General features: G+C 41.0%; 2 protein-coding genes across 2 annotated transcripts; both read right to left on the bottom strand.

The window, feature by feature from the left end:
- Nucleotides 1-59381: 59381 nt before the first annotated feature.
- Nucleotides 59382-81583, bottom strand: LOC147608033 (5-formyltetrahydrofolate cyclo-ligase-like protein COG0212). Its single transcript, XM_086789886.1, has 6 exons — nt 81024-81583; nt 80365-80455; nt 80034-80260; nt 79863-79938; nt 79637-79762; nt 59382-60130 (listed from the first exon to the last, which is right to left on the bottom strand). The coding sequence occupies exons 1-6, from the start codon at nt 81558-81560 to the stop codon at nt 59712-59714; spliced, it is 1476 nt and encodes a 491-aa protein (XP_086646012.1). The 5' UTR covers nt 81561-81583; the 3' UTR covers nt 59382-59711.
- A 12747-nt stretch (nt 81584-94330) lies between these two features.
- LOC147608032 (uncharacterized) lies at nt 94331-98925 on the bottom strand. The gene is made up of 3 exons (XM_086790148.1): nt 98788-98925; nt 96840-97656; nt 94331-94341 (listed from the first exon to the last, which is right to left on the bottom strand). Exons 1-3 carry the CDS (start codon nt 98884-98886, stop codon nt 94331-94333), a joined length of 927 nt encoding a protein of 308 aa, XP_086646274.1. The 5' UTR covers nt 98887-98925.
- Nucleotides 98926-144179: the final 45254 nt, after the last annotated feature.

Raw genomic sequence — 144179 nt, 5'->3', positions numbered from 1 at the left:
GCATCTCGCGTTTTTCAAGTGGGAGAGAATGTAAGATTCCTCCCCAGCCTCTCAAAATGTCCAGCATCTTCCCCTGTAATCAATCCCTCTTCAGAAATATAAAAGACTTGTTTCTAACTATTTTTACCTAGAGAGAGAAAATATTCTAGAGAGAGAATATTCAAATTTTTAATATTTTTGGATAGAAAATTATCTCATCTTATTAAAATAAGTTCCTCTGAAACAGAAATTCAAAAAGAACTTTCCAATGTGCAATTGGAATTAATTGGAAATGGGTATAAAGGACCTTAGCCTAAGGGTCTAGATTTTCAGAAATTTTTGGATTATGGTCCAATTAAGGTTCCTATGGGCCAATAGCATCAATCCATGTGTAGGGAGGAGATAAATCCAATTTGTAAAAGAAGATACCCAAAAATGAGTAAATGCTCACATAAGATGAAGAGTTGAAAATGTACAAGGTTTATTAGTAAAAAACTATGAGCAATATTAAAAATATGAGATATTTTGGGTATCCAAAAATGAGTAAATGCTCACATAAGATGAAGAGTTGAAAATGTACAAGGTTTATTCCATTATGACACATATGTAAGGAAGGGGAGTTCTTTAAAGGAGGTGCATATTTCACATAAGATGAAGAGTTGAAAATGTACAAGGTTTATTAGTAAAAAACTATGAGCAATATTAAAAATATGAGATATTTTGGTTATAATGATTCCATTATGACACATATGTAAGGAAGGGGAGTTCTTTAAAGGAGGTGCATATTTCACATGCTTGAATGAGTTTTAAACTCATAAAAATTGAGATATTTCATCTCTCCTCTCTCCTCATTCAAGTCTAGTTCCAAAAAGTTAGCTTAACTGACCTAAAAATGGTCAAATATTGACCAAACTGATTTAGAAAATTCTAGAATCAGTTTGTTTGGTTAGGAGCTCAATTTTTCCTATAAATAGAAGCCTCCCTCTTGTTGAAAAATATATAGTGTTTATGCATCGTTACTCTACTCCACCTAAGCCAAGAACTATGAATTCATTAATAATTCACTAGTTTTTGGAGCTTCCCTCTTTCTTCAATCCCCATTGGTGGCTCCATCAACATACTTAACCAATTGATTGGTTGGGGGCCTCTACCGTGAACAAAGAATCAAGAAATTTGTAAGGTAATTAGTGAATATTGATCTTTTCTATAATTTCTCAATGTTTCTCTCTTCTCAACCCCTCTCAAGCTTGAGAAGCTTAATTGGTATGGTTTTTTAAATGCTATTGAAGTTAATTGGTGAATAGTAGTGAAGAGTTACATAATTTAATAAATGCTATTGAAGTTAATTTCCATTTATGTTTAAATTCTAATGGTTTTTATGTAATTTCTCTCTCTCACTCAAGAAATGGTCATACTCATGACCCATTCTCAATCCAAATCAAGCTTTTCATAAAGCTTTTCCTTAACCCAAGATTAAGCTATGCTTGAGGCCAAATTAATGACTTTTTTCTATGCTTTTAGTTTATGTTTATTGATGATTCAATCCATTATGGATTAATGATCCAATTAGAGATCATTTTAATTATTTCCTTAATGATAAGCTTTATCCCTTAGAAAAATTAAGATTTATCAGTCATAGCAACGGAGCTATGGCAAAATTTTTATAAAAATTATGCATAAAATAATTTCATTCAAAGCATAAAAAGAGGACTTCCTACCATATTCTAGGAATTATCATCCTAGATTAATTGAAAGAATTTCATTATAATCATGGAGAAATTGAATTTTAATATCATGCATAAAGGATAAGTTTTTATATCAAAAGTGTTATTTTTACCATTTTTATTTCATGCATAGAAGTATGCATAATGGATAATTTTTTATATCCAAAGTGTTATTTTTACCATTTTTATTTTCATGCATAGAAGTATGCATAATGGATAAATTTTTATATCAAAAGTGTTACTTTTATCATTTTTATTTTCATGCATACAAGTATGCATAATGGATAAATTTTTATATCAAAAGTGTTACTTTTATCATTTTTATTTTCATGCATAGAAGTATGCATAATGGATAAATTTTTATATCAAAAGTGTTACTTTTATTATTTTTATTTTCATGCATAGAGGTATGCATAAAAGTTGATTATTTTATTGTAAGAGTGTTACTTTTATCATATTGGATTTCATGCATAGAGGTATGCATAAAAGATATTCTTTTTATACTAAAAGTGTGATTTTTCTCATAAATGGATTTTATGCATAACTTAGATGCATAAGAGAAATTCTTTTATTCTAAAAGTGTGATTCCTACCAAATTGAATTTATGCATAAGAAGATGCATAAAAGATTGTATTTTAATTCAAAAGTGTCATTCTCATCTAAATTGAATTTATGCATAAGAAAATGCATAAAAGATTGAAATTTAATTCAAAAGTGTCATTTTCATTTAAAATGAATTTATGCATAGGAAGATGCATAAAAGATTGATTTTTACTTTGAAAGTATTAATCTCCTTAAATGGAATTTATGCATAAATAAATGTGTAAAGAAATCTTATATCAAATATAAGAATTCTCTTGTATTCTATAAATAGATATGAGATGTGATAGGATGTGATAAGAGGTGTATAAGATGTGATAAGATGTGTATGGGATGAGGTAAGAAGTGTATGTGATGGGATAAGATTTATATGGGTTGTGATAGGGCGAGAATGGATGTGATGTAAAAGATTAGATGTGAAGGCATATGGGTTTATATGAATGGGAATGTGGAAACGGATGTATGTATGTAGATGTGTGGAGGTGGAGATGGGAGTGTGTATGTATAAATGTGAAAATGGATGTATGCATGAAGATGTATATGCATAGATGTGAATGTGGATGTAGATGTGGCTGTATAGATGTGAATGTGGAATGTGGATGTGGATGTATGTATGTATGTGGATGTATAGATGTGAATGGGAGTGTGGATGTGAATGTATTTGAATGTGGATGTAGATGTGGATGTATAGATGTGAATGTGGAATGTGGATGTGGATGCATGTATGTATGTGGATGTAGATATGGATGTATAGATGTGAATGTGGAATGTGGATGTGGATGCATGTATGTATGTGGATGTAGATATGGATGTATAGATGTGGATGTGGGAATGTGGATGTAGATATGGATGTATAGATGTGGATGTGAGAATGTGGATGTAGATATGGATGTATAGATGTGAATGGGAATGTGGATGTGGATGTATGTATGTATGTGGATGTGGATGTATGAATAAGGACGTGATAGTGGATGTATGCATGTAGATGTGGATGTATGGATATGGATATGGATGTGTATGTATGAATGTGGATATGGGATGTGGATGTATAAATGAGGATGTGAAAATGGAGGTAAGCATGTAGATGTGGATGTATGGATGTGGATATGGATGTGAATATATGATATGTGATGTTAAGGAATCTGAAGTGAAGAGATGGAAAAATGATGTGATTGGATGAGTACTGAAGTGAAGAGATGGAAAAATGATGTGATTGGATGAGTACACATATAAATGGAATGTGGAATAAGTAATGTGGATTAATGAGGGATAATGTGAAAAAATGAGAGTTAATATAGAAACTGTATTTGTAAATTGTTTGTAAATGCTGTTTGTAAACGGCTGTTTTATGTCAAGAATGCTGGGGAAGCATTTTGACCGTCTTGTGATTAAGGTCGTGGAGACCTAACTGATAAAGTTGCAACTTGCTGACGGAGAGTCAATGGAGGACGTCTCGCGTAGCAAAGTCGGCCGAGGTCTTGACCAGCCTCGGTTCGATTAAAATGGTGAGCTTCCGGTACGGTGGATGAGGGACCAAGGAAGCGGCCTATGAGTGAAGCGCTAGGTCACCTGCGAAGGATCCTAGAGGGTGCTGACCATACGGTGCTCGGGCTCTGGGTCGCCCAGGATACCCACGCGTGCGTTGAGGAAGATATTGGAACAAGGAGTAAGAGTTGTTTTGTGAAACCGGGCATGGATCTGGTTGATTGATCTTGCTGGTCTTCAATGGATGAGTCCATGGCTCTTTATATGGATCTGTTGGTTGATCTTGCTGATCTTCAACGAGAGTCCATCTTGATTTTTATAAGTGATTATATTGTCCAGTATTATGGGCTAAGAACTATTGAAAAGGCCCCTGTGTGGACAGGTGGTGAGCGTTCTAGTTGACAATGATGCCATAGATACTCTGATGAAGGAATGATGAAAAATTATGAATCAACCGGATAAATTGGAAGATTGTGATCAGTGGTACTATGGTTTCATTAAAGGATTGTTTTAAAGTTAGCTGATGCTAAGAAAAAGACAATTTCATATTGGGTGTGTAAGTGGTGTGGCTAGTTTTATGTTTGCATGAACTGGCTAGGGAGCCTTGGTACCCGGGACAAAACCTAACCAAATTCCAAATTGGATCCCATCACTACAGTGGTTGGGCGGTTGGCTAACCCATGGGATTGGATGGGGTTAGGCTGGACTGATGGATCCGTAAATCGAGACTCAATTTCTGTTATTACGATAGATAAAGTAAATCCTGGATAGTAATTGTTCTATGGATAGGAATCAACGGCTGTGCCTCTTGATGGGGAAAAAAGCGTTGATCCTAATGATCCAAGTGCAAGTTTCTTCCTTGATCCGACCGAGTATCTTTATAGGTGCAGTCGGATCAGTGTGATCAGTAATGATCTTGACTACGTTAGAGTAAAAAGTTATCCTGGTGGAATCGCCTGTGCTTTCCGGATAAGGGAAGTTTTTCCGGGTTCGGTTTTGGAAAAACTGACGGATTAGTCTCTTGTCCGGATATCCGTGGATGAGGCCCCGAATGTGGGACCCCTGTCCCGCGCGAGAAGTGCTACTTCCGCTGCCAGTATCCTGAATCCGTTGCTTGGTGGATACAGGGATCTCACAGTTGGTATCAGAGCCAATTGGCTACTAATAAAGATTAACTGAGAAGCCAAATATGTCAAAAATTTATCAAGAAGTACAAAAAGATTGTAATTGTGTGATATAATTCATACAATTTGATATTCAAACTGAAATTCATAAATTGGTAATTGGGTGTTCAGATGGAAGTACCGCAATTATATAGAATCCCTGACTTGCTTGAGGCCTAGACATGATGGTATTTACCTTATAGTTCCAAGTATTATGACGACCCATATATACCAAGGGTATAACTGCAGCTCTTTACCAGCAGTATATACGAGTAAATCTAAGACTTGAAATTATAAGCATTAATGCTATCCAGATGATGATTTCGAATGTGGTTGATATGATTTTTAATTCTGTTTGAGAACTGATGAATTGAATTGGATTCTGATTGAAAAATGATGATCCTTGAAATTTGGTTGAAATGTAATAAGCTGAGCGAAACCTCAATGTGGATGATTGGGACGAGTCCCTGCGTGATGATAAATGATGATAATGATTTCAGCAAATCACTATTAGAGATTAGTGGATTGTGCTGTCAAATTGCTACTGTTAACACTTGATTCGGTAGATCAAGTTAAGGGATGACAAAGTGAGAACTTACTTGACTGAAATTCCCGTGGAGGAATGTTCAGAAGGAAATTTTTCGGTCTAATGGACCTTATCATGTTAAAGATATGAATGATATGATCTGAATGAATTGTTATTTAATGATGAGTTCTAAGGGATATTTATCCCAGTATTCTGTTGGGTTGACCAGAATATAAAGAACCCCAGAATAAAATTGGATCTTAAGAAAAAGAGTTGTCCTCTACCTTGCGAGATGAGGACATCGCACACTTTTTTAAGTGGGGTAGAATGTAAGATTCCTCCCTAACCTTCGAGGTATACAGGAGTAAGAATCTCCCTTTTTGATCTTATAATTATTCCCTCTCTAAAATAAAAGAAAGATTCTGTTTAAAAAAGGAAGACCCTCTCCCTAGAATACTTCTCAAGAGTCACGCTGTTTTAAGGATTCAGAACAATGAGTTCAGAAGTGAAAATCGGTGTTTTGGATACCAAGGTTTTGGTTTTCATTCGAGTACGGCCCAAAAGAAGTTCTTTATCTCTTGGGGAGTATAAGAAGTTATCCCCCAGATATTGTGAGCCTTATATCTGAATTTAATGAAAGTAGGTGACTTAGCCTACAAGCTTCTTTTACCTCCTCATCTCAAAGTTCTTAATGTATTTCATAGAAATATGTGCCAAACCCAAATCATGGAAAGATGGTAAAACTTCAGTGGCAAGATACCGTTGGCTTCTAAGTTACGCTAGTTCCTTCCTTTATATAAGTCGTAACTTTTACCTGTCGCTCACAGTAATCTTACTTCCATCGATCTCCCTTCTTCTTAATCTCCTTCATGGCTTAGCAACAGGAATTAGTTTTATCCATGATGATTTCTCACCTTCAAGACGCAAGTGAGTCTGTGAAGAAAGATTTTATAGAACAGTATGAGCGCTCACTTTTTCCTCACTTGGGAACGTCTGTAGCTCAGACCAAATGGCGGACCTATCAAGACATAACTAGGGTAACACCCTGGGGTCAGCAGTACTTTCGTAACAATGTCCGCTTGGCCATGGTTATCGAAGCCTTGGATTTGGGTCCCCAATACTACTGCGTCATGAGATCAAGACATCTTGGGTTTTCTGAGTGGGTCTTCTTACTGGCGTGTTTTCTTCCTCATCAGAAGATATGCCTTTACCCCGTTTTTGGTTTGCCTCTCAAAGGTCCTTTTGTTAGAACACCTCATACCACTGAGATAGGCGCGGCAATAACCAACAGAATCATTCCCATAGATGAGTTACCTTATACGTGCCCAGCTTGTGAGTGCTGCTTTTGTGATCATATGATGGACGGGCTTATGGAAGTGTAAAGAGTTCTTCTATCTTTACTGTATATGTTCCAAGAATGAATAAAGTTTAAATCTTGTTCTTGTCTTGACCCTTACTCTCTTTGAGACTTTTTTAATTGGTGATTAATCTTAATTAAAAAAAATTCTCTCAGTCTCATACTTGTGCATCTTGCAAAATTACCCCCAGTTTGCGAGATGAGGGCATCTCGCGTTTTTCAAGTGGGAGAGAATGTAAGATTCCTCCCCAGCCTCTCAAAATGTCCAGCATCTTCCCCTGTAATCAATCCCTCTTCAGAAATATAAAAGACTTGTTTCTAACTATTTTTACCTAGAGAGAGAAAATATTCTAGAGAGAGAATATTCAAATTTTTAATATTTTTGGATAGAAAATTATCTCATCTTATTAAAATAAGTTCCTCTGAAACAGAAATTCAAAAAGAACTTTCCAATGTGCAATTGGAATTAATTGGAAATGGGTATAAAGGACCTTAGCCTAAGGGTCTAGATTTTCAGAAATTTTTGGATTATGGTCCAATTAAGGTTCCTATGGGCCAATAGCATCAATCCATGTGTAGGGAGGAGATAAATCCAATTTGTAAAAGAAGATACCCAAAAATGAGTAAATGCTCACATAAGATGAAGAGTTGAAAATGTACAAGGTTTATTAGTAAAAAACTATGAGCAATATTAAAAATATGAGATATTTTGGGTATCCAAAAATGAGTAAATGCTCACATAAGATGAAGAGTTGAAAATGTACAAGGTTTATTAGTAAAAAACTATGAGCAATATTAAAATGATTCCATTATGACACATATGTAAGGAAGGGGAGTTCTTTAAAGGAGGTGCATATTTCACATAAGATGAAGAGTTGAAAATGTACAAGGTTTATTAGTAAAAAACTATGAGCAATATTAAAATGATTCCATTATGACACATATGTAAGGAAGGGGAGTTCTTTAAAGGAGGTGCATATTTCACATAAGATGAAGAGTTGAAAATGTACAAGGTTTATTAGTAAAAAACTATGAGCAATATTAAAAATATGAGATATTTTGGTTATAATGATTCCATTATGACACATATGTAAGGAAGGGGAGTTCTTTAAAGGAGGTTCATATTTCACATGCTTGAATGAGATTTAAACTCATAAAAATTGAGATATTTCATCTCTCCTCTCTCCTCATTCAAGTCTAGTTCCAAAAAGTTAGCTTAACTGACCTAAAAATGGTCAAATATTGACCAAACTGATTTAGAAAATTCTAGAATCAGTTTGTTTGGTTAGGAGCTCAATTTTTCCTATAAATAGAAGCCTCCCTCTTGTTGAAAAATATATAGTGTTTATGCATCGTTACTCTACTCCACCTAAGCCAAGAACTATGAATTCATTAATAATTCACTAGTTTTTGGAGCTTCCCTCTTTCTTCAATCCCCATTGGTGGCTCCATCAACATACTTAACCAATTGATTGGTTGGGGGCCTCTACCGTGAACAAAGAATCAAGAAATTTGTAAGGTAATTAGTGAATATTGATCTTTTCTATAATTTCTCAATGTTTCTCTCTTCTCAATCCCTCTCAAGCTTGAGAAGCTTAATTGGTATGGTTTTTTAAATGCTATTGAAGTTAATTGGTGAATATTAGTGAAGAGTTACATAATTTAATAAATGCTATTGAAGTTAATTTCTATTTATGTTTAAATTCTAATGGTTTTTATGTAATTTCTCTCTCTCACTCAAGAAATGGTCATACTCATGACCCATTCTCGATCCAAATCAAGCTTTTCATAAAGCTTTTTCTTAACCCAAGATTAAGCTATGCTTGAGGCCAAATTAATGACTTTTTTCTATGCTTTTAGTTTATGTTTATTGATGATTCAATCCATTATGGATTAATGATCCAATTAGAGATCATTTTAATTATTTCCTTAATGATAAGCTTTATCCCTTAGAAAAATTGAGATTTATCAGTCATAGCAGCGGAGCTATGGCAAAATTTTTATAAAAATTATGCATAAAATAATTTCATTCAAAGCATAAAAAGAGGACTTCCTACCATATTCTAGGAATTATCATCCTAGATTAATTGAAAGAATTTCATTATAATCGTGGAGAAATTGAATTTTAATATCATGCATAAAGGATAAGTTTTTATATCAAAAGTGTTATTTTTACCATTTTTATTTCATGCATAGAAGTATGCATAATGGATAATTTTTTATATCAAAAGTGTTATTTTTACCATTTTTATTTTCATGCATAGAAGTATGCATAATGGATAAATTTTTATATCAAAAGTGTTACTTTTATCATTTTTATTTTCATGCATACAAGTATGCATAATGGATAAATTTTTATATCAAAAGTGTTACTTTTATCATTTTTATTTTTATGCATAGAAGTATGCATAATGGATAAATTTTTATATCAAAAGTGTTACTTTTATTATTTTTATTTTCATGCATAGAGGTATGCATAAAAGTTGATTATTTTATTGTAAGAGTGTTACTTTTATCATATTGGATTTCATGCATAGAGGTATGCATAAAAGATATTCTTTTTATACTAAAAGTGTGATTTTTCTCATAAATGGATTTTATGCATAACTTAGATGCATAAGAGAAATTCTTTTATTCTAAAAGTGTGATTCCTACCAAATTGAATTTATGCATAAGAAGATGCATAAAAGATTGTATTTTAATTCAAAAGTGTCATTCTCATCTAAATTGAATTTATGCATAAGAAAATGCATAAAAGATTGAAATTTAATTCAAAAGTGTCATTTTCATTTAAAATGAATTTATGCATAGGAAGATGCATAAAAGATTGATTTTTACTTTGAAAGTATTAATCTCCTTAAATGGAATTTATGCATAAATAAATGTGTAAAGAAATCTTATATCAAATATAAGAATTCTCTTGTATTCTATAAATAGATATGAGATGTGATAGGATGTGATAAGAGGTGTATAAGATGTGATAAGAGGTGATAAGATGCTTATGAAATAAGTTAAGAGGGGATAAGATGAATTAAGATGTGATAAGATATGTATGGGATGAGGTAAGAAGTGTATGTGATAGGATAAGATGTATATGGGTTGTGATAGGGCGAGAATGGATGTGATGTAAAAGATTAGATGTGAAGGCATATGGGTTTATATGAATGGGAATGTGGAAAGGGATGTATGTATGTAGATGTGTGGAGGTGGAGATGGGAGTGTGGATGTATAAATGTGAAAATGGATGTATGCATGGAGATGTATATGCATAGATGTATATGCATAGATGTGAATGTGGATGTAGATGTGGCTGTATAGATGTGAATGTGGAATGTGGATGTGGATGTATGTATGTATGTGGATGTAGATGTGGATGTATAGATGTGAATGGGAGTGTGGATGTGAATGTATTTGAATGTGGATGTAGATGTGGATGTATAGATGTGAATGTGGAATGTGGATGTGGATGCATGTATGTATGTGGATGTAGATATGGATGTATAGATGTGAATGTGGAATGTGGATGTGGATGCATGTATGTATGTGGATGTAGATATGGATGTATAGATGTGGATGTGGGAATGTGGATGTAGATATGGATGTATAGATGTGAATGGGAATGTGGATGTGGATGTATGTATGTATGTGGATGTGGATGTATGAATAAGGACGTGATAGTGGATGTATGCATGTAGATGTGGATGTATGGATATGGAAATGGATGTGTATGTATGAATGTGGATATGGGATGTGGATGTATAAATGAGGATGTGAAAATGGAGGTAAGCATGTAGATGTGGATGTATGGATGTGGATATGGATGTGAATATATGATATGTGATGTTAAGGAATCTGAAGTGAAGAGATGGAAAAATGATGTGATTGGATGAGTACACATATAAATGGAATGTGGAATAAGTAATGTGGATTAATGAGGGATAATGTGGAAAAATGAGAGTTAATATAGAAACTGTATTTGTAAATTGTTTGTAAATGCTGTTTGTAAATGGCTGTTTTATGTCAAGAATGCTGGGGAAGCATTTTGACCGTCTTGTGATTAAGGTCGTGGAGACCTAACTGATAAAGTTGCAACTTGCTGACGGAGAGTCAATGGAGGACGTCTCGCGTAGCAAAGTCGGCCGAGGTCTTGACCAGCCTCGGTTCGATTAAAATGGTGAGCTTCCGGTACGGTGGATGAGGGACCAAGGAAGCGGCCTATGAGTGAAGCGCTAGGTCACCTGCGAAGGATCCTAGAGGGTGCTGACCATACGGTGCTCGGGCTCTGGGTCGCCCAGGATACCCACGCGTGCATTGAGGAAGATATTGTAACAAGGAGTAAGAGTTGTTTTGTGAAACCGGGCATGGATCTGGTTGATTGATCTTGCTGGTCTTCAATGGATGAGTCCATGGCTCTTTATATGGATCTGTTGGTTGATCTTGCTGATCTTCAACGAGAGTCCATCTTGATTTTTATAAGTGATTATATTGTCCAGTATTATGGGCTAAGAACTATTGAAAAGGCCCCTGTGTGGACAGGGTGAGCGTTCTAGTTGCCAATGATGCCATAGATACTCTGATGAAGGAATGATGAAAAATTATAAATCAACCGGATAAATTGGAAGATTGTGATCAGTGGTACTATGGTTTCATTAAAGGATTGTTTTAAAGTTAGCTGATGCTAAGAAAAAGGTAATTTCATATTGGGTGTGTAAGTGGTGTGGCTAGTTTTATGTTTGCATGAACTTCTGGCTAGGGAGCCTTGGAACTCTTTTCCTTGGTACCCGGGACAAAACCTAACCAAATTCCAAATTGGATCCCATCACTACAGTGGTTGGGTGGTTGGCTAACCCATGGGATCGGATGGGGTTAGGCTGGACTGATGGATCCATAAATCGAGACTCAATTTCTGTTATTACGATAGATAAAGTAAATCCTGGATAGTAATTGTTCTATGGATAGGAATCAACGGCTGTGCCTCTTGATGGGGAAAAAAGCATTGATCCCAATGATCCAAGTGCAAGTTTCTTCCTTGATCCGACCGAGTATCTTTATAGGTGCAGTCGGATCAGTGTGATCAGTAATGATCTTGACTACGTTAGAGTAAAAAGTTATCCTGGTGGAATCGCCCGTGCTTTCCGGGTAAGGGAAGTTTTTCCGGGTTCGGTTTTGGAAAAACCGACGGATTAGTCTCTTGTCCGGATATCCGTGGATGAGGTCCCGAATGTGGGACCCCTGTCCCGCACGAGAAGTGCTACTTCCGCTGCCAGTATCCTGAATCCGTTGCTTGGTGGGTACAGGGATCTCACAGTTGGTATCAGAGCCAATTGGCTACTAATAAAGATTAACTGAGAAGCCAAATATGTCAAAAATTTATCAAGAAGTACAAAAAGATTGTAATTGTGTGATATAATTCATACAATTTGATATTCAAACTGAAATTCGTAAATTGGTAATTGGGTGTTCAGATGGAAGTACCGCAATTATATAGAATCCCTGACTTGCTTGAGGCCTAGACATGATGGTATTTACCTTATAGTTCCAAGTATTATGACGACCCATATATACCAAGGGTATAACTGCAGCTCTTTACCGGCAGTATATACGAGTAAATCTAAGACTTGAAATTATAAGCATTAATGCTATCCAGATGATGATTTCGAATGTGGTTGATATGATTTTTAATTCTGTTTGAGAACTGATGAATTGAATTGGATTCTGATTGAAAAATGATGATCCTTGAAATTTGGTTGAAATGTAATAAGCTGAGCGAAACCTCAATGTGGATGATTGGGACGAGTCCCTGCGTGATGATAAATGATGATAATGATTTCAGCAAATCACTATTAGAGATTAGTGGATTGTGCTGTCAAATTGCTACTGTTAACACTTGATTCGGTAGATCAAGTTAAGGGATGACAAAGTGAGAACTTACTTGACTGAAATTCCCGTGGAGGAATGTTCAGAAGGAAATTTTTCGGTCTAATGGACCTTATCATGTTAAAGATATGAATGATATGATCTGAATGAATTGTTATTTAATGATGAGTTCTAAGGGATATTTATCCCAGTATTCTGTTGGGTTGACCAGAATATAAAGAACCCCAGAATAAAATTGAATCTTAAGAAAAAGAGTTGTCCTCTACCTTGCGAGATGAGGACATCGCACACTTTTTTAAGTGGGATAGAATGTAAGATTCCTCCCTAACCTTCGAGGTATACAAGAGTAAGAATCTCCCTTTTTGATCTTATAATTATTCCCTCTCTAAAATAAAAGAAAGATTCTGTTTAAAAAAGGAAGACCCTCTCCCTAGAATACTTCTCAAGAGTCACGCTGTTTTAAGGATTCAGAACAATGAGTTCAGAAGTGAAAATCGGTGTTTTGGATACCAAGGTTTTGGTTTTCATTCGAGTACGGCCCAAAAGAAGTTCTTTATCTCTTGGGGAGTATAAGAAGTTATCCCCCAGATATTGTGAGCCTTATATCTGAATTTAATGAAAGTAGGTGACTTAGCCTACAAGCTTCTTTTACCTCCTCATCTCAAAGTTCTTAATGTATTTCATAGAAATATGTGCCAAACCCAAATCATGGAAAGATGGTAAAACTTCAGTGGCAAGATACCGTTGGCTTCTAAGTTACGCTAGTTCCTTCCTTTATATAAGTCGTAACTTTTACCTGTCGCTCACAGTAATCTTACTTCCATCGATCTCCCTTCTTCTTAATCTCCTTCATGGCTTAGCAACAGGAATTAGTTTTATCCATGATGATTTCTCACCTTCAAGACGCAAGTGAGTCTGTGAAGAAAGATTTTATAGAACAGTATGAGCGCTCACTTTTTCCTCACTTGGGAACGTCTGTAGCTCAGACCAAATGGCGGACCTATCAAGACATAACTAGGGTAACACCCTGGGGTCAGCAGTACTTTCGTAACAATGTCCGCTTGGCCATGGTTATCGAAGCCTTGGATTTGGGTCCCCAATACTACTGCGTCATGAGATCAAGACATCTTGGGTTTTCTGAGTGGGTCTTCTTACTGGCGTGTTTTCTTCCTCATCAGAAGATATGCCTTTACCCCGTTTTTGGTTTGCCTCTCAGAGGTCCTTTTGTTAGAACACCTCATACCACTGAGATAGGCGCGGCAATAACCAACAGAATCATTCCCATAGATGAGTTACCTTATACGTGCCCACATTCCAAAAATGAGTAAATGCTCACATAAGATGAAGAGTTGAAAATGTACAAGGTTTATTAGTAAAAAACTATGAGCAATATTAAAATGACATATGTAAGGAAGGGGAGTTCTTTAAAGGAGGTGCATATTTCACATAAGATGAAGAGTTGAAAATGTACAAGGTTTATTAGTAAAAAACTATGAGCAATATTAAAATGATTCCATTATGACACATATGTAAGGAAGGGGAGTTCTTTAAAGGAGGTGCATATTTCACATAAGATGAAGAGTTGAAAATGTACAAGGTTTATTAGTAAAAAACTATGAGCAATATTAAAAATATGAGATATTTTGGTTATAATGATTCCATTATGACACATATGTAAGGAAGGGGAGTTCTTTAAAGGAGGTGCATATTTCACATGCTTGAATGAGATTTAAACTCATAAAAATTGAGATATTTCATCTCTCCTCTCTCCTCATTCAAGTCTAGTTCCAAAAAGTTAGCTTAACTGACCTAAAAATGGTCAAATATTGACCAAACTGATTTAGAAAATTCTAGAATCAGTTTGTTTGGTTAGGAGCTCAATTTTTCCTATAAATAGAAGCCTCCCTCTTGTTGAAAAATATATAGTGTTTATGCATCGTTACTCTACTCCACCTAAGCCAAGAACTATGAATTCATTAATAATTCACTAGTTTTTGGAGCTTCCCTCTTTCTTCAATCCCCATTGGTGGCTCCATCAGCATACTTAACCAATTGATTGGTTGGGGGCCTCTACCGTGAACAAAGAATCAAGAAATTTGTAAGGTAATTAGTGAATATTGATCTTTTCTATAATTTCTCAATGTTTCTCTCTTCTCAACCCCTCTCAAGCTTGAGAAGCTTAATTGGTATGGGTTTTTAAATGCTATTGAAGTTAATTGGTGAATAGTAGTGAAGAGTTACATAATTTAATAAATGCTATTGAAGTTAACTTCCATTTATGTTTAAATTCTAATGGTTTTTATGTAATTTCTCTCTCTCACTCAAGAAATGGTCATACTCATGACCCATTCTCAATCCAAATCAAGCTTTTCATAAAGCTTTTCCTTAACCCAAGATTAAGCTATGCTTGAGGCCAAATTAATGACTTTTTTCTATGCTTTTAGTTTATGTTTATTGATGATTCAATCCATTATGGATTAATGATCCAATTAGAGATCATTTTAATTATTTCCTTAATGATAAGCTTTATCCCTTAGAAAAATTGAGATTTATCAGTCATAGCAGCGGAGCTATGGCAAAATTTTTATAAAAATTATGCATAAAATAATTTCATTCAAAGCATAAAAAGAGGACTTCCTACCATATTCTAGGAATTATCATCCTAGATTAATTGAAAGAATTTCATTATAATTATGGAGAAATTGAATTTTAATATCATGCATAAAGGATAAGTTTTTATATCAAAAGTGATATTTTTACCATTTTTATTTCATGCATAGAAGTATGCATAATGGATAATTTTTTATATCAAAAGTGTTACTTTTATCATTTTTATTTTCATGCATAGAAGTATGCATAATGGATAAATTTTTATATCAAAAGTGTTACTTTTATCATTTTTATTTTCATGCATACAAGTATGCATAATGGATAAATTTTTATATCAAAAGTGTTACTTTTATCATTTTTATTTTCATGCATAGAAGTATGCATAATGGATAAATTTTTATATCAAAAGTGTTACTTTTATTATTTTTATTTTCATGCATAGAGGTATGCATAAAAGTTGATTATTTTATTGTAAGAGTGTTACTTTTATCATATTGGATTTCATGCATAGAGGTATGCATAAAAGATATTCTTTTTATACTAAAAGTGTGATTTTCCTCATAAATGGATTTTATGCATAACTTAGATGCATAAGAGAAATTCTTTTATTCTAAAATTGTAATTCCTACCAAATTGAATTTATGCATAAGAAGATGCATAAAAGATTGTATTTTAATTCAAAAGTGTCATTCTCATCTAAATTGAATTTATGCATAAGAAAATGCATAAAAGATTGAAATTTAATTCAAAAGTGTCATTTTCATTTAAAATGAATTTATGCATAGGAAGATGCATAAAAGATTGATTTTTACTTTGAAAGTATTAATCTCCTTAAATGGAATTTATGCATAAATAAATGTGTAAAGAAATCTTATATCAAATATAAGAATTCTCTTGTATTCTATAAATAGATATGAGATGTGATAGGATGTGATAAGAGGTGTATAAGATGTGATAAGAGGTGATAAGATGCTTATGAAATAAGTTAAGAGGGGATAAGATGAATTAAGATGTGATAAGATGTGTATGGGATGAGGTAAGAAGTGTATGTGATAGGATAAGATGTATATGGGTTGTGATAGGGCGAGAATGGATGTGATGTAAAAGATTAGATGTGAAGGCATATGGGTTTATATGAATGGGAATGTGGAAAGGGATGTATGTATGTAGATGTGTGGAGGTGGAGATGGGAGTGTGGATGTATGAATGTGAAAATGGATGTATGCATGAAGATGTATATGCATAGATGTATATGCATAGTGTGAATGTGGATGTAGATGTGGCTGTATAGATGTGAATGTGGAATGTGGATGTGGATGTATGTATGTATGTGGATGTAGATGTGGATGTATAGATGTGAATGGGAGTGTGGATGTGAATGTATTTGAATGTGGATGTAGATGTGGATGTATAGATGTGAATGTGGAATGTGGATGTGGATGCATGTATGTATGTGGATGTAGATATGGATTTATAGATGTGGATGTGGGAATGTGGATGTAGATATGGATGTATAGATGTGAATGGGAATGTGGATGTGGATGTATGTATGTATGTGGATGTGGATGTATGAATAAGGACGTGATAGTGGATGTATGCATGTAGATGTGGATGTATGGATATGGATATGGATGTGTATGTATGAATGTGGATATGGGATGTGGATGTATAAATGAGGATGTGAAAATGGAGGTAAGCATGTAGATGTGGATGTATGGATGTGGATATGGATGTGAATATATGATATGTGATGTTAAGGAATCTGAAGTGAAGAGATGGAAAAATGATGTGATTGGATGAGTACACATATAAATGGAATGTGGAATAAGTAATGTGGATTAATGAGGGATAATGTGGAAAAATGAGAGTTAATATAGAAACTGTATTTGTAAATTGTTTGTAAATGCTGTTTGTAAATGGCTGTTTTATGTCAAGAATGCTGGGGAAGCATTTTGACCGTCTTGTGATTAAGGTCGTGGAGACCTAACTGATAAAGTTGCAACTTGCTGACGGAGAGTCAATGGAGGACGTCTCGCATAGCAAAGTCGGCCGAGGTCTTGACCAGCCTCGGTTCGATTAAAATGGTGAGCTTCCGGTACGGTGGATGAGGGACCAAGGAAGCGGCCTATGAGTGAAGCGCTAGGTCACCTGCGAAGGATCCTAGAGGGTGCTGACCATACGGTGCTCGGGCTCTGGGTCGCCCAGGATACCCACGCGTGCGTTGAGGAAGATATTGGAACAAGGAGTAAGAGTTGTTTTGTGAAACCGGGCATGGATCTGGTTGATTGATCTTGCTGGTCTTCAATGGATGAGTCCATGGCTCTTTATATGGATCTGTTGGTTGATCTTGCTTATCTTCAACGAGAGTCCATCTTGATTTTTATAAGTGATTATATTGTCCAGTATTATGGGCTAAGAACTATTGAAAAGGCCCCTGTGTGGACAGGTGGTGAGCGTTCTAGTTGCCAATGATGCCATAGATACTCTGATGAAGGAATGATGAAAAATTATAAATCAACCGGATAAATTGGAAGATTGTGATCAGTGGTACTATGGTTTCATTAAAGGATTGTTTTAAAGTTAGCTGATGCTAAGAAAAAGGCAATTTCATATTGGGTGTGTAAGTGGTGTGGCTAGTTTTATGTTTGCATGAACTTCTGGCTAGGGGGCCTTGGAACTCTTTTCCTTGGTACCCGGGACAAAACCTAACCAAATTCCAAATTGGATCCCATCACTACAGTGGTTGGGCGGTTGGCTAACCCATGGGATCGGATGGGGTTAGGCTGGACTGATGGATCCGTAAATCGAGACTCAATTTCTGTTATTACGATAGATAAAGTAAATCCTGGATAGTAATTGTTCTATGGATAGGAATCAACGGCTGTGCCTCTTGATGGGGAAAAAAGCGTTGATCCCAATGATCCAAGTGCAAGTTTCTTCCTTGATCCGACCGAGTATCTTTATAGGTGCAGTCGGATCAGTGTGATCGGTAATGATCTTGACTACGTTAGAGTAAAAAGTTATCCTGGTGGAATCGCCCATGCTTTCCGGGTAAGGGAAGTTTTTCCGGGTTCGATTTTGGAAAAACCGACGGATTAGTCTCTTGTCCGGATATCCGTGGATGAGGCCCCGAATGTGGGACCCCTGTCCCGCGCGAGAAGTGCTACTTCCGCTGCCAGTATCCTGAATCCGTTGCTCGGTGGGAACAGGGATCTCACAAGACTAAAATGCCCAAAACAATGTGGTCAATTCGCAAAACTACTCCTGGTAGCAAAGTAACTTGTTTTGGGAGATTGCCGAGATAGAATGTCAAATGTGGCTCTTAAATTATTGATGTGGGGTTGGACAGAAACAATGGAGTGCCTGTTCCATGTTTTTGGGGTCACAGAAAGTATCCCGGTGGAGTTGTTAGGAGGTATGTATGGTTCTGCAATTCGTCTCCGACACACTCTTGGGCTATTGACTAGGATCATGTGATAGATGCACCAAGACCGGCGCCCGGGGTTTGTCCTGTGGAGGAAGGTACCAATTTGAATTTTTGAGGTTTAAATGCTCAAAAGAAATGGATTCGTCTTGAAAAAAAGGATTGTTGTTCCACAAAGCACACAAAATGATACAGTTGCAAATGGTGTGTGTCTATTGCTTTTCATCCACGGTTTTGTGACAGGAAAATTGTGAGATGGAGGACAAGGTTAACAAAATAATTTAATGAGAACGTTGATAAGGATCGAAACTTGGACGAAAAGGTAATCCGTGAGGCCATAGTGGTATGCAATGAGCCTCATATCTTCTACGTAAGCACTAATGGATCTACAGCATTGGGAGTGAACTACTCCGTTATGATCAACAACTTTCCAAGATGAACATGTGAATATTTTTAGAAAAGAGAGAGCAAGTGCTCTACATACATTCCATGCAAGCACAAGTACTTTGTTTACTTATAGGTCCTTGGTTTGGATGCGACTACTCATGAGTTTATTCACCAGGTAGCTCTAGCAAAAATTGAGTTGTTTCAAACACTTGGAGGCATGCGATCAAATGTCGTGCCTTGAAAGAGCGTGGCTGAATGTGGTTATGTTTCATTGGATGTTTATGCCTTTTTGGGGTCTCCAGGACATGGGATCATTAGAATGTTTTGTGTGCTTCAGTTTTGGGTGGTTACAATGTTTATTTTGCCTTTATTATGGACTAGTTTTGTGTGTTGGTGGTTTAGGTAATTTCGGGATCTTCCAACATAGTTGTGGTTATGTAAGAAAGGTCAATTATGCACTGTGATATAGATCGGTTTTGTGTGTTGGTGGTTCATGGAATTTCGGTGTCTTTTGACTGGTTAATGGAGAGGTATTATGTAAGTGCGTATGTCTTATGCTCGTAGAAGTGGCAAAAAGTGAAGCATTGTTTTTTAATTGCATTTACGTTGTGAAATATAGTCTTTAAAAATACCAAATTTTTAGGGTTTATTGACAAGTTTGGCTCTAATTTTAAACTCGCTCGGAGAAGGTTGATCGGATAATGGGATTGCTCCAAATAAATACATCACATTGTAAAGAAACACAAAATAGGCTCAAACGATAAACAAGGAAATAATTTTGGATTAAATTCACTACAACGCATAGGAATACTGCCAACACATTGGAACCCCAATAATGCATTGTATTGATTTCATAATGAAGCAAACTCTACACATGTTAAACACCTATTTTACAAGTACGGGTACCAATTAATACAACGTGAGATGAGATCCCGTAAAGTGTGATGTCCTCATGTTGTAGTGATCCTACTACAAGGAGAGCGGTGTTGGAGTGTTGTGTTCTTTATTAGGAATCTCTTGGGAGTCTACGTAGAAAAGGAAGAAGAAGATGCGGTGCAAATTAATAAACATTGGATTTAGAAATGAAAACTTACTCGTCAACAAAATGTTGTCCAACGAAGGGATGAGATGGCATAAACAATGGAGAGCAGATCACGCTGACAAAAAATGATGAAAATAAGCTACTATTTACGAAAAAGTCACTACTTAATTTGACAATTAAGGGTTTAACAGAAGGGGTCCCACCTTGAGTAGGTGTGACACTACATGATGTCGTCAGAAGTAACAGCGTTACGTGCATGTGGCATGCAATAATGCATAAGTGACACGTGTCTAACCCTCATGTGAAAGAACATGGGTGACCGCCAATGTAATCTTGCCATGTATAAAGATCGTGGAATGACGTACACACTCCCACATGCATTATTTATAGTGTGAGTTTCATAAACTCTTGGCTTTTTTTTCGTGCAACTATTTTCTTGATCTTGCTTGCTTCTCTACGACAGTGCGACTGCTGCTGTTGGGAATTCTCCTAGGTGATGATATAATCTTCCCGATATACTGATATGTGAGAAAGTCTCCAACCCTAAGGCAATTTCAAGGTGAGTTCTCAAGTTTTATCGGTCTTATAATTTTCTTTTTCATAATTGAAAAATGATTGTGAGCATCATTCCTTTACCTATACACATCATGTATAATTGAAAAATGATTTTGAGTGTCAGTACAACGCAATGTAGGGCTTCACTCGAGGACGTCCACCCTAAATCATGTTGTACTAACTTGCGTTATACAAGATCAGTATAGCACAAATTCAGAACCCTATGGACGCTCGTTGGCCCATCCTTGTGTTTTTTATAAAAATAGGCTAGATTTGTGAGCTTTAGAAGCCACTTTTTAGTGTTTTCTACATATTTATGCAATATAGACCTAGTATATTATAATTCAGTACAATGCGATATAAGGCTTCACTCGCCAACATCCACCCTATATCGCATTATACTGACTTGCAATATACGTGGTCAGTATAGTGTGAATATGAAACCCTATAACCGATCGCCTACATTATTGCATATTTGTGCAGCAACATGAAACCATATGGGCGACCTACATTGTAATAACAATTATAGGATCATGAGCTTTAGAGGTCCGTTTGTTACATATTAGTGCAATGTAGACCTTGTATATTGCAAGTCAGTACAATGTGATATAAGGCTTCCCCTCGCCAACATCCAATCTAAATCGGGTTGTACTAAGTTACAATATGCAAGCTCTTTTTAGCTCAAATATGAAACCCTATTCCATATCTCTGTCTCTCTCATAGTTGTGTTTGTTGAAATTTTAACAACGCAAACTTAGTATAGCTTGAATATGGGACCTTACGAGGGATCATTGGCTCACCCATAGTTATGTTGTAATGATAAGTTGTAGTATCGCTAGCTTCTAATGCATATTTGTGCAATGTAGACTGTGTATATTTTGATTTAGCACAATGCAATATCAGGCTTCACTAGCCAACATCCAACCTAAATCGTGTTGTATTGACTTGCAATATATAAGGTCTTTTTAGCTTAAATATGGAACCCTATTCCATATCTTTATCTCATAGTCGTGTTTGTTAAAATTTTAACAAAGAAAACTTAGTATATCTTGAATATGGAACCTTACGCGGGATCACGGTTGGCCCATAGTTGTGTTGTAATGAAAAGTTGTAGTATCGCTAGCTTCTGATGCATATTGGTGCAACGTAGACCGTATATATTTCGATTTAACACAATGCGATATCAAGCTTCACTCACCAACATCCACCATGAATCATGTTGTACTCACGTTTGCACTATAATTGCAAATCTCCATTATTCTTTCATTTTTATGTAGTTAACAATCATTTTGACATCTTTTTTCTACTTGTAGATGCATCCTTTTGAGATCGAGATTGAACCCAATAGTGGGTTTGAAAAAACAACTAATGAGAAATTGTTTGATTTCCTTCACAAAGTCAGCCAACACCATCGCCAACCTCAGATATCACGTATGTTTTCTTACAATATCTCCATCGAAAGTATGTTCTTGTCCGGATGCTCATATCGCCAAGAGAAAGAGCAGCAATACCAGGGGACAACTTCAAATTATACAGTCATCCTCGACAATGTTTAGTATGTGCATGTGGACGATCTTGTTTCTTCCATTTCCTCAAGAGATAAGGTAAACATGATATTTCAAAGGTGCTAGAGGATAAGAAGAAGACACATAGTAAGTGCCCAGTACACAAGTGTAAATGTCATCTTGTTGACTAAAACTATGGGTTTATTTGCTATTTGCATCTACTGCTTGAAGATGAGAAAGTTTTAATACAAGAAAGTGAGAATAGATCAGAGGAACCTTCAAGAGCAGAAGATGATGAGATTCATGAGATTACAAAGAAGATAAACTTGGCTGTGGAGAGGGACCTCAGTGAGCAGCTTCATATTAATGCCCTTAGAAGAGAAGACACCCAAGTTGTTACAACTCTGCTGATGAGGACCCCGCTGTGATAGAGGAAACATAGCACATTTCGACCTCAGTCCTCCCTGTATATCCAATTATAGGTGACAACCAGTATGTCCTCTTAACAGATATTCAAGCATTGTTTGACATCAAGGAGGACTACTATCTCACCATCATCGCACATAATCTTGAAGAAGCTGATGATTTTTTCGATCAAAGTGTGGATAAGTATCTTCTACTAGATGCAAATGTCAAGGACATTGAGTACCATACTCCTGTTTAGATATCAATGATGTACAAGGATGCTCTTCACTATATGAAGCCAACTTTCCCACTAAAGAGGAATTTCAAGGTATTCACCGAAGACTCAATAGTCCACAATGGGAAGAGGAGTCTTCATCTGTCTAGGATGCCAAGTCATCAATCAACTTATGGACAAATGATTTACTTGTTGATGACCAAAATCAAAAGGTCTGATTATAATAATTTTGAATATCATAAATGAAGCTTCATATTGCATTTATTTTGTTGGCTTATGGACAACTTTGTTTTGTAGCTGGTGGTGTATGATTTTCTTGTGCATGCATCAGGATCACGAGTGGGAGAAATTAGAAAGTACTTAGCGCTAGGAGGCTGGGAGAGTACATTAACCGACTAAAATTTCCACAGTTCATTATATTCCACAAAACGTTTTCAAAGGATAAAGCTGAATTTCCATTGTTTTTGCAATCAAAACATTATCTAGATATCTTGGGGGACACCCCATTATGTGGAATGTAGACAAAATCATGGTGCTAGAGAAGCACGTAGCAGTGCAAATCCTCGAGCAAGGCCCCGGAGTATATGCTCTAAGGAGAAAATATTAATTAGCCTATACCACATATGGATCAACATATGGGATCAAGGATCCTAAGATGCTAAGTGAATATGGAAAAAGGGAGCTTCTCATATTCAAAAGACCGAGAGTTCCTCTAGGATGATGCCGAGTCATCTGCAAAGAGGAAAAAGCTTCACGCACGAGAGGATGCTAGTCAATAGGATCAGGAGTAGTAGAATCCCATCCATTGTAAAAAAAATAGTTTTTTAATGTAATACAATGAAACTTTTGGAGTATGGGGCTTTTGACCTGGCTCTATTGTTATATCCATGTTTTTAATGTCTAAAAAAGTTTGAAAGTATCCATGGGAGGTGGTGAATATAGTGAAGCATAAATTGAAATGAATCAAAATTTTATTCAAGTTACTTGTGAAGTTTATTGAAGAATCAAATTTTCAATATCCAAAGCATTAATCCCCATGAATTCAATGTGGTCTATCGGCTTTGACTTCTTTCTCCTCTATCCTAATTGTACTCCTCCTATACCACCATATGAGTGAAATCCTTAATGAACTGACTTCATGGATTCCACCACCATGTAAGGTGGCCTTCTAAAACCTACACAGCTTACCAATGTGAGTGCTCCATGCCTTGGGTAGAGCAGATATCTAAGCTTCCCTAATTTGCAAAGTAGGGATCATGAGCCTCCAAAATGTGCTAGAATAAAAATGACAACTGTCAGGCGTTTTTTTGAAAGGTGTTTTGGGCTTGTGTACATATGGAATGCATGGCGTGTGAAAGGCTTTGCCCTGGAATGCCTTGGCAGATGTACAGGGTGGATGGTTTTGTAGTAGGCTTGTGCAGGTTTGTTCGGAGTGTGGTCTACTGGAGATGGTATCAGCTGTTCGGCTGCTTTGTTTGTGTACGCGTCCCAAATAACTGGGCACTGGAAGATAGTATTCGAAGGTGTGTGGAAGCATGGGGCCAAGGTTGCCTTGAATCTTGAACATGGTGTGAAAAGGAAGGTCTTGGTAGCCATCCTCCAGGCTTAAAGAAAAAATAAAAAAAATGACCATCAACGTGGCCTGCAATGAAAAAGACACTTGGAGGCTTATTTTGTTGCCAACACGTTGGCCAGCACGTGAATGGAGACGCCAGAAGGTTGGCGAAAGCAGGAAAAGTGAAGGGAGTGGTGAGTCGGGTGACAAGGAGGGAAGTTTGCCGCCTGGAAGAGAGGAGGGGGCTTCCCCTGTGAAGAGCAGGCGCTGTAGAGAGGAGAGCCGCAGCGACCAAAGCTTAAGGGGCTGAAGGTGATGGCTAGCAGTGGCTAGCAACGTGGAGGGAGCTGAGCTGCTGTGGCGAGCACAGAGGGATTGGAGAGCTGCTGGGGAAGCCGCCTTGGTGAAGGGCGCCGACTGGCTGGCGACAGACTGTGGACCGCTGGCGAAGTAGAGGAAAGCGTGGTTGGCACAGCTGCTGCTGGCGAGGACAAAGAGGTGAGAAGGCTTAGCACACCACGGTAGCGACCAGAGCTAAGAGGTCAAAGAGGTGTTGCGCAGCGACGTGAAGAGTTGAGGGCTACAGGCGAGGCCGAGAGATGGCCGCCTTTTGGGATGCGAAGGATGGCACTGGGGAGCAGTGAAGAGGACAGCGTGGCTGTGATTGCTGAAGACAAGCTAGACGTGGAGGGTCTTGGCACAGAGGCTGGCTGTGGATATGGTTTTAGGCTGGCGGTGACCAACGTGTGAGAGGGGGCCGCCTGGAAGAGAAGGACAGAGGTGTTGCTGCTTGGCTGGTGGGGCCGATAGCACTGCAGAGAAGCTGCCTGTGGCAGAGGAAGTGCTCGTTGTGAGGTTGGCAGAGGATCAGCACAGAGAGAGAGAGAGAGAGAGAGGTGTTGGAGTAGCTGCTGGCGACACACACAGAAGTGATGGGCTACAGAAGAGTTGAGGGTTGCTGGTGGGGCACCCTCTCAAGAGAGAGTGGCCGGGTTCTTTCTGGTGTGGTTGGCACAGCACGCAGGCGAGAGGTTCATGGCGATTGAAAAAGCCGATTGTGGGCAGAGGCAGTGGATCATGTGCCGATTGAGGATGTGGTGTATCCTTGGCAGTGAGACAGGTCAAAGTGTTGAGGTGTTTGTGGTTGAAGAGGCTTGGTCGTCAGACGCAAGGTTGTAATTCCAGAGGTAGTGAGGCTGCAGTCGAATTCCCTTGGCAGTAAATCCAAGCCGGAGTGTTTGTATGGTTGTGTGAGTAAGGCTTCTGTGTCGGGAGAAGCTTGTATACAGTGTTGAGACTTGGAATTTAATTGCTGGGTGTTTACTTTGTCTATGGTGCTCCTGTTTTGTGCTGTCTTTATGGTGTGGGTGGTGTGGTGAACCGTGAGAGAAGTGTTCCAGCCGGTGTTGGCTGGTGGTGCCCCCGTTCGTGGTGTTTGTTTCCAAGGCTGTTGGAGTGGACAGCTATAGAGGCAGGTGATTCCGTGTCCGGAATTTCCGACAACATATGCATGCCATTGGTTATTTTTAATAAGAATCATTAAACAACAAAGGAACATACAAAATTGGGGATCTTACCATATAAGGTGTTATGCTACGTGATGTCCATGTGTTTAAGGGCTGAATATTGGATGATATTTTTGTCTAAAACCTTAGTCTTTTAAATTGTCATAATCGGGTGTAGTGTGAAGTGTCTTTTAAAATCTGGTTGGAAGTTGGAAAGTCGTGTGGAAAGTCATGTGAAGTAGTTTTGGCGATAGATAGTTATTTTGGCATGGAAGTTGATACAACACATGTAATCGACGCATGTAATTGCTGAGGAAGGAGAATGATGTTTTGTAAGCAGTTTGCAATCTTTGGCAATTTGTTTTGTCAAGTTATTTGTCAGTCAAGTGTTTCCTCTTCGATGTACTTCTGCAATATTAATTTCTGAAGATGAAATGGAGTTTTTCTATTCACAGAGTAATTTGGCATGTGTGAGTTAGTTCCAGTTGTGTTTTGAGTGAGAAATTTGTCAGTTCATTTGTCAGGAAGTCTGTGTGTTGTAGAGGGTTGAAGGAAATGTAGTTTACAAGAAACACTGGCGATTCACGGTGGTTTCAACCACAATGGTTGATTGGAATGGAGCCTACAATAGGAGCATGCAAAGCAAGTGAGCAGATTCAGGTGCTGCTGCTGCACATTCAAGCACTGCTACAGATTCAGGAGGCAAAATCAGATTCAGGAGGTGAAATCAGATTTAGGAGGCAAAATCTGATTCAAACATAATCACGTTGTGCAGAAGAAGATTGAAGAAGAATCAGTTTGTCTATTAATGTGAGCATTCCGGTGTTGTGATGCAATGTCAAGGTCGAGTTTGCTTTCTTCTGTAAGGGGGATGAGTGCCAAGAAGATGCAGAGCAGCAGTTACGATGGCAATTACACTGGCAGTTACGATTTCTTGGGCTGAATGGTAATACATTCTGGAGAATTCACAATAGCCTTCATATTCTTATTTTGTAAGATCAGTAGTAAGGCGGCAAGGGTTGCAGCAAGCACAAGATGATTGGAATCAAGAATGAGGTGACAAAATTGGAGTCAGAGGGTCGACAAATCTGATTTGCAGACAGAAGTTAGAATTTGTAGTCAGTTCTGCAGTCAAAATTCAAAAACAATATCTGAATCATAGATGATATTTGATTTGCAAACTGAATCTACTTTGCAGCCAGAAGGTAACTTTTTATGGTAATTTTTCAAGGAGAAATCATAATATTATCAATTTAAAATATTTCAATCAATTTTAAGCAACCAATTAAATGAACTTTGCGGATCCCGGTACAGCGTCCGTGGCTCTCCGTTTAGCAAATTTAATGTGTCTCGGATTGGTGTGGTACATCTTTCTTGAGGGCTGAATATGATTGTTGTATTTTAATTATGTGAGTGTGTCATGGGGGGTAAGAAGAAGAAGAAAAAATGTGAGGTTTGCATGAGTAGGAAGCATGAGGTAGAGGATTGTCCGTGTTGTGCAATTGATGAGTGCTCAAATAAAGATGCATGTAGGAAATGGTGTATGGTTGATCTACGCACAAAGTTTCATAAAATCATCCATAAAGTGCATAAAGCATCATCTTGGGAGAAAATGGAGACTGCATTTGAAAGGTTGGCAGATTTTGAGGATGACTTGGAGAGTGCATATGAATGGTTAGCTGATCACAAAGGAGACAGGCAAAAGTCATGTTCCAGTAGGAAAAGCATTGGGAAGTTACAAAAAGCATGTGAGAAGTTGAGAGATACATATGCGGATGAGTTTGAAGGGGAGTCAACAAGTGATGATGATGACATTTGGATTGGCATGGAGTTTGAAAGTCATCAAGTGGGAGTACCAAAGATGGTGGAGAAGGAGGTGCAAAAGGAGCTTGGCCAAGAGAGCCTCAAAGAGCCCTTAGATACCCCTAGAGTATGCTCACGCAGTGACTATGGAATTTCTGTCAAACATATCTACCACTAGAGTATGCTCACGCAGTGACTATGGAATTTCTGTCAAACATATCTACACAAGAGAATTTGCAGTTGGAAGATGTTGCGGGATCGATACATGAATCCCATAAACAGATTTTGAACTTAGAAACCCAATGTGCTGAACAAACCTTACAGGAGTTTACACATGCTGATTGTGATGGTTTGCGAATTCAAGCAAAAAGTCAGACCATTGTGTCTGATGTTACCGATGATCACAGAAATCAAACTTTTTGATTTTGAATGTTTTGAAGGACATATTTTGATGTCACAGGCTAATATTCAACAAGGAGATGTTTCAATTGCTGAGAATTTGAACAAGCAGATTGCTTTTTGTTTTGGACTGAATTGGGCTGAATCAGATAAAGGTCTTATCGATCAGATTGAGCAGGGAGATTGTCAAGAGCAAGTCATTGAAGAGTATAAAGCAGGTTTGACAAGTTTGGAGGATCAGCATATGATGCCTGAAATGCGGGCTGATGAAATTTTAAGCTTAAGTTTGATGGATGTGCATTCTAAAATGGATGTGGGAAAAGTTGTTCTCAATTCAAATATATTTTTGTTGAATGATGTGTGCTTTCAAGTTGATGAAAGAATGGAGGTGAATTTGTGCAAAATGGATTGTCAGATGTGGATGACAAATTCTAAAATACAGATGATGGCAGATTATCAAAATTCAGATATTCATGTGTTGCAGACTTTGAAGTTGCTGATTGGGCAACGAAGAATGCATTATAGGATGCATAGTGATCAGTTTTTATGGTTTGTGGATCAGATCACATCTAAACAGGTTGAAAGGATTCCAGAGGCTTATATGCGGATTATTTTCTTGATTTTTATGGAATTTTCAGATTTCAGAGCAAACTTGGTTTGTATACATCTCAGTAGGTTTCTTGCATATTGGTGTCACATTTTCATAGCAGATGGCCAAATAAACCTACACAAGTTGATTGAGACTAATTTTGATCGCTTGAGGATTCAAACGAAATGTCAAACTCTTATGAGGGAAGTTGCAAAAGTTGTCAAGGGTCAAAGTTTTGGTTTTGAAATATATGAATCTCTGATGTTGATGAGAAATATCTGAATCTCTGATGTTGATGAGAATACTACAAATTCTAACTTCTGTCAATAATTGGTTTTGAAGTATACTTGGTTTTGAAGTATTAAAACCAAGTTGTCCTAGATCGTAGTGATAATGGCGAGACTAGAATTTTCAGATACTACAAATTCTAACTTCTGTCAATAATTGGTTTTGAAGTATAAAACCAAGTTGTCCTAGATCGTAGTAATAATGGCGAGACTAGAATTTTCAGAAACATGGTGTTTTAGGTACTTCAAAACCAAGTATTAGTGGAGCCAAGGCTAGAAATTTTTTGTCACCACCAAGGAACCATGAAGGCTATTTATTAGTTCTTCAACCATGGAAGTATGAGGCATGGAGGAAGTTACACATGGTTGTCCTAGATCATAGTAATAATGGCGAGACTAGAATTGAAAAGGCTAATGTATGGATTGCCTTTGATATAAGGTTGCTACACTTCTACAGAAAATGACATTCAACAAAGAAGATGCCAACAACTTTAAAGAAGCTATGACCATGTTTTACAAGTACATGGTGGGGAAGCATAGTGAGGATTCAAACGGAATGTCAAACTCTTATGAGGGAAGTTGCAAAAGTTGTCAAGGGTCAAAGTTTTGGTTTTGAAGTATCTGAATCTCTGATGTTGATGTTGGTGGAGAAGACAGCAAATGATGTGCTGACAAAACTCAAAGGTGTGAAGCAGAAGAAGATGTTTGTGGAAGATTATACACAGAAGTTTAATCGGTATGTGCGAAGGCTCACAATACAGGAAAGGCCTACAGATGAAATGTTGGCAGCATACTTTGTGAAAGGATTGAGAAAAGAGTTACAGAATGCAGTTGTGCAGGTGTTGATGTTGCGGGTGGAATGGATGCACTAATAGGTATTGCTACTAGAGCAGAGAAAAGATTTGGGTTAACAGGCTTGAGTTCAAGAAAGAGGCATTCCAAGGATAGGAAGAAGGGAAAGTCGAAGGGGAAAAAGAATAAGAAGTCAAGTGATGAAGATTCAGATGACGATTCAGAGTCAGATTATTCTGATACAGATTCGGACACGGATTCAGGATCAAGTAGTGATGATGATTCGGATAGTGATTCAGAGTTAGATGACGAGGAGGATATGAAAAACAAACATAAGAGGAAGTCAGGTAAGAAGTCAAAGGAGAAGACAAAGAGTAAGTCAGTGGAAAAGGCAGTGAAAAAGAAATTAAAGCAGATGGGCATTCAGAAGGAATTAGGAAGCAAGAAAGAGCATTGTGAAATTTGTCTCAAGGATGGTCATAAGACCAAAGATTGCTGGTACAATCCAAATTTTAGGGAAGCAATTCCTGGAAGAATACAGCAGAAGATGCAGCAAAATGTGACAGAGGCTCATGGGATTTTTTTGGAAGCATCGGACCAACGGAGGCCATTCAATTCTCAAGGATGGCAAAGGCGACAGCAGCCATATTTGAATTGGAGACCATCAGGGAGACCACCATTCAGGGAAAATTTCAATCAAGGAGGACGATCAAGGTTTGGAGGATGGCAGAATTCTAGACCACCATTGGGAGGAAATTGGAGTCAGCCCCACAAGGCTGGCCTCAACAGCAAAATTGGCAGCAACCAGCTAATTGGAATCAGCAAGGTTGGAATCAACAGAACTGGAATCCACAAGGATGGAATCAGCAAGGGTGGGATCAACCAAGACCTACTCAGTCATTACCTCAGTTGCCTGCACCACCTGTTCCAAGTGGAAATAAATAAACCTCCGCAAAGCAATTTGGTGAAAGTGGAGATTTCTCAGGAACATGGAGTAAAGGAAATGTTGGCAGAATGTGCGCCTGCATGTGATTGTTCTCAATGTGGCATACAGGATTCGAAAGTGCTGGCGATTACACGGTCTAAAGCAAGGTTGAAGTCACTATTAGATTGGGAGGAGCAGAAAGTTGTGATGAAGTAACAGAGGGGATTGTGGAAGCACAGGATGATGAACACATTCAGAAGAAAAAGAAGAAGTCATTGAAAAGGATGGAGAATCAGGGGGAGAGATCCGAAGCACTGTTTCAAGAGTTATTGAATACTCCTATGCATTTTACATTGGATCAGTTGCTTTCGTTGGTCCCAATTTTCAGGGATCGACTTTACTCAGCCATGGAAAAGTCAAAGGTTGCAAAAATAATGGATGTTTTGGACGAGATTGTGGGAAGTCATCAAATTAGTCCTGAAGATGTGGATTTCACTCTTCCAACGGTTCCATTGGATTTTGACAAAATCGACGGTTTTCATAGGTCTTATTGGATGGCAGATCTGGAGTTAACATTTTGTCAGAATCGGAATTCTTGAAGATGAAGAATGTCGAATTGGAGCCAGCACCATTTCAAGTAAGGATGGCAGATCAGAGCAGAGTTCAACCACTTGGTTGAGAAGACAATCTCTTACAATACAAGGATTGCAGTTTCCAGCAAATTTTGTTGTTTTAAAGATGAAAGATGCAGGGAATGCTTACTCAATGTTGTTGGGAAGGCCATGGTTTAAAATTGCAAAGCTCAAGCAAGATTGGGAAAAGAATGAGGTTACATTAAAGAAAGGCAAGAAAGTTGTCATATTACCAATGGGATCTAGAGAAGAGTTGTCAAAGTCAGTGAAGCCAATGATGGCTCAGCCAATTAATTTGGCACAAGAAGTTGAGGATGATGAGGACGACTGTTTTTTGGTAGCTAACCCAACAATAGTTCCAGTTTTTGAAGTAGATGTGGAACGGATTCTGGATAAGTGTGTCGTCCATAAGACACAGGAGGAAGTGTTTTGTCAATTGGTGGAAAGTAGTTCTGGACAGGTGTCACAGTTGAAGTCAACAGAACATGATGGAGATGAAAAGGTGGATGTAGCTGATGAGGATGCAGATATTGCACCAAAGGAAGCAATTCTTAGAGCAGAGTTTCTATATGACAAATTGATGGACAAAGTTCCCAGAGTTAAGGAGGATGACTTACAAGATCTAAACTTAGGATCAGCAGAAAATCCGAAGGTTGTCAAAGTCAGTGTCAATTTGGATGAGGAGTTCAACGGTGATCTGAAGAAATTGTTGCAGGAGTTTATGGATGTGTTTGCTTGGGAATATTCTGATTTGAAGGGTATGGATCCTTAGGTGTACAAACATTAGATTAATCTCAAGGAGGATGTGATGCCAGTTATTCAGCAAAGGTACCAAATGAATCCGAATTATGCCAAACAAGTCAAGCAAGAGTTGGATAAACTTTTGAAGGTGGGTTTCATCATACCAGTAGATAAAGCAGAGTGGTTATCACCAATTATGGTGGTGCCAAAGAAGTCGGGCAAAATCCGTGTGTGTGTGGATTACAGAAAACTGAATGCGGCAACCATTGCAGATCCATTTCCATTGCCATTTATCGATTCTGTTTTGGATGATGTTGCAGGGCATGAAATGTATAGTTTTCTTGATGGATTTTTTGGGTATAATCAAATTCCAATGGTAGATGAGGATATTCAGAAGATGGCATCACTGAATGGGGAGCATTTGCTTATACAATAATGAGTTTTGGTCTAAAAAATGGACCACCTTCATTTTCAAAAGCAGCTTTTAAAACATTTGAGCCATACTTGACAGAGTTCATGCGGATTTTTATGGATGATTTTTCAGTCTTTGGAGAAAAGGTTAAGCATTTGGAATATTTGAGGAAGTGTTTTTAAAGGTGCAGGATGTTTAGAATGTCTTTGAATCCGCACAAGTGTGCAATTGCAGTTCAAAAAGGAAAGTTACTTGGTCACATTATTTCGTAGGATGGGATGTCAATTGATGCTGACAAAATAAGTGCAATTCAGAAGGCAGCAGCACTAGATAATTTGAAGGCAGTGATGCGGTTTGTTGGTCAAATTAAATGGCATAACCGTTATCTAAGATATTTGGCAGATGTAAGTGCACCTTTGAGTCATTTGACGAAGAAGGATGTGGACTTTGTGTGGGGTGAAGCTCAGGAAAAAGCTTTTCAAATCATTAAGAAGATGTTGGTAGTATCACCTATTCTTCAACCACCAAATAGGGAGTTGCCTTTTCATGTTTATGTGGATGCATCGAATATAGCAGTTGGAGCTGTTTTGATGCAAGAGAAGGTTAAGGGATGGTTTAGACCAATGTACTATGCAAGCAGGATGTTGAAGCTAGCTGAAAAAGGAATTACACTATCACAGAGCATGAAGCTAGGGGGATGATTTTTGCATTGGAAAAAATCAAACATGATTTGTTGGGGAATAAGGTTGTCTTTCATGTTGACCATCAAGCTCTGTTGTTTCTGGTAAAAAGGCCAAAGTTGGAAGGGAGGCTTGCAAGATGGATGCTTTTGTTGCATGAATTCGATTATACAGTGGTACATACTCCAGGAAATCAACATGCAGTGGCGGATTATTTTAGTAGGTTGGAAAATGTGTTGGAGACACCAGGAGTGTCAGATGAATTGCCAGATGCAGAATTGTTTCAGGTGGAAGGACATTCATATGACAACTGGTATGATCAAATGGTTCAATTTTTGACAGATGGGGTGTTATCTTTTAACATGACAGTGGATCAGAGGAAGAAATTTGCCTTAAGAAGTAGGCCATTTTTTATAATTGCCGGAGCTTTGTATAGAAGAGGAGCAGATCAAATCATTTGCAGATGTGTTTCAGATGAAGAGCAGAAGGCGGTTTTACAAGAAGCTCACTTTGGAGTAGCTGGAGGTCATTTTTCAGGAGCGATTACAGGGCGGAAAATTATGCAAGCAGGTCTTTGGTGGCCATTACTGTTGAGGGATGCTCATACATTTGCTAGAGAATGTGTTCAGTGTCAAAGAATGGGGCAACCAACATCGATGGATCGGATGCAAGATCATCCAGTATTACCTCTTGAACCATTTCAAAAGTGGAGCCTTGATTTTGTTGGGCCAATAAAGCCAAAATCCGGGAGGACTGGAGCAAGGTACATTTTGGTTGCAAACTAATTATGCCACAAAATGGGTAGAAGCAGTGGCTTTGAGGGATAATAAAGCAACAAGTGTGGCCAGATTTTTGTACAAGATCATGACTAGGTTTGGATGCCCAATAAAATTGGTGTCGGATCAGGGTGTGCATTTTTTGAATTCAGTCATCAAGGAATTGACATCTAAGCATATGATTCTTCACAAGAAGTCTACTCCATATCACCCACAAGCAAATGGGCAGGCGGAAAGCACAAATAAGGTGCCGGTGAGAATTTTAAAGAAAATTGTCTCAGAAAATAGAATGGATTGGAATGACAAGCTAGATTCAGCATTATGGTCATTCCGGACAGCATACAAAGTGGCGACAGGTATGACACCATTCAAACTGGTTTATGGAATTGAAGCAGTTGTTCCTATGGAATATGTGATACCTAGTTTGAGGCTAGCAGTTCAGCATAGATTGAGCCCAGAGGATTCAGTATTGCACAGGCAAAGGGCATTATTGAAATTGGAGGAGGATAGAATTCACAGTGCATATGTGGCAGAAGTAAGTCAACACAGAAGACAAGCATGGATGACAAGACAGGTGAAGTTCAAGATTTTTCAGAAGGGTGATTGGGTAATGATGTATAATTCAAAGTTGGGACCACACCCAGGAAAGTTGAAGCTCAGATATTTTGGGCCATATCAGATTGTGGAGGAATTAGGCCAGGGAACTTTCAGATTGAGAGATGTGTTTGGAACTTTGATTCTCAAACCAGTGAATGGATTTCGACTGAAGAAAGTTTATGGCAAGATTCCTGAAATTCCTGAATGGATGATTAACAGGGCTAAAGATATTGCTATGAGACATGTGGCAGTTGATTTTGGATCTGTAGAGCGGAATCGGTGGTGACAAATGCAATATGTCAGTCAGATTGGGATGTCGGATTTTTGGCATACCGAAGCAAAAGTGGAAAGAAGTCTTTAGTGGAGCAGTTTGTTGGTCAAACGCCAATGTCAAAAGTTTTTTCAAACTGGAAATCAATTAGGTGGAAGTGTTCTTTTTCAAGAAAATCTTGGACCTCAAATCAAGGCAAAATCTTTGGCACGTGTGAAGCTAATAATGGATGATACATGTTTAGAAACAATTGCATGGGATGTGCTTTTCATAGACAAGTGTCATGATAAAGAAGAGAGGGGCAAATTTGATCGCTCAGTTCAGTTCCAAGTGTGTGACCTTTTTGCATGTTTGCGTTTCTTGCAAGCGCTCGTAGGGATGTTTTCAGACAGCTTAAGGAAGAAGCTTCTCATGCCAGCACAGGAAGTCCCGAGTGAGTCCATGACGAAGACGTGCTCGATGAAGATGGCCGTGGAAGAATTAAGGGCGCAGAGAGTCATCATGCAGACCATTGATGATGATGATGAAGTTGAGTCTGCAGATGAAGGCCAGCCGGAGGAGATGGAGATAGATAAGGGGTTTGATGCACAAGAGGAAGAAACCAAGGTCTGGTTGAAGCGGATAGGTCTGTACGATTTTGCAAACTTGCCTTGGGCGGCATGGGAGCATAACTCTTTTGCTGAGCAGCAGCTATACCACTTGAGAGAGAACCATGGGTACATTACAGAAGGGAAAGAGGTTACGCCGAAACTGGGCTGAAGTGTTTAAGGTACCAAATGTGCAAGGGCCAAAATTGAAGAAGATTTTGGATTCTGTCATGAAAGGCGAGTTTGGGCCGCCAGAAGGAACCAGGTCCTACTACATGGTGAGAAATGCAAATAAGGTAAGAAGCACGCATCTTTTCTAGTATTTGGATAAGGTCTGTCTATTGGCCAAGAGTTCATACATGTCCAAGGAAGCTTTTGCGCCTCTGTGGAATGCCGAAAGAGGTGTTCGCATGGATTGGGCATCATTTTTACATGAGAGGTTGCAGTTTACTGAGACCAGAGACAAGAGAAGATCACCATCTATTGGGAAGTTAGTCCCATATTCGGCAGGGATGTTTAGTCATGTGTTGCAGGTGCCTGTGGCACTTATGGTGATGCTGATGAAAGATGAGAAGAAGCGGAAATTGGAGTATGACTCACCAACAGCTTTGAAGCAAAAGTCATCTGCTCGGATAAGTTGGGTAACTCCGGAGGGTGTTGCTCCAGTGACACAAGCTGGAAGTAGTAAGCTCTCCTTACTCCCTAGATTGGCATATGTGCAACAGGCAGAGGCAAGGGCCAAGACTATTACTTTTATTCCAACCAAGCTTGGGGAGATGGCCGCGGATAAGAAATTTCTTCCAGTAATACAGAAGCAAACTACACAGACCTAGGCAGGAAAAAGTCTGGTTGGAGTGTTCTCTATGCAAGATGCTATTAAAAGTTTGGCGGATCTGACCAGATTTATCAACAACCAAGAAGCAATGATTACAACTTTGGAGGCTAGGAAGATTGATCCGGAGCAGCTTGCCGTTTTGAAAAGGGAAGTGCAGGGTCTGCAGGACCAGTTAGATACAGCATGCAAAGAAAAGACAGAATTGGAGGATAATTTGTCAAAGATTGGTGCTGAGATGCAGATGAAGATGGAGGAATTACTCCAAACAGCCTTGGAATTTGGAACTTGGGCTGACGGCTTGAAGTCGGCTACTACGGAGGATCAGTTTAAAGTGTTTGAGGGCCGTATCACACAATTGATTTCAGACAATAATTTTTTGATGACAGTTTAACACCTTTGGTGAGCCTGGAGAAGGCGGCTCTCGACGGACAAGCAGTCACAGGAGTACTAGTAGTAGCCGAAGCGGAATTGGAAATTTTGAAGCAAGAGGTGTATCAGTACACACAGAAGCTGTGGAGTGGAGCTACTAGGTTGTTTGAAGAGCATCTGGAGGAACTTATTGACAAGTTCAGGATGTGGTTCGAAGCAGCAGGAGCAGAGAAGATTCGGAAAGAAAATGAGGAGTTGAAGCAGACTGTCACGGATTTGAAGAAGCAGTTGGAAATAGAGCGAAATGGTACCTTAACACAGTTGGAAATTGAGGTGGAGAAATCAAGGGCAATGATGAAAGAAGCAATAAAGGGAAAGCACAATGAGCCTCAGGAAAATCCTATTATCAATTTAGAGTCAAAGCCGGAAGCAGTTAAGACAAAGGAGGCGGAAGCTGAAGTGATAGTACAAGATGAAAGTGCAGGGATGGATAAGGTAGAAATTAATCTGGATCAAGGGATTGTGGATCCGATGTCAGCCTGTGGCTCAAGCCACCGAGCTGTGCCAAGTGTTTAAGGGCTGAATATTGGATGATATTTTTGTCTAAAACCTTAGTCTTTTAAATTGTCATAATCGGGTGTAGTGTGAAGTGTCTTTTAAAATCTGGTTGGAAGTTGGAAAGTCGTGTGAAGTAGTTTTGGGGATAGATAGTTATTTTGACGTGGAAGTTGATACAACACATGTAATCGACACATGTAATCGCTGAGAAAGGAGAATGATGTTTTGTAAGCAGTTTGTAGTCTTTGGCAGTTTGTTTTGTCAAGTTATTTGTCAGTCAAGTGTTTCCTCTTCGATGTACTTCTGCAATATTAATTTTTGAAGATGAAATGGAGTTTTTCTATTCACAGAGTAATTTGGCATGTGAGTTATTTCTAGTTGTGTTTTGAGTGAGAAATTTGTTAGTTCATTTGTCAGGAAGTCTGTGTGTTGTAGAGGGTTGAAGGAAATGTAGTTTACAAGAAACACCATGCTTCCCCACCATGTACTTGTAAAACATGGTCATAGCTTCTTTAAAGTTGTTGGCACCAATACTTGGTTTGCATGGCACATTTCCGCTTGCACCTGTCCTCTTCTCATCTTTCTTGATTTCTATTTTCCCTTTGTGTAGACCCACACATAAAAGACCTCCTCCACTCTCTTACACACTTCTTGGGCCTCTGACGTTGGTTTCATCTTATATGCAAAACATATATATTCATAAACCAAATTTTTCACAATTCTACGACAGCATGTAGTGTACATGGATGGACTTGTGTTAAAAGAATGTCAAGTACAGCAGGGTCCCAATTTAGATCCACCCTAACCATTATTCTGCCATCCCATATGTTGTAATTAACGTTTATACCGACATAAGCTTATTTTGATGCTTATATGTGGCAACGATGTTTTTTTCAAATTTGATTAATTAGTGAGGCAATAGGGACCTTAGGCAAGAGGGACTTTAGGCTTTAAAAAAAAACCTTGACGGTAGAGGGAGATTTTTTGGTTTAAAAAAATCTCGAATGTTCTCAACCGCCTCAGCGCAAGAATCAGCTACCTTTCTCATTTGGGGAAAGGCCCCGCGAGAGAGAGAGAGGACGCGTAAAGAGAGAGACGATATGGTGTGCTTGAAAGAGAAGGGCGATCACAAAGAGCGAGATATTTTGATTTCCTGTGAGCGTCCGATCCTTTGTGATGCGCACGAGAGAGATGAAAAAAATGAGGGGGCGCATACAGCCCAGCCAAGTAAGTAGCGTAGGGGCGCGTATAGCCCAGCCACAACAGAGACGGCAGCCCCATCACAGCAGAGCAACGGCGACCAGACCAACAGCATACAGCCCCAAGTAGCACAAACAACAAGCAACTGCAGCACCGCAGCACCCGCGTGGGGAGTTACCACTCTCTCTCCCTCTCTCTCATTTCACTTGTTGACCGGCAACCAGCACAACGATGCCCAACCACAAATGGCGCCACGAGTAAGAAACGGCAGAAATAGCCGGCGCACACAAACAACCACACATGAGGAAAGAGTGAGCGCAGTCTCCAACTCAGCCACACCCAGGTGCAAGAAGAAGGGGAGTGAGTAACAGCAAACTCTCTCTCTCGACCCCCCAGAGTCGTGACCCCCCAGAGTCGTGGCTGGCACAACAGAAAACCGTTGGTTGCAGTACAAGTGAAAACATCCTATTATTTTGTGCGCTGAGCGCAAACTCTCTCTCTCGACCCCCCAGAGTCGTGGCTAAACTCTCTCTCTTGACCCCCCAGAGTCATGGCCTGGCCCCCCAGAGTCATGGCTGGCACAACAGAAAACCGTTGGTTGCAGTACAAGTGAAAACATCCTATTATTTTGTGCGCTGAGCGCACAAATTCATTCAAGAAAAATAGCAAGAAGTAACGCCTCACATCTCATACTGTGTGTGGAGTGTGGCGGCAGCAAAACATCCTATTATTTTGTGCGCTGAGCGTACAAATTCATTCAGGCAAAATAGCACAAATTCATGGATGATACCTTTCTGCGTCTCTTTGTTGGGGAAAAAGATTGGAGTGGGGAGAGGGCCCTACGCATGAGATCAGCGTTTCTTTGCTGGGGAGACGTATGATGCTTCATGATCGCTTCTCTGTGTGTGTGTTTGAGGGAAGATGCTTCTGTGCCGACTACTAAAAGCCTTAAGAGTAGCCGACTACTAAAAACCCTAAGTTAGGCACTGGGGACAAATTTTTTTATCCTAACACTAATGAATTTCAACACTAAAATTTAAGGGTTTATTTTTTGATTTTTTTTAATCTAGCTCTAGCACAGTTATGCTATGGCATCCAACTGGTAGAGTTTTTGAAATCTAACAGGATATTATGAAAAAATGCAAGAACTAACACAAAGAAAATATGTGTGTGTGTGTATACATACACACACACACACACACACACACAAACATATATACATATATACAACATGTACTCTTTTTGATACCCTTCATTATGACTATTTTTGCAATAAATATTTTTATTTGCTTCTACCCATAGTCTTAAAATGAGCCTGGTAAAATTGTATTATGGCTGGTATATGCTATTGATTAGAGCAAGAACATCTAGTATTAAAATATTTTTGGCTAATATTCAATATAAATTCCTTAATTGTTGTTGTGATTGCATTATGTAGGGAGGCTCATGTGTTCCTCCATTCTACAATGGGTGCCTGCATCCGAGTCCCCTTCTCAAATGGCAAATGTCTTGTGTCAATCAACATGATCCGGGGGAAGCTTGGAACTATTGGTGGGATAAATGTGGAGGCCTTACTTGAAATTGGAGGAGAGTATGAGCCCATTTGTCCTTTACACTTGTATGCAGGGATTGGAGATGAGGCATATTTTATCCTGGAGCATTCATTGTCCTCTGTATATATTACCAAATCAGAGAATTGTTTTGAGACCCCAGAACAAGGCCCCTCAACTATATTTCCTCCCGGTTCTCGAAAGAGTACTCCAATGTAAGTGGCATTAACTTTGACTTTGACATTTTTTGTTTTGCATTGTGCATTGAATTAGAGAGCATTGTGCTTTGCAGTGACTTGGACACTGAAGAGATAGAAGAAATCAATGTCCAGGCACATGGGTCATTACACGAGGAGGTAGAGGTCTCTCCTGTGGAAAAGTACTTTCAACATTTGGAAGAGGAAGATGTTTAGTTTGATAGTGCGGTCTCTTGCTTTCAAATAATCTGCATGTTACCTCCTACTGATGTCTTGCACACTTTAATCCATGATTGTGATTACAAAGGCAAGGTAAAAGAGCTTCCCAAGGTGTACCCAGAGTTCAGTACGTACGAGCTTGAAGGTGGGAAAGGTATGGAAGGGATGGAGCAAAAATACGAGGGCAACATTTGGACAAAGCCACAAACGCAAACTAGGGCCAATAAAACTTTTGTTCTTAGGAAGAGCTTCTGCGGGGGAACCTTCCAATGCATGCATGAATGAGCACTGCTCCTTTAGGACACGTATGAATCAACCAAACAAACTCCATTGGAATGGGTAGCTGATAAAATCTCCAAAAGATGGGAATTTAGCAATTGGGAGCTTCGGGAACCTTGAGTGTTTTTTCTGCAAGCATGTGCCAATGTGTCTTAAAGAATGTCCTGCTTGTGTCTATTATTTTATGCCAAAAGAATCAATGCACAGCACACTATTTATTCATTATGGCAAACATACACACATAGTTTCCAAGGGAATGTGCCGAGCATCGATACGAAATATCAAGGCCTTTGTAGCACTTGCACGACCACAGCGTTGGGCCCAAAAAGGTACAAATGATTATGCCAAGGGAGGTGGTTCTAAGAGCGTTCACTGATGATGATAAGGCACAGGGAGAATTCATGACAGAGAGGGAGCTGCAGGAGATGTCGCAAGAGTTGCAAAGTTTAATAAATGTCAAAAAGTACGTAGGAAGTGCAATTTAGCAAAGAATAGTATGCAATTATCATCTTTAATACACTAAGTATGCTTTATGAATGCAGGGTGAAGCAGATGGTAATGCAAACACGAAAAACAACACGGCCTCTGGGTGAAGGATATGAATCCATTCTTAATCTAAAAAGAACATGCCATTTTGAGTTCTTCCATGGTTCTCGATTTCCATTGCAAGCCACCACTACTACTGAACGTTGCTTTATCTTTAAGATGTCTACTACTGGACCTGGTTCTGGGATTGACATTGTTCGGCGAATGGACAAGGATGGTAATGGGGATCTTCATCAAGCATGGGTCTACTTTGATCATGTGCATCGAGAGTGGATACTGGATGGCATACAATGGGAGCACATGTTTATGACCACATGTAAGTTACAAGCGGTAGAGAGCATTGCTTGTTTTGTGTCTTTAATATAACTCTGTTTCCATTTGTGGCATGCAGGATTGGTGAGCTGTTGACAATAGCAACTTGTGAATTTAGAGAAGAGGATGAGGATGCTCAAGTCATGTTTTGGGAATACATGAATTTGGTAATGGTGGAGCACATAGGAAAGGTAGCAAATTTTTTGGGTTTATGGTGGCGGATGAGGCTGGCGCTAACTGGAATGCAGTGAGACGTGTCTTTAACGACGGCAAGGAGATGATTGAAAGGGAAAGGTCATGTTTATGGCATTGGGAAGACAACCTTCGTGTCCACACGTAGAGGTACATCTATAGCCCACATCAAGAAAAGCCCAACGACGGCAAGGAGATGACTGAAAGGGAAAGGTCATGTTTATGGCATTGGGAAGACAACCTTCGTGTCCACACGTAGAGGTACATCTATAGCCCACATCAAGAAAAGCCCAACGACGGCAAGGAGATGATTGAAAGGGAAAGGTCATGTTTATGGCATTGGGAAGACAACCTTCGTGTCCACACGCAGAGGTACATCTATAGCCCACATCAAGAAAAGCACAGGGAGATGTGTGAGAAGTGGAGGACTGTCCCAAACAAAGAAAGTGCCCTTCAACAATTTCGCAGGATACGAGCATGGTTGGCAACTGGCAAGGCAGCTGATAGACACATCCCTAAGCTTGTTAGCTCGTTGAGTTGGTGGCACTATAGGGTTAGTCGATGGGGTCATTTCATGTTAAAGGTAATGTTTGTAAGAGATTATTCATTGTATTATTGTGTGCCTCCTACTTATGTGCATTGCATTGTTTTTAATCAATTTCTACCACTCTCTTGTAGGATGGAGAGCCTATTGTCAATGCTCTTGTCCCAAGGATAAATATGTCAGAGACCAAGCATGCAAGCTGGTTGGCAGGGGGAGGGGTATAGGCAAAAGATTAGTCTTTATGATGCTTGTGTGACAAATCTAATCAATGCTTACTTCTAATGTGCCAAACAACTGGCTTTCTTGGAAGGAAAATACACAGGTTGTGGGCCTACATTGGAGCTTTTGGTTGAGAGAGCTCTTTCTCGACAAAAAGCAAGTCCATCCCCAATAGCTACCTCACGAGCAGTGGATGATGCAGTGGCGGGGACCCCTATGTTTTCAAATAGGGTAAAATTCAAGGGTGAGAATAAAACTATTCGAGCCAAAAGGCCACTACATGACTCGACAGAAGAAAACTTTGGCAACTCTAGCCATAGGCTTGAGTTTAACTATGTGACAAGAGAGAGGTTAGAGCCTGCAATAGAGGTCGATGAGCAATGCAAAGTTTTAGAGAGCCTTGAAAGTGATGTGCATGATACAAAGTGGGCCTTGCGGAGGATACCAACAGTGAATCGAGTTGAGTGCAACCACTGGGCACATCGGGGAAAAAGTGTAGCTCAAAGTTACGAGGGGGTGATATCAGTCCTTGTTTTTGGAGTGATTGTCAACTATCCTCCTAGAAAAAGGAGAAGTATTGCTATTTTTGTAATATTGATGTTAGGCACACTTGGAAAATTACAAAGACAATATTACATCCACCAGAGGATGTCCCTTGTGTTTGGCCCATTGCTAAAGGTACCAAGTTACAAGTGAAAGAAGCCTGCAAGCTTATTAGAGCAGGATATGACATTGGTATTCCTCTTGAGTTTTTTCTAGAAAAGGAGCTTGCAAAAGGCACTAGCAAGACAAACAAGGAGGTGAAACAATTTCCATATCGACGAGGAATTTCAAAGGCTGCATTTGGTCAAATCACTGCGGCCTTAGATATGCATGCAGAAGTTGTAGGCAGCCATATACATATAGAAGGGGTAAAGGAAACATTTAGTATTAATCCATTGACCAATGGGAGCCAAGACACACCTCTGATAGAGGTCACTATTCAGAAGAATCCAATGTGTTCATGTTTGGAGTTCAGAGATAGAGTGGCCAAGAAAAGACCATATCTTGCATACAAGAACATATACTTTGTGTTCTTAATGATTCTTGGACAGGATGTGAATAACAATATGCATATTCATCAAGTTTGTATTTCTGAGAGAATTGTAAAAGACATGCTAACTAAGTCTATTAGAAGTCGTCCTCAACAGCTTTAGGAACCTGCAACCCACTTTAGTTGAAATATTTATGGGGGTCATGTCATACCAACTGAACTGTAGTACGAGTTTATTAGTGATTGTTTTGGAAATGTTTTGGTTATTTTATAAATTTTCCTGTCTATTTTCTTTTGTTTACTAATGGCTCTCCAACATTGTGAATACTATAGATTCAACATCTTTTTAGCGAGCCAAGCAATATGGGTTTAATAGTGAATTTTTGTATCTGCACCATTGGTTCGAAAAAAAAATATTGCAATGGTCATTTTAGAACATTTCATGTCTTCTTTGTTTGATTGCAACAGAATTGCACTGTGGTTCCACTCTTCTCTTTTTAACATTGCATGCTCGCTTAACATCATACCATGCCCCTACCTGCTCACTTTAACAAGAACTTGAGCTCTACTCATTGCTTTGTGCTCGCTGCTCTTGGCCCGCTTTTTGACCACCCCCGATCGAGGGGATGCTGAAGACAATGGAGCCTTGGAAGGGGAAGCTTCTTCAACCATGTGCAAGAAAGGAGATGTGGACCTCACTAGTCTTCACCAAAACAGAATGAACTTCTTCTTGATGAGTCCATAGCAGGTACTGAAAGGGAGAATTACTTAAAAATGTTGGATGGATTTCCTAACCTTTTTGCAAACAGCTACTCACAAGTACGCCAAGTTACCCTAGTAGAGCACAAGATTGATCTCAAGCCCCAAAGTAAGCCAGTGGTACAGCGGCTAAGGCGTTTGGGAGTAGTGCAAGTAGTGGTGCTTAAGAAGGAGGTAACTAATTTACTTGAAGCTGGATTTATTTTTCCATTAGAGAATTCAAAGTGGATTTCCCCAGTTGTAGTCACTCCCAAAAAGGGTGGAAAATGGCGTGTGTGTGTGGACTTTCGCCCTCTGAATGCATGCACAAAGAGGGATTATTATCCTCTACCCTTTCAGGATGAGATTTTGGATCAAGTTGCAGGTCATGAGTTGTATTCAGTGTGTGATGGATACTCTGGATACTTTCAAATCTGGATTTGTGAAGAAGATCGAAGGAAAACCTCATTTATCACCCCTTGGGGAGTGTATGCCTATAGGGTGATGCCATTTGGCTTGACCAATGCACCAGCAACTTTTCAACGCTTCATGAGTCATGTATTTGCACCTTACTTGGGAAAGTTTATAAGGGTCTTTCTGGATGATTTTTGCATTTATTCAAGCCGCATGGATCACTTGGAAAAGTTGAGGTTGGCCTTGCAAAGTATTGATGATGCAAAAGGGTGTCTTAATCCTGGAAAATGCCGCTTGGCACGAAGGAAGGTGGTTCTCTTGGGACATGTTATCTCAGAAGAAGGCATAGAGATGGATCCTGAGAAGGTGCAGGCAATTGTGGCCCTCCCACCGCCTACCAATGTAAGGGAGGTAAGGAGGATTTTGGGTAAAACAAAGTATTACCAACGCTTTGTTGACATGTTCTCTGAAAAGATGTATCCTATGAATCTGTTAACAAAGAAGAATGTTTCTTTCTAATGGGGGCCCGATCAAATTCAATCTTTTTGTTTTCTCAAGGAATGCATGAGTCAAAGTCCAATTGTGCAGCCTCCTAGGTGGGGGGAGGACTTTTATGTGAACCCAAGTGTCTCATCACATTTAGTGGGTGCTATACTCTTGCAAAAGGGAGAGCAAGGGCATATGCAACCAGTGTATTATGCAAGCCGACAACTCACTGATGCCGAGGAGAGGTATGATGAAATGGAGAAAGGTGGTTTGTCTCTTGTTTTTGCAGTAAAGAAGTTCAGGTCATACTTGTTACCTCGCCCTTTTTTCTTCCTCACATCTCAACCTTCTTTACAATTCTTGGTCCACAAACCCAATCCTGCAGGAGGGAAGTTTGCAAAGTGGATTTGCGAGCTTCAAGAATTCTCTTTCACTTTTATTACAGAAAACACCACTAGGGCCTCTCTTGCAGATTTGCTTACAAGGAAGGAAGAGGAAGAAGGAACAGGAGCAAAGGAAGAAGTATATGAAGATTTGGAAACGCCACCAACTGCTTTCACTATGCATTTTGATGGAGCCTTTAGCTCTTCCAGGCAATGTGGGGCTGGGGGGATAGTTTTATTTGATCCAGGAGGAAAAGAGGTATGATGGCCGTGTGGAGAAACAGCTAGATAAGAAGTTTCTTCGATACTGGGAAGGCCCCCCTTCAGGATAAAGCAAAAGTTCAAAAATAACACCTATCTTCTAGAGGATGCAAGTGGCCAGGAGGTTCCCGGACGTGCCAATGAGTACCGACGGCGGCTAGAGATATTTTACCCTCAAGCACCATGGCCAGCAGATCCCCAAGGCAAGCATGGAGGATCTGCTGGGGAGGAAAGATGTGACATGAAAATTTGATATCTTTCATTTTCAATTTTGTGCATATTTTGATAGTTTCTCAATGGTAATAAGGTGGAAGCTTGTCCAAGAAGATTGCGACGCCCACAATGGAATAACGGCGTGGTGATGCGGCGGCTTGGCGGCTACCCCGATAACAGCATTCTATCTTCAAATATAATGGTTTTACTTGATTTAGGGTGCACACATTGTAAATGCCACAAGTATACTTTGGTATGGTAGATAGGCTAGTGATGTGGAAAATAAAAGTGGGCCTTCATGCTCACATGGATTTTAATTGTATTATTAATATGGTATTCACCATAAGGCTACAAGTTGGGGAGTGTGGAAGGCGTGTGGAGGAGTGTGTGTAGGTGCATAATTGGGAAAGATTCTTCTAAAATGCCTACATGGAAGAGGAGAATTCCGCCATGTGTAAGTGGGATCTCCACCTACATGCCACTTAGACTTGGCTATTATCTCATCACACTCTCAAAGTCAAAAAGTCTTCAATTTAATAATCAATAGAAGACTTAGCCTAAGAGGACAATTGATGGTGACATCTACCCTTATGTCACTGAAGGGTTGAAGATTTTTATGTTGTAATTTGTAACAATGGAAGAGAGGGTGATTCTCCACCTATAAAAGGAGCCCTCCTCTCCCTTTCAAATCAAGGAATGAGCCTCCTCAATTGAGCATTTTGTGTCATTGCCATTCTCTTATCTTTCAAACCCTTATTCAAACACTCTCTTTACATGTGAATGTCTCATTTAGCATTAGCTCCTCATGCTTAACCCAATTTTGGACCTCTTTGATGATTCATGATAAGTGGGATAAGGAGTTATTATCTTGGTGTGCCTGTGACTTCTCAAGGTAGCCCTTGCCTTATTGCCGCCCTCCTTTGGAGGTACCAATGGTTTTAGCGGTAATGAGCATGTGGAAAGACATTGGGGACCATAGGTAAATCTTTACGATTGTCTGCTGATCAATGTTAACCCTTACCCTCTAGCTTGAATCATGAAGGAGATGATAGGCAAGAGGCTATGTGAAAATTGAGGTTTCATGCAAAGAGAGAGAAGTGCAGTTTTTGTGGTCCAATACCCAAATTTCAACCGGTAATTACTCATCACTCGGGTATTGGTTTCTAAAATTGATCATATGGTTAGGAAGCTCTTTCTATGCTCTTTCCACTCATATAACTAATTTCTTAATCCCTTACTTCATTGATGATTAGAATTTCTCCCAAAGTTGCTAATTTTTAGGCGAATTTTGGCAGTTTTATAGTCTTGTAGTAAAATGCTCATAACTTTTCGCTCGGTTGTCCGTTTTTTAAAGTTTTTATATGGGCGCGAAGCTCTCTTCAAGATCTACGGATCTATCTAATCCTCTCTTGCACAGCCTATATGGATTTAAAACTGCAATTCTCTGTGTATCTCTGTTTTTATAGAATTTTGGCAGTTTTATAGTCTTGTAGTAAAATGCTCATAACTTTTCGCTCGGTTGCCCGATTTTGAAAGTTTTTATATAGGCGCGAAGCTCTCTTCAAGCTCTACGCATCTATAAAATCCTCTCTTACATAGCCTATTTGGATTTAAAACTGCAACTCTCTGTGTGTCTCTATTTTTATAGACTTTTGGCCATTCTTTCTTCTTAATCATGATTAATTCCTCCTAATCTCTTATCAAAAGGCAAACCCCATGTGTCTTATCCTCTTATAAGTGATTGCTATATTTATTTTCTTTAATATGTTCCATCCAAATCGTCCAATTCGAACGGATAAACCTTACCAATATTCCCCGTATGTTTCCGTTTACATAATCCTGAGTCGGAAGATTTTCTTCCAACAAAGAATCGCCCTCTTGTTTGGAGCTGCAAGACTGGCAAAAATTCTTACTTCTCTGGAGCCTTTCATCTTTCCTTCCATGAATTATGATCTCACCTTTGATGTGTATATCTTTATCTTAACCTAGGGAGAGAAAGGGAGGTGAGGAGGCTGTGAGGTTTCATACAAGTGTGTTTTGATTCTGAGAAGTGACCGAAGTCCAACTTCGTGTCACAGTAGTGTGAGGAGACTTGGGTTTGTCCAGAGCAGAGGGTGCAAAAGGAAACAAAGGATCTTTTAGGAGGTTGAGGTGCCCTAAGATCTCTGGGAGTGCAGCTCTATTAGAACTTGGATCAATCCAGTGCTTTGCTCAATTGTTCCTTTCTATGCTTGAAGATGGAGACGTGTAGAAGTGGCTGGAGATTTCAACAATTTAAACTGGAAGTTATTCAAATGAAGATGAATATGTGAAGATTGATGCTAGGATGCATCTGTGAAGATTTTCCCCTTTCTGTATTTTGTTTTCTTTTTGCTTGAGCCCAAGTCTCAGGGTTGTTGAGATTTTTTTGCATGTGTGGAGATAGAAAAGGGTTTGGATATGAATATGTTGTCTATGGAATGATGATGTTGTTTGCTAGGTGGTTCTGTTCTAGATGAATTTGGTTCATGCGAGATCAGTTATGGATAAACATGTTGTTTTTTATTGAGGATAGTTGTTGAGAGAGACCATTTGGGATAAGGTTTGAGGGTTTAGGGTTGAATCAAGCTTAAAGTGAGCTCTGTGAGAGTTGTTTTTTTGGATTGAGGTTGATAAGGAGAGTCATCTATGTGTGAAGATGTGAAGATTTCTACGCTAGATATGGATCAGATCTAAAGGACTCTAATAGTTTACAAAGCCAGTTGGAGTCAGCTGTTGTCAGTCTTGAATCTATTATGTTGAATCTTTGTGGGATGATCTGAGGAATTTGAGGGTGTGGAAGTGTCAAAGGAGATTGGAGTGGAGAGATATGATTCAGCTGAGTCAGTTGGATTAGTTAGGTCATATTTGAGCTAGCAAGAAGATAGCAAAAAAGGAGTGCTGACAAGTTCAATGAGGTTCTAAGGTAAAGCATTTGAAGGTTGTTGACGCTCGATGACATGTATCTAAAAAGGAGTGCTGACAAGTTCACGATAGCAAAAAAGGAGTGCTGACAAGTTCAATGAGGTTCTAAGGTAAAGCATTTGAAGGTTGTTGACACTCGATGACATATATCTAACTGGGGTCAGCAAAACAGGTATCTGATTCAGGTTACAACAATCAGCAAAACTAAAAAGCTGTGTCAGCTACTAAGAGCTTTTTTAGTCAGCTGGTTGTGTTAGGAGGTTAGCTGAGAGTTAGGAGTGAAGATTAGAGTTGTGGGAGGTCAAGTCTGACTTGGGAAGACAATTGGAGGAGTCAGCTAAGACAGCTAAAGAGTATTCATGTGTGTCAGTTTGAGTCAGCAAGACTATAGAGGATATCAACAGAGTTGTAAAGTGCCTTGGAGTTGTGATTTTAATGTTCCCCGCATTTGATTCCAATATATATTCTTCTTGTGTGGCTTTTGGTGGTGATATAGAGGCCATCACCTAGGACCATCACATGTATGTGCAGTTTGGATTCAGACAAAGTGTGTCTATGATATGTGTTTTGTTGGTGTTGAGGTGCTAGCATATGGTGTCCTCCCTACGTGTTGGGACGAGCTATAGAGGCAAACTCCCCCGATGTATCATTGTTTTGGTGCCCCCACTGAGGAGGCCTTTGAAAGCACCCTTCAAATTATTTGCAGGCTTGGAAAAATTTCCAACAGTTGAGATGGTTGCTATGATGACCTATCCTGTATTTCATAGCCATGCTGGCGACTTGGCAGGGATGGAACTTATAGCCTTTGCATTTGGAAAGGAGAGGCAAAAGGGGAGTTGGTGGGCAAGGACTTGGATGTACATGTCATTACTGTTGCCCATCCTAGTTATGCTGAAAGAGAAAACTTACAAGAGATAGAATATTTTTTACATATAGGCCATGCACCTTCAGGTATATCCAAGAAGCAAAAGTATGGATTCATAAGGAAAGCCTTGCAGTATATCATTATGAATGATCAGTTGTACATGAAGGGAAAAGACTTGATTTTGAGGGGAGTTCCTAGCAGGGATGAGATTTTTGCCATTTTGGCCTCCTACCATAACGGTGTGTGTGGGGGACATTTTTCCCTGAAGCTAACACTCAGGAAAATCTTGATAGTTGGATATGTTTGGCCTAGCTTAAGGAGGGATGTATACCATTGGTGCACGAGTTGTGAGACTTGTCAGAAGTAAGGCAAAAGAGTTTTGCAGTATGAGATGAGGAAGAGCAATGTGTTCTATGGAGCTTTTGAAAAGTGGGGACAGGATGCCATTGGTCCTTTGCCCACCACTACTGCTAGTAGGGGTAAGACTTACATACTAACTAGAGTGGATTATCTAACAAGATGGGATGAAGCCGTGTGTGAGAATTATAACTGTTAAAAGAGGTAGCCAAGTTTGTGTTTGAGGACATATGTGCTAGGTTTTGGAGCTGCTCACGGATCAAGGGCCATAATTCATAAAAGAGTCATAAAAGAGGTAGTACAAGAACTGATATAAAGATTACATATTACACACATGTATTCCACTCCATATTACCCTCAGTGCAATGGGCTAGTAGAGAGGTTTAATGGAGAATTGTGCAATATGTTGACCAAATTTTTGGAGGAGCAAGCAGTGGGATCTACATGTATCTTCAGCTTTGTGGACTTATAGGATAGCAGTCAGATCAACCACTAATTTTTCACCTTATCATCTTGTTTTTGGGAAAGAAGACATGATGCCTATTGAGGTAGGGATACCTAGTTTGCAATCCCTTTTGAAGCATCAAGGAAGTGGCTAGGATGAGTATGTAGAGAGGCTATTGGATCTCCAATAATTGCAGTTGGCCAGAGAGGAAACCCTGGATCATTACATTCAGCTAAGCAACCAAAGGGCTGAACATTTTAATCAAGCTGTCAAAGACAAAGCATTAAGGAGGGAGATTTAGGGCTGAACATTTTAATCAAACTGTCAAAGACAAAGCATTAAGGAGGGAGATTGAGTTCTCAGGTAGTACAACAATAGGCTAGATAATACCTTCTAGACTAAGTTTCAGATCAAATGGGAGGGCCCCTTCAAGGTAGTGCGTGCATATAAGAATGGTTCATATCAGTTGGCGGATTTGGATGATTAGTGGCATTCCAAGAGAGTGAATGGCTACAGGTTCAAGCCATACTAGTGCTAGATCATGACTATTAAGAAGGATTCAGTGGTGATGGATACCAGCCTGTATAGTAATGCAGATGTTCCAACTGATCCAGCAGATACTTCTTGGGACTTGGATCTATTCTTCCTTGAAGACCATCTTGGTGAGCTAGCAGGCTTTGGTTGAGCATGAATGCTCTAACCAAAGGCAGTTGGGCAAATAATGATAGGTTTTTTAGTGTCCAGGCTCTAGTGTCCAAGACGTGCCTACCCAAACCTCAAAAACGAGAATAAGACCATCGTGCATGATTAGAACCATATAAATAAGAGACTTTTCATTGCCACCTTTAAATAAATCTAACTTTTGCCAGATTTAGTTAAGAAAAGGATAGGCTAGGAGCTAAGATGATCATCGTAATTTCCTAGAAAAGGAGGAGCTTTTGCAGCTAAGAGGGCAGCTCTTAGAGTAGTCATGAGAGAGAGATCAGAAGAGACAAGATTTTGAAGAAGCTCTATGAATTCTTGTTAGAACTGTTTTTTTGGTGGGAGAAAATGCAAGAGTAGTGTGAGGAGGCTTGGGTTTGTCCAGAGCAGAGGGTGCAAAAGGAATCAAGAGATCTTTTAGGAGGCTGAGGATCCCTAGGATCTCTAGGATTGCACCTCTGTTAGAACTTCTGTCAATCTAGTGCTTTGCTTAATTGTTCATTTATGTGCTTGAAGATGAAGACGTGTAGAAGTAGCTGCAGATTTCAACCATTCAAGCAAGAAGCTGTTCAAATAAAGATGAATCTGTGAAGATTGATGCTGGGATGCATCTGTAAAGATTTTCCCCTTTCTGTTTTTGTTTTCCTTTTGCTTGAGCTCGTGTCTCAAGGTTGTTGAGATTTTTTTTTTTCATATGTGGAGATAGAAAAGTATTTGGATATAAATATGTTATATATGGGATGATGATGTTTTTCATGGGTGGTTCTATTCTGGATGAATTTGGTTCATGTGGAATCAGTTATGGATAAACATATTGTTTTTACTAAAGATTGTTGAGAGAGTTCATTTGGGATAAGGTTTAAGGTTTGAGGGTTTAGGGTTGAATCAAGCTTGAAGTGGGATCTATGAGAGTTGTTGTTTGAATTGAGGTTGATAAGGAGAGTCATCTGTGTGTAAAGATGTGAAGGTTTTTGTGCTAGATATGGGTGAGATTTGAAGGACTCTGATAGTTTACAGAGTCAACTGGAGTCAACTGCTGTCACATTTGAATCTGTTGTGTTGAATCTTTGTAGGATCTAAGGAATTTGAGGGTGTGGAAGTGTAAAAGAACACTGGAATGGAGAGATCTGATTCAGCTAAGCTAGGTGGATTAGTTAGGTTAGATTTAAGTCAGCAAGGGAGTGCTAACAAGTTCAGTGAGATTCTAAGGCAAAGCATTTGAAGGTTGCTGACGCTAGAGGACATTTTGGGAACTTGGATGACATATATATGACTAGGGTCAGGAAATAGGTATCTGATTCAGGTTATAGTCAGCAACTGAAAAGCTAAGTGTCAGCTGAGAGCTTTTTTAGTTAGCTGGTTGTCAGAAGGTTCTAAGGCAAAGCATTTGAAGGTTGCTGACACTGGAGGACATATATCTGACTGGGGTCAGCAAATAGGTATCTGATTCAAGTTACAGTCAGCAACTAAAAAGCTGAGTGTCAACTAAGCTTTTTTGGTCAGCTGGTTATCAGAAGAGATTAGCAGAAGAGGATTGAAGTTTAGAGTTGTGGGAGGTCAGGTCTGACTGGGGAGGACAATTGGAGGAGCTAGATGAGTCAGCTAGAGAGTGTTCAGGTGTCAGTTTGAGTCAGCAAGAGAGTGTTCAGGTGTCAATTTGAGTCAGCAAGATTGTAGAGGATATCAACATTGTTGTAAAGTGCCTTGGAGTTGTTATTTTGGGGTTCCTCACATTTGATTCCAGTATGTATTCTTCTTCTGTGGTGGCTGCTGGTGGTGGTGATATAGAGGCCATCATCCAAGACCATCACATGTATGTGCAGTTTGGATTTAGACAGAGTGTGTCTATGATATGTGTTTTGCCGGTGTTGTGGTGCTAGCATATAGGGTCCTCCCTCTACGGTGATGTGTTGGGACGAGCTATAGAGGTAGACTTCCCCAACGCATCAACAACAGGGAAGTTACTCTTTTGCTTTGCAACATGGACTTAGAACCTTCATCCGTTTGTCTATAGATCATTTGTTGGAATTATTCACATTATTTGGAATTTATGGATTTATTTGATGGATATTTATTTTATGTGCAAGCGAGACTGACCACCTCTAACTTGTCACATATTTTGAGCTTAAATTGTGAATGTCAGTGTAGATTAGTGTGGCAGGGTTAGTGTGCGAGACGTGCATGGATCCATTGGGTTTGCTTCAACGAAATCTATTGATGCATGGTGCGTGGCGATTATTTATTCGATAGTGGCAGTGATATTTTATGTGCACATTAGTGTGCAACATTTTGATATCCTTTAGTTCTATTTTATCAGTGAACCTTAGAGTGTTCACACTTTTGTATTTAGGCTTATGCAAGCCCAATGTGAAGATCCATATTTTTGGCTACATGTATTTTTTGCTCTTTCTTTTTGTACAAGGAAATATATTTAAATACACCATGAGGAGGATGTGAGCCACTCTGATGGTGGGGGAGATTTAACCCATTCTTGTGTATCGCGTGTATAGCTTTCTTCTATTTTAGGCTTGTGTATTTCTTTCAAGTTGAATTTTAATAGAGGGCCAACCGTGAGCTTCCAATATTGGTATCAGAGCCAAAGAGCTAGGGAACATAGAGAATTGTGTAGCGTACTTTTCTTGTGAGAAATACAAAAAAAGGTTGTGTATTGGGCACTCAAATGGCCCCAGGACTGTTGTCCTTTGCGTGAAGGTGAGAGCCGCCACCAGCACGGAACCCGAGAGTGACACCAATTGTTAGAGCATCGCCTGTCTACTATCTACAGTGCACACTACTACAGTGGACAGCGCACCAGTCTCATCACTGGAGAACACACCAGCTACCGGCATCGCCAACAAGCACCGGCAACAACCCCCCAAGCATAAGGTACACCCAATACAGCTGGCACCGCCAACAACAACCCCGGCAAAACAGGCAACGGACGGCAACAGGCAACGGACGGCAAACCAGCTCGAATCCAATTGAGGCGGACGGACAGGCAGCACGCGCACCCGGGACCGGCGACTCCTCACCTCCCCACCACTCAAGCGTGGATGTCTCATAAGAGACATAGATGTGATCATAATTCACCAATTCTCAGAGCGCCACCTGTCTACTATCTACAGTGACCGCGCACCAATCACTAGAGAACACACAGGCTACTGGCACCGCCAACAAGCATCGGCAAACAACCCCCCAAGCATAAGATACACCCAATACAACCGGCACCACCAACAAGCAACGACAACAACAACCCCAGCAACAACAAGCGATGGATGGCAAACCAGCGTGAACCCAGCTCAGGCGGACGGACGGGCAGTGCACACACCGGGAGACTGGAGACTCCTCACCTCCTCCCCACCACCTCAAGCATGGATGTCTCATAAGAGACATAAATGTGATCATAATTCATCTCAAAGTGACAACAAGCCAACATTATCGAACAAATAGTCGCTTCCACATTCTACTTGCTTCAACATTCAAAGGTATTTGCCATACTGGTTTGTCAATTATAAAGCAAATTTGTTCTCACATTATAATCGACACGCATAATTCCGAATTCAACTACTAATCCAGGTATTCTTCTTGTCGCATATTTTTTCAGCTTATTGCTATTCATTGATATAATATTCAGTACATATTATTTTATACATGTATATACATTCGAATTATTTACTATGTATATATAAATATATGATATCTACTATTACTATTTAATTCAATTATTTTCACTATCCATATACATATATATATATATATATATATATATATATATATATATATACACATATATATATATATATATACACAGTTCATATGTATTTTCTACACACACACACACACACATATATATGTATATATTCTTATTATTAATTAATTAAACTTGCATAAAGAACAAACATTTGTGTTTAAATCTTTATGTTTAACAAACTAAGCGACTCTTTTAGATAACAAACGAGGTGAAACAACTCTAAACTAAAATTGGTCATGATAACAGGAGAACCTTTTCATATCTTCTATTCTAGAAAGAAAATATAAATTGGACCATCCGTGCTTATTGAGATCTAGAAACTTCATCTTTAATAATGTGAATGCAATAATGCACATAACTCACAGCTAGCCCCTATTGAGCATATGCAATTTATTGTTTTGTCATAATATGATGATGCTAATTAGACAATTTTCTAACTATAAATTTTTTTTCTATCATACTGTATTTACTATAGCAATACTTATTGATTAGAATGTCTAGACTCGTTCGCATATTCATAAATTTTTTGCATATACCATAACGGCTTCCCATGTTCCCCAATTATTCATTAAAACTGTTTTCATGCATCATAGTTATAGTTACAATTTCTTATCCATATATATGTATATATGTTTAGTCTAAATATTTAATATATACATAAGTGTTCCACACACACACACACACACACACACATGATTTCTTTATATAAAGGGTAATTATTTTAGATGGAATGCATTCATCTTATTTTTACTTTATTTTGTTGTAAGTCATAAGACCTTAGGTGCTGGGGATAGCAAATTAAAGGTTGGAGGTTAGAGTCTGTTGAAAAACATCCAGCCATTAAATTATCTCCATGATTTTATGGGCCTTTTAGAATAACTGCTAAGATCAATGACAATGCTTATCGTTTGTCCCTTCCTAACCATTGGAATATCCATAATTCCTTTCACATTAGTCTTCTTAGACCCTTTAAAGGTAAACCTCCTTCTACCCCTATTTATGATGACCCATTTGGTGTTTGGCAAGGAGGCCCTGTTACCCATTGAAGTGGAAATCCCATCATTGAGGTTTGTTCCCTAATTTCCTGGCATGTTGCATTACATAAGGGTTGACCTTAAAAGCCTCTGTTCTCTTATAGAGAGGAGCATACTCATCATCCAAGTCCACATATATAAATCGCTTCTTAGAATTATCTCTGATATTCTACAGACCACAAAACAATATTGAAATTACAATTAACTCCTTTCTTTACAAAAATATACGGTGCAGTAAAACATTATCATTAATTTTAGACACTTGCATTTCAAATAACGTAAAAATTAATGCCCTCTAAACATATCCATACCTCCATTGAGCACTGTAGCAGCACTTCTTGATGTCCTTCTCGATGCAATAACAGTTCCTAGTAGTAAAATAATTGGGTACAGAAAATCAATGAAGGCAAATATGACTTTTTGGTTCCACTTGAACGTACCAGAAAGTCAAATCTCTCTTCATTGTTATCCATGTATAAATAGTATGTGAAAAAAGAGGAGATTTAGGTGAAATCTTAGAGGCTTCCTTGAGAGATTGAAGATTTAAATGGAATGAAATTCAAATAGAGAAGAGTGGCTATTGAATGAGGAAAACTCGCCTAATGACAGCCACCGTAACTTCATAAAATGCACTAAAATAGAACTTAAGCGTGTTTAATTGCTCTGAGAAAAGAAACTTTTCAAAATACTAAGTTTGCTTCAAGATATATTCAAGTTCTTTTAAGCATTAAATCTCTTTAGAAAATATTGAAAGAGGCGAATTTAGATTCGAAAAGAAGAGAAAGAAACCCAATATAATAATATTATTTTTATACTTTTGTGAGATTCCAGGAGAAGAGAGAAAGCCCTTAAAAGACTCATTTGGAGCCCGAATTTCCCCTAATGCCTTCATAAAATCAAGAGGATTTATCTTGCTCCTAAAATAAAGAAGATTGATCGTCTGCTACTAATACCTAGACTTGAAAATTTGTGGTCTTTCCATATTACCTTCAAATGTAAGTGTTTCTTGAGGATACTTTTCACTCATGCCTTGCCTCTTGCACTCAAACTTAGTACCAAAGGTATTTCATCATATCTATATTGTAAATGTGACTCTCCTATTGAAGCTCCTAAGCATTACTTCTAGGAATGCCTTCTTATCAATGTGTTTTAGTGTCAAGATTTCTCTTTGGTAACACGTTTTTTTCAAGTTCATCTTTATTAGACACATTGGGTATTTGCTCGATGGTTCCAAATTTTAATTCCCTACATTACATTATATGCTCAAATATCTCCTTTTGCTATATTTGAAGGTCCTCTATTTCAAGAAGGTTGGTTGTTGTGATTGTCTCAAGTTAAGGATTTTGTCCAGTTTATCCCTTCCTTGCAATTCTCTTGTGATGTTATTTTAAACGACCTTTGAAATAGCTCCTCTAAGTTTGGTATTTATGGTGATGCTACTGTTGCATACGTGGTGAAAAAAAAAAAAAGAGAGTTCTTTGTTCAAGAGACTAGAGAATGGAGCTTGCCTTAAGATATGGAAACAAGAGTTTATTGGACATCATTTTTACATATACACAAGTACTATCTTTATTAGTTATGTTAGCTATTAGTCATTATTCTATTATTGGGATCATGAAGCTGTCAATTTTTATTCTTACTATATTCACAATTTAGATTCTCTTCTCACGTATCTTATTTATTATTGTTGAGGGTTCAGTTTCAAAATTCAAATTTGAATCTCACATATCTTTTTCAATATAGATGAATGGTGTAGTTTCGTATGATTTGGAAAGCAGAGTTGTTAAATAGCTTGGTTTTATGCTGCACATGGGCTCTTTGTTTCCATTTTTGCGATCAATTTTGTTGGTGTATTCTTTTCACAAAGTCTTGAAATTGAGTTATAAAAGTAGCTTCACCCAAAACATTTGGCTCAAGAATGATTTACAGATTATAAAGAAATAAAAGGACATATAAACTCAAAACTTCATGAAAGAAAAAAATATTATCAGTGAAATAAAAACAATGTAATAGCTTTGCCTTTGAAGAGAAGTGTGAAAAAAGGTATTGAAAAAAGCTTTAACACAAAAGCTCACAAGCTTTGCCAATGATTGCTCCTACTTTGTTTTTGTTTTTCGAGCCAGGGTCAAAGACGAGCACGCTCGTTTCTGAGACTCAAGCAAAGAAACACTTTTGTCATTAGCTTCGTCATCTCGATCGTGAACGGTTGGGCATCACAACGACCAACAACTCCCGAAGGAACCCACTTGAAGTTAGGCTCACCCACTAAAAACTCTGCAAACCCGACGGGTTTCCGGAGAGGAATTATGTTTCCAAGACTCGAGCAAAGAAACGCTTTTGTCATTAGCTTCGTCATCTCAATCGTGAGAACAATTTTGCTACTTAAGGCATGACAAAGACCCATTTACTAGGCATGACAACGACCAAGAACTCCCAAAGGAGCCCAGGTACAATGGGACTTGCCGTTAGGCTCACCCACTAAAAACTCTACAAACCCGACAGGTTTCCGGAGAGGATTTACTTGCTCCTACGCATAGCATCATATGCATTATTACTTGCTTACTTAAGCCTTGTAGAACAGCATCTTTTGACACATCACTTATTGACTCTGAAATGATTGCGAAAAGATGTCACCAGACCGTTCAGCATTGTCTCCAACGTTGCCCAATGTGCATGCAACTAGTATTGCATGTACATATTATCCATCTCAAAAGTAAAGCAAACTCCTCCTATGGAGTTTTGTAAAGGATGATTTGGGTTGACTAAACCATGGATAAAACATTTGGACAATCCCCCCACCTTATAGAATAGGCACACCACAAATGCAAGCTTGCATTCCAAATTGTTGATCCGTTGATTCATTAATTGTTTTCTTCCACATTACATTTAATAATGATTTCATAATTCCATTTGTTTGTGGACCTCTCAATCAGAAAGGCCCTACCCATTTCTTTCCAAATGACCCATCTTAGATATTTCCTTAAGGCTTACCGTAACTATTTTTGTTATATGCGATGGACCAGAAAGATTAAGAGAGTGGACTGTGTTTCATAGACAGTCAATGTGTGTATATGGCATGACAAATGCAAAGGTTCTACTTACAAGATAGCAGTAAAGCCTAATCCTCACACCAAAGAGAAGCATGTAATTGATAAGCTCCTGCTGGTGCATTCTTGAGAATTAGGTCCATGCACCTGGTATAACATAATTATCCATGGAGACATCACAGCTAATCAGTGCACCCAACAAGGCAACGCATGCATGCGAGACCAACAAACCAATCGTGACTAAGATTTTTAAAACAAGTATTCAGCCATGCTAAGTTAGATTTTAGAACTCTCCAGAGAGAAGTATGAACAAGGTCCTTTGCAACCCGAACATGAGTAGAGTGATATGAGAGAAGGCAGCTACTCAGCCATCAAAGGGCTGGGGGGGGGGGAGCGGGTTGAGAAAGGGAAGGGGGGGTCAGGATCATTTTACACGATCATGGAACTAGACTACATGATACAGTCATACAAGTATTGACAATTACAAAATCTTTTGTAAAAAATAAACTCAAATAGCATGCCTGCCATAATAAAAGCCAACATTTATGACTCCTGCCAGATGTGTTTACAGTTCAATGGGATCATACCATCTCACTAAGAGGCATCAATCTTTGCTCTCATGGTTGATCTTCCAAGCTGTGATCCATTAAGAGCCTTGACAAGGCTTTCAGTATCGGTCCCTTCCTTTAAGAGCACCCGTGCCATTGGTCTAGTGCTTTCTGGTTTCCTTATAACATTCACTTTCACCACCTCCGCTCCTGCCTTTGACACATGCTCCTTCAGCTCCTTCCATTTAGTTGAGATGTCAAGATTCCATACAAAGATGCACGCTTCATTGCTGGACTTTTGGACTGCCTGCTGCTTCATTGGTCTACGCTCCGCAGTAGGTGGGAGCTTTTCCGGTGGCCCGGTAGGAAGCTTTTGACCTGTCTCTTTCTCAATCTGCTTCTTCAGCTCTCGCAACACGCGAATCTGACCTAGCTTCTCAGGCGAGAGAAGCTCCCAATAGATGCCTGCAGAAATTCCCCATAACAATTTCAAAAAGAGAGCAGGTGCTACTGAAAATTAATTACAAATCAAATTACAGAAAACTTTTACAGGCAGCGAATCCTACTTGATCAAATTCACATGTATCATTCAAGAAACAGCCAACCTACTGTAATTATGTAGCTTTTAATTCTAATGACTTTCCAATAATTTGCTTTTAAAGTATGGAGGTACACCTTCGTCACGACTGTCCACAGTAAATTTCAAGGTCAGACCTCTTTCGAAATGGTTCTCCAATAGTAAACTCATGCACTAAACCTAGAGTAATAAACTCAATCACATCTTATTTACACAAGCAGGTGGTACATGGACTTGAAATGTTGGACTTTGCTGTAATAAATGTTGTGCTTTCACAACTGCTTGCCCACTCTGCTGGTCTTCACACGAGGTGCTGCTAGCCTGCCCCGCCTGCTGCTAGGGCTCCTGCTGGCTGCCAAAAGGCTGTCTACAGGCAGCCAACAGAGGTCCCATGCCTCCACGCTGTTAATGCTGATGATGTTGATGGTGCGGATGCTCATGGTTCTGCTGATGATGATGATGATGGTGCTAATGCTGATGGTACTAATATATATATATATACCTAGATGAATCTAGGAACATGCCCAAATTCACCTTTTAGGAACGTGCATGTTATATACTCATGGTAGTCAACCCACAAGACTAACTATGCATAGTATAGACTAGATACTACGACATCCCCACTACCGTCATCAGTGCCCAATAGTGGGTGTAGATCTCTGTATCAAGATATGCTCTCATACACACTGATGATGATGGTTCTGCTACGGTAGATAACCTAAATGCTCTTCTAACTAATTATCCTAATCAAGGATTATGATGTTCGTGGTGGAGATTAGCCGTGGCACGGGCATGCACGTGACATCTTGCTTTAGAACTCTCCAAAGCATCCTATGCTAAACTCCACATTACAAGCCCTTAAAATATACCCATCCTTTTGTCACATGCACTCTACACTGTAGTGCATGGTGACAAGATGGCTCATCATCATTGCTCCATTGTAGAACAGTAGAACCCTTTAGGATTTGATATTGTTGTACACCGTGACCCCATTGTAATCCTCAGTCTTGAATATGTCAAGCACGAGCTACGTAGGTCTTTTCTCAACTTTAGAGTATTAGTCAGTCAATCAAGTCCCTTAACCCACTTGGAGAGAATCATTTATGCATATAGAGTCAACAGAACCTTAGGGTTTGCATTAGAAAGCATTCTCCCATATGCATATACATCATGGCAGAAGCATCAGAATATCAAGCATTTTATTATATGTTAGCATTTTATTTGGCATTTTTCCATATTATCTCAGCATTTATCCCATTATTTCTAGTCGTGTAGCTTTATTTTTGCAATCGACCAGCATTACAGCCAGCCAACAAGCCCTCTGGCCTATATAAATAGCATCACTTGCATCATTCCATTCATCTCATCATCATTGGAGCAAGCATTTCAGTCCTTCAGCACTAGGAGCATCAACGTTTGAACCTTCAGCCCTACACCATCAAAACGCAGCATCATCAGCATTCGGCCAGCAGAATAGGTTCATCTACCTTGCGTTTTTGGCATACAAACAGTTTTCAGCATTCATCCATCATCTTGTTTCAGCCATCTCAGTGAAGGTAAACGCGGCATCGTCATTCATTCATAGTGCATACACTCAGCCTAGAACAATCCCAAAGCAGCCCTTCTCTCAGCCTCAGTTTGCAACCTTCTTACTTTCCATTGGAAGAGTGCATTGGCATTGAGATCGGTCATCATTGGTGGTTCTACAGCCGTGTAAAGTTCTGTCACATGCACTCTGCACTCAGTGCATAGTGACAAGATGGCTCATCATCAGAAGTGCAGCAGTTGTACAGTTTTAGAACCCAATAGGATGATATTTGTCGTATGCCGTGACCCCATTGTACATCCTCAGTCCAGGATAAGTCAGGCACGAGCTACGTAGGTCATTCCTCAGTCTTAGCGGGTCAATCAGTCAGTCAAGTCCCTTAACCCACTTGGAGAGAATCATTCATGCATGTAGAGTCAGTAGAAGCCTTAGGGTTTGCATCAGAAAGCACTCTGCATCCTACATAATATGCATTCATATGCCTGTGCATCATTTAGAACATCCCAGAAGTCTTAGGGAATTTACTAGGATTTATCTGGTATTTTTTCCATATTTAATAGTATTTATTTAGCATTATTTGCATTATTGGGCATTTATAAATATAAACTTTATTAAATGACCAACCTCCAGTTAGTATAAATAGGCTTGCATAGAGCTTAGTTTCTCATTCAGCCTTCATTGTGCTAAGAGCTCTCCTCCTCAGCCCTAGGAGCATCATTGCCTTCAGCCCTAGACTAATCCAGCCAGCCCTTGCAGCTCATAAGCTTGCTTCTCCAGCCTTGAGAACCCTTGCTTCATACAGCCCTAGGCGCCTGCTATCAGCCTATTTTCAGCATCAAAGCAGCCCTGATTCAGTCCTCTACAGTCTCTAATTCAGCATAATGTCAAGCCTCAGTTCAACGCCAGCAACCAGCCTGCAGCCAGCCTGCGTTTTCTGTCCAACAGCAGTACATGCATGCGTTTCTGTTCAGCAGCCTCAGGACCTCTGCGTTTCTGTCCAGCAGCCTCAGAACACCTGCGTTTTTCAGTTCAGCAGCTTCCTACAGGTCTGCGTTTCTGTCCACAGCAGTTTCCAGCCCTAAATCGACAGTCTACAGCAGTTTCCAACCCTGAATCTGCAGTTTGCATCAGTATCCAACCTTCTGTGCATCATCCATACATGCAGCAGTCATCTGGTGAAGGTAACACAGCATTCATAAGTGTTTTCAGCATTCTAACATAGTGTAGAACAGTCCACCTTCTTCTTCTCTCAGCCTCAGGTGTGCAACCTTTCCTCATGCCCTTGGGAAGAGTGCATAGGCTCGAGATGAGGTCATCGAGGTGTTTCTACAGCAGTGTACAGATCAGCCACTCTCCGATCCTCCGACTTGCGTTTGGCTTATCTACAGTCCACAGTCATTCTCTCTAAAGAAATAAAGCAAATACTATCTCGTTGATGGGGAGAAACCTGAAATTAGGGTTTACAGTTCATTATGGGAGACATACACAGAGAAGCAAGGGAGAGAGAGAGAGAGAGTTGTGGGGATAAGTCAACTCATAAAAAGCATGAGTGTGTGACTCCCCTATCACACATGTATATTGCACTTAGTACACATAGTGCACTTAGTACATTAAAAGTACTAAGTGTACTATGTACTATAACTTATGGGCTTGTACACACTATAAGGGTGGGCATAACGCCTTTACCCCAACAACCTCCCACTTAAAGGCAAAGTGCCCTTAAGTAAAGGAAAAGAAAAAAATCAGCATGTACATGATAATATACAAGGCCATATCAAGGCTGAAAATGGCCTCATCCAATGCCCATCAAGTGTCTGCAATGAGCAAACCGCTCCGGAGGCAAACTCTTCGTCAACAGATCAGCCGGGTTGTCATCCGTATGAATCTTAACAAGCTGAATTTGCTTGTTCTCTATCACCTCTCTGATGAAGTGATACTTCACATCCACATGCTTCGTCTTTGCATGAAAGACAGGGTTCTTTGCCAACTGGATGGCACTCTGACTGTCACAATGCAATAATGGAATATCCCCTGTATAACCCAAATCAACCACTAACCGAGATAGCCATAATGCCTCCTTGCAAGCCTCTGTGGCTGCAATATACTCGGCCTCTGTAGTAGATAAGGCTGTGCACTTCTGCATCCTGGATATCCATGACACAGCACCTCCTGTGAATGTAAACACATAACCGGTAGTAGACTTCCGGTTATCTGGATGACCGGCATAATCCGAATCCGTGTAACCATGCACTAATGCATCCTGTTTGCCAAAGCAAATGCACAAATCCTGTGTGCCCTTCAGGTATCTCATGACACCTTTCACTGCTTCCCAATGCTTCTTGCCAGGGTTGGCCATGTATCTAGAAACCACTCCCACTGCAAATGCAATGTCCGGCCTAGTAGCAACCATGGCATACATGAGACTGCCACAAGCTGAAGCATACGGAATCTTGGCCATATCAGCCCTGTCTCTATCTGACTGTGGGCTGTCCATGGCACTGAGTTTCACATATGGAGGCAAAGGAGTACTAGCTTTCTTCCCCCCGTCCATATTGAACCTCTGCAGGACTTTGCCAATGTATTCCTTCTGAGACAAATACAACACATGCTGATTTCTGTCCCGAAGTATCCGCATACCCAAGATGTGATTTGCATCACCCAAATCCTTCATATCAAAGGTTTCATGCAGCCTCTTCTTCAAAGCATCCATCTCTTTACGAGATGTCCCGGCAATCAACATATCATCAACATACAAAATGAGAATCAAGAGACTGCCATCCAAGGCTTTCTTGGTGTACAAGCAGTGATCTATGTCACTTCTCCTGAATTTCTGAGATTTCATGAATGTATCAAATTTATGATACCATTCTCTTGGTGCCTGTTTGAGCCCATAAAGACTCTTTTCCAGCTTGCATACAAGCTTCTCCTTTCCACTCACTGCATAACCCTCTGGCTGCTGCATATATATCTCCTCATGGAGATCACCGTGAAGAAAAGCAGTCTTCACATCCATCTGAATCAAGTCCAGATCATCATGTGCAACCAAAGCTAATACAGCTCTAAGTGTGGTCATTTTGACCACTGGAGAGAAGATCTCATCAAAGTCCACACCATATTCCTGCTTGAAGCCCTTAGCCACTAACCTGGCTTTGTATCTTGGCTTAGCATCTGATGCAACTTTGAGCCTGTATACCCACTTGCATGGCAAAACCTTCTTGCCTGCAGGCAAAGGCACCAATTTCCATGTTCCATTTTTATGCAGAGAATCCATCTCTGACTTCATGGCACGCTCCCATAGAGCTTTGTCTGCCCTCTGTAAAGCCTCTTTATAACATGAGGGCTCCCCACAGTCAGTGAGCATCAAGTAGTCAACCCCTGGAACAAACCTGTCAGGGACTCTGGAGGGTCTTGTGGACCTCCGTACCCAATGACCATCATTTGCAGGTTGCTGTCCAGCCTGCATATCACCCATTGGTGGCTCCTGTTCCATGCCATAAGGCTGAAATATCATGCCCGGTATATCCTCCAACTGTGGTATATCCATAGGGATATCTTCTGCCATGTCTGGCTGTCCATTTGGACCATTTTCAGCACCATTTAAGGGCTGGTTTTCCTGCTGTAATGGCTGATTTACAGCCCTTTGTTGTTGTCCATGATGTCCATCATCATCAAAGATGACTCTGCCAGGCTCCTGTTGCCTTGCAGGCTCCTTATACATGCATGTTTCATCAAAAATGACATCATTGCTGCGTATGATTTTTCTATTTGTGGGATCCCAAAGTCTATACCCCATTTCACCTCTGTCACCATATCCTAGGAATATGCATTTATGAGACTTAGGATCAAGTTTGGTGCGCATTTCCCTGCGTATGTGCACGTACGCAACGCAACCAAACACTCTCAAGTGCTTGTATGACGGAGGCTTCCCTGTCCATACTTCTTCTGGCACTTTCCCACCAAGCCTCGTGTTAGGTGACCTATTTATAAGGTGAACGGCTGTCATAACAGCTTCAGCCCAAAAACCATGAGGTAATGCAGCATGTGACAACATAGAACGGACCTTCTCCTGTATGGTCCTGTTCATCCTCTCTGCTGTCCCGTTTTGTGGAGGATCATAAGGAGTAGAGAGCTCCCTCTTGATGCCTTTAGCATCACAAAAGTCCTGAAACTGTTTGGACGTATACTCTCCACCATTGTCGGAACGCAAAGCCTTCAGTGTTTTGCCAGTTTGATTCTCAACATGAGCAACAAACTTCTGAAACACTGAGAATGTATCACTCTTCAAACGAAGAGGATAAACCCACACCTTGCGTGTGGCATCATCTATAAAAGACACAAAATATTTTGCCCCTCCCAAAGAAAGCTGAGGCATCTCACATACATCTGTATGCACAAGCTCTAACTGAGCATCTTTCTGTCCAAGAGCTTTCTTGTGGGGGCACTGTAGTTGCCTACCATATATACAATGCTCACAAAATTGAAAACTTGAAAACTTTAGAGAAGGCAAGTAACCCAAACGAGACAATTGCTCCATTCCCTTGACACTCATGTGTCCCAACCGGCTATGCCACATAGAAATTTCCGGTAGCTCGGTTGCATTTACATTAGCATGGTGACAAACACCTGCATGCATAAAGTAAAGAGTGTCCACCTTAGAGCCTCTGGCAACAACCAGTGAGCCCTTACTAATTTTCCACTTTCCACTACCAAATGTGGTAACATAATCAGCATCATCAAGCTGTCCAGTAGAAAGCAGATTCTTCTTGATCTCAGGCACATGCCTGACATCATGGAGCATAAGCTGTGAGCCATCTGAAAATACAAGCCTCACATCACCTCTGCCAAGAATTTTGCATGCATGGTTATCACCCAAATAAACCACTCCTTCATTGCCAGCAGTGTACCTGACAAACAAGTCTCTGCAACCTGTGACATGAAAGGAGGCACCTGAATCAATGATCCATGAGTGCATACCATGACCACCTGTAAGAAGTGAATGGGCATCAAGTGAAGACGTAAAGAGGACCTCATCCTCACTGCCACCTGCATGTGACACATTGATTTCTTCGATCTTGACTCCACTTTTGCCCTTTGGCTTTACATCTTTGGCTTCATCCTTCTCTTTGTCTTTGCCTTTTCCCTTTTCCTTTTGATCATTTTTCCATTTGTAGCATTGCTTTTTGATGTGTCCCTTCTTGCCACAATAATGGCATTCCAAATCCTTTTTGGAGCGAGACTTGCTCCTTCCCCTTTCTTGGCTTTTCCCCCTTTGCTGGGATCTCCCACGTGCATTCATTGCATTAGACTTGCCAACAGAGTTGTTCTTCCTGTTCATCTCTTCTTGAAGAAGAGCACCCTCAACATCTGCATATGACAGCATAGCATTCGAATTGCTAGTGGCTGTCCTGAATGTGTCCCAACTCTCTGGCAAAGTGCATAACAAAAAAGTGGCTTTGAACTCATCGTCCATTGCCAACTTTTGATTGATAACCTGGCTGACAATACCATTAAACTCATTGAGATGGGCTGTCATAGAAGCCCCTTCCTTCATCTGAAGACCTATGAGTTTCTTCAACCAATACACTTTGCTTGAGGCACTTTGTTGGGCATACAAGTCCTGCAATCTCTGCCACATTCCCCAAGCTGTCTTCTCTTCACGAATGCTGAAAAGTAATGAGTCTGACACAGACAACATGATAGTAGATCTTGCCAGCTCATCCATATCTTCCCACTCTTCAGCTGTAAGAGAAGCGGGCATCACACCCCTTTCTTTGATAGGCTTATGTTGCTTTTTCTGAAGCAACACATTGTAGCACTGGGTTTGCCAAATATCATAATTATGCGAGCCTTCAAGCTTCTTGATGTGAAGCAATGAAGAGCTCTCACCTGTGGTTGCCATAGCAAAATGCAACCTGTAATGCCTGACTCCCTGCAAATGTGCAAACACTGCACCCAAGATGTGCAAACACTGCACCCTAAACACACAAAGTGCTCACAAATGTTCTCCCAAGCTTTATCTCCCACTGCGGAAGCAAGAATGCAACTTTTCTCCCACTTTTTGTGATGAAAACACCAAAATCTGGTTGCTGCAGATTTTGGACAGCACCTTAAATGTGCTCTTTTGCCCTTCCAAAGTACTGTACAGCAGTACCAAGTGCTCACCAATGATGTACCAAACCTGTACCGGCAATTTCAGCAGCTGAATTTGAACCTTTTGATCACTCAAAACAGTGTACAGCCATGCCAAAACATGTACAAATCTGTACCAGATCTGTACCAGCAGGTACAGTAGCAATAAATGCTCTCCTGGCTGTCCAAATGAGTGAAAATCAGACTTTTACAGTCCTGTACACTGCATGAAACAGTCCCGAACAGAAATTGGGCAAAAGCCCCTTGACTGCAAGCTGATTTTTGAGGATTCAAGGCATAAATGGATTGCCTGCTGCTTTGCCAAGCTCAACAAGCATACGAACTTGAAAAGCCCCTTGATTTGAGATCAATTTCTGATCATGCATGGTACATTGGCGCACATGAAGGCATCCAGAGTGTTCACGATGCTTCCCCCTGGCCACATATACATCAAATACATGAAAGCCCCTTGATTTACAGGCACATTGAGTGCTTGTAAGGCATCAGCACATTATCCACAGCATCAAATGCAATTGCCTGCATGCAAATCAACCAAATCGGCACAAAAGCCCCTTGATTTGCACTGCAATTTGCTGCAATTTGCTGCAATTTTGCCCAAATGTGCGATTTTTCACATCATACAGCATGTATGAGTGCTTAATTGCACATTTACATCAAAAGCCCCAAATTTCAATGTCCAATTTACTGCCAATTGACTGCAAATGTGACCAATGTCACCGATTTCCTGCCAATTGACGTGGGATGTGACCAATGTCACCCAATTTTGCCAATTTTGCTCAAAAATTGAGCAATTAAGCACCTGTACCTGCTCAATTAATTGAATTGATGAGAAATTCCCAAAATTGAAGCAAAATACCTCTGATTTTCTGATTTTCGGGCTGAATTTGAGGTTTGCAGGAGTCGATTTTGATTGATCCTGACTTGTGTGTTGATTTCTGATACTTGCAGGTGAAAGGGGGGGGGGCTCTTCTTGCTGACTCGTTGCTGGTTGCTGGTTGTGCAGAGAAGGCGGATCAGGTCGCTTCTGGCATCTTCACCGAGTAGCAGCGCTACATACGACCAGGCGCCTATACTTGCAGTCGACGAGTTGGGTGGATGTCCGCCTGGATTCGCATTCTACGCCAGTTGGCCAGGCGTCTAGCGTGCAACACGCAGCCAGACAGCACACGCCTGTAGCACACGCTTCACGCTGCCTTCGCCTACTTTTTTGGACCAGCCGACGCTACTTGTTTAACGCCTTTTCGCTTCACTCGCCTACGCCGTTTGTTTCCGCTCGCTGCTCTTGTCGACGCCTGGCTTAGCCGGTGTCTTCGCTTAGCGCCTATACGCCAGTGATTAACACGCCTGCTCTACGTTACGGGTGCTTTCTTCACGCCCAGCTGCCTTGCGCTTCAACGACCTGTATTCGACTTCTTCTCCTCTGAGACCTTGCTCTGATACCAGTTGATGGGGAGAAACCTGAAATTAGGGTTTACAGTTCATTATGGGAGACATACACAGAGAAGCAAGGGAGAGAGAGAGAGAGAGTTGTGGGGATAAGTCAACTCATAAAAAGCATGAGTGTGTGACTCCCCTATCACACATGTATATTGCACTTAGTACACATAGTGCACTTAGTACATTAAAAGTACTAAGTGTACTATGTACTATAACTTATGGGCTTGTACACACTATAAGGGTGGGCATAACGCCTTTACCCCAACACTCGTTATCGGGATAGGGGGCCCTTCAGTGGGTAATTCGGGACCCAATCTGGTGTACAGTTCTCATATCTCTCTCTCTCAACTCTTTAAAGTTTGAAGTATTGAAATGGATTGCTAAACTCACGAAACTCAGGATACAGAAGACGGTGTGAGCATTTGTGTGACAGGATCTTCCAATACAAAGACTTCCGCTGCATATCACATTGGTATCAGATTCAGATTGTCCACACACACCGTATCCTAGCGTGGGGGCATCCTTGGATGGTTAGATTGCGTTCCGGCACGACCACCGACTTCAGCATCATGTCTACAGGAGAGAGTACTCATCAGCCGGAAGACGTCTCCCCTGAAGGAGACCTTGTTCTTCCGCCTACAGCAGACACCATAGCTCTTCTTCGAGCTCAGAACCAGCTACTCATGGAGCGTCTCCAACTCTTGGAGGCAGCAGCAGCACGTCCTTCTACACCTCCAACAGCACCCGACTACATCTCCCTCTTCTTTCAGATGGAACAACAAAGGAGAGAGGACGAGGCCCGAAGGAGAAGAGAAAAAGAAGAAAGACGGGACTATGAGGAAGCCCAACGCAGGATCGACAAAGACCAGCGTCAGGCTGAACTCGCCGCTCGGGAACACCAACGTGAGCTTGATCGAGAACGTATGTTACTCGAACACCAACGGGAAAAGGAGGCCATACACTTGAGGTATCAGCAGCTCTCCTCAGTCTCCCCAGTCATAGGTGTCACCAGCAACCCGCAGCAGCATCAACCACCATCATTCGCAATCAACCAAATTTCAGTAAGTATGATGGTAAGTGTGATCATTCATCAGTTAATCAATTTGTTCATTAGTTTAATGCTCATTTCCATTAGCTAGGATCACAAACCCACAAGACAAAGTCCACTTAGCGGCTCCCCATCTCACTGGTGAGGCAGTCACTTGGTGGCAGCATTGGTCTAGTATTCATACAGACCAGGCCACAGGTGTCATAGCCTTTGACTGGGACATCTTTTTCATGACCTGAAGACCAGATTTCTCCCGCCCCAGTACATGACCGGTCTGAAAGACGAGTTCTATGGACTCAGACAGAACGGATCCCCAGTGCTTCAGTTTTTCGGTAAGGTTATTACTTTAGCACATTAGTTAGGGTTATCTGAGCAGGCCAAGATGGAGCAATTCATTCGTGGATTGGACTCTAACATTCGGTTCACAGTTCGTAACTTTGAACCAAGTACATATGACCGGGCTCTGACTCTTGCTCAGAATGAAGAAATGAAGCTTAACGGGGGCAAGCCCAAGCAGTCCTCTCAGTCCAATACCAAACCCCAACAGGGGAAGGGTAAAGACACTAAGAGAGACAACAGTCCTAGCTCTAGTTCTAGCTCTAGTTCAAGGGGTAAGGAATCCAAGCCTAAGAAGACCCCTGAGGAAAAGGTTCAAGCAAGCATCACTGGAGGCCATCTTCCTCCAGAGGAGCAAAGACAGTATCAATCAGAAAACAGATGTTTTTTCTGTCATACCATTGGGCATGGTAAGAAGGATTGTCCAAAAAGACAAGCGGAGCAAGCCTCCAAAGAGCCTTCTGCCACAGTTGCCGCAGTATCCCCCGCTCCTCCAGACCTGCCTGCTACCACCAATGCGGTTCAGATCTTACCTTCTATGCATTCCGTGCCATCCGTGGTACTTGATGCTAAGCAAGAGGGTGAGGCAACAACCACACAGAAAAGCCTGATCCGAGCTTATGGCTCTGCCAAGGGCCGACAGTTCATAATTCTTTTTGACATGGGCAGTTCTGAGGACCCCATCTCTCCCCAATTGGCTACCAACATGAGCTGTACCTTAGTGCCCTATCATTTGGAGGTAGACGGGTTTACACCTGGTCTCCGCACCCACATCTCTCAGAAGGCACAACAGTTTTCTTTTCAAGTTCAAAAGGCCTCATTCCAGCGAGATTTCATTGTCTCTCCTGTTTTGGGATGTGACATGATCTTAGGAATCCAGTGGTTTCGTCAGTATGAACCTATTCCCAATTGGAGGCAGGACACCTTTATTATCTCTAAAGGTTTTCCCGAGCCTGTCATGATTCGGGGGGGTAGGAGCATTCTTGGCGTTCCTATGATTTCTCATCTCTAGGCCCGATGAGCTATATGGAAGGGAGCAGAAGGAGCATTAATTTATGCTCAGACAGCTTCTATCTCATCAATAACCGCTGTCTCATCATCTTCAGTCCCTCAGTTAGCAGATCTCCTTTCTCATTCAGACATTTTTAAGGATGATCTCCTACCCAGTATCCCACAGTTAGCAGAACCTCCTAGCAAGTTTCCCTCGTCTTTCCAAGACTTTCAAGGGCAAGCTAGAACAGCAGTCAGTTCTCAAACATTTGAAACATGTTCCTTATGGACACATTTTCACAGTCACCACAGACCACCAAGCACTTAAGTGGCTCCCGACGATGCCAAGTGCCCAGTGGAATGCTCAGCACACTAGGCAGGGTCAGCTCTTCCAACAAGTTGGAGGAATGATTAAGTACATCCCTGATCAACATAACCCAGTAGCAGATGTTCTTAGTAGAAAGACCAGCATCCCGACCAATCAAGAGTCTACCATTCTCAACATCTCGGGAAAAGACTTAGAAGATCAGTATGTCGATTCCCCAGAGTTTGGTACTCAACCCAATTTGGCCCTCAATTTTAAGCCTGGCCATCATTCAGTTCACAGACAGGCATGTAAGTTTAGATGAGATATCCACTTCAAGGAAGGGGATTGGGTCTCTCAGTGCATCATGAAACAAAGATTGAAACAAGTGGGCAAACATTGTCCCAAGCTTTCATTCCATAGTTTTGACCCTTTTCCAATAGTCAAAAAGTTAAGTGATGTCTCCATGAAGTTAAAGTTGCCTGCCAGTTGGACAATGAATGATGTTTTCCATGTTTCTTGGCTAAAACCATATGTTGGTCCAGAAGTGTTTGATGTTTCAGATGAACAACAGCCAGACGTGGTAGGCGAGGCAGAAGTTATTGACCCTGAGCAAATCCTTCTTCATCGATGGAAGCATGGTTCGGGTCGACGGATTCGTCAGTTCTATACGAAATTCCGAGATCGAGGCACCCACGAAGCCGTATGGCTCGACGAGGAGTTCTTCCAGGAGTACCCCCAGTTATTGGCGGACTACTTGGAAGCCATGAACCTGCCGCCAAGCTAATCAGGAGGGAATGTCACATGCACTCTGCACTCAGTGCATGGTTACAAGATGGCTCATCATCAGAAGTGCAGCAGTTGTACAGTTTTAGAACCCAATAGGATGATATTTGTCGTATGCCGTGACCCCATTGTACATCCTCAATCCAGGATAAGTCAGGCACGAGCTACGTAGGTCATTCCTCAGTCTTAGCGGGTCAGTCAGTCAGTCAAGTCCCTTAACCCACTTGGAGAGAATCATTCATGCATGTAGAGTCAGTAGAAGCCTTAGGGTTTGCATCAGAAAGCACTTTGCATCCTGCATAATATGCATTCATATGCCTGTGCATCATTTAGAACATCCCAGAAGTCTTAGGGAATTTACTAGGATTTATCTGGTATTTTTTCCATATTTAATAGTATTTATTTAGCATTATTTGCATTATTGGGCATTTATAAATATAAACTTTATTAAATGACCAACCTCCAGTTAGTATAAATAGGCTTGCATAGAGCTTAGTTTCTCATTCAGCCTTCATTGTGCTAAGAGCTCTCCTCCTCAGCCCTAGGAGCATCATTGCCTTCAACCCTAGACTAATCCAGCCCTTGCAGCTCATTAGCTTGCTTCTCCAACCTTGAGAACCCTTGCTTCATACAGCCCTAGGCGCCTGCTATCAGCCTCCAATCAGCCTATTTTCAGCATCAAAGCAGCCCTGATTCAATCCTCTACAGTCTCTAATTCAGCATACTGTCAAGCCTCAGTTCAACGCCAGCAATCAGCCTGCAGCCAGCCTGCGTTTTCTGTCCAGCAGCAGTACATGCATGCGTTTCTGTTCAGCAGCCTCAGGACCTCTGCGTTTCTGTCCAGCAGCCTCAGAACACCTGCGTTTTTCAGTTCAGCAGCTTCCTACAGGTCTGCGTTTCTGTCCACAGCAGTTTCCAGCCCTAAATCGACAGTATACAGCAGTTTCCAGCCCTGAATCTGCAGTTTGCATCAGTATCCAGCCTTCTGTGCATCATCCATACATGCAGCAGTCATCTGGTGAAGGTAACACAGCATTCATAAGTGTTTTCAGCATTCTAACATAGTGTAGAACAGTCCACCTTCTTCTTCTCTCAGCCTCAGGTGTGCAGCCCTCCCTCATGCCCTTGGGAAGAGTGCATAGGCTCGAGATCAGGTCATCCAGGTGTTTCTACAGCAGTGTACAGATCAGCCACTCTCCGATCCTCCGAGATCTTGCGTTTGGCTTATCTGCAGTCCACAGTCATTCTCTCAAAAGAAATAAAGCAAATACTATCTCGTTATCGGGATAGGGGGCCCTTCAGTGGGTAATTCGGGACCCAATCTGGTGTACAATTCTCATATCTCTCTCTCTCAACTCTTTAAAGTTTGAAGTATTGAAATGGATTGCTATGTTAGAAGTCATCTCCTGTCTAGTTTTATACACCAGGGCCTTTGTTGTGGGTGTGCCCGCCCTTATGAGGTGTTTTATCATTTTTCCTCACTCCCCGTATTTTTCCCCTATTTTTTCCCATTTTTTTGAGGCTTGGGAGGGTTGCCAGAGGATGCCAGGAGCACTCCAGTGCTGGCCGACTGTATGTTCATCAGTCGTGGGCTACTGGGCTGCTGGCCGACTGGATTTCCTCAGTCGTGGGCATTCATCTGCTGGCCGACTGCATTTATGCAGTCGTGGGACCTATTCAACAGTCGTGGGCACTTTATCTGCTGGCCGATTGCCCTCCCAGGGATGTATATATAGGACACCAGCCCCCATATCTTATTTGTATCATTTCTCGGGATCTTCTTGTGTATATAGAGCAGAGTTACACGCCTACATCTCTCTCTCTTGTGCTGTTTTTCTGCCTGCGTTTTTGCTCGTGTTCCCAGATTTGGTCATCATCTCCGCTGCGTATTCTGACATGGTATCAGAGCCCTAGGCTCTAGATAAGTCTTGGGATTTGTGTGAGCAAGAGGGGGACTGTTTTGTGGCTGATTGGTGGACTGTTTTGGACTGTTCGGGAAGAGGAGAAGCAAGAGGAAGGCGGGCTGATTTGCTGGACAGCCACTTGCAGGTTTTAGTTCTTCTTTGTTCCCACCCACCCACCCTTTTCAGAGTACATCCCCGCTATGGCAGATCTGTTTGAGATGGCCGAGAGACATGTGAAGATCCCGACACTCCCCACGTTCCCGGTGGACCGTCAGTTGGACGGGAGCAACTACGGCATATGGAAGGTGATGATGGAATCTGTTCTGGAGTCCTACGACCTCGCCGATTTCGTCGTTGTTGGTGTTCCAGGCCCAGACACAGATGTGGGATCGTGTCAACGCCAGGGTCCGTTCGTTTATTCTCATCAACTGCACACCACAGGTAATCAATCATGTAAAGCACATGACGCTGGCCAGAGGTATATGGCAGCATTTGGCCTCACTTTACAACAGGGTATCGCCCATGAAGAGGATTTCCTTGGAAGTACAGATGCGGGTTATGAGCTCTGCAAAGCCGGCGACGATGCGGGAGCATATTAACAAGCTGCAGGCTCTTCAGCAGGAAGTTCTTCAGGCTGGGAAGGAGATATCGTCAGAGGACATGGCCATAACGTTGCTGTCGCACTTGCCCTCTTCGTACTCAGCATTTTACTCCTCTTTGATTACCAGCAAGCTCAACATCATCACGTGGGAGGAGCTTGTGCCCATGGTCCTAGACCAGGAGGCACGATTCACGGATCCTCCTCAGGGTGGAGGTTCGGAGGCCTTAACTGGCCAACGGTCGAAAGGCCGTAGCTCGGGCAAAGGAAAGGCTTCATCGGAGAAGTCTTCTGAGAAGAAGTCCGACGCTGACCGCGAGAAACTGAAGGCAGAGAGGACCTGTAATGATTGTGACGAGAAAGGCCACTACTGGAGGCAGTGTCCCAAGCGGAAGACCGAGAAGGGTGAAGACTCCTCTGCAGCAATCATAAAGACTCCGGCTTTTGTGCACCTGGAGGTGATGGACACCGATGCTTCATTTTCTTCAGGCAGGGAGGAGATTGGAGGACTCTCCGCAACGGATACTCGGGAATGGATTCTCGATAGTGGTGCTTCCAGGCACATGACTCCTTCCCGTTCCGGTTTACAGGATCTCTGCAAGCTTTCTGGTCATATTCTTACTAGGGATACGTCCACTATCCCAGTTCACAGTGAGGGCAGGATGGAGATAGTTCCCGATGGCAGAGGGGGGAAGCATTCCTCCCAGGTGTTGTATGTTCCGGCACTTGGTTTTCATCTGTTGTCAGTGCATCAGGTTTGCAAAACTGGCGTACGGGTGGAGTTTGATGAGCATTTTGTTGCTCGTCCGGGACAAAGCAACAGGCCAAGTGGTTTGGGAAGGCGGAGTGGAGAATGGAGTTTACAGGCTTTCAGCACTCTCTCTCCCAGGTCCTCAGGTTTGTGATGAGTGGCAGTCTGGTAATGGCCACTCAAGTGTGGATACGCTGCAGGTGCGGGCTTTCCGGATAGCTTCCCAGTAGATGGCAGCAGTTGGCAGAAACTTTCCAGTACTGATGTTGGTAGTTCTTGTGTTCGTCAGTCAGAGGAAGCTGAACAGGTCACTTATGCTCTGATGTCTCGTAGTGTTCGGGACATAGAACTTCCAGTAGCTGAGGATGTTCTTTCCACGGGGACCTTTCGGAAAGCCAGGCAGGTAGCAGATGATTACTTGCAGAAGGAGGTGGTTTCTCCAGGCTTTGTGGTTCCGGATTCAGAGGGGGTGGTTGACAGGTTTCATCAGGTTTCCAGGACTTGTTTGTGCACCGTAACAGGTGTTGATCCTTGTGAGCAGTGTGATGTCTCTGTGATTCAGAAGCTGTATGGTTCATTGATCTGGTTGATGGACACCAGATTGGACAGGAGCTTCCTGATGAGGCAGTTGAGCTCTTGGTTGCAGATGTCTCTTTGGGAGGCAGGATTGCGTTTTCTATGGTTTCTGCAGCATGCGAAGGATCATGGACTCTTGTACACAGGAGGGGGATTGTTGGATGGAGTCCGACTCCACGGTTGGAGTGACTCGGTTTGGGGAGGAAATCTGGACACGAGGGGATCTACTTATAGCCCAGGAGCAGTTTTTCGGAGCAGTTGGAGACAGTCATCTTTTGCCTTGTCGAGAACAGAGGTAGAGTACCGGGCTGTTTGTGATGTTGTTTGTGAGGTGGTGAAGATGCAAAGGTTACATGGCAGGTTTGGGCCTCCACTGGAGGAACCCATGGTCATCCAGAGGCACTTTGTTCGTGAACAGATCGTTGCTGATGACATCTTGCTGGAGTTCTGTTCGACGGAGGACAGTACGGTGGACCTCTTCACGAAGTCGCTATCTCAGGATTTGCTCAGGCGGCACCCCAGCTCCCAATGGTTGGTTACACAGCCAAGAGCTGAGAGGGGGTGTTAGAAGTCATCTCCTGTCTAGTTTTATACACCAGGGCCTTTGTTGTGGGTGTGCCCGCCCTTATGAGGTGTTTTATCATTTTTCCTCACTCCCCGTATTTTTCCCCTATTTTTTTCCATTTTTCTGAGGCTTGGGAGGGTTGCCAGAGGATGCCAGGAGCACTCCAGTGCTGGCCGACTGTATGTTCATCAGTCGTGGGCTACTGGGCTGCTAGCCGACTGGGTTTCCTCAGTCGTGGGCATTCATCTGCTGGCCGACTACATTTATGCAGTCGTGGGACCTATTCAGCAGTCGTGGGCACTTTATCTGCTGGCCAATTGCCCTCCCAGGGATGTATATATAGGACCCCAACCCCCATACCTTATTTGTATCATTTCTCGGGATCTTCTTGTGTATATAGAGCAGAGTTACACGCCTACATCTCTCTCTCTCTTGTGCTGTTTTTCTGCCTGCGTTTTTGCTCGTGTTCCCAGATTTGGTCATCATCTTCGCTGCGTATTCTGACATGCTAAACTCACGAAACTCAGGATACAGAAGACGGTGTGAGCATTTGTGTGACAGGATCTTCCAATACAAAGACTGCCGCTGCATATCACAAGTTCAGCCGGACTCTTGGTCTTTCAAAGGTCTTGCGATTGGCTTCTCTAGAGTCCCAAGTCAGTCATACATTCATTCTCTTCAGAGATAATAAAGCAAATACTCCTAGCAATAGGAGGGGGCCCTTCAATGGGTAATTTGGGACCCAATCAGGTGTACAAATCTCTCTCTCTCTCTCATCTCTTAAAGTTTGAAGTGATAAAGTGGATTGCTAAAGACTCACGAAACTCAAGATAAAGAAGGCGGTGTGAGACTTTGTGTAACAGGATCCTTCATTACACATAATTCCGCTGCATGTTACACCTTTAGTGCGCCCTCGAAGGATCTCCAAACCTTTATCTGGAACATCGAACACAATCCTTCAGATAAAGAAGTTACAAACATACTTTCTACTGTTCAGACCCTCTTACTAAAACTTTCATATCTTCTGTAACCCTTTGGCTTTGCAAAGCCAACTCCCAATATCTACCACCTCCATGTTAGGCATGAAAGTTTGGTCCTCCCTATGGACACATTATACTCAAAAAATAAGCTTCTAATGATTGCCATATACACAGGACAAGCAAAAAATGTTGCTGTTTCTTTGAAAGGCTCTGCAACAACCTTTCCTCCTGACTGTGATCAACACACAGGCAGCTCAAGGAACACAAAGACCTAGAGTTCTGGTTTCTCTACAGAAGGAAATGGAAGAAGCAAAAAATGTTTCTGTTTCCTCGCAAGGCTCTGCAACAAACTTCCCTCCTTACTGGTGAACACACAGGCAGCTCAAGGAACACAAGGCCCCCTGGGCCCTCAGGTAAATACACAAAGACCTCTAGTTCTGGTTTCTCTCCAGAAAGAGATGGATTGCCATTTCCAAAAGAAGAGGTGTTTTAGGTGCCATGGGGTAAGACATGCAAGGCATAATCGCCCTCGAATCTGCTGGACTTTTCCTTGCTTTGACAGGCAGAACCATAAAAAAGCAGGCTGCCAAGACTCCTACCTTGACTCTTGAGTCTAGAATATAGCAACTAGTCTTCAAACTCGTATTGGATCTCAATGTGGCTCTTTCTCTCTCTGCAATTCTGACCATAATCTGTTACTTTTCTTCCTTCCAAACTGAAAGTGGAACTGAACAAAGCTTGGGCAAGAGCATTTGACAAAGAACTATCAGAATAAGCCTACTCTGGATGGATGTATAGAAGCCCGGTCTTCCAGTTAACCTGTTGTGCATCTGAGCAGAAATTCGATGTCTACCCTTGCTTCCCAAACAAAGTGCAGTGCACAAAATAGCAACACCAATGCACAAGACCATCAAGTCAAAGCCACCACAAGGGACTGGCCTTGAGATAACCTAGAGACTCGAAACATCATAGACCAAAGATTCATCATATTCTATGCATCAGCTAGAGGGTGACACTAAGAGTACATACAAGAACCAAGGTAGACAAAACTAGAGGAAATGGATTTCAAAACCCTGACATATACACGGGTAATAGTACATTTGGACACTTAAAGTTATACAAGACTTAAAAGTGGGGATAATGAGCTACCTGCTTAAACCAACTGTCCTATGAAAGGGTCTAAAGAAACAATCCTAGTTTTAATATTCATAATTACATTTAAATGAAGCTTTGCAACCTTTAAAGCAACTATCCTAGTGTTAACAGCATGAGCCGTCTATGAACCTTCTTAACTATTCCTCTCTCAAAGTAGTTATGTTATCAAAAACTTGTGTTTCAGTTTTTCAATATAAAAATGCAAGCACAGTAATAACCATGCTTCTTTTGTAAGCTGATAAGCAGCAATTCTCAAAGAAAGAAGAACCTTTTGGTTTTGGAATGGATGTGTTGGTGTAGATAACATGTGTAGGTGTGCAAATCACATCCACCGGCACATCATGAACTCTCAATTTTTCAACCGGTATGTCATCCACAAGCTGCTTATCATGAACTACACATACATGAAGGTTTTCAGCTCTGTATCAAAGCAAGCATCTAATAATTTTGACATATTTTGAAATAAACCATATAAGCCGGCTCTCTATACTCACCTGAAGTAACCACTAATGTTGAATCATCAATGGCACCCATATGCCGTAACATGGCATATTCCAGCTCTGCAAATCCCTAAACCAAAAATCACATCCAGTCAAGCCACAAAAGGATACTCCTTACATCAATATTCTGCAGCAAGATGCAGGTCTCTGGCTTATGTGAATCACCTCTCCCTTCCCTAGTCGTGCACCGGTTTTGGGATCCACAGCAACTGATCCAATGACAATTAAGTCCACCTTCAACTTGGCATCGAGTCCTAAAGGCTTGCCATACTTAGCTATACCAGCAGCACTGCAAGCCTCCGCCATGACACCAGGGGGCAGTGTGGAAGCTTCGAGTTCAGAAAAAAACCCAGTCCTCAACCTTGGTTGTGGTGTCAAGAGCTTCTTCTTGCCTGGGAACCAACACATTAATGCACCAAGAGCCTATTTAAAGGCTAATCCATCACAAAGTAACTGTAAACAGTACCTGTAGACTACACCTGTCCCAGCCACTTACCTTCTAATGTGAGATAACGCACTTGCTTCTGCGGGGTATCAGGATTAACCTTGACACAATTGGCTGCTTGAAAAGCTGGGAGGCTGGCCAACTTACTTGTAAAAGGAAAAAAATGGTATGAGAAAAATCTCACAAACTGTCTCACTACCTAAGTGATGCAACCAGACCTTGACAAAATGATGATGGTGAATGTGATAACAATTCCCTGTAGTGGTGATGATAGTGATGATCATCATGACGATGGAAATGCTACCAACAATGATAATGATAATGATGACGATGACAATGCTACTAACAATAATGAAGAGGAGGCGGCGGCGGCTAGTTATGTTAGTGATTGATAAGGCTAGTGATGTTAATGGTGATAAGGCTAGTGATGTGGATGATGATAATAGTGCTGCTACAAGATGCTGTTGCTGCTGCTGATGATGATGATGATGATGATGATGATGAGGAGGAGGAGGAGGAGGAGGAGGAGAGAGGTCAATGATGATAATAATGCTGTTGACGAGATCAGTGATGATGCCGACAAGGTCCAAGCTAGCAATGTTGATTACAGTGATCATGATATTGACAATGATGATGATGATAACGGTGATTATAACGATCAACTAGTTATAAAACTAGTACACTGACAATAAAGAGGAGGAGAACCCCACCTTTGCAGCTGCAGTTGGTGCCCCTACAAAGTTCGGGATGCGATGATGGACGGGGCGAGGGTGCACAGCAATGTTCTCGCGCTCCATGAGGTCCCAGATGCGCTTTCTGATGCGCCACTTCCAAGCTCCTTCATCGGCGGCAGTGGCGGAGGCACCATCATCACCTGCAGCAGCAGTACTGCCATCATCCTTTGTGGCGGAGGCAGCTTCTCCGGCAGCGGCCGCAACCTGCATCATGTCGAGGCGCGCCTGCGCATCAAGGCGAAGGCGGTCAGCTTCGAATGCCGCCGTGTCGAACTCCGACATTGGGGGCGGCTGCGCGTACAGACGGAAGGAGGGTGCAGAATGGATCGATGGTAATAAGGATGAAGATAGTGATGATGATGGGGCTGCACCAGAGCGAAGGAAGGGTGCACAGGAGAATGCAACAGAAGAGCACGCCGCCTTGCAAGAGCCGCCACCAGCGAATGTAGGAACTGTAGGTAGCACAAACGCCATAGCCATAATACTCGGTGGCTCTCTTCTCTCCACTCGCATGTATATCCAAAGGGAAAGTTTCACCGTATTAATGACCCAAGGGCCACCGTATTAATGACCTAGGGCTACACAACAACAATAGTAAAAGAAACACAAGGGTGGTTCCTCCATTGTTGGCCACATTGCTAGTGTACCTGAGTGGGGACACCTACCTCCCAATTTCGAGGGTGGAGCCTCTCTATTAGGCTGCGAGAAAATGAATCAAATAGCAAATTGGCAAAGGGGGGTCCCCTACTGAAACCTTCGCCTACTCAATGGGTGACTTAGGCTGGGTCATTTGCCTCTCCACCAGAGAGGATGCTAGCCGAAGGAAGGGCTCCTCGTAGAGCTCTCTCTCTCTCTCTCTCCCCCTCTCTTATATTCCTCTATCACATTCTCTCTCTCTCTCTCTCTCTCTCTCTCATGATCCACCCGAGTTTAAGTCCCATCGTTGGTCGTATATGCCCTCGTGTTGCATTCTACCGACGTTAATACCTCTCTCCCCCTCTCTTATATTCCTCTATCACATTGTCTCTCTCTCTCTCTCTCTCTCTCTCTCTCTCTCTCTCTCTCTCTCTCTCTCTCTCTCTCATGATCCACCCGAGTTTAAGTCCCATCGTTGGTCGTATATGCCCTCGTGTTGCATTCTACCGACGTTAATACCTCTCTCTCTCTCTCTCTCTCTCTCTCTCTCTCTCTCTCTCTCTCTCTCTCTCTCTCTCAGACATACTTTGATTCACAAGGTGACAACCTATTAGTGTGTATGTGAATTAATACACATATGGAGTCACACAAATCTCATTTATTACATCTAGAGTGATTTGAAAACTATCTAGTAACGAGTCTTGTTTATTTCACTTTCACACATCTAGAGTGATTTGAAAACTATCTAGTAACGAGTCTTGTTTATTTCACTTTCACATACTAATAGTACAATCAGCACTATGGTTCTATTTGTTTTTTTCTTTCACCCTCTTACCAAGCTTCTCTTGAAGGACGATCTCATTGTGAGTTACGTAGCCATACACATGCCAAGTCTCTATTATAGTACTCAAATTTAGATTCCATTGATAATGTCTCCTTCTTCTAATGGCCCTTCTCCATTGAGTTTATCCCACAATGATTGCGCTTTTAGAGTTTGCTTCATGTGTTCCAAGATTTCCCGATCATTTTGTTTCTTGTCTTTCATTTGCATCTTTATCTAAGATAAAACCAGATGGCCTATTTAAGGATTGGCACACTATTGTTGGAGCTAAACATGACGGCCAGGGGTTTGGAAGAAGGGATGGGTTGAGAGCCAAAGTGAGATGGTAGGATGGTATGAAAAGAGGCACAGAACACAAGCTCTCTCTCTCTCTCTCCCCCTCCTCTCTCTCTCTCTCTCTCTCTCTCTCTCTCTCTCTCTCTCTCTCTCTCTCTCTCTCTCTCTCTCTCTCTCTCTTTGGTTCTATCTCTCTCCCCTCGTCCTATCTCTATCTCTTCTCCATCTACCTCTCTCATTTTCCTCTCTCCCTCTCTCTCTTTCTTTCTCACTCATCCCCCTCTCTTATATTCCTCTATCCCATTTTATCTCTCTATCTCTCTCTCACCCTCTATGTCTATTTTTTATCTCTCTCTCTCTCTCTCTCTCTCTCTCTCTCTCTCTCTCTCTCTCTCTCTCTCTCTCTCTCTCTCTCTCTCTCTCTCTCTCTCTCTCTCTCTGTGTGTGTGCCACGGCTAGCATTGACACGGCTAGCATTGAGGGGGGGTGCTAGAATATTAGCTTAGCATGTGAACAAGGGTGTTGATAGTTTTTAAAAAAAATCCATCACAACTCTTAAAGCCATGTTTGAAAAAAAAAATGAAGACAGTTGAAAACTTTTAAAGGGAAATAGTTACAAAAATCATAAATCTATCCCACCTTGTAATAGATCCATTTGTGTTACTTCATTAATATCTATATCTAATGTAAGCTCAATGAAAAGATGGAATTCCATATCAATATCACCATCACTATCATTATCTTCTTCGGATTGATGTTCCTCATGCTCTTAATCAGCCTCCTCTAAATTGTTTTCTTCATTTTTATCATCATCTTCTTCCAATGAGTCGATTTGAGATAGTATTTGCACCTCATCAAAAGATTCGACCTCAGCATCTTGATATTGAAAGATATGTTTTGAACAAGGAGAAACTTGTATAGTATACCACCACTTTGGATCCATTCGATCAACGTGAAACACAACCTAAAATCACAAAGAAAAGGGGTTACAGTTTTATTATACTACATCAAGATTTGCCGGATTGGTTGGGTTACTACGCTATTTGATAGTGTTGAGGTGGTACGGAAGTATCTTTCTCATCATTCCAAAGCTTCATAGAATCAATTTGAAAAAACCCATTTGGATGTTTCTTCAGAGTTGCTTGAGCACCTCTATATATCCCCTTGAACCATTTGACATCAAAGATGAACAGACTAAATGCTCTAAACCCAACCTCAAGAATATTGTGTGAATAGTTCCACAATACTCAAGATTGTCCTCTATGACATTGGTATCAAACTAGCTCGACTTTCTTGCTCAAAAGTTACCATCACACCACAATCAAATGTGTTTCTTTTAGAATCCACATGCTCCATGCGAAAGTGCCTTCCCTCTGATCATATTGCATTGTTTAGTTTGTACTAACATTAAATAAAAGCATGATATTTTGTATAGTGCATTAAACAAGGTATATAACAATCGAAGCATGAGACAGAGATGAAGAATACACTTACTTGAGGGTCACATTCTTGTGCATACTCCTGCTCTTCTTTTGTGATCATCTCTTCATTTTTTGATGCCATCGATATTACCATACAATGCCATTCTATATTAATCACATTTGGTAGACGTTCTAAGCCATGTGGGAATGGCAAGCATCTACTTTCTCTTTTGAAAGCTCTTCTCTCATCCTTTTGAAAGCTCTTCTCTTTTGAAAGCTCTTCTCTCATCCTTTTGTCTATTGATTACAACCTTGTATCTCCCAATCCACTTCTCTATGATGGGACTATTTAGAATGTAGAATGTATTCACCTTTTGGTGTAATGCTTCATCCACTCTTCATTGCCTTCCTTTTCCTGGTGGCACATTAGTGATTAGTTGGTCATCCTCCTCATTGCTCCATAATTGTGGCATGGAATGATCTATGTGACATAGATGTTTTGAGATATACACAAGAGACTCTTGCATCAACCATCCCTCTACCATGCTTGTTTCTGGCCTTGCTCTTTGTCTCACAACCTTTCAAGAAAAAACATCCATCAAACATGCACAACATTAAACATCCATCAAACATGCACAACACCACAAAGTGCCACTTCATCAACCAAATGCACCACAAGATGCACTTTGGCCAGTGAGAATTGTTCTCGAAAAGTTTTCCTTGATCATACACACTGTCTCAATAGCATTGAGACGAGCCATGTCAATGGATGTAGGATTTATCTCCTTTAAAAATATATATCTACATACATAGTAATCATGTGTACTATTTATTATAAATAAATAGTACATAAGAATACCAAATATTAAATATAACTTAGCTAGTGAATTGAAGAGAAGATTTATACCTCACCAAGCTTTCCATTTTGTAAATAGCTTCTCTCACCTTCTTGTCTTCATAGCCAACTATAGCAATTGGAAGAATAAATTATGCATAGAAAAAAATGGAAGTTAGTATATGAGCCTATAAATTATGTACCATAAAGAGAAAATGAATAAGTGAATATTTGAATACTTGTAATATCTTGTGCCAATCATGTGTCTTAAGGCCATATAGTTGTACCTCTCCTTTCTTTTTGGTCTTTGTGAAGGCACCCTTCAATGAATGCATTACTCCATTGGTGTACGAAAAGATGTAATCACACTTTTCACCTTATTGTACTCCTTCTTGGTTAATACTCATGGTGCCTTTGGTAGGACCATGTTACCACTCTCACCTACAATTTTCCATGTACTTTGAAGGTGTCCAATGTTTTGTAAGTCATCCCTTGCACCCTTGGTATCCCTTTTACCAACAATTAAATGGTCCCTACAATTTTCCATGTACTTTGAAGGTGTCCAATGTTTTGTAAGTCATCCCTTGCACCCTTTGTATCCCTTTTACCAACAATTAAATGGTCCCTTTTACCAACAATTAAATGGTCCCAAATATTTATTGCCACATTCTTAAAGATATACATGGGATCTAAAGAGATGATTGATCTTCAACTCACACCAATATGGAAGTCGAAAAAGAAGATTGAGTGTCGTGACATCCCATTGGGTGGTGGATTTCAGGTGCTTCTCCATGCCTCAAACCAATCTCTGCCTGTCATACACCACCTTCTTTAGTGTAGAGAGTCTTTCCAAAACAAGTGATGCCAAAACAAGTGATGGTCCATAAATTGGACATGCATGATGTCCGGAGGTTGCCAAACCTATTTTAAAATTGAGATGATTGAGAGATAGAGTAAGACAAGTTTAAAGTTCAAGTATGTACCTGAGCACTCCGAGAACCCAGGATATTCATGCATCGTCCAAAAAAGAAAAACGCCTTTTGCCTCCATATCACACCTATTTATTGGCCTGGAGACATCATGCACTTTGATACCTCACCATAGTGTCTCAATATCCTCAATCAAAGGCTCTCGAGGCTTACTCTATCTCTCAATCATCTCGATTTTAAAATAGGTTTGGCAAGTTCAAAGTTCAAGTATGTACCCGAGCACTCCGAGAACTCGGGATATTCATGCATTGTCCAAAGAAAAATGCCTTTCACCTCCATATCATGCCTATTTATTGGCCTTGAGACATCATGCACTTTGATACCTCACCATAGTGTCTCAATATCCTCAATCAAAGGCTCTCGATGTGGTACACATCCATGTTCACCACCTTATACTTGCCTAGTATACAAGGAGAGCAAGCATGATATGGCCTTTCTTGATAACCACCCATGAAGGGAGGTTGTAATTCACCAATACAATAGGCCGTGATGTGGACTTGAAGCCAAATACAATAGGCCATGATGTGGACTTGAAGCCAAATGGGTTAACACCATCCATGCCCAAGCCAAAACATAAGTGACGGGGCTCATCTTTAAACTGTGACCATTGATGCTCCACATATTGACATGCCGACTAATGATCCTCATGATGCCATTAATTAAGCGCATGCGATGTCATGAGTTCTGAAAGTGTTTGGGTGTATTGCATATGTGCATGTTCTTGATGAAGTAAGAACAAAGTTGGATCCAAAGGCAAAGAAATGCATCTTTATTGGCTATGCTATGGAGAAGAAAGGTTATAGATATTATAACCCTACCACCCATAAGATGTGAGTAAATAGAGATGTTATGATGAGTAGCTGGTATTGCATATGTGCATGTTCTTGATGAAGTAAGAACAAAGTTGGATCCAAAGGTAAAGAAATGCATCTTTATTGGCTATGCTATGGAGAAGAAAGGTTAGAGATGTTATAACCCTACCACCCATCAGATGTGAGTAAGTAGAGATGTTATGAGTAGCTAGTATGCACCAGCAACAATGAAGGCAACATAAGATGCAGATGTAAGAAGTGTTGATGTTGTATCGCATGTAAAGCAACAATCACAAGTGCTTAGCGGACCTGGAGAGTCCTCTAGCACTGGATCCAATGTTAGCCCATGGTCAAGCAGGTTGAGGATATATGTACATACACATGTATCACGCAAAGGGAAGGAAAAGGTAGATCAACCTTTTTTGCCTGATCTATCAGCATGTCACTCATATGTGGATGGTGACTCTAGCGGCTCTGAGAGCAGAGCCTTGATGAGGAGCTTAGCATTCCGTCTGAGAGCAGAGCCTTGATGAGGAGCTTGGCATTCCGTTTGTGGTTACTCTTGGTGTAAGGAGAATGAAGGTTGTTTTGAGGAGACCTAGCAGTGATCCAGGTGTACGCAAGTCTACGAGGGTTAGGTACCCTGTTGACAAGTTGAGATATGATGGATATAAAGCCCATCATTACACTTACATGGTTAAAGAAATACATGAATTGGAGCCCAGTTGTTTGAGCAGGCACTTGGAAATAAGAAATAGGAAGATGCCAAGAATGAGGAGATGGCAGCATTGGATATAAATGTAACATGGGAGTTAGTGCCTTTGCCTAAGGAAAAGAAGGCAATTGGATGTAAGTGGGTGTATAAAGTCAAGCATAACACTGATGGTTTAGTGAGCAAGTATAAGGCAAGATTGGTTGCCAAAGGCTATGCGCACATACTTATGGCATTGACTATGAAGAGACATTCAGCCCGGTTGCAAGAATGGCAACCATGAGAGCTGACATTGCTATGGTTGCAAAGCAAAGGGTTGGTAATTACATTAGATGGATATAAGGAATGTCATCTGGCATGGTTATTTGCAAGAAGAAGTTTACATGATGCAACCACCAGGTTATGAGAGTGATGTACACCTAGATTTTGTGTGTAGGTTATGCAAAGCGTATAGCTTGAAGTAGACACCGAGAGCATGGTCAAAGTCAAACAAGATCGGGGAGTACCTTGTTACCATTGGATTTCAGATATCCAATGTAGATTTTTCACTTTATGTGAAAAAGACAGATAGAGGGATCATGCTATTAGTCACCTATGTGGATGACTCGATTATCACTGGTGATAGTGATGACATATCTGATATCAGGAGGCTTTTGAAGTAAAAGCTTGAGATGAAGGATTTAGGTGAGGTGAGGTATTTCTTGGGCATAGAGGTGGTGAGATCACCTTATGGCATTTTGTTATTAACAGAGGCAATATGGCTTAGACATGTTGTCCAAGTATGGTATGACAGGTTGGAAGCCTATTTTAGTGCCATTGGAGTAGAACACAAAGATTTTCGCAGATACAGGTGAGCTTTTTGGAGGACCCCACTACATACAGGTGCATAGTGGGGTAGCTTGTTCTGCATGACCATTATTAGACCAAACTTGAGCTATGTTGTTGGACTTGTGAGTCAGTTTATGTAGGCTGCTAGGAAGACACACTTGGATGTGGTTAGATGGATTCTCAGGTACATGTTTCTCAATGTCAACCTCAACATTCCATAGCCCTTTGGCTACCAATACATGCCACATCATATAGGACCATAACAAGTAGTTAGTCCCGTCAAGCTGATCCTCAGCGACATCCAAAATACATCACTGTCTGCCATTTTTTATAATACCCATGTAAGTAATCACACAACCTATAAAGTGTTGAGTGCTTTTTGATGCAACCAAGGTGGTTACTTCAAAGGTTGCTGACAACGGAGACTTGCAAGGTGTATAAAAGAAATGTAGAGTATAGCGACGAGTAGAAATTTTACTCATAAGATATAGAGATTGATGTCGCAAGTGAAGCCCATAGATGCCTTCTCCTAGATTTGATGAAACTACTCTAGAATTTGATGAAGAATAGTGAAAACTTAGTCCTCCAAGATTTCTGTAAAAACATGCTCAGAACGAAAACCGTGCGAACAGCCCCCAAAACATGCTCAGAACGAAAATCTAACCGAAAAATTACAGTACAAAGTACTACGCACTTCATGATCCTCTTTCTTCTCCCAAAAGAGCTCCTTGATTTTATTCAAGAAGGCAGGCACATTGGGGTGAGGAGTAGGTAGCAACACACGGGCGAGGAGCGTATGCTCTGATACCAAATGTTGGAAATAGGATTGTAGGAATGCACACACACACACACACGCACGCACACACATGGAGAAGCTCAAGGGAGCAAACAATGAGATAATAGATAGATAATGAATGTGTACTGTACAAAGAAGATAAGTATACCCTAAGATGGGTGTATACTAGCACGGGGGAAAAACCTCCTAAAGAGGAAAAAAGTGTGCTAGTGCGTTCACACACATCACTACCAAATATGGCTACAAGATTCTATGCATAGCTCTATATGTAGCTTTATACGTAGAGCTCTACTTATAGGCTCTATGCATAAGATTCTATGTGTAGGCTCTATGCATAGAGCTTTCTGCATAAGGCTCTATGTATAGAGCTTTATGCATAAGGCTCTATGCCCATATTTTATGCATAGGGCCTATGCATAGGTCTTTATGCATAGGCTCTATGCGTAAGATCTATGTATAGACACTATGCATAAGGCTCTATGCGTGGAATCTATGTCCATGCTTATGCATAAGGCTCTATGTGTAGGCTTTATGCATAAGGCTCTATGTGTGGAATCTATGTCCATGCTTATGCATAGGGCTCTATGTGTAGGCTTTATGCATTATATGTAATTGTCTTTTATTGTTTTATACTTACCTTACTCTTGTTTGCATGTATGTAGGGTAAAGAGAAAGAGAAAGAGGAAGATCTAGACTACAAGCGTGAAGTGGGTGAAGAGAGTGAAGACGAAGATGAAGACGATGACAAACAGGAGGAGTCCGATGAGGATTCGGAGTAGCCTCCTCTTCCTTGATTTCTTTTTTGTATATGGTCAAAGGCCCAACAATTCAAGAAATATAATATATATTTCGTTCACTTGCATTCTTCCCAGTTTAATTTCTTTTCAAGTATATGTCTGTATCAAAAAACTGTCTATATCAATAAATAAAAAGAGCTGGGCAGACTTGGGAGTCCAGTGTAGACTCCTTAGTCTGCCCCAACTTTTTTTTTTCCACTCAGTTTTATCACTGCTCAGCATCAAAATTTCACTGCTGTGATGAGAGCAGTGATCCTGTTGGCAGGTCATCATTTCCATATATGAAAAAGTGTTAAGGCTCAATGCAATGATTGGGAATTCAAGCTCATAGTAGCTTTATGGGCTTACCGAACCTCTTTCAAAGTTGTAATTGGTTGCACACCATTTAAGATGATATACGAGATTGAGGTAGTAATGCCTTGGGAATTCATAATACCCAGTGTAAGGGTAGAAGTGGTTGAGAGACTTGAGGGTAACATGTTGGCCAATCGTTTTTTCATTCTTAAACAACTTGAAAAAGAAAGGCAAATTGCTGTGCAAAACATGTTGACACAAAATGATTACCAAAAAAAGTGGTTTATAACAACTTGAAGGATAAGGAAGATGGACGTCTTATATTAGGACCCCTTAGGAGGCCACTCACGGCCCCCACCCCCACTTCGACTGCATGATGGGATGGGGCCCATGAGACACACAGACGACAGGACACACTCCGGGTTGCAGTCTGGAATTGTAATGGTTCCTTGGCTTCCTCTCCGATGGGAACTTCTAGGTAGAGTTTCACACCCACTCCCATCTACAGACCACTCACACATCACGCACACGTATGACACACGAGCCTCCACCCAAACATCTAGATCCACAGCCATACCTCGAGATTCACTTTAACCATTCTTTGGATGATCTTTATAGCCTCCACTTATCTCAGCTCATCATCACCATCGAGGACCACCTCGATTCCCTACACTCCACACAGGAGAGATGGGATTTCGTCCACGAGTCCATGCTCACAGCAACAGCCGACGATTCCTTCCCAGTCACCACCCACTCTTCTTGTCCCCCGCATATAGGCAAGGTCCCATGCAATGGTTAGTACGACGACGAATGTAGGGCCATGCGTCGGCACCTACGTTTTGAGGAGAAGACCTTTGCACCTTGCTTAACACAGACCAGGCGGGACTACAAGCAACTGACGAGATGCAAGAAACGTCAGTTCCTGATCTGGAATGAGGAGGAGCTAAGGAGTTTACTCTTTAGCTACTATGACTCCAAGGACTTCTAGAAAAGGTTCCTTCGCCTCAAGTCCCACTCTCCGCTCTTCACAGATCCCTGGGTTTGGTCTGCCTACACCTCTGCACTCTATGACATCCCTGACTAGCCCACCATGGACCCACCCCAGGACTCGAGACCCATATCTTCTGACCTATTTTCTATCATCAAAATTAGGTACGTTGTCTCTCGGTTAAAGAACGGGAGAGCTAAGGACCGTGATGGGTTACAAGCAGAGTTTGTAACCCATGGGATTGATGCCTTAGCCCCGACCCTCTCCCGCCTTTTTAACGAGTGAGTCTGTAGTACAAGCCTCCCATACACATGGCTCACTAACACTATAGTACCCATACACAAGTCGGGGGACCCCGTGGATGCAGCAAACTATAGGACCATTATGATTGGCCACGTCATGACCAAGATTTTTGCATCCGTCTATAGATCCAGATCAATGAGCAAGTAGAAGGGACAGGACTTAGAGCACGGGGACAGGCAGGATTCCGCAAGGACTACCGCACACTGGATCACATTTTTACTCTCAGGGCCATGGTGGAGGAGGTGAGATCACGGAGCTAGTGTCTCTATTGCTGCTTCGTAGACTTCAAGAGAGCATTTGATACTGTTCACTCACAGACACCGTCTCTTGCACCGGATCCAGCAGTTGGAATACAGCATGCAGATTTAGTGGGCTATAGTAGCACTATATGAGCATGTCACAGGTAGAGTCAGGACCAGGACCGGGCTCTCCGATGAGATCCATAGCACGATAGGGGTGAAACAGGGCTGTCCTCTTTCACCTACACTATTCGGGTTATACATCGACGAGCTAGAGACTTTCATGCAGACCTTGGGGGGAGGGATAATTGTTGGCAGGAGATCTTATTCCAATTCTTCTTTATGCCAATGATGTGGTCTTGATCTCGTCCACTACACAGGGACTTCAAATGTACTTGGACGCTCTTCATAGGTTCTGTTAGGAGAGGGAGTTGAATGTGAACCTTGGGAAGACCAAGGTAATGATCTTCAACACCTCTTATTTAGCATTCCAGAGACATGAGGGATTCATGTTTGGAGGAGAGCAGGTGGAGCTGGTCAGATGTTACACATACCTGGGGGTGGTCTTCACAGGGCCTTCCTTCACTGTGATAACAGCGGCTCGAGACAGGATGCGGAGAGGATATGCTTCACTGGCGCATCTTGAGAGACAGTGTCATCAGTCTCATTTCCAACACCCAGACACGAAGTCCCTCTTGTTCGACACATTAGTGCGACTTTCCACCATGTATGGGAGTCCTTTCTGGGCTTGCGACCTCGGATTGGACAACTGGAGAGCGATCGAGAGGGTACAGATTATACTATTTTCCAGGTTCATTAGAGCCAAGCCTTCAGTACCCCACCACATTTTAGTGGCAGAGTTTGGAGCCTCACCATTGGTCCTCGATGCAGCCTTCTAGACTATCATATACCTCCAGCGAATCCTCAGATTTGGAGACACAGTAGAGGGTCGCACCCGGCTTCCATGGCTTGCTTTGACTTCATCCCAGGCTTTGGCAGATGCAAGTACTCAGAGATGCTGGTTCCATAGACTTTGTACATGGTTTCACTCGCTTGGCCTAGACCTAGACAGTCTTTCGCCATTCAGATACAGTCTCGACGCTCCTCACTTATACTTATCATGACACCAGATCAGTCAGGTCATTCGTGCGGACCTGCTCCAGCTCGACACATTCCGTACACGGATCCTCCCCACACGTTTGCCTGTGAAGATGGATGCATGTCGCAGTCATTTTCTCAAGATCTCGAACGAGGGTTTCATTGAGCCTCTAGGGTACACGGGGATACATCTCTCGCATGCACTCAGGATCTCTCTTAGACAGCTTAGAGTTTCATCCCATAGATTGGAGATTGAGGCAGGCAGGATGAGACGGATGAGGAGAGTCAGCACAACGGACCAGACATGCTCCATATGTGACATGGGCGAGGTTGAGACATAGGAGCACTTCTTATGCAGATGCCCAGCATACTATGAGATCCAGGGGAGGTTTCACTGTCCCTTTAGAGGGTGCGTCTATTTAGCGAGCCAAGAGCAGTGAGCACAGAGCAGTGAGTAGAAATAAAGTCCTTGTGAAAGTGAGCAAGTAGGGGCATGGTATGATGTTAAGCGAGCATGTAATGTTAAAGAGAAGAGTGAAACCATAGTGCAACTCTATAATGAACAGAACAAAGAAGACTAAAAAAGTTTAAAAATGACTATTGCAAATAAAGCATTTTCAAATGAATGGTGCGGATATAAAAAATCACTACAAAACTCATACTACTTGGCTCGCTAAAAAGACGTTGAATTGGTCATTGAGCTACTAATAGAAACAAACTATTGTTTGCAACCACATGGAAACCACAGCGACTAGATAGCATAGAAATCAAGCCATTAAGATGCACACCAATTTTAATAGCCATACCACTGACACAACAATATAATACTCTTTAGAAACCATAACCATAGGATTTAAAAAATTTATAATCCAAATAAAAATTGTCCAACAATCAGCTACATGCTATTGTAAAAAACATTCAGAAGCATAACATCCATCAAAACATTACTTCCAATAGTCCCAAAAAAATGATTGTCTCAATTAAAAAAAAGACTATCTCTAATGGCATTCTGATGTAGACATGTGATCCTCATAACTGCAAGAGACACAAAGAAAAGAAAATAAGCTTTATCAATACAAAATTATTCTCTACTAACATATTTATCTTTTCAACATGCATACCTTTGCTGAGTATGGTTCTAACAGGTGATCATAGATCCGCTCATCCTTGTCTAACATTATGACATTGCGATCCATAAATGCTGCCACTAGCCCAAGAGTTCCAGTGCCAGCAAACAAATCCAAAATCGTGTCCCCAGGACGACTGAAGACGGAGACGATGTATTTGCTAAGCCGCTGACCTCTCTGACAACCGCCCCGCCATGGTCTACCCTTTCTCTTCACCAGATCCTCCGATGGCACTCTTGAAAATGCACACAAACCATTAACCATATGCCATAAAGATCACCGAAAATCATTTTAAATTCTATCTTGATTTGAATGCATACATACATGTCAAAGATAAGATCTTGCCCTACATCAAGATCATCACCTAGTGCCAAATCCCTTAGTTGATCCCCATGCATCACAAAGCTTGTAGCAGGAGATGTTGAGCGAACAAAAACAGCCAATATTAGACAAGTGACCTACAAGCAAAGACACATTGGTTGTTCATGCATTTTCACCTTAAATGGGACAAAGAAGATTTGCACAAATGACAGCCCCAAAGAGAACAACACCAATACCTGGGTAGTAATCATTTGCCCCATCTTCTTCCCAATAGGTGGAGTACACCTCACAACCTGTCTATGATAAATGCCAAACCCAACGCTCTGTGCAACCTGCTCAATGGTCACTCCTTCTTCCATAGTGTAAAGGCATGTAAAGAAGCCTCGATCCGAGAGACAAGAATCAACAACTTTAAAAGTAGAGTCATACATGCCATCCCCAATCTTATTCCAATATGGAACCTTGTTTGCAACACAACCTCCAATGATGATATTTGAGGGGAAGTCTGCAAATATCAACTCCACACAGTAATCGGACCCTCTACTCTTGACATTCCCTACTGTGCAAATAACATTCATGGCATCAAGCACTTGCTTTCCCAATGAGGATGCATCCTCCATGTTCACAAAAGTAGCTGCAAGGTCCTCAATACTGACATTGAAGGCATAAATGGTTCCTATAGACAGGTTTTTGACATTTAACACACATAGTCTCAAGTCAAAACAATCGGATCACGATAGAGATGAGGTAGGAAGCTCACATACCTGGAGCTTGCAATGTCTTGGTTATGATGTCAGTTGGTTGTATCCCGCCTGCACTACTATTGGATGTCTGTTGTTGACTCTGCTCCCTATTTGCTTCCATTGCTCGATTCACCTCCAATGCACGATTCACTATTTCCCTCCCTAAATTCACTGGCAATGACTTACGAAAAGAAGCCGATGCAATCGATGTTGCATGTGATGTGGATGTGGCCTCATTATGATCAATTTGCTGGCTACGAAGCTCCAATATAGACTTATGTTGGCGATACAGATCAAGCTCCTCCTCAGGCACATGGTTTCTTTCAAGGTCCAACCACCACGGGCAGAAACGAGACTCTATGCTTGACATGGCCTGTTCAATGACAAACATGGGTAAACACAACTCACCCTCAATATGAACATGTTTCTCAATCATGGATTCAAAATGACAAATTCAATCACTTACGCTTCCAAGCTTCAAATCGGCATACATATAAGATTGATTGTCAACACAAAGCCACACACTAGCGAGAGGGGGTAAAATATCCAATTGGTGCTCCTCAATTTCAGAAAGCAACCATCTGCAAGCCAAAGCACAAATGATAAAACAACACACAGAAAGAAGCATGCATGTTTTTTAACAAGGAATATCTGGGTTATGTTGGAGGAAAACCTATAAACGACTCGCCGTGTAGCACTTTGTAGGCCTGGTTGATGGTCAATATCATGGCTAAATTTTATGCCTCCTTCGTGCACTTTGAAAGCCCTTTTAAAGTACTTTCTTCTGCATAGAACAACAAAAGAGGTGAATCGGCTCTCACCTGGCAATCTGACTCGATCGGCATTTTTAATATCATTTTGGATTCTCAAACCCAGCTCCGTGATCTGAAGCCAGTAGGAGTACATGTGCAGCCATTCCCTAACCTTTGTCTTATCATTTGGCATACCCTCAAGTGATCGCACTGCAGCCTGAGAGTTGTCCAATAGCTTGACAATGTGAGCCTTATCTGTGTCTCTGATGCAAGCAGAACCTATCATATTGAGCTTTTCCTCTGTGGCCACATGATTGCTTGACGCGTGCCATGGGAGGGAGAGCACTGCACACCAAAAGGCCTCACCATTGGAGGGATCAGCAATCCTTGCATATTTTGATGTTTTTCCTCTGTAGAGAACTTCTACCTTTCGAGTCACATTCTCCCTAGCAGACTCGGCAAGTGGTCCATTTGTTGATGCCTCATCAATTTTTTGCTCCATCTCATCCTTGAACAAGAGCCAAGTCATAATCTGGATTGGCAAATGAAGCCAACTAGGCCTTCCTCTGGCAGATGCACTCTGCATCTCTCTCTCAACCCATAGCTTGTCCTCATTGTCCAAATGTGCCATGAGAGTTGTTAGGTCGGACTCTCCCAATCTTCTTAGTTGAAATAGACGATCACCAAATGTGGTTGGCACAAATGCATAATCATGCGTCCTACAAAACAAAGAAGAAATATGTTAATATTCTTGAGTACAAACAACTTACTTGACATAGAAGGAGACTCTGATGACAAATTAACTTACTTGTTCAACCTGGACAATGAAAACAAAAGCTCACCCACATCCCTCCGCTCGAACACATAAAATTTACAGAGAACACAACAATGCATGGACAAATCCCCTTGAAACCCTGTAATAAAACACAAAATTAGGAAGGACAAAGAAGCATAAGAAACTATAACATCCCAATGAGAACTCACCTGTAGAAATACAGTCCATCCAAGCATTGTGTCGATTATTACCATCAAGAATATGCACCATTTTTCGGCTCAAGTACGGACCCCACTCGGGGTCAAGTGCAAGAGTTTCCTCAAATTGTTGATTCACAGTCCTCCAATGCTCATCCCAAGATTCCTCCCTCTCTTGTGTCAATGGTGTCTCCTCCCCTTCCAAGTCCATAATTGATACTGTGAAAGCTCCCATGCTCTCAATGTACCCACCTAGTTTTTTGAAGCTTCGAGTAAGAGATTTATCTGTTGAGGGAGAAACCTTTCGGATTGCCTCCGTCTGGATCATCCTACAGAGAGGAACACGTGGAGGTGGAGACCTAAATTTGACTCCTATCCTATCTAAAAAGGCTTGTGGAGTAGATGTCTCTAGAATCTTCCCAAAAATATCAACCTTATTTTTTTTCTGCTTGCTTCCTTCAGTTTGGGTTGTGACAACTGTTTCTTCTTGATCCTCTAGTGGATGTGTGTTCTCTTCCCCCTCTATCTCTCTCCCAGTATCCTCAGTATTCTCACCTTCATCCTCATTATCACCACCTTGAGTATTCTCACCCTCATTTTGATCACCTTTATTTTCCTCAATTGCCCCCACTACATTTTGTCCATCCTCCTCATTTCTTTCATCACTATGTAGATGCTGCCTATCCATATCCACCTCCAGGTTAGTGTCATCTATGATATGTACCGCATGCTCTGTAGTAGTAGGGTTTGAGGAGGCGGCTTGCTCCAAAGTGCTAGAAAAATCAGCTTGCCTCCTTGTGTGTCTCGATGAGCTCTCACCTGGGCCAACCTGCACACTCTTTTTCCGCTTAGCAAGAGGTAACTCATCCATTTTTGCACAACAAGAACCTTTCAAGCAAGATGCTCTAGTGAAATGACTCGAACTCATTTGAAAACCAGATAGCCATGCAAAAATACAAGAACAAATCTTCAAATAGTATTGTACTCGTATTGTATAATTAATTGATTATTTTAACAGCAAATTCAGTAATACGACACAAACTTAAAGAAAAGGTGGCACATTCACTAAAGAGATTAAATTCAGTACTGCAACACAATCATCAAACAAAGGTGGCACATTCACTATCCAACAAAATGGCCAACTCATTATAACGAACAGAATATCTTTGAGATTATCATATGGAGTGCTTTGGCCCAAATTCCAAGGCATTCAAAGCCGTATTGAATATTTTAAAAAAATCTCCATTGGAAAATATTTACGGAGCCCTTTTCAGGTGTTCAATTCAAGGCATTCAAATTTATTGGAAAATATATAAAGATTCGGTAGCCCAAATCTGAAGGCGTTCAATATTGAGTACTAAGAAACTTTAGAAGTGATATTTCGCAATCCAACACTTTTTTAAGGACAAACTTTTTTCTTTTTGTGCTATTGTTCTTTAGATGCACATGTTTGCTGGTCTCCTCTCTCGACTGTGTGAGCCGTTTCTCAACCAAGAAGACATCAAATGTGAGTTTTTTGAGCTTCTTGTATACACAAAGTCTGCATAATATAGACAGTAGTAAGAGAGACACTCTATGCAATGTGTTTGAGACAGCACCATATAGATAGCATGTTCTTACACTACTCTCTCCAAATTTCTGCCGCCGGGGGGATCCAAGGGGGGCCGGCAGCAAAACATCCTATTATTTTGTGCGCTGAGCGCACAAATTAATTCAAGAAAAATAGCAAGAGGTAACGCCGCACATCTCATACTGTGTGTGGAGTGTGGCAGCAGCAAAACATCCTATTATTTTGTGCGCTGAGCGCACAAATTCATTCAAGAAAAATAGCAAGAAGTAACACCGCACATCTCATACTACTGTGTGTGGAGTGTGGCGGCAGCAAAACATCCTATTATTTTGTGCGCTGAGCGCACAAATTCATTCAGGCAAAATAGCACAAATTCATGGATGATGATACCTTTCTGTGTCTCTTTGTTGGGGAGAAAGATTGGAGTGGGGAGAGGGCCCTGCGCATGAGATCAGCGTTTCTTTGCTGGGGAGACGTATGATGCTTCATGATCGCTTCTCTGCGTGTGTGTTCGAGGGAAGATGCTTCTGTGTGGAGGACGACTAAAAGCGTTAAGTAATTGCTTCATAAGAAGTAGCCGACTACTAAAAACCCTAAGTTAGGCACTGGACAAATTTTTTTATCCTAACACTAATGAATTTCAACACTAAAATTTAAGGGTTTGGTCAATATTTTTTCGATTTATTTAAATCTATAGCACAGTTATGCTATGGCATCCAACTGGTAGAGTTTTTGAAATCTAATAGGAGATTATGAAAAAGCGCAAGAACTAACACAAAGCAAATATGTGTGTGTGTGTGTGTGTGTGTGTGTGTGCGTGTGTGTGTATACATACACACACGTGTACACACAAACATATATACATATATACATGTACTCTTCTTGATACCCTTCATTATGACTATTTTTGCAATAAATATTTTTATTTGCTTCTACCCATAGTCTTAAAATGAGCCTGGTAAAATTGTATTATGGCTAGTATATGCTATTGATTAGAGCAAGAACATCTAGTATTAAAATATTTTTGGCTAATATTCAATGTAAATTCCTTAATTGTTGTTGTGATTGCATTATGCAGGGAGGCTCGTGTTTTCCTCCATTCTACAATGGGTGCATGCATTCGAGTCCCCTTCTTGAATGGCAAATGTCTTGTGTCAATCAACATGATCCGGGGGAAGCTTGGAACTATTGGTGGGATAAATGTGGAGGCCTTACTTGAAATTGGAGGAGAGTATGAGCCCATTTGTCCTTTACACTTGTATGCAGGGATTGGAGACGAGGCATATTTTATCTTGGAGCATTCATTGTCCTCTGTATATATTGCCAAATCAGAGAATTATTTTGAGACCCCAGAACAAGGCCCCTCAACTATATTTCCTCCCGGTTCTCGAAAGAGTACTCCAATGTAAGTGGCATTAACTTTGTCTTTGACATTTTTTGTTTTGCATTGCGCATTGAATTAGAGAGCATTGTGCTTTACAGTGACTTGGACACTGAAGAGATAGAAGAAATCAATGTCCAAGCACATGGGTCATTGCAAGAGGAGATAGAGGTCTCTCCTGTGGAAAAGTGCTTTCAACATTTGGAAGAGGAAGATGTTCAGTTTGATACTGCGGTCTCTTGCTTTCAAATAATCCGCATGTTACCTCCTACTGATGTCTTGCACACTTTAATCCATGATTGTGATTACAAAGGCAAGGTAAAAGAGCTTCCCAAGGTGTACCCAGAGTTCAGTACATATGAGCTTGAAGGTGGGAAAGGTATGGAAGGGATGGAGCAAAAATACGAGGGCAACATTTGGACAAAGCCACAAACGCAAACTAGGGCCAATAAAACTTTTGTTCTTAGGAAGAGCTTCTGCGGGGGAACCTTCCAGTGCATGAATGAGCACTGCTCCTTTAGGACACGTATGAATCAACCAAACAAACTCCATTGGAATGGGCAGCTGATAAAATCTCCAAAATATGGGAATTTAGCAATTGGGAGCTTCGGGAACCTTGAGTGTTTTTTCTGCAAGCATGTGCCAATGTGTCTTAAAGAATGTCCTGCCTGTGTCTATTATTTTATGCCAAAAGAATCAATGCATAGCAGACTATTTATTCATTATGGCAAACATACACACATGGTTTCCAAGGGAATGTGCCGAGCATCGATACGAAATATCAAGGCCTTTGTAGCACGTGCAGTGGGCATCGACCACAACGCTGGGCCCAGAAAGGTACAAATGATTGTGGCAAGGGAGGTGGTTTTAAGAGCATTCACTGATGATGACAAGGCACAGGGAGAATTCATGACAGAGAGGGAGCTACAGGAGATGTCGCAAGAGTTGCAAAGTTTGATAAATGTCAAAAAGTACGTAGGAAGTGCAATTTAGCAAAGAATAGTATGCAATTATCATCTTTAATACACTAAGTATGCTTTATGAATGCAGGGTGAAGCAGATGGTAATGCAAACACGAAAAACAACACGGCCTCTGGGTGAAGGATATGAAGCCATCCTTAATCTAAAAAGAACATGCCATTTTGAGTTCTTCCATGGTTCTCGATTTCCATTGCAAGCCACCACTACTACTGAGCGTTGCTTTATCTTTAAGATGTCTACTACTGGACCTGGTTCTGGGATTGACATTGTTCGGCGAATGGACAAGGATGGTAATGGGGATCTTAATCAAGCATGGGTCTGCTTTGATCATGTGCATCGAGTGGATACTGGATGGCATACAATGGGAGCACATGTTTATGACCACATGTAAGTTACAAGCGGTAGAGAGCATTGCTTAATTTGTGTCTTTAATATAACTCTGTTTCCATTTGTGGCATGCAGGATTGGTGAGCTATTGACAATAGCAACTTGTGAATTTAGAGAAGAGGATGAGGATGCTCAAGTCATGTTTTGGGAAAATATGAATTTGGTAATGGTGGAGCACACAGGGAAGGTAGCAAATTTTTTTGGGTTTATGGCGGATGAGGCTGGCGCTAACTGGAATGCAGTGAGACGTGTCTTCAACGATGGAAAGGAGATGATTGAAAGGGAAAGGTCATGTTTATGGCATTGGGAAGACAACCTTCGTGTCCACACGCAGAGGTACATCTATAGCCCACATCAAGAAAAGCACAGGGAGATGTGTGAGAAGTGGAGGACTGCCCCAAACAAAGAAAGTGCCCTTCAGCAATTTCGCAGGATACGAGCATGGTGGGCAACTGGCAAGGCAGCTGATAGAAACATCCCTAAGCTTCTTAGCTGGTTGAGTTGGTGGCACTATAGGGTTAGTCGATGGGGTCATTTCATTTTAAAGGTAATGTTTGTAAGAGATTATTCATTGTATTATTGTGTGCCTCCTACTTATGTGCACTGCATTGTTTTTAATCAATTTCTACCACTCTCTTGTAGGATGGAGAGCCTATTGTCAATGCTCTTGTCCCAAGGACAAATATGTCAGAGACCAAGCATGCAAGCTGGTTGGCAGGGGAGGGGTATAGGCAAAAGATTAGTCTTTATGATGCTTGTGTGACAGATCTAATCAATGCTTACTTCCAATGTGCCAGACAACTGGCTTTCTTGGAAGGAAAATACACAGGTTGTGGGCCTACATTGGAGCTTTTGGTTGAGAGAGCTCTTTCTCAACAGAAAGCAAGTCCATCCCCAATAGCTACCTCACGAGCAGTGGATGATGCAGTGGCGGGGACCCCTATGTTTTCAAATAGGGTAAAATTCAAGGGTGAGAATAAAACTATTCGAGCCAAAAGGCCACTACACGACTCGACAGAAGAAAACTTTGGCAACTCTAGCCATAGGCCTGAGTTTAACTATGTGACAAGAGAGAGGTTAGAGCCTGCAATAGAGGTCGATGAGCAATGCAAAGTTTTAGAGAGCCTTGAAAGTGATGTGCATGATACAAAGTGGGCCTTGCGGAGGATACCAACAGTGAATCGAGTTGAGTGCAACCACTGGGCATCAGGGAAAAAGTGTAGCTCAAGGTTGCGAGGGGGTGATGTCAGTCCTTGTTTTTGGAGTGATTGTCAACTATCCTCCTGGAAAAAGGAGAAGTATTGCTATTTTTGTAATACAGATGTTAGGCACACTTGGAAAATTACAAAGACAATATTACATCCACCAGAGGATGTCCCTTGTGTTTGGCCCATTGCTAAAGGTACCAAGTTACAAGTGAAAGAAGCCTGCAAGCTTATTAGAGCAGGATATGACATTGGTATTCCTCTTGAGTTTTTTCTAGAAAAGGAGCTTGCAAAAGGCACTAGCGAGACAAACAAGGAGGTGAAACAATTTCCATATCGACGAGGAATTTCAAAGGCTGCATTTGGTCAAATCACTGCAGCCTTAGATATGCATGCAGAAGTTGTAGGCAGCCATATACATATAGAAGGGGTAAAGGAAACATTTAGTATTAATCCATTGACCAATGGGAGCCAAGACACATCTCTGATAGAGGTCACTATTCAGAAGAATCCAATGTGTTCATGTGTGGAGTTCAGAGATAGAGTGGCCAAGAAAAGACCATATCTTGCATGCAAGCACATATACTTTGTGTTCTTAATGATTCTTGGACAGGATGTGAACAACAATATGCATATTCATCAAGTTTGTATTTCTGAGAGAATTGTAAAAGACATGCTAACTAAGTCTATTAGAAGTCATCCTCAACAGCTTTAGGAACCTGCAACCCACTTTAGTTGAAATATGTATGGGGGTCATGTCATACCAGCTGAACCGTAGTACTTGTTTTGGAAATGTTTTGGTTATTTTATAAATTTTCCTGTCTATTGTCTTTTGTTTGCTAATGGCTCTCCAACATTGTGAATACTATAGATTCAATATCTTTTTAGCGAGCCAAGCAATATGGGTTTAATAGTGATTTTTTGTATCTGCACCATTGGTTCGAAAAAAAAATTATTGCAATGGTCATTTTAGAACATTTCATGTCTTCTTTGTTTGATTGCTACAGAATTGCACTGTGGTTCCACTCTCTCTTTAACATTTCATGCTCGCTTAACATCATACCATGCCCCTACCTGCTCACTTTCACAAGAACATGAGCTCTACTCATTGCTTTGTGCTCGCTGCTCTTGGCTCGCTTTTTGACCACCCCCCTCTTTAGAGATGGCTTTGGCCCTATTTCCAGGGTCATTGACTATGAGGATCAGAGATGCCTAGCTCTATTCGTCAGAGAGGCTTTCACTTTCAGAGACATGAGACTTAGACAGATGCAGGGCCACTAGACTCACGATGCGCGAGAGACCCACGAGCTAGATAGCCCACTAGACCACACTGAGACTCATAGGGAGGATCCATAGATTCCAGACCCATCATGGCTGCAGAGACCACTATTGTACCCACGAGGATACACATATGAGATGATTGAGCAGAGATGTATAGAGCACCTACATAGAGGCCACTATAGGAGACTGGTCTCACGATGCTAGAGGACATTACGGGCATTCAGACAGAGACACCTCGGGGGGACCCTCCATTGTCACCTACGGATCGTGGGCTCTCGAGGGACCAGATTATCCACTTGATCTAGGGAGGAGAGGTGGAGGGGCACGACTTCTTCTACTATTATGGTGCACCTGACGAGGGGGGCCCAGCCCTCATGAGTACCTATATGGCATGACATGCTTCTCATGATGTAGATAGATAGATAGATAAATAGATAGATAGAGAGAGAGAGAGAGAGAGAGAGAGAGAGAGAGAGAGAGAGAGAGAGAGAGAGAGAGAGAGAGAGAGAGAGAGAGAGTAGGAGGGTTAAAGAGTTTGGTTATCCTGATTGAGAGAGAGAGAGAGAGATAAATACTTTGATTATCCTGATTGATATAAGGTCTACAACCAAGCATATGCTTATGTATTGAAGTGCTCTTAGAAGTAGATTTTCATGAAGGACAAGAATTGAGTCATATAGACTCTTATTAAACCGCTCTATGGTGTTAAAGTAGCCACTTGTTGGGTGAGGATTAAAGAGATCTTCACTAGGGATTGAAAATCATTGAGTTGTGAAGATTGTGGCATCGTTTGGAGAGGTTTATGATTTGAAGGAAAATTCTAGGAGATGGGTTGTACCATTGACCAAGCTTTCGCCCACCATGGCCCCCCCATCCATAGATGTACCTAGAAGTTGTCGATGGTGAGGCTTTGGTGCAAATGGTCTCCACCAGTGCATGAGTATGGATATGTACTCATGGAGAAGCTGCTACATTAATTTAGCCAAAAGAACAGTAAGCAATAAGAAATAAATATATAGTGGCTATTGCGTGATATGGCTTAATCCGATGGGACTTAAATCGTGAAAGTGTAGGTTCTTAAGCCGTGAAATGGAACTCCGTGAATTGTAATTAAGTGAGATGGAATTTTGTGAATTTGTAGATTTTGACCCTTTTAATTTTTATTTTTTGGGTCATCTATTGAAAAGATGCAGGGGGGAAGAGAGCTTGGGCTCTTGCAAGCACACACACACACTCACAAAACCCTAATAGAGAACACACAAGGTGAGAGGCTGAAAATCTTCTTCTCTACTCAACACTCAACACACCATATACAAGAATAAGAGTACACTTAATATGAAAGGTACTCAACCAATACATACACGGGTTCTCTATAGTGTGAACCCGACTAAATGAGCTGGCGCTATAACTATGCCAGTCTCTAGAATGGCTGTCACACAGCCTGTCATCCCATTGGCCGCATATCACCCAAGATCTCACCAGCCATGCCAGTGGTGTAAGTGTGGGGCCTATCCCCCAGGTGGGTCATCAGTGTCCACCGCCTCACTAGATGAGCTCGATATCTCAACACTCCCCCTCGAGCTCAACTCCATCTCATGTACACCAAGGGAAGCCCTGAATTTGCGGAGCTTCTCTGTACCCAATGCTTTGGTGAAGATGTCAGCTACCTGATCCTCTGTGCTGACATAAACAAGGTCAAGATCTCCTGCCAAGACCTTCTCTCTGACAAAGTGGTAGTGAACCTCTATGTGCTTCGTACGAGCATGAAAGATTGGGTTCCTGGCCAACTGTATACTGCTAATGTTGTCACAGAAAATGACAACTTGTCTATCCACTGATAGACCCAAATCTGCAAGTAGCTTTCTCAACCATGCTACCTCACATGTTGCCATAGCAGCTCCTCTGTACTCGGCCTCTGTACTGGATAGAGCAACCGTAGGCTGCTTCTTGCTGCTCCAAGTCACAGCAGCACTCCCCAAAGAAAACATGAATCCACTGGTAGATCTTCTATCTGAGATACTACCAGCCCAATCAGCATCTGTGTACCCATGTACACATATCTCTGTCCCAGTCTCATAGAATAGTCCACAATGCAAAGTAGACTTCACATACCTCAGTATCCGTCTCACTGCATCCAAATGTGGTTTTCGTGGAACCTGCATAAACTGACTCACCAACCCAACAGCATAGCTCAAATCTGGTCTGGTGATCGTCATGTAGATCAAACTTCCTACTATGCTCCTGTACATAGTAGGATCCTCCAAGATCTCTCCTGAATCTGCACTCAACTTGCCATTCTGATCCAATGGCACAGAAATAGGCTTACAGCCTATCATACCATACTTGGACAACATATCCAAGCCATACTGTCTCTACAGTAATCCAATACCATGTGGTGACCTAATCACCTCAATGCCCAAGAAATATCTGAGCTCCCCCAGATCCTTCATCTCAAACTTCTGTCTAAGCAGGATCTTTACATCAAAGATCTCTGCATCATGGTCCCCCGTAATGATCAAGTCATCTACATAGATGACAACAAGCACAACTCCTCTATCACCATGTCTCACATATAGCGAGAAATCTGCATTGGCTACATGAAAGCCAATAGTGACAAGATATTCAGAAATCTTGTCAGACCATGCTCTTGGTGCTTGCTTTAAGCCATACAAGGCTTTCTTCAACCTGGAAACATGCTCGGGGTGACCCACATCCTCATAACCAGGTGGCTGCAACATATACACCTCTTCTTGTAAATCCCCATGCAAGAATGCATTCTTTACGTCCATCTGCTGATGTAAAGACCATTGCTTTGAGGCAGCCACTGCTATCACAACTCTCACCGTTGCCATCTTGGCAACTGGGCTGAAAGTTTCCTCATAATCAATCCCATATGTCTGCGCATATCCTTTGGCTACCAATCTAGCCTTGTACCTGTTTATGCTTCCATCACTGTTATGTTTAACTTTGTACACCCACTTGCATCCAATGGCTTTCTTGCCTTCAGGCAATTGCACTAAATCCCCAGTTTCATTTCCATATAGTGCATCCATCTCCTCATCCATAGCTTTCTCCCAACACACATTTCCAATAGCCTCATCAATGCATGTGGGCTCAACAACCTGCACAACCTTTGCCATATATGCATAGTGATGTGCCACATAACCATCATAGGTAAATCTCTGCATAGGATTTTTCACTCTCCCAGATCTTCGCAGCTTTTCATTCATGGCTTCCATAGCCTTCTTTACACCAGGTGTTCTCATAGTTGGAATCCCAAGCTCCTCATCAAGGCTCATATCTGAACCACTAGACTCTCCATCAACATGAGAATGCCCTGCAGAAATGTCAGGCATACCAAGGGGCTCAACCACTTTCTCTTTTCCTTTACGTGATGTACTAATCACATTTGCAGGGCTGGTATTATGACGCAGCCTACCACTCCATGGTCTATCAACAGACCCACTAGATGAGGACTCTCCTGGTCCACTCAAAGACTGTGATTGCTGACCTGCATTCTGTGCAACCACACTTCCACTCACATCAGCCCCAATAGCTTCTTTTTCAGCAACATACCAGCTGCTCATCTCATCAAAGACAACATCCCTGCTTACCCTCAACTCACGTGTAGCAGGGTTATAACACCTATATCCCTTTTGCTCAAGGGAGTATCCAATAAACACACATTTTTCAGCTTTTGGATCTAGCTTAGTTCTCAGCTCATCTGGCACATGCACATATGCAATGCATCCAAAAACTTTCAGATGAGACAAATCTGGTTTTCTACCAGTAAACCTCTCTAGAGTTACATCATGTATGGCTGCAGTTGGAGTCCTGTTCATGATGTATATTGCTGTAGAAACAGCCTCAGCCCAATAGCAATGCGGCATATTCTTCTCTTCCATCAATGCTCGCGCAATCTCAGCAATGTGCCTGTTTTTCCGCTCAGCAACTCCATTTTGCTGCGGAGTGTATCTGCATGTAAACTGTCTCCGAATACCATTCTTCTTCAAAAATTCAGAGAACTCATTGGAGAAGTACTCTCCCCCTCCATCTGACCTTAGGCACTTTACATATTTCCCTGTTTGCTTTTCAACCAAAACTCTGAAATTCTGAAAGTGAGTGAACACTTCACTCTTCTCCTTCATGAAATATACCCACACTTTTCTTGTGTGGTCATCAATGAAAGTCACATAATACCTACAGCCTCCCATAGATATGGTCTTCGTAGGACCCCATACATCTGAATGCACAACATCTAGTGCATTTTTGTCACGTAGGCTGTAATGCCTGTGACTGACGGCGGCGGATGGCCATGTCCGGGGTTCAGTGGGAGAGGACGCCCATGCGGAGTCATGGGCGGCCAGGCTAGTGTGGACGGCAGGCCACACACTATATAGCCTGGGGGATGAGGGGCAATCCTCATTCTTCCTCTATGGCTGGGTGGTGAGCCAGAGGCCGTCCCCTCCTGTGGTAATGCCCGTAGCGGCGTTACGGGAATGTAACACTGGTATCAGAGCGTGGTTCGAGGGGATCGTGAGAGTCCGCGCGTGAACGGGGGACCGGATCCCACTCGATGGTTTTCATCCACAATCTTCTCACCCTTATCTCGAATGGAGGGTGTGGAGGGAGGCGGCCATGGAAGAATGGAGGGGAAGAACTCTCTCTCTCTCTCTCTCTCCCCGTCACACACAGCAAGTAATGGAGGTAAGCGAAATTCGTTTTGTTTTGTCTCTCTGCGTTGAAATTGTAATTCGTTTGGTAGGAGAGAATCGCCTATCTGTATGCTATGTGTGGGAGTGGGGGGGCGAGGGGCGAGAGCCCACTACTGTGCGTGGGGAAGCGACACCAGCCCCACGACTGCTAGAGTAGCCCCACTGTCCGCGAAGGACCTGTGTGTAGAGGTGGGGGGCACAGACCACACCGTGTGTGGGGGTGGGGGGCGAAACCAGCCCCATTGTCAGCGAAGAGCAGCCCAGGGCCGCGTTGAAGAGCTGGGGGGGCTTGCCTTGTAAAGGCGAAGAGCAGCCCAGGACGAAAGACGTTGAATGGCTGCGAAAGGCTTGAATGGCTGCGAAGACGTTGCAGCCCCAATGCGAAGAGCAGCCCACCAGTGTGCGAAGACCACGTCGAGTGGGTGGGGGCGTAGAACCCAGGAGTGCGGCTGGTGGCGAAGACCACGTCGAGTGGGTGCGGGCTGTTTTCTTTCTCCCTCGACTGTGAATACCGGCTATACGGCGGGCGTGTGGAGGAGGATGGCAATGCCTGAGCCACGGGCCAGCCAGGCGGCGGCCGGCCTAGGCGGCCAGCCAGGGGCGGCCAGCCCCACGGCGGCCAGCCCTGCGACCGGGCAGCCATGCCAGCAGTCGGGCGGCCATGCCAGCGTTGTGGACACCCCCCACCACGGGCGGGCGAGCGGCCATGCCCAAGCGGCGAGGCCGGCTCGTTATTTTTTTTTATTAAAAAAAATAAAAAATCACATTGGCGGTCAGCGGGTGGCCAGCCAAGCAGTGGCGGCGGCCAGAATAGGACCTGTTTTGTGAACACTCCCCCACGGACGGGCGGCCACGTCCGAAGCGACGAAGGCCGGCCCGGCCCGTTATTTTTTTTAATTTTATTTTATTTGAAACAAAAAAAACAAAACAAAACACACAAAACAACGGTACACCCCACGAAACAAACCCAACACGGCCGTCACGCCGTGTGGCCATAGTGCCTGTTTTCCACGAAAGAGACCCATCGCAGACTTTCGTAGCGCCGCGTGCTAAGAGAGAGACTAATCCCACGGCCGTAGTGCCGAGTCCTTCGAGAGAGAGCCGTTCTATGGCCGTTGTGCCTAGTGAACACGTCTATGACCGTAGCGCCTCGAGGGTAACACATGTGGTGATCACACATTTGGTTCAGAGAGACTAAATTTAAGCTGAGCATAGACTTAGTATTGACCATCACAAAGTCATGTAGTTTGGCTATAGTGTAAATCTAAAACTACGGTGTGTTTTACTTGGGCTAAGAAGACCGGCAATGGCGTCAGTTGTGCCCAAATTAAACGAAGTGCTTATCACGAGAAATCTAGGTAAGCATAATTGAGCCGTAGTGCTCATAACCCTTCACAATCTTTTAACAGATGCTAGAAGATTGTGATAATCTTTGGCAAATGAGAACCATGTACAAGCGTAGTCTTGATGTAGTTATGCCTTGTGTCCAAACAAGTTGCTTACTGTTTGTAGCAACAAGAAGGCTTTGGCCCGTAGAGGCAAGCTGGCCCTTGTTGGTAGTAACAAAATAATGTCACTACTTGGGCCTAGAGATTAGTGACTAATTTGATTTAGTCACGTGATTGCCTGGTAAAAGTAATCCCTAAGGTGTGTATTACTTGAGATAAAGGGGCTAGCAGTGCTGCTAGCAGTACTCAATTGAATGGTTTATCTAGGAGTACTAATCTGAGGGATTAGCATATGCCTAGATAATAATAGCAGATTTAGGATTGATTTGTAGAAATCAAAGATAAATCTGAAAGGGTATAGTCTTGAGATGTAATGCTCAATGCCCTTATAAAATTTGATCGAAGAGAACTATTCTTAAACTCACTAGCATGGTTTTCTCTTCTTTTTATTGCCATGCGTCGACATCCCACTGCTCGAGAGTTTGTGGTGATCTTTCGAGGGGGGAAAGAGTCTTTTTATATGTCACATCAATTGATTTGGTGGTAATTTGATGGTATGGGACATCAAATTCTCACGGAATCGATTGTAGTCTTGGTGGAATGGGACGCCAAGGCTTGTGCATGTAACTTGACTCTTTGGCAGGTCTGTAAGTACACTTGTCTGTAGTGATAAAGTGTGCAAGATAAAATTTAAACTTTGAAAATTACCAAATATAGCCATAAGTTGGGATAAACCCCAGTTACAGAGTTCGGAGAACTCTAGGTAGCAAGACCATGGTGGTGTACTAGTGCTAACAGAGTGATTTAGTTCCGGAGTGATCTAACTCTAGAGGTTAGCAGTAAGACTAGTTTGGTTGGACAATTTCATGCATGGGGGACGCCCTATAGCATTTTGCAAGCGTAGTCTTGCCTATGCTCAACATAAGTGTGCGATTGTGAGCACATTTTAGTTGCTACCATATGAATTTGGGAAATATATTACTTTCCTACATAAGCAATTGTAATATTGCATGACAGGCTGTTTTGCTTACAAGTTCATGTGCGTGTAAACCCTATAAGTCGTATGACCCTAAGGAATGAGTGGAGCATTTATAGGATTTAATAAGGTTTTACATGGCAATAGTGAGTAGTATCTCACTCCAGATGAGCCTGGTTGTTGTTAGTATCGGATCTGACATATGTAGTGTACATAAACTCGGGCTGAGTTAGGATAGAAGGCTAAGCCGGAGAGCTTAGTGGTAAATCCTACTGTATCTGGTGAGTTTTGACTTAATCGGAGTGTTAAGAAGTAAACTCAAGTCTGGGGCTGAACCGGAGTGTTCGGAGGCAGACATATCTTTTGGTAAATCGGAGAATTTAGCAAAAGATGAGCTTGGGGTGAACCATGGTACCCAGGAAAAAAGCTCTTCACACTAAAATAGTGCACAATAATTTTAGGGTGATAAAAATCCATCTCGCAGGAATGTTTTACAACTTTCCATAGATGATAGATGAGACCATGTACTTTACGGAGTTAAAGTACATAGGTGGTGACTTCGGCGCCACATTTTTTGTAGGAAGTCACCAGTGGTGTGGTTAGGTCAGCCGAGACTCCACAAGACTTGTGCACTAGTTTTTAAGTTGACCTCTATGATAAGGACGTCCAAAAATTCGTGTTGTAATACCAGAAATTGTACTGCAATGTGCAATGGAGGGGTCAATTTGACCTCTATGATAAGGACGTCCAAAAATTCGTGTTGTAATACCAGAAATTGTACTGCAATGTGCAATGGAGGGGTCAATTTGTGTAGTCACTTCTTAGCAGCAAGTGACTTAAGCATCTTCTTATAGATGGCTGTATATGGTACTCCCACTCGGGGGAGGTACACCATTGGGTACGGAGTTACTCATCACAGACTAGTATGGAGCTACTAGTGTGATGATAGTGGGTACGTAGTTACTCACTACTAATACATAGCTGCTAATAAAATTAAATCCTCGAGTGAAAGATACTCTAGATCAACATTTTAAATTACCGAACCACAATCCATGAGTATCGAAATACTCATAAATATGTTGATGTTGCTCAAATCGAGGGATCGATTTGTTCGATGGTATGGAAAAGCAAGGAGAGTGGAATAACTTAAAAGTTACACATCACTAGTTCTAGTGAGTTGTCGAGGTCATTCGTAGTTTGATGATCCCCTCTACCTATCAGATAACATTCAATTTTGCAAGCCGTGGCATTTAATCCGTAGTGATTATGAGTTTGGTGTGAGATATGGTTATGAAGTTCTTACAAGAGTACTCGTTTATTTGCTTGTCATTGGTTATAGCTTGGTAGAGATTGCCACCTGTGATGGGTAGGTAGCTTTGCCGCTATAATGAGGAGGCAGCAAATAATGTTCTCATAGTTATACTTCATACCAACACCGAACAGGGATAGGATGAAATTCCTAAGTTCATCATCACGAAGTACTGTGATGTTTGCATTTATATTGAATGTATGATGTAATGAGACATTGAACTTGTGTAATTACCATCAATTATCTAGCAACCTATGGCTTCGCAGCAAGCTCAGTCATTATCTGTGGATTGATAATGTGGTTATTAGTAGTTTGGAATTTTCTTGATAGATGGTACAACCCACCCAAATGATTCATAAGTGTGTAACCGCTTATGAAGGGTAATAATATGCAACAATGAAGCACTTTGTTACAAGTGTGAAACCACTGATCTATTGCAAAGCAGTTTATCAATAGTACCACCATATGTGCGTAGACACTATACCACATCTTCGGTGCAAGATGTTTAAAAGTTTCTTGGAAGGACTCAAGAATAAAAATATATTTAACACGGTCTAGATTTGTTCTTGGACCTATGACACTAGCGCGTAGTCCGCTTGAGAGTACAGTTTTTGAGGACAAAAACCTTTCTTGAGGGAAAGGAGGGATATCCTCAAATATCACATAAACTCGAATAGTTATGTGAGTCCAGACAATACTTGAAGGGATATGTCTGGTAATAGCAACAAAGAGTTGTAAGTGAATGGATGTAATTCCAGACACCCGTAGTGGTGCAAGAATCTTTATCAAACATCTCCACATACTATATGGTCTGCTCGCATATATAGTATGGCATAAGAGATAGGAAGTTTGATTATTATATTTGAAGGGAAATCTTCAAAAAGTTACATTTACTCTGAGTTAGAGTGGAGTTAGAAACTCAACAAAATTCTAGAGCATATGCTTGTGCAAAGATGTTACTCTAAGAGAGAAAGTATTTCTCAGCTTTAGAACTAATTCTTGTGATGCATGATTAGATTGGCTCTAGTTTATTTCTCCTATGGCCGTAGAGCTTTCCAAGGAGAAGTTTTAACAAGTTGGTGATGCAACATGGTAGCGTAGTCTACAAATATCTAGTAGCATGGTCTAAAAACTTGCGCTACTAGAGTGCTCTCCAGTACATTAGCTTCTGTGCTAATGACATGATGCAAAATCAAGGTATGATAAACTTTCACCGAGATATTGTGGTTCTTTTAAAATCCTTAAGAAGATTGGGGACGTAGCATATAAACTTGAGTTACCGGAGAGTTCTCAAGTCCATCCTGTCTTCCATGTCAGTAAACTGAAGAAATCAGTTCACGGGTTAGAGAACGCAGTTTCTCCAGAGATTTTGGTGGACTTGATAGAGCCACCAAAGATACCACATGAATCTGAAAAGATTCTATAGTATAGTGACAGACAAACCCGACATAAAGTGTACCAGGAGGTACTTGTTAAATGGATAGATAGGGATGAGGAGGTAGCTACCTGGGAACGCCGTAGTGCAATTTTCAAAAGGTTTCCTCAGTTTGTTTTCGAGGACGAAAACTCTTCTTAAGGGGGGGTAATGTCAGGTAGGCTGTAATGCCTGTGTGACCGACGGCAGCAGACCGGATGGCCATGTCCGGGGTTCAGTGGGAGAGGACGCCCATGCGGAGTCATGGGCGGCCAGGCTAGTGTGGACGACAGGCCACACACTATATAGCTTGGGGGATGAGGGGCAATCCTCATTCTTCCTCTATGGCTGGGTGGTGAGCCAGAGGCCGTCCCCTCCTATGGTAATGCCCGTAGAGCGGCGTTACGGGAATGTAACAATTTTTGCTCACATATCTGTTATGTGGAAACACATGTTTTGCTTGCTTCCCAAATTGGCATGCTTCACATATTTTCTGCATACCTTCCACTTTAAATTTTGGCAGCCCTGTCACAATTCCTTTTGTCTGCATAGACTTCAATCTCTGCACATTTACATGTCCAATCCTTTTATGCCAAATGTCTGTGTCTGCAACAATTCCTGAACCATTTGCAAACATCGAAGCACTCATTTCAGGCATGTCTACATTCAACGTAAACATTCTGCCCACTCTGTTGGCTTTCGCAACCAACCTGCACTTGTCTTTGAAATCTTCAACATAACACCCATCAGGGTTAAACCGAACCTACAAACCCTGCTCAATCATGTGACCAACTGAAACCAGATTCTTTGTTATGTTCGGTACATGAAGTACATCTGCAAGGTACTTCACTTTGCCATCCTGCACAGACAATGGCACATCTCCAACGTGGGCAATTGGATGAGCAGTGTCATCCCCTGTTTCCACAAAACCTGGTCTTTCCGGGTTTTTCATCTCCTTGAACCACTCCCCATGACTCGTCATGTGGTTCGAAGCCCCTGAATCCACATACCATACATTATCTTTTTGTGCTGCATCAACATTTTTAGACATGGCATTCACGACATGCTGCATAACAAACAACCTTTCATTATCCTCATTATTTCTACTTGAGGATGCATAGTTGTTTTGCTGCACTTCCCCATTTTGCATGTCAGCCTGCTTCTTATAACATTCTGCCTGCACATGTCCAGGCTTACCACAATAATAGCATTCATGTGCATCATTATATTGCCTTTGCCAATTTCCATGGCCTCTTTGACTCCCCCTGCCTCTGAATTTGCCTCTTCCACCTGTGTGTTGTTGTTGTTGTTGATTCTGGGACTGTTGTTGTTGCTGCTGCTGAGCTGGCCATAATTCTGATTACCTATTCGGCCACCTCCTTGACCGCGTCCACGGCCTCCTCTACCTCGTCCTCTTCCTGAACTCGTGTAGAAGGCCTGTTGCTCTGAATTGTTTTTGCTTTGTGAAGACTGTTGGTCTTCACCCAAGCTCTTCTCTTCGATAATCAGCATAAACACCAAATCTGTAAAGTTGGGAATGTTTTCCCGAGTATGAATGGACATCTTGAACACCTTTGTATTGTGGCCCGAGACCACGTAGACAGACTTCCACCTTGTCATCATCATCTACTGACACACCAATAGAAACTGTATCTTACGTGCCTTGGTATTTGTTTCATAGAGCTTTACCAAGGTGTCCCATGCCTCCTTGGGAGACTTGGCATCCTGAATGTGCCCAATCATGGTGTCCTGTATACTAATGGATAGCCAATACATAACCTTCCTGGCTCCTTGGTTCCAGTCTTTAAACTCTTTCACATCTGCAGCAGTCGGATTTATATCCGGTATCTCTGGTGCCTCTTCATGCTCACCTTCTATGTAGTCCCAATAGCCTTTTCCCATCAGGAAATTCGTCAACCTGAACCTCCAAGCATGGAAGTTATTCTTATCTAGCTTCTCAGCCACAATCTGTGTTATGCCATCATTAGACATCTGCCAAACACACAATTTCACCAGAAATTGCACTCTGGTTTTTCTACACAAACTGCTATATTTTCTGCACAACGGTACTGTAGTACTCCCAAATGTCACAACCAGTGACTTCAATGTGCATACACATACACCCAATGGCAACTGTAGACCTCTTTGCAGCACCCACAGTGTCTGCACAGTCAATCTGTCTTCTTGCAGTTCTTAAAACAGAGTTCTGCAGAGAATCGATGACTTACCCGCAGTGCTCGAAATCGCCTGCTTTCTGAAAAACGGAGGTCCAGACGCGCCCAAAACGCGTTTCTGGCCCGAAAATTCAATCCAATAGGACTCTATAGTTGCCCTATAGCTTTACTCCTGCGAAGAAAGCTCCTCAATCAGAGACCGTTTGCCGGTGCCTCCCGTAGAGCTCCCAACAAGGGTGTAGTCACCAACACAAATAGGGAAGAGTAGTTGAAGCTCTTACCCTCGTACCGCTTCTTGTGGTTCTCTTGCTTGCAGCTCAGCCCTTAGCACAAACCAAGCTCTGATACCATGAAAAGATGCAGGGGGGAAGAGAGCTTGAGCTCTTGTAAGCACACACACACACTCACAAAACCCTAATAGAGAACACACAAGGTGAGAGGCTGAAAATCTTCTTCTTCTCTACTCAACACTCAACACACCATATACAAGAATAAGAGTACACTTAATATGAAAGGTACTCAACCAATACATACACGGGTTCTCTATAGTGTGAACCCGACTAAATGAGCTGGCGCTATAACTATGCCAGTCTCTAGAATGGCTGTCACATAGCCTGTCATCCCACTGGCCGCATATCACCCAAGATCTCACCAACCATGCCAGTGGTGTAAGTGTGGGGCCTATCCCCCAGGCGGGTCATCAGTGTCTACCGCCTCACTAGATGAGCTCGATATCTCAACATCTATGTCATGATTTGTAAACAACAACTTCTTGTCACATTTTGATCCTTTTTATTTTATTTTATAAGTCATCTATGTCACGATTTGCAAACAATAGCTTCTTGTGTGCTCATTTCTCACTTCTAGAGGGGTGACAAGAGCATTGTTAATTTGTTCTTGATGTGCTCCTAAGTCTCCGTATTTGTTCTTGAATTTGTTGTTGAAATGATGTCGAGGCAGTATGGAAGACTGTTGATTGTTTGCTTCTTGAACAGACAAGCTCTTGTGTTGGTGCCGAATGCACGAGAGTGGTTGGAGTGATTTTCTTGCTGTTGCTTGGGCCTCCATTCTTGTCGAACTTTAGGTGAAGTTGTTGGGGTTGAAGTTGGTTTGGTGAGGTTTTCTTCACATTATTTTATTTTGGCAACCATACTATGGAAGTACCATCATAGTATCCTTGTTGTTGAAGTACATGCACAGGCACCCATCTTTGACGAACACTGTAATTCCGTGGCCGATGTGCTTGGTGTTCAGGCTTTCTTTTTGTGCAAGCTTAGGGGACTTTGTGATGCGCTTAGGGACCCAAGCTTTGGTATTTGTTTGGTAGTACCCCTGTGTGTGCAACAGTGTTTTTGGTACCCACACTTGTTGCATTGGTGGAGTTCTTTGCGGAACTCGCATAGGCTTTTGTGGATGGTGTTGTGGAGTACTCTTCTTCTTCCTTGGCTTTCGAGTGGTATGTTGAGGAAGAGGTTTTGACTATTGAGGCACCCAAATTTGATTGGCACCTTCATAGTAGCCTTGAGATACAAGTAGCTGCTTCTCCACCCACATTTTGATACTATTAAGATACCTTGATTGTGGTTGTCATGGTGGAGTTTTTGTTTGGGTTGATGTGGAAGGTTTGGGGCCCTTCTTGACTTTGGTTGGCGCTGCAGGTTTGAGACTCATGGGCATTGTTGATGATGATGAGGTTAGAGTTTCTTGTGCAGTGACTGTCATCGATGATGAGGTGTTTGAGCATATGGTTGTCTCCTTTGGTGAGGTTTGTCGATGAAGATGCATAGGCTCCGGGGTCTTTCCTTTGAGTTCCTTGTTAGAGATAGATGGTTTGGCTATGGGAACTTCTTTAGGAAAATAGCTACTGATTGTGAGGTTTTGGCATCGAACTTCATAGGTGAGGATGGGGTTGAAGGAGTAGAGGCTTTATCGGAGTTGGTTGTTGATACAGATTGCAGGTCATTGTATAGAGGGGCTTTTGTGGAAGAGGCTTGTATCCTTTTTCGTTCAGCATCATAGATATCCATTAAAGTTGGATCCTCTTCCTGGCAGTATGGTATTGTCAACTTTTTGTCATTCACCGTCATGATGACTCTATCGCTAGCAAAGCACAGTGGTGCTTGGGCAGCAACAATCCATTTATGCCCCAAGATCAAATTTGCTTCCACAACACATACTCAACCACAAAAAACTTGCAAGTGAGGGGGTTAGTTTCAGTATACATTGTATGTTCAAAGTACCCCAAACATGGCATGTTCATGCCTTGTGTAAAGGTAATCCTTTCAGGATGTGTCGTGAGTGTTAGTTGACCTAACAAATCCCATAGCTCGAGAGTCATGAGATTGTGTTCTCATGTTGGATAAAGCTGTGCTTGAGCTGTGGTGATTTTATTTGAAATTTTCAATCCAACTAAAATCCTAGGGATGTGTTGGAAGTTCCAGCTCCTACAAGGTTTCTTTCTCCTATAAAATAGCAATTGGACATTGCCTGTAGGAGTGTTCAAGGTGATTGTTTGCATGGATTCATCTAGTGAATACAATGACACTTATCCAAGGTCCACCAAAGATGACATCATACTCAAGGGAATTAAGGGTAACATGAAATGTAAATTCCATATTGCATTGATTGTTTGAGTATTGTATCTAAAGTAACCTAGAACTTCAATGTTTTGTTCATTGGTTTCTTTGACAAGACCATTGCTTGTAAGGATGAGTTTCGGTTGTCCCAATGACACCCAAGTGTCTATTATCTCATGATGTTATGACTAGCTCAAGGGCTAATCAATGTGCATTTGCGCTGAATATCATTGCATGCTGTAGAGGGAAATCCAACTATACCATGATAGAATCTTCCAAAGGAACCATGGGTGTTTTGGTTATTGTTTCAACTTTAGATCCTGTGTCTGTTTCATATTCCCATTCACTTTCATCCTTTGTTTGGGTCTCAGATTTTTCAAGAGTACCTAATGCATACAATGGCACACTTGGTCCTCTAACAATTCTTAATAAGGTCTGTTTGGAAACTTGCAAATCCTCACAGTCCTAGTTTATGTAGTTCGTTATGTCCTTGTATACCTCAGGTTGAGCCATTAAAGGTGCAAGTGTTGATGTGATGCTGGCTTTATCATGAGAGAAGAGCATTCCTCCAAATGAGGTTTTGAGAGATTGTTTTAATCTTGTAAGGGAATTATCAAATTCCTCACATGCTTTCTCAAGCCTATAATTCGTACAATCTGTCTCAAATGACTCTTCTGTAGAGAGTATGTCTTCCTCTTAAAAGGGAAAGCGGTACTCATCTAGGCTTTGTATTTTGGTTGTTGTTTTAGGATTGGCATTATGAGGCTCAATCACAACCAGAGTGACCCTGTAAGACATTCAACCAAGCTAAACATGCTCTCCGGAGCTTGCTTTTTACATTCCGCATTTGTCATGTGATCATTATTATTCATTTGGGGTGGTTGGGTGGGTTCTAGTTTCTGAATTGGTCTATGTGGTGCACTGAGCGAAGAGTAAGAACTTGTTTCATCCTCACTTAGTGATGTACTAGAACTTGTTTCATTCTCTAAACTTCTTTGGTTTATCAAATTTTCATTATGTTTACCCATACGACGAGATCGAAATTTTTTTTGCGTTTTTGTATCCTGTGTCACACGTATGGGTGTTGTGGATTACGTGGTGGTCTTTGAGGTGGATGCTTCTACATCATGTATAGCTTTTGGCTCTTTCGTGTTTATGTCCCTTTTTGGGTTTATGTCCTCTACAGGATCCTTTTCTCTATCTTTTAACTTGACCTTGGTTTTGATAATTTGTTATCTTAGGTTTAGAAGGTGCTTCTACATCATGTATAGCTTTTGGCTCTTTCGTGTTTATGTCCCTTTTTGGGTTTATGTCCTCTATAGGATCCTTTTCTCTATCTTTTAACTTGACCTTGGTTTTGATAATTTGTTATCTTTTGTGTTTCTTAGGTTTAGAAGGTTTTGTTTTCTCTTTTGGGTTCTGTTTTAAAGCATGTTCTTCTACCCATGTTGAGGTATTGTATTTTACATTCTTTTTTACTGTTTGTTGTGCCTTGGCTTATAAGCGTGTAAGCACATTCAATGGTACTATGGCCAGTTGCCCATTTTGTACACTTAAGATGTTAAGAGTTGTATTTTGTGAGACAAGTTGCATTGAAGCAACTCGTCTTGGGCAATCTTGGAACATGTGATCAATGCCACATCATTCACACATTGGTCGCAAGGTGTCAGTGACTATGGGCATGGAAGTATTCCAAACTGTGCAGTCTACCACCTTGTGAGGTCCACAATAATGAAAACACTCAAGTGTTCGATTAACTGCTTCTTGAGTAGTTTCCACCCTTTGGACTGTTTCTGTTTGGTGCACGCGAGATAGAGGTTTTGAGTCCATTGTGGATGAAGCGGGACACTTTTAGTATCATGGTCAAAGGTTTTACAATATATGCAGTATAGAAGGACAGGTGCCTTGTATGCACAATGAGGATTGGGATGGTTGTAGTGATTGCATTTGACACAAGGCATTTCGCTCGTTACTATTAGAGGCATTAAGGATGTCTGGTTTTGAAGGTTTTCATCCTGTCTTAGGGATGTTTGCTATAAGATTTTAAGCAAGCTTGCATAAATTCGGGGAGTGTCAATTCTGAGATCGATCTTTCTTTTGCCATTGCTTCACTTGGTTTAGATGAGGAATACCTCGTATAGCATGATCATCTTCTAGCATGTTGTCATCTAAACGTATTGCTTCTTTGCAATATTGATTAAATGTTTCCAAATTGGATACAATGATTAAGTTGTGTAAGCAGTTATTCTTCAAGCCCATCATGAAACATCTCCTCAATTGAACATCGTTTAATTTTTTCCATGACTCTCAACATGAGTCCAAGAGTTTTATCCGAAGGATAAAATCTCTAATGGATTCATTGGGTTGACGCTCAATTGAATAGAGTTCTGTTATTGCACTCCATCGATTACCTTGTCTAGAAAAGCCATGTATAAAGGCCGATTTCAAGGTTTTGAAGTTGGTCTTGATTGCCGGCATTAATGTGATGAACCATCGACTAGCTTTTCCCTCTAAACATAAGTTCAAATTATGTACCTTAGTGGGGCAGTTGGGATTTCCAAAGGCTTCACATATCTGTTCAAACATTTGAACGAATTGAATAGGGTCTGTTGTTCCGTCATATTTTTCCATAATTTTGAAAATTTATACAACTGTATTTCTGTATGAATCATTGAGACCATATGTGAGTGCTTGTTGGAAGAGACTCAGTGAGTCCTTGGGCCACCGCCCTTCCTAGACTAGTTAGTATGTCCAAGGTGTGGGCATCCAGGAAAGGGTTGGTACTTATAGGCTTTGTGGGAATATTAGGCAAGGGACCAAAGCCCGGTGGGATCGAAGTCACAGGGGGTGTAAAACCCGAAACCATGCTTGTTATAGCCAGGGCCAATGGCATTGGGTGAATTTGTGGCATAGATCTCAATGGCTCAAAGATGTTAGCCATTAGGTTCACTGCTTGTGTAATCCCCTGGCAAACCCTCTATCGTGGCCATGTTTGAGTGCCTAAATGCTCCTTAATGAGCAATCACAGTTTGTTTGTTTTTTATTTTTAATGCTTTTTTTTTGTATTTTTTGCTTTTTATACTTTCCCATAGCCCGTTATACAGCCGCAAGAGGCTTGGCGTGATCTTCGTTGGATCAAACGGGTGTCCGTTTGTCTTAATTAACTTAGGGGCTATATGCACGTGAACGACCTTAGAGATATTTTTTTGAAAAAATATCTCTAAGGTAGGAACTTCCCAGATGGAAGAGGAGGTCCTAAAACCTATTTTCCATCACTGTCTTAAGATGAATTTTTTTCCCTGTTTCACAGCACGTTTTTGAGGGTGTTCCAAAAGGAATTAAAAAAACTCTGTATGAGGGAGTTGTAGTATTTTTAGAGTACTATAACTTTGTTCCCTTGAGTCGTCTGTGATTTTATCATTTAGACCCTCAAAAAGTACCCCGAATATGGCTTGTCCTCGTTTTAGCGCGTTATGTTTTATGATTTTTTGTGGTTTTTGGGCAGTTTTTTGCCTCGATTTTTGGGTCGAATTTTGAGGATGCTGGTCGGAGGCCAAAATGATCGATTTTAACTTCGGACGACTAAGTCCAAAGTCGTAGAGTTGGATGTCAGCTTTCTGATGAGCCCTAGAGCGCTTTCATCGGATATATGGTTTAGGAGATACGGGCCTCCAAACAACAGGGTGTTTTTGAGAGTCTTTTTTTTTTGGTGCTGCCGTGAAAGTGTTTCACGCCGTGAACCGGACTTTACGTGAAAATTAAATTTTTATTTTTATTTTTGGCGCATGAACTAGTGTTTCACGTTGGACTTCACGGAAAATTAATTTTTGATTTTTTTTGGTCTAGTGGGAAATACGAATTTTCCCTTTTTGGGGGGAATATTTTTTGAATTTAAAATGAAAGGGGTATGGGCATTTTCCCAAAAAAGGTAAGTGGAAATAAAAAAGTTAACCTTCTAATAACACCCCTTACACCCTTCTATAAATGACTCCCAAAATGGACAAATTGACAACTCATGAGCATCTTCTCATTGAATGCTCATTAGCCTTAATGAGTTATGTAAAAAAGTGATTAAGGATTAATCCAAGATTAATCCTTTCACTAATTTTTCCTCTTTTATACTAATTAAGGACTCTAATTAACCACTAATCCCTCATTAATTCACACAATTGATCATATCATTGGATAGAGCAAGGGGAACCTAATCTTTGTGCATCAACAATTGTGTAAATTAATCTTAATTAGACTCTTAATTATAGTCTCCTCTTTTAAGGCAAATTTAAGCAAAGAGAGTCAAATTTCTCCAATTGATCAAAAAATTGATATGATTAGGTGTTTTGAGGTGTTTTGATGCATCTAGATGCTCTCAAAACACTCAAAAATCCCAATTTTGACTACTCATATGATCAATTTTAGACCCCAATTAACACATTTTCTAAATTTTTGGCCTCTTGAACAAGATTGATCACCATTAAGTGAAATTAGTCAAATTCAAGGGTTTTTTTGATGGTTTTAAGAAATTTTTTGAAAGATTAAGCTACTCACTCTAATCCAAACAATTTCAACAACAAACACACAATTAAACTAGAATTAATGATCTTAGATCTATGTTTAAACTAAAGAGAGCTAACATTCACTAAAAAATGCATTCTATTGCATTGTTTGACGCAATGGATGTAAACTAAGCCTAATACAAACTGTGTAAGCCCTAAGAACATGAAAAACCACCAAAACAACAACAAAAACAACAATTAATCTAAAAATTAAGCAAAAAATATTCTTTTCAAAAATAAAAAAGAGAGCTATTCTACACCAAATTTCACATAAATCACCATTAAATCCACATCTTTTTAATGGGAAACCATTAATCAAGATAATGGGTAGTGGGTTATGCATACATTAGAGGCAAAACTATGGAAAAAGCCAAGGGATGGCTCCCCGGAGCGGCGCCAAAAATGTTATGGCTCACTCTAACCCTCCTTGAAACATATCCAAAAAGGGATTACCTAGTGAACTGCAACTGTCGTGGATCTTTCCAATGGCCGAGCTCATAACCCTTGAGGTCTCCAAGCTCTACAACTCCTTGAGAAGCAATTCCAATGGCCGAGCTCATAACCCTTGAGGTCTCCAAGCTCTACAACTCCTTGAGAAGCAATTCCACCGTGTCTCCCACGAGCGTTGTGATAGCCTCCAATTTTGACATCAAATAGGCTAAGAAGATGCAGCTTTTCTCAAATAAGAATGATGTTATCCCATGTTTATTTTGTATCCAAGCCTCGACATACACTTGTTGTCGTATGATTTGTACGCATGTCCAACTTTGTAAATGCTTGGTAATTTAGCAGGTCCGCACATCAAAAGCCAAAGCATATAAACTCTCTTTTGTGTTGAAAAGTCAAGCCATAGTCCTTGTATACAATGGAAGCCATAGCCTAAGGTCTAAAAGTATGTAATGTTTTTCAAATTTGAATATAGAAAAGAGAAAGAGGGAGGACGTGTGATTTGGGGAGGTGTGGGAAGTTGCAACCAACTTTTACTTTATCAACCCATGCACGGCTTCTTTTCAACTCTCTTGAATTGGGCACAACTCTCTTTCTTGATTCTTGCTTGTCTGTGTTAATTCTTTCTAGCTATGGAGGGAGAGAGTGAGGATGAAGAAGAGGATGGGATTCTTGCCTTTCTTTTGCATGCCACAGCATAGATTAGGCTTTCTTTTCTGTGCATGGCTATGGTGATTTAGAGAGAGAGAGAGAGAGAGAGAGAGAGAGAGAGAGAGAGAGAGAGAGAGAGAGTGTTTGTTTTTGAGAACCTTCTTGCAGCTTTTATGGCTATGGAGCACTCCAATGCATATACTTTGCATGCTCGAGCCCGGATATTTTGCGTATTTTCAGTGCTTGGAAGGTAGGGATTCATTTGGTGCGTTTGCCGGGAGGGGCTAGCCACAAAGCTTGCAAGAGAGAAGATTGTGGATGAAGTTGGGCAGTGAAAGATTGAAGAAGAAAGCCTACAACAACCACAGTTGATTTGCAGATTGAGAAGATGGGACTTTTGCGCTGTTTGCAGACAGCGAGGGTACAATTGGACAGAAGACACAGCCAGGTGTGTGTCAATTACCTTAAGGGAGAGGGACTTGTGAGCAGAGGTGCTTGACTCGTGGTGGCAAGAAAGAAGGAAGAGATCTGTACGTGGTCCTGTGGGCCTGCAGATGTGCTAAAGGTAAGGCAAGCAGACCAATGTGTTGAAAGGAGGATCACCAGGGGTGCACTGTGAGCAGATGAAGGCCTACGTCGCTGATTAGAAGAGAGGGACTGCCTATGACAGAGAGAAGAGAGAGCGTGACCAGAGGCGACAATAGGAAGAGGATATGAAGGGGCTGTCTATGACTGCTCCCAGCAAGTGTGGAAAGAGAGAGAGAATAGCGCAAAACGCTTTGCTCAATCAAGGAGGCGTAGAGGGAGAACGATGAAGGAAGAAGCGCAGAGCAGATATGTCGAATGGGCAAGCATTTTCTTCTCACAGCATTGCTGCACGTTACAGGCGGGCCAAATTCACTTTCTTTCTTTAATAAGCATTAAATGAACTCCTATGAAGAGCTAGTTCACACACACAACTATAATTTGTTCTAAACAGTGGGCAGCGTGTTTTAAATCCTTACGCCGGAGATTTTTGGCGCAGCAAGGGTATGTAGATGCGGGTGGCATATTTTCATGCAGATTTTGAGTGAGGGAGAGCTATGAAATTATGATCTTTTGATGGGGATTATTTTGGTGTTTGAAGTTAGGAGTTATTATTATTTCCATAGGATGTTTGTGGGTTTTTTGTGGGGGATGTGTTGATGATTTTTCACCTCATTCTATGTTTGATTGAGTATGGAGTAAGTGTGGGAGAGTAAGTTAGGAGTTTGAAGAGGTGTGATGAAGTTTGTGGAGTTTTTGAAGGAGTGATTTAGTACGTGAAAAGGGAGAAACTTCATTGATATTTTGTTCGCGGGAGCTCACAAGCTAAGTGTGGGAGGAATGATAGCCTCCAATTTTGACATCAAATAGGCTAAGAAGATGCAGCTTTTCTCAAATAAGAATGATGTTATTCCATGTTTATTTTGTATCCAAGCCTCGACATACACTTGTTGCCGTATGATTTGTACGCATGTCCAACTTTGTAAATGCTTGGCAATTTAGCGGGTCCGCACATCAAAAGCCAAAGCATATAAACTCTCTTTTGTGTTGAAAAGTCAAGACATAGTCCTTGTATACAATGGAAGCCATAGCCTAAGGTCTAAAAGTATGTAATGTTTTTCAAATTTGAATATAGAAAAGAGAAAGAGGGAGGACGTCTGATCTGGGGAGGTGTGGGAAGTTGCAACCAACTTTTCCTTTATCAACCCATGCACGGCTTCTTTTCAACTCTCTTGAATTGGGCACAACTCTCTTTCTTGATTCTTGCTTGTCTGTGTTAATTCTTTCTAGCTATGGAGGGAGAGAGTGAGGATGAAGAAGAGGATGGGATTCTTGCCTTTCTTTTGCGTGCCACAGCATAGATTAGGCTTTCTTTTGTGTGCATGGCTATGGTGATTTAGAGAGAGAGAGAGAGAGAGAGAGAGAGAGAGAGAGAGAGAGAGAGAGAGAGAGAGAGAGAGAGAGAGAGAGAGAGAGAGTGTTTTTGAGAACCTTCTTGCAGCTTTTATGGCTATGGAGCACTCCAATGCATATACTTTGCATGCTCAAGCTCGGATATTTTGCATATTTTCAGTGCTTGGAAGGAAGGGATTCACGTTGTCACACCGCCGCGTTGCACTACGGGTCCTTGTCCCTCCTCTCACCTCACTTCACTCACACACACTCACTAGCATGCATTAGGGAGAGAGATTAGCAAGAGCAAGACTCAATTTCACAATGGGAGAGTATATTGTATTATGAGAGATATTCACTTATATACATGGCCATAAGTGTGCACACTCAAACTATGGCCGGCCGGGCAGTTTAGGCTTATAAGAGGCCTAATGCTATTACAATGACTACTCTCATAATATATCCATGAAGTACATCACTTAGGACTTCATCCTAACTTGCTACCACACACTCTTAAAGTGGGAATCGCCATAAATACTGTGTCACATCATTACGTATCCAAGTTGTAGCTTTGGACACTATTGCTTCATATCATGAATGTATGACCCTTTGGTGTATCTACCGTGACTCCTTGATGTAAGATAATGGCGGTAGCTTTTGTTAATCTTAGAATTGGATTAACATTCATACAAGGAGAATAGAACTTTACGGGAAATTTTTCTTGTAAAATTGTAACGTTGGAGATATTATCAAATGTAACATTTTCACTTAGTTAGCATCGACTCGCCTATTTAAGTATGTTTTGCAACTATCGGCCCACTTTCTGAGGGCTACAAGAATGGCGATAGCTGAGAAGGAAGAGAGGAAGGGTCCTGCGCGGCCAGTGAACTAGAGAAGAAGGGCACACGTGAAAGTTGATGTGGCAAGGAGGTGGCAAGAAGTCCTGTTGTTGCTGCTCATCGCCGTTTGAAGAAGAAGAGGGTAAGGAGTGGAGTCGAGGAAGATGATGAGGAAGACAACGTGCACAAAAACATGTCACACTACTTGCATGTTTGATTTTTGAGACTGGCACCCTCGCCCTTCAAGATTGACGGGTGTGGTGAAATATGGCAAGTTTTTTTCTATATAATTGTAATTTTTGACTAGCATTTTAAAATTTTGCAAGTATAGTATGACCAAAATGCTGAAAAATAGGCATGACACCCGTCAAAAAGTAACTACGCACACAAGGATACATGAATAATCAATCCAGGTAGTTAAATGAAAGTACATTACAAGACAGAGCTACCTTTCACTCAGTGAGTTAGTTAACTCTCAGGGGATTTACACATCAGATGGCTCTCATGAACCAAGATTTTTATCTATAATCACGTGGACAGGGAGATGGATAAGGGCATTGCCAAGAATAAGCTTTTTTTAAACCGTTGAAAAAAAGAATGGCCTTTAACCTCAACCCATTTTTATTTAAAAAATGCATAGGTTAACAGTTTTATAACTAAAATTTTAGAATTTTGAATCTTTAAATTCAAGACTGGGCAAAATTATAAACATTTTTTTCTCATTTTGAGTCATTAAAGTTACACTAAAGGACATTTTTTTTCTGACAGGTGATAGGGAAGTTTACCCCACCATGAAACTGGATAGTTAGGATGGAGCAAAAAATTCCAAGCTTCCTTTTAATGCCAATTCCACCCTTGGTCTAGACATGTTTCATGCAAATGTTTTGTTATTGCACTTGCAGGACTTACATCTCATAAAACTAAGTCATGTAATTATTTCTTAGTTTCCTCTAGTGGGTTTTTTTTTAAAACGGTTGTCATGCCCTTTTAACTTTCAAAACTTACAAATTTATTAAACCCTATCAAAAATTACACTATAAAGGTTAAAAAATGTTTGGATGAGGCTCTATCATTTGTAAAGGCATGGATGCCTGTCAAAAACAATCATGGCCTCCTAGTAAAAATTCCCTTAGTCTCATTTTATTGGTGAAAAGAGTCAGCAGTAGTGCCTACGCCTCTAAAAGAAGAGGTTATGGGTTTAAATCTACCTTAATAGCATCCAATTTCATTACCTTCTCACATCGAGAAAAAAAGTACTTTGTAGTCATCAAATCGTTTTTAGTAAAGCTTTAGGAGTTTTTTTGTTGTATGACTTAGTACATGCCAAACCAATCACCACTTTATATTTTCCATGATAATAGAATGCTTCATTGTTGTCACAATGCCTTTTTATAACTTGCAAGACCTTAGCAAGCACACACAGAGAGAGAGAGAGAGAGAGAGAGAGAGAGAGAGAGAGAGAGAGAGAGAGAGAGAGAGAGAGAGAGAGAGATCCATGGCATGTCCTCAAATAAAAAGGGACAATGCATGCACCCTCAAGCACTTTAGTAAGCTCTAGGAGTTTTTGCATGACTTAGTACATGCCAACCAATCACCACTTTATATTCTCCATGATAATGAATGCTTTGTTGTCACAATGCCTTTTTATAACTAGTAAGACCTTAGCAAGCAGAGAGAGAGAGAGAGAGAGAGAGAGAGAGAGAGAGAGAGAGATCCATTGCATGTCCTCAAAGAAAAAGGCACAATGCATGCACCCTCAAGCACTTTAGTAAAGCTCTAGGAGTTTTTTGCATGACTTAGTACATGCCAACCAATCACCACTTTATATGCTCCATGATAATAGAATGCTTCGTTGTCACAATGCCTTTTTATAACTTTCAAGACCTTAGCAAGTAGAGAGAGAGAGAGAGAGAGAGAGAGAGAGAGAGAGAGAGAGAGAGAGAGAGAGAGAGAGAGAGAGAGAGAGAGAGAGAGAGAGAGAGAGAGAGAGATCCATGGCATGTCGTCAAAGAAAAAGGGACAATGCATGCACCCTCAAGCACTAGAGAGATAGTCAAGACCTTAGCAAGTAGAGAGAGAGAGAGAGAGAGAGAGAGAGAGAGAGAGAGAGAGAGAGAGAGAGAGAGAGAGAGAGAGAGAGAGAGAGAGAGAGAGAGAGAGAGAGAGAGAGAGAGAGAGAGAGAGAGAGATCCATGGCATGTCGTCAAAGAAAAAGGGACAATGCATGCACCCTCAAGCACTAGAGAGATAGTCAAAACATGACTGCAAGAAAATAAAGAGGCCAATATCGTTGAATCTAATGCTATGAGTGAGCATTAGAGAGAGATAGGCTACCTTTCCATTTTATCTACATGTGTGTGCACACACACATACATAGGGTTGATTATTCTATTATACCAAAGAGAAAGAGCAAGGCAAGTTTCAATGTAAAAGAGAAACAAAGCATAGGAGGGATACATACTTTGGCTATCTTGAGAGAGAGAGAGAGAAAGAGAGAGAGAGAGAGAGAGAGAGAGAGAGTACTTTGGTTATCCTCATTGATCTAAGGTCTACAACTAGCATATAGTAGATTGAAATTAAGCTCTAACTCTTCTAATGTTGGGATTTGAACTCAAGATGGTTCCATTTATCATTGTCCTCATTCATACAAGGAGAATAGGACCTTAGGGGAAATTTGTCTTGTAAAATTGGAGATATTGTCGGATGTAACATTTTTTCTTCGTTAGCATCGACTTGCCTATTTAAGTATGTTTTGCAACTATCGGCCAAGTTGTCAACCTTCCATGTAGATCCCTCTCTCTCTCTCTCTCTCTCTCTCACACACACACACACACACACACACACACACACACACACACACACACACACACACAGCTAAGTCTCTCACTTATATTGTGTAGTGTATGAATTTAGACATTACTATAGCTGAGAGCTAGGGCTAGAGCTAGGATTATGCCAAGATACATGTGTGGGTGGAGAAGGTAGAAGGCAAGTTAGTTTTTAGGATTCTAGTGGTGAAGTAGCTCTACCCCTACACCTAACCCTCACTCCCATCCCATTTTTCTCACTTATGCTGTGTTGGGTATGAATTTGGGTGTTACTATAGCCTAGAGCTAGGGTGGCTAGAGCAAGGGTTATGCCTAGATGCGTGTTTTGGGTGGAGCAAACAGAAGCTACATTGGGGGGCTTATATAGTTGTACTTACAAGTTTTTAAAGGACATATCTTTTTATGTATATGGAGACATGGGCAAGCACCTAATTTATGCACACCTAAGGGTACCATGCTTCTCAATATTTACCACTTTTTTTTGTCATATTTGGAGGGTAAATTTGAATTTTTATGTTGAGCCTTTTGGCTTCTCACATCTTGGTAGCTTCAAAAAATTTGACTCATTATCCTCCTTCCCCTCATTACCAAGAATTAATGGTTTAAAGATCATCAGAACCAAGAGACCCCTATTTACAGGAGATAAGTTTGAAGAGATAAAGGAGGAGAATGTGGGATGTTATAATTGTTTTGGTGGTGACTTTTCAAATGGAACTCAAAAATCATGTTTCCCTTCATTGATCTTTCTATAAGGAACAAGTCAAGCACATCAACTAGTGACTATTTGGTTTGTAGTGTGAAAGAAAGAAATATAAAGGTATGTTTATTAGTTTTATACAATTGAAAGGTAGGTTGTATATTACTTTTTTTAAAAAAGTTATTTTTGCTGAATAAAAGAATGGTTATTATTATGTTCTTTTTTTCTATTTCTCCCTATTGCTATGTGTCTTTCTTATTGATATAATATTGTTATGGAGTGGTAATGTATGCTATTATTATACATAGGACATGGTTTGTAATGAAAGAAAGGATATACACTCCCAATTAGATCTAGAGAACTCTCCCAATAATCACAGTCAGCCTAATAATCAATAATACAATGACACACAGATGTAGGTAAGAATAATATTGATATTTGTGTTGAGAGCATATATCCAACCAATCCTCTCACTTGTTAACCTCCATATTTTTCTATATTAAGAAGCTTTATTAAATACATATGTGAGGGTCATAATGGTTGATGGGATACACTAGAAGGCTTATGGATCTCAATGTATATACATCTTCTCATTAATACTAGGACAAAAGTTAGACAACTTGTAAAAGGATACATGCATCTCCCAAACTCACTAAAAGAGAAGGAAAGAGAGTGGGATAATTTGCATGGAATTCATGAGATGCAAATAGAAAATGCTCAAATATTATCTCCAATTGAGAGTCTAGAAAAGAAGCATCAAAAGAAGTATCCAAAGCTACAAACTAAATCATTGCACTTTATTTGGTCCACATGATGACATGTAAGTAGCTAAAGCTAATCAAAAGGTTTGTCATTAGAGGTGGTCAATGAAAGCATCAAATTAGAGCATGCATGTAATTTTTCATTCCTTCTCGACTTATCATCATTGTGTTAAATTATTACTCTCTCTCTCTCTCTCTCTCTCTCTCTCTCTCTCTCTCTCTCTCTCTCTCGTCACTCATGAGAGGTGGTCAATGAAAGCATCAAACTAGATCATGAGCCTACTTACGTAGCATTGAGAGTGATTCTCTTTATGTGGGGGATAACTTTATAGTGAATGCTAATGGTGACAATGAGGAGGGTGTAAACTTGTATATTGTTAGAGAGCTGGTGCAGTGTGGCAAAGGAGCTTATCGCAAAAACATAGAAGGATTGGGGGGGGGGGGACATTGTTGTTACATGCTCATATATTGTGAAGTGTTTTTTCTATGCCAAAGTAGAGGAGGACAAATACATCCTACTTATATTGACCCTCATGTTTTCATGTACTCCCATCTTGTGAAAGCAATTAAATTTTCTATGGAACCTTTCTTTGTAATGGAAATTTGTTTAGTCTATCACATGAGTGTATGAGGAAATATAAAATAGCATGCCCTTTGACCTTTAACCCTTTCTTCAAATGAAATAAGCTTTCCTCCCATGAATGCAACAAGTTTTCTCAACATCGTAAAGTGGTTATTTTAGACTACTTCTCACACTACTATCGGGTAGTTTATCATAGCAGTTCTTTTGACTACTTTATAAGTGCTTTATGACTGCTTGTGGACTGCTTTATGACTACTTTTGGTTGCTTCTGAGAAAGATCTTAAACCATATTTATATGTTGAAATTTACATAAATCTGTAAACTTAATACATGTAAACACTCCATCTTCTTCACAAATATGAGTATTAAAGTACACAAATATTTGCTATATGATATGCAAAAAACTTGCTTTCAAAGATCTTATAAGTTGGTAATAGGACCCATAAAAAAACATGAAAAGATAAGAAATTATAGTGTATTACTTTTGAATGGCTTACAATTTACAAGCCCCATATAAAAAGGTGCTAAAAGTACAATAATATACAACCAAGAAACTATAAGCCAAGATTGGAATCAAGGGCTACAGTGTTGGCCCCTACCCCTGCCCCCTCGCTTTGGCCACATGTGCCCCTATTGGTCTGCTCTTTCCCCTACCATAAAATGTCAATCCATGTTCACATGTGTGTGTATGCGAGCTGATCATCATTAGACATCAACTAGTTCCATTGCCACATGTTGCCAAGGTGACATAAAAGAAATCCATCTAGATCTAGCTCTAACATGGACTCAAAATTCTTCAGTATCATGTATGTCCCTTGTGAATTGAGCTCACACCACTTATACAAGCTATCATCAAGCAGTAAAGTGTTGTATTCCATTGCCTTCCCACTATGAAAATTGAAATCATCCATATCACATAGATCTTGCTCAAAGAAGCCTGTAATTGTCACTGATGTAACCCTAGAAATCAGAGGTTAAAGTGATGTTCTAGGTTGTCAATATACAGACATAACTCTAGATGTAGATATTAAAATGGCAGCTTGCCCAGACCAAGAATCTCCTTGCATTGGGCTACACAAGAAGTGTGACGTGCATAGACTCTTTAATCTCCTAGAAATTGTTCTGGGAATGGATGCATAACCAGTGGGAAGTCCCGACCCCAACAATCCTGCAAACATGCTTTCGCCAGATATTACACTTCTTTGGCCACGGAGAAGGAGCAATGCTAATGCACTTTGTGCCATCCTCATCACCAGCGTAAGTGATTCTATTCTCACTCTGATTCAACATACTACCAAGGCTATAGAGGCTTGGATCAGTATGAGACTCCCAATCAGACCAGGATTTTGAACCTGGAGAATCAGCTTGCTGCTGCTGAAAAGTTTGCTGAAGGAGAAGCTGTTGAAGCATTTATCTCGCGGATCAAAAATATGCGAGATCAAATGGCTACTATAGGTATTACACACACTAGTGTGAGGAGTTGGCCCAGAGGTGCATCTGAATTCTCCCACAGAAGTATGATGGCTTGGCTACATCACTAAACACTCAGGTTACAGTACCATCTTTATCATTTGAAGAATTTAGTGCTATGCTACTTGAGGAGGAGATGCGATTGAAGACCTGCGATGGTAGTGATGCTGCATTTTCGGCCAATGCTAAAGGCAAAGGCACGACATCTTCTGATGAGAAGAAGAAGAAGTTTCAAGTTCCAAATAACAAGAAGGGTCACGCTATCAAAGACTGTAGAAAGAAGCAGGCTGATGAGAAGAACGTCACCTAGAAGTCTTCATGGAAGGGAAAGGAGTTAGTCTCAACAATGTCGAGCTTGAACTTTGGGTTGCCACATTGAAGAGGTATGTTCATCTGCTCAGGCTCCAGTTGATGATTCATAGATTTTGGATAGTGGAGCATCCCGACACATGACCAGTAAAAGAAGGGCTGATATAGTTCTTGGAAGCCTCTACAGAAACTCATCAGTGTTGTTTTTGGGAATAATGCTAAATGTCCAACCGAAGGGTCTGAAACCATATCTTTTGTGGCAGCTACAAGTGAAGAGAAGAAGCTATCAAATGTGCTCTATGTATCCCAGATATAAAGAGAAATCTACTATCATTTGCTCTGTGATGACAGATCGTGGGCTTGAAGTATGCTTCAAGAAAATTGAGGCAGAAATTCTAGATGCTATTGGCAAGGTAGTCAGCAAAGGAGTAAGGTGCAACAATCTCTACGAGCTGAGTGCCCTTACAATGTCTGCAGATAAGAGCACAAGCAAGCTTTGGCACGAGCGATTTGGTCACATTGGATTTGCCGTGCTAAAGGGCATGTGGTAGCTAATTTGCCTACATTTTCAAAATTGCAGGAACCATGTGAAGCTTGTAGAATGGGCAAGCAACAATGTAAGGCATTTCCACAAGGAAGCAACAATCGGGAAAAGACTCCTCTAGAGCTGGTACATGCTGATCTTTGTGGTAAAATGACTACTACTGCATTAGGGGAATTTTCTTACTTTATGCTATTAGTCAACGATTATAGTAGGAAGATGTGGGTTTATTTCCTTCGGGATAAGGCTGAAGCTTTTGGCAAGTTCAAAGAGTGGCATAAGCTTGTGGAAAATGAGACAAGAAAGAAGGTGAAGAAGTTTCATATAGATCGAGGAGGAGAATTCCTTTCAATAAAATTTGACAGCTACTGCAAGGAGAATGGCATCAAGCACTAACTCACCACTGCTCACACACCTCAGCAAAATGGTGTTGTAGAATGCCACAATCAAATTATCATGGAGATGGCTCGATGCATGTTGAAGGTAAAGGGTTTGCCCAATACGTTTTGGGTTGAAGCAGTTAAAACAAAAGTTTATGTCCTCAATCGGAGCTACACAAAGGCACTCAAGAATGTTACACCTCAAGAGGCCTACTCTGGTAAGAAACCTTCAGTTTCTCATTTTAGAACATTTGGATGTGAATGTTATGTGCATATTCTAGATGCATCCACGACCAAGCTAGATGCCAAATGCAAGAAGTGTATCTTTCTTGGATATAGTTAAGAGTCGAATGTATATCGGCTCTATGATACAGAGGCAAAGAAGATTGTGGCCAGCCAAGATGTGGTATTTACAGAACAGCCACACTCAATGGAGGAAGGAGGTTTGTCCACTCCATCATCAGCCAGAGAAATAGTCCACCATATGCCCACTGCACCAGTTAGATTTCCTCTCAAGGAGGAGGAGTTTTGAGAGGATGAAGACTCTCACACAGCACAACAGCCTGCTGCTACACCACAAGGAAAGCCACTTCCAAAGTGGGCACAACAGCTGTTTGATGAGCATAATCGAGTACTCGAGAAGCCAAAATCTTCAGCAGATGGACCATGCAGATCAAGGAGAATAGAGGAGCAGAGAAGAGCATCTGATTGCATTGTCAATATGGCCTTGATGGTGGCTCTGCCAATAATGGGAACAGTGAAGGAGCCAGCCACCTCTTGGATAAAGCCTTAGCAAATCCAAAGTGGAAATCTGTGATGCAGTGTGAGTATGACAGCATCATAAAGAACAACACCTGGGAGCTAGTTGACCGACCACCAAACAGAAAGGTAATTGGTACCAAATGGGTCTGGAAAGCTAAATATAACGCTGATGGCTCACTTGAAAAATACAAATCTAGTTTGGTTGCACAGGGATTTGCACAAGTAGAGGGTTTTGGCTTTGATGAAACCTTTGCTCCCACAGCTCGTATGACAACTATCAGGGTGGTACTTGCCTTGGCTACTCAGAAAAAGTGGCTAGTCTTTCACATGGATGCTAAATCGGCATTTTTGAACGGCCATCTCAAGGAGGAGCACTACTTAGCTTTTTAACTATTGGTCTAACTACTTTTTAACTACATTGTGACTTTATAGTAGTCACACAAAGTAGTCAAAAAGCAATAGTCACAAAGCTAACTAGTGCTTGTGTCTCCTTTTCAACAACTACTTTCTATGACTAGTTTTCAACTCACAAAGGAGTCACATAGAAATTAAATGAGTCACACTAGTAGATATAAATCCAAATGGTGCTTGCATGACTGCTATGTGAATTGAAACTTTGACTTGAAAAGAAGCAAAGCGGTCTTTAAAAAGCACCCATAAGCACAAATTGGCTTTGTTACTACTACTTGTGATTGCTTCTTGACTGCTTTTTGTGACTTGAGAAGTAGTTAAAAAAGAGTGACATTTGTAGCTAGAAAATAGTGACATCTAACATAGAAAGCCAACTGGAGCTTATGGGCTACATTTCAAGTCACAAAGCAGTCACAAAGAAATCACAAAGCAGTCAAAAAGTAATCACAAAGCAGTCACAATATGTACAAAGCCAACTGGTGTTTGTGGCTATTTTGTGAGTTTAAAAGCAGACTGTCACAAACCAACCACAAGCACCAATTGGTTTATTAACTACTTCTTTGTGACTTATTATTTAAAGCAGCTGCCTACTACTGACAATGTAGGGAATAGGGGTCATAAAAGTAGTTGTAGATTTTTAACGACACTAGTGTACTAGTTAATGGTCTTAAGCCCTAGTTAGTTAGGGTAAGAACATGATAAAGAGAGTGAAAACATACCTTTGGATGGTTGATTGCTGACCTCTACACGTAGACATCCTAGTACCATCATCTTTGATGTATCATGGATTACCTGAAAGCAAACTATGGTGTATACACCTAATATCCTTACTCCAGCACAAGATTGCAAATCATAGTAGGTGATAGAGGTGCCTACATGGAAGTATGTAGACACCCACATTCCTAGCCTTGCATCCATTGGAGTCTCTTGTAGTAGCCGATTATTTGTCAAAAGAGTGGTGCAAGGTTAGAAAATGTTCCCTGCATAAATGACCATAATGATAAAAACTACTAAAAACTCAACCATCAGTCTAAGTATTCACTACCGACATTACATAAGTTGTAAGCTTGATTTTGATCTTTCGGCATTATACAAGTTGTAGCCTTGGAGATTTTCCATAATCAATTACATAAAGCATATTACATGGTACACAAAATATGGCTCGAAAATGTTACCATGCATCGGAGTAATGTTAGCTAATGTGGTGTAACAATTAGCTAATGCGGTGTAACAATTGGCTGGTAGTGGCACTTGGGGGTGTTATAGAATGGTTAAGATATTGTTCTTCTTCAATTGTGAGAGAAAAGCCACATGTGAAGGAAGGTTTTTTGTTTCATCATAATTGACACTAAGAAACAATATGTCCAAGGTGTTGCTATGTCTGCTTCAAGCTTGCGAGATGACCAGAGTCTTCAAGCCTCCTTCCTTTTTCAAATCCAGCAGTTCTTGTTGTGAAAAGGTAATACTCTCCTGAAGAGCGATTGCAATAGCTGACACTTCTTCAATGCAATTTGACTTTTGTCCTTTCTAAGGAAACCTTCTCAAGCTAATTTTTTTCTCTTAAGTATGTCTTTCCTTCGTTGCCACCACAACCATGGCCACTACCATTTTAGCATGCTCACTACTACAGGTTCACTATCACCTATAGCATTACCATCTTGTAATGGCTGGAAAACTGACCTCCTTGAGAGGTGTCAATGTTTTCACACTGCCTTAGCCCATGAGATAATTACATTGTTGTTATTGCCTTGTGGTCATTGTCGTCGGGAGTAGGAATATTTCCTCCATTCATAGACATCCATCATTCTAAATTTTTCTCTAGCATATTCTATTTAGTTATATTGGTGACACCCTCAACAAAACCGGCCCAAGAGATTCTATGTGTTTCCTTATTAGCTAGATCTCAGGCTATAGAAAATATATTGTTTTGTAAGGAAACATCCCCAAGTGCAGGGATAACTTTTTTTTTTGGGGAAGTTAGGTGAAAATACACGTTTGGATAGATTAAGGTGTGAACAAAGGTGGACCAATCGTCACTTTGCCTAGCATGTGAAGAGAGAGCCTTCAGGAGGCCATCTCCATCCAGAAGATTTTGTGAGTGGAGGAGCCTTGAGCGGGAATGGCCAACCCAATTCCTTTCCCTATCATCAAGAATGGGGATAGTGTGAAAAAAATCACTGTCCTTTAGTCTAATATTCATAGCTTAAATTGAGAAAAATTGGCTGTAAATTTGCCTAGACTTGAATTTAAAGATTCAACATTCCAAGATTTAGTTATAAAACTAATTAATCTATTCATTTGTTAAACATAAAAATTCATTGGGTTAGAAAAAAAACTTATTTCTAACACTGGTTGAGGGGAGCACTACCTGAGGGCAATGAGTGCATGACATGTCATAATGGTATGACACCTTAGGCTGTGACTAGAAAGACTGTACACTGTGATTATGTTAATTGGAGAGATGTAGAGACTCTGATAGCTTAGATTCCAATGAGAATTGATGAGAATGAGTAAAGGTGATGGACTACAAAGTGGCAGTTAGAGTTTGAAGGTGACAAATGCCCAATTCTATTTATTAAGATGACTGTCACATAGATTGATGGCATATACTAAACTCATACAAGTGCGAACCGAATGAGCATGGACTAGTATTTTGGGAGACCATATTTTTGGAAGTATACATATATCCTACTCGTTAAAAAAACGAGTTCGCAAAGCAAATCCCAATTCTTTGGTGAGCCGATAAAATTTGTTTTCACGTCACGATATTTTTGACCTTTCTAATTCTTGAGCTACTTAGTACTGTGGTTCATATATATTGAAGGTTTTACATCTATCTTACTAAGAAGATGTACATGTGCACACACACAAGCTAACTACTGTGTGCGCGAGTGCATGCGTGCATGCATGCACACACACACACACACACACACGTGCGCACACACACACTCACATTCGATGAAGTTTTTATCTAAACCAATTTTGGTGTTTGTGATATAAATGCTCGGAGGTTTGGAATTTTACTACTATATCTTGTATTTGGATTTACACAAATTTTGTTTTTTCTATTACAAAAGCTTGTATGTCTCAAGGACTTTTGCATGGATATTGCTAGTGGTATGATTACTACATATATCCTATTGATGCTTTACAACACATACCGTATGATATGACATGGGCTATATTTAATTCACCTTATGCATGGGCTTGTTTACACACACACCCCCACAAACACACACTTTCCGTGCATGGTTTATCTAAACCGATTTTGGTTGTAAATGCCGTGTTATTGCCCTTTTGGCGATATCCATGTTATGGGCTTTACTTCTCTAAGGACTGCCTCTGGTAAAACCTAAGGCTGGAGCTCCGCACAATATGCACTAAAGGATCCTCATTAAACACAAATGGAGGCATTAGCTGGCTTCCTTGGCTCCACGACGAGTATATAACGGCCATCAATCTTGTGAGTTCACATACTCACTTAGCCTGCAGTGCTTTACATTTCTTTTGCCATGTCGTTGGTTTTGGCTTTTGCTAGAAGTTCTTCTTCTCAGGTAATTTGTAGATGCAGGGATATGTCCTGCTTTCTTTACTGTCCTTAGCAGTCCATGCACTCTTTGAGAGAATGATCTTTGTCAATCCCTTTTGTTGGATTCTGTTTGGATGGCCAATTGGTTATGGCATACTACATGTTGTATGGTCCATTCGAAGATTGAGATGCACGGGGTTCTTCATTTACCGTCTATCTACTCTAAAAACCTGCATGCGTAATCTCTTATTATCACTTTAATTTCTGTGATTGTATGGCTTTGAAAATTGCACATGCATGTTTTGTGACTGATGGTATTTAATTTTTGTGTTCACATATTTTTGTGAATAGTTGACGACATAATACTCTGTGTATTTTTGGTTGTTGGGCTATTGGGATCTTATGGCTTAGGAATTGAATTCTATAGTTTTTTTCTTAGGTTATATAATACTATGCTAACCTTTTAAGAGCTTTCCACCTTTTATGACAAACAAAATATTTGTCTTTATTAGATAATGGTGTTTTAGAATGCATGTACTGTCCGAATCTCAAAACTTATTTGTTGTTTTGAATAAATCCTAATTTGGTTTTTGCTTATAAATTCGATATTTCTAAATTTTACATGCAGGAGTTTCATGGATTAGACTTTTGCGAGCTATTTTAAAGATAACTGTATGAATACTCTTCATCTGATAGGAGCATTGAAACACTGAATTTTGTTTGACACACATATATGTGAGACACATTATGGGGGCAACTTGGTTGATTTATGATCAGGCAATGTGAAGTATTCTTTATTTTTGAATACATCGTTGAGATTTCATCCGGCTTTCTGTAATTGACTAACGCTCCAAATTGGGTATACCATTGGTTGGGTCTACTTGTGGATATTTTTTGAATAGGTATTTTATGGTATTGGGTTCCAAACAGACTTCTTTGTTTTTTTGGGACTTTGCATTCTAAGCCAACTTTTGTTACTAGCTTCTGTGGCATATGGTAGCTAGCTTGACAGGATGACTAATTATGCCTAACTAGAGAACTGATGACATGTTTGAGTAAGATGGGCATGGACATTAAGGCACTTTGGTCTATCCACTAGATGGATTACTTTGTATTTCTTATGGATGACTATATGATAGGTTCACAGGTTTTTTATCTGAATTTTGGGAATGGATTTTTGATTGGAACAAATTGGGACCTATTGACCCAACTTTAGCTTAAACTTTAGGGTCCTTGAGTGACATCTATAACACATGGTAGGGCTTAAGACACCTGTAATACACACACAGGCTAACTATTTGTTTGTCTGTATTGGATGGATGCAGGTAACAAGTTCTACTCTCTCAAAAGTCTCGTAGTTTAAGCTCTAAGATACATGGTGTGCTACTTGAGATGCTGTCTCTCAAAACCGATAACATGATTATTGTAGACAATAATTTTGTTTTGTATTCATGTTAAACACTTAATATATCAAGATTGTTTGGGTTCTCAAAATATTTGGATTTGGTTGTGGATATATTATTAGTTTTATTCAAACACACACACACACAAGCTTGTGTGTGTGTGTGTGTGTGTGTGTGTGTGTGTGCACGCGCGCGCATGTATACACACACAATCTCTCTCTCTCTCTCTCTCTCTCTCTCGCTCTCTCTCTCTTTTCGTAATAGAAGATATATTACCAAAAATCACTTTACAAATGGTCACATGGTTGCCATGTGATGTACTAGCTTTCCCTCACTAATCTCTCTCTCTCTCTCTCTCTCTCTCTCTCTCTCTCTCTCATATGAAGTATGGTAATTAAACACCTTACAATATTGTCCATCCAAAATTGACATGGTCAGAGAATGATCAAGAAACACTTCTACCATCTAGGTGCTAATATAAATGAGGAGTGTTACCATATTATAGTAGTGATGTGTGTGAACACACTTAGGACCGCCGGGGCACTTTTTCCCTCACTAGGAGGTTTTTTCCCCCGTGCATTGTATATACGCCCATTATCTTCTAGGGCTTGTTATCTTTCATTTTTGGCACTCATAATACACTACTGTGTTGTGCTCAAGCTTCCTCATCTTCTTGAAGTTGTGTGTGCATTCCTGCAACCCTAATTCCAACAATTGGTATCAGAGCAGGCTTCCTCCTCCCGGGCAGCATCACCGGCACCTGCCGCTTCATCTCCTCCGATTGCAACGATGTTTCACGAGCGTCTGCAGGTTAGTATATGCCGTGGGTGAGTCCGTAGGGCTCGGTCGTTTCAGAATTTTGATCTGAAGTCATTTCGCCCTCCGTTTTTGCATTCCAAGTACTGCGCAGGCAAAATCGTCCTACTGTGCAGATTTTTTGTCAAGATTAAAATCTGCAGGACAGGTGCCCATTCGTCTGTTTTGGGCTGTGCTACATAGCACAGGTCGATTTTATACAGGTTTACCTCTTACAGACAGCATTTACATCTAGTAGTACAGTCATTGGCCATGGCTGACAACAATGATGTATTCCGCATGTTGGCTGCTGAGGATAAGTTGGATGGCACCAACTATCCATTATGGGCATATATGATGCGACATGTATTGGTAGCAAAGGGGTTATGGAACATTGTGCAGGGTATTGATGCACGTCCTATTGTGGCTGGGAATGCTGCAAACACATCAGAAACAGGTACTGTTGATGATGGTGCAGGCACAAGTGCTGTAGCAGCTGTTCGAGAACCACCACTTTCAGCAGAGCAGATTCGTTGGGATGGTAGAGATGCGCAGGCTCATGCCTTGATTGCGCTGTCTGTCAAACGTACCATTATCCCACATATTCGCTCCTGCAGGACTTCTAAGGATGCTTGGGATGTACTTGCCACATTGTATCAGGCAAGAAATGAGGCTCGTGTTGCTTATCTCCGAAAACAGTTGGAGAGTGAGCATATGAACGAAGGTGATTCTATGGATAGCTTTTTGACAAAGATCAAGGATTTCAAAGAGCAGCTCATTTCTGCAGATGAAATCCTGTCAGACAGTTCACTTGTGCAGACTGTTTTGAATGGTCTACCAGATTCTTATCAGGGTTTTGCTTCCACTCTTCGCTTGATGATGAAAGGCAATCCCAATGCCTTATCATTTGAGGAGTTAGTTTCTGTTTTGCTGCAAGAAGACCAGTCAAGGCAAAACAGGAATATTATGCGTGTCGCAGATCAAGCTTTCGTTGCTAGTCAGAGAAGCGGGAAAGGTAAAGCTGGCTTTTCTTCTAGTAAGCAGAAATCTGCAAATGCTGCGCAACCAAAGAAGGAAGACAAAGATGAGAAGAAGGGTGACAAACAGAAGACATTTTGCAAGTACTGTAAGGGAAATGATCATGTCATCAAAGCGTGTCCTAAGCTGGCTGCGAAAGAGGCTAAGAAGAAAGAGGCTGGTATGGCTGTTGCAGATGCCTCTCCTTCTAACAATGAATCTGCTAATGTTGTGCTAGATACAGAATGGGCATTCAATGCGCAGTGCAGTTATGACCCATCTTTGCATGACACATGTATGTCTGCAGTAGATTCACATGTATGGTACTTTAACAGTGGTGCCACTAAGCATATCACCTCGCAGCGCAGTTTATTCACTTTCCTTGAGTCTGCTCCCACAGGGAATACTGTCACTTGTGCCAATAACTCCTCTTATCCCGTTAAAGGAGTTGGACAGATTGTGTTGAATGTTGCAAATTGCAACACCTTTACACTTTTTGATGCATTGTATGTGCCAGGGATCAAAAAGAATCTGCTGTCAGTCTCCGCATTTGCCAAAACAGGTTTGGTTGTAAAATTTGTGGATGACAGATGTACTGTTCATGATCTCTCTTGTGGTGACATCATTGTAGCATCTGGTTCACTATGTCGAGGGCTGTATAAGCTCAATATGGATGGCAAATGTGTAGAGGATTCAGCATGTGCTATTATGGATACGCAGGCTATTTCAAATGCAAAACTGTGGCATGCACGTTTTGGTCATCTGAATTTTGCAAGTTTGCTGCGCCTGCAGAAATCTGAAATGGTGTCTTCTTTGCCTAAGCTTGAGGCACCTGTCAAGCATGTTTGTGAGGGCTGCATATTGGGTAAAATGCAGCGTGCTTCCTTTCCCAAAGATGGATCAGTGAGAGCTGAACGAAGATTGCAGCTTGTTCACAGTGATGTTTGTGGTCCCATGCAAACTCCATCATTTGGAAACTACCTTTACTTCGTGACTTTCATTGATGATTTTACCAGGCATGCATGGGTATATCCTTTGAAGGCAAAGTCCGAAGTGTTTTTGTGCTTCAAACAGTTTTTGGTTATGGCTGAAAATGTGTCAGAAAGTAAGATGGGCACCCTCCGTTCAGATCGAGGGGGGGAGTATATGTCTTCAGAATTTAATGCATTTCTGGCTGAGCGTGGGATAAAACACCAATGTACAGTGCCGTATACACCACAGCAAAATGGTGTGGCTGAGAGAAAAAATAGGTCTCTCATGGAAATGGCAAGATGTATGGTTAAGAGTCAAAGTCTACCACATGGTTTTTGGCTTGAGGCTGTCATGTGTGCCACTTATGTACTAAACAGGTGTCCCACCAAAGCATTACAGGTTGTCACTCCATATGAGGCTTGGCATAGCCGCAAGCCATCTGTTGGCCATTTACGTGTTTTTGGTTGCCTGGCATATGCATTAGTGCCTGTGCAACATCGCAAAAAATTGGATGACAAAGCTGTCAAATGTATTTTTGTTGGATATAGTGCTGAGAGCAAAGGCTATCGTTTGTATCATCCACAGACAAAGCGCATTTTGGTTAGCCGTGATGTTGTATTTGTGGAAGATGCAGTTCAGCCCTTGGTTTCATGTACTAAGGAGACAGATATCAGCTCACGTGATGTCTATGATACATTGTTGCCTCTTTTCAGTGGTGCACAGTCAAGTGCAATACCTCATGAGGCAGTTTTTCAGCCTATGCAGGTTTTAAATGATGGCACAGATCAGCCTATATCTGATGCAGATGTGCATGATGCACTTGAGGATGAGAGACAAGAGATTGAGGGCTCTAGGAATATGCCTAGATGGCTGGTGCAGACTTTGCGTGATAGCAAGTTGGATGCCCCTTTGTCTAGTCGCACTCGTTCTGGCTCTCATGGTGCCTCTTATGCGTCAGATTGTTATGCATTGGCTGTTTCTAGTATGTGCGATGAAAGTGAGCCTGTTTCATTTGATGAGGCACAAAGTTCAGAAAATTGGATGGCTGCTATGCAAGCAGAATACGATGC

Source organism: Cibotium barometz, chromosome 54 (genome assembly GCF_041138505.1).
Source record: "Cibotium barometz isolate CiBa-2024 chromosome 54, ASM4113850v1, whole genome shotgun sequence".
NCBI lineage: Eukaryota > Viridiplantae > Streptophyta > Polypodiopsida > Cyatheales > Cibotiaceae > Cibotium > Cibotium barometz.
This window is presented reverse-complemented; position numbering and strand designations above follow the sequence as displayed.

Coding starts and splice junctions, on each gene's coding strand:
- LOC147608033 (XM_086789886.1), bottom strand. CDS start 81,560: ATGCGAGTGGAGAGAAGAGAGCCACCGAGTATTATGGCTATGGCGTTT. Junction 80,456..81,023: donor CACCAACTGCAGCTGCAAAG/GTGGGGTTCTCC, acceptor TTTACAAGTAAG/TTGGCCAGCCTCCCAGCTTT. Junction 79,939..80,033: donor CACGACTAGGGAAGGGAGAG/GTGATTCACATA, acceptor TTTTTGGTTTAG/GGATTTGCAGAGCTGGAATA.
- LOC147608032 (XM_086790148.1), bottom strand. CDS start 98,886: ATGAAGCATCATACGTCTCCCCAGCAAAGAAACGCTGATCTCATGCGC. Junction 97,657..98,787: donor CAACAAAGAGACACAGAAAG/GTATCATCATCC, acceptor AAGAGTGTGCAG/GTTGGCCCAGGTGAGAGCTC.